Source organism: Castor canadensis, chromosome 7, assembly GCF_047511655.1.
Source record: "Castor canadensis chromosome 7, mCasCan1.hap1v2, whole genome shotgun sequence".
In the NCBI taxonomy this organism is placed as follows: domain Eukaryota; kingdom Metazoa; phylum Chordata; class Mammalia; order Rodentia; family Castoridae; genus Castor; species Castor canadensis.
In genome coordinates, this window is record NC_133392.1 from 13,012,476 (window position 1) to 13,156,654 (window position 144,179).

The 144,179-nt window shown below is 39.2% G+C and overlaps 1 protein-coding gene and 1 long non-coding RNA gene across 3 annotated transcripts in view; both read left to right on the forward strand.

Moving 5' to 3' along the window:
• Positions 1–22,184: 22,184 nt before the first annotated feature.
• Positions 22,185–84,929, forward strand: LOC141424607 (uncharacterized). Its single transcript, XR_012449480.1, has 3 exons — positions 22,185–22,271; positions 39,897–39,998; positions 84,738–84,929. It is a non-coding gene; the product is annotated as an uncharacterized lncRNA (long non-coding RNA).
• Positions 84,930–114,510: 29,581 nt separating this feature from the next.
• Positions 114,511–144,179, forward strand: part of Fam204a (family with sequence similarity 204 member A) — a 31,108-nt gene continuing 1,439 nt past the window's right edge. The window contains exons 1-8 of one of the 2 annotated variants that reach the window (XM_074078213.1): positions 114,511–114,651; positions 119,551–119,792; positions 120,260–120,347; positions 120,446–120,476; positions 120,666–120,765; positions 129,170–129,259; positions 142,316–142,422; positions 142,749–144,179. The exon at positions 142,749–144,179 is cut by the window's right edge and continues 1,439 nt beyond it. In XM_074078213.1, coding sequence (XP_073934314.1) covers positions 119,559–119,792; positions 120,260–120,347; positions 120,446–120,476; positions 120,666–120,765; positions 129,170–129,259; positions 142,316–142,422; positions 142,749–142,800 — 702 coding nt within the window. In that variant the 5' untranslated portion in view covers positions 114,511–114,651; positions 119,551–119,558 and the 3' untranslated portion in view covers positions 142,801–144,179. The remainder of the gene's footprint in view (positions 114,652–119,550; positions 119,793–120,259; positions 120,348–120,445; positions 120,477–120,665; positions 120,766–129,169; positions 129,260–142,315; positions 142,423–142,748) is intronic. The other variant, XM_074078214.1, reaches the window with a different exon arrangement.

The window sequence follows — 144,179 nt, forward strand, 5'->3', positions numbered from 1 at the left end:
TGCCCGAAAGAGCAATAAAACTAACTAAATGAATAGTCACCCCTTTGAAGACTTTGTACATTAATTATGTTTACGCCTCACTTGCAACGGTCCTGTTAGACAAAGGGCTCTTTATCTGTACATGCCACAGCTACAGTGTATTGTGTCACAATGATGGCACTGACTTTATGTCTACATAATTACAGAAATCTTATCCCTTTTGTGTTTGCACATCATTTTCAGTTTTTTGGAATAGTTAAACTCCATTTTACTTTTTAATAACATTTTAGAAATCATTGTGATTCAGGTAAACAGAATTTGATTGCTTTGATGGATTGAAAATGGTTAGCTCAGCCCGAGTTTATTTGATTTGTTTCTTCAGGGATTACAAAGAATAGGATTTTATCTCCAGACTGACAAAAGAGACAAACTCTGCATTTTTGCCTATGCAGTGGTAAAGCTGCTAAGCCATACGTTTCCTCCACAAGGGAAATGTATTAGGTGGGGCTGGATTTTTATTCACGATCCGAGTTTTCATTCCATCAGATGTGGGGTGCATGGAGAGGAAGCATGCTTTCCAACTATTTTGCTTAGCAGATTTTTTTTTCAGTAAGACAAACCCTGGGTTATTGCATAGCACTTAATACAACAGAGCCAACGTGATAATTTAATGAAATAATGCCTGTCCTTCTTAATAGTCACTTTAAGGAGGGCCCATCTGTTAATTGAATGGGTTTCAAAAGGTGACATGGGAGCTCACCTAGAGACACATCTCTGGGTTTCCCAAAAGCTTGGCTCCAAGACTCAGGAACAATGTTTCTTTCCAGTGCGACCAGAGGATAATAAGGCAGGAAGAAGTAAGGCACGGGTGGATGTGCAATGCAGAGAAGTGCAATGACACATTGCAAATGCCTGTGCTCAACATGGTCCTCCTGACTCAGGAAGGATGGAGTCCCCTTAATCCTTAGCTCTGTAGAAAAACTTTCACTTCTACTTCCTGGGGGTGGAACCATGGTTAACCATTCTTGACTTGTTGAGCCATAGTGACCTGTTCTGACTCTGTTGTGGGCTAGAAACAAAGCGATTAGAGGAATAGAAATAGAATTTATTTCTTTACTTGTCTATTTATTTATTTGGGTTTGTCTGTTTTGCCCCAGCTGGCCTCTCGCTTCTGGGCTCAAGTGATTGTCCTGTCTCAGCTTTCTGAGACGTGTACCAGGGCATGTCTGGTGTAGAAATGAGGGTCGAGAAAGAAAACTTGGAACTAAATTCCCAACTGGTTGCAGCACCTGTGTGACCTTGGACAAATTCTGAACCTCACTTACCTGTTTTAACTGAGATTACTGGAAGGATTAAATTAGTCCATGTAAGACCCTGTCACATGCCTGGTATGGTGTGACCATCCACTGTGGGCCTGCTGGTGCTGCTAGGTGTCTTGTGGCAACATGGTCATCACCCTGGACAACCTACCAGAGAGTTGAGAAGCACATAGATGGGGACAAATATTTGAAACACACTGCTACCTTTTTGTCCTAAAGGTCCCTAATAAGGGATAGCGTTTTGATACAACACTATAGGGTTACAGGGAATCAGGTTACATCATGATGGCTTCCTTTGATTGTGACTGAAACAGACCAATTTCACTGATTCCATGCTGGAAACAATGGTAAATGCTCAGCAAATAACCACATGCAAATAACCACCAGGTCAAATCTCATTACAACAAATCCAGTTTATAAAAAGCAAAAAACAACAACTTAAAATGTATCTAATGGTACCAAAATGTTCCCCCATCTTATTTGCTGGTTAATTGATTTAAAAAAGAACTGATGTCATAAAAATAATAGTCTGGGCAATCTTTTGAAATTTTATACCGTGCCATTTGGTTTTAATATAAACCTAATACTGGAAACATGCAGAGTAAATTCATAATCAAAGAAGGAGATGCTAATCAAAGAAGGCTCTCAGGTGTAGGTGATTTTTTTTTTTCTTTTTAGACAGAGAGGAAAATTGATGCTGGGAAAATTGTGCACAAAGGAGGGAAAATACAAATCAAGATGGAAAAAGAGAGGAACAATCTGATTGGGAAGAAACTGGCCGAGGGGCTTAAGGGTTCCCAGAGACAGGGGGTTCCTGGGCTGAGAAATAAGAATGCTATTTAAGGAAAGGCAGTTCCCACTATGACAAGGATTTGCTGAACACTCAGAAATTAGTCACACGAATGACTTTTCCACGGCCTCCAGAGCTTTCTCTGATGTGCCACAGGCTCTTGGATCACCCAGCTCAAATTATTTTCTGCAGTGCTTGCAAGGAGATGAAAATGTCTTGCAGATGCTGCACATACACTCACTGTTCTTTTTTTTCACTATTTACCCCACAGTGTGTCAGCTCAGTGCTTAGGGCCATGCTTGTGGATGGGGCCATCCTGACCTGTTTCCCGGAAGCACTGCCTCTTCTAATCTCCTTTCTGCCCTGGGGACTTCAGGAAGAGTCACAAGAAACAGGATCCACAGTGCAGCAGGACTGTCCAGGGGATGGGAGGGTGTGAGAAGTGAGAGTGTCCCGGGACCACATCTAGGCAGAGTAGAGTTGAGAGCAGCCTTGCCATTATCCATGACCACAAAGGGTGGCCAAGAAGTGTCCCTAGGTGTTACATGACAATACTAAGTTTTAGGGAGTAAAATTGTCTTCTGGGCTGTAAGGCAAGAGGGAGTCTATGGACAGTGCCCAGAAACAGGTCATAGCCTTCATAGGCACACTTGCAAGGTAAAGGACAGCAGAGGTCTGTACTTAAGGAGACAGATACAATAGACATGAAGACATGCCACCCAGACCCCTGTCTAGAAAGGACCTACTGCCTCTCTGTGGGGAATAGGGTCAGCAGACAGCCTCCGGCTGTGCCCAGGGTCACACTGTTCTTTGGGGAAACCACACATCTGGTGACTAAGCAAGGCAGTAGGACAGGGCCTGGCCATTTCACCCTACAGGGAATAACTCTTAATAGGCCATATCTGTTCCAGAGGCCCCTGCCAAATTGGCAGAGTTTTGTCAGGTCTGTGAGACTTCTCCCTCTACTCAAGCCACAGTTCTTTCTCCTCCTTTCCCAGGAGTCAAACCCTAATAAACACAGTGTAGTCCAAACTCCATCCCAGCACCAGTGTCCAGAAAACGCATCTTACACTCATAGGAAAAGACTCTGAGCGTGATGACCAGGGGCAGAGCGAGGAAGGTTTGTAAACAGCTAGTACTCAGTTTGGTGGCAGCAGAATTAAGGAGTCTACAGGCATTGCTGGGTAGCAGAGTAAGGAGGCCAGGACAAGAAGTGGGTAAGCAGGAGAGCAGGTGGTTAGCTCTGGTACCAGTGTGCTACCTGCACGTCAGCATCTTAGAATGTTTGGCTGCTGTAACAAAATTTTATATACTGTGTGGCTTATAAACAAGTCACTCATTTCTCCCAATTCTGGAGGCTGGGACATCCAAGATCAAGGTGCCTGGTGAGGGAGGTCCTGCCTGCTGGTTTCTGCCTCATTATGTAGCAGAAAGGACATGGCAGTTCTCTGTGGGTTTTTTTTTTTTTTTTTTTTATGAAAGCATCAACTCTACTCATGAAGGCTCTACCTTCATACTTAATCACCTCCCCAAAGCCCAAAGCCCCACCTCCACATTGGACCTTAGGATTTAAGGTCTGAACTTTGGGTGTAGGGGGCGGGTGCACACATAGGGACCACGGAGTGTAGTATGTCATGTCAAGGTTTGGGTAGCCTGGAACCAGTGGATGAGAAAGTGGTGAATAGTCTCAGCTGGCTAGGAAAGAGGCACGAGCAAAGAGTTGAAAATAGATCTTTCCTTCTTAGGCCACAGAATCTGGTGGCAGGCAGGTACCACACCCAGGTTTGTGTGTAAGAGGAGCTTGGCTATGCCAAGCAGTGAATGTTGAAGAACACTTGCAGTCTGACCCAGGGAGCTGTGGAGGTTGGGGGAGATGAAGATCCTGGTTGCTTGGACATTTGTCCAGTGTGGATGAAGCACTGGCTTCCTTGGTTCACCCAGTCTTTCTGTGGCTCTGAATACTTTTCAGCATTCAAGCCTCAGCTACACAAAGTGATGGCTGACAGGCACACTTCCAACCGATTTACATATATGTAAAGTTATTTGACTTGGTACTGATTTCTTTGATTGTCAGACATTTCCCTTTACAGTTGGCATGCCATGTAAAATTCTACAATCTTTTTGTCAATCTGCTCTTACAATCTACTCCACCAACTGTCCTGCAAATGAACATCAGAAACAATGGCTAAGAGTACACAAGAGTGTCTTTGTTTAGAGAAAGAGGGAGAGGAGAGAGAGAGAGAGAGAGAGAGAGAGAGAGCGAGAGAGAGAGAGAGAGAGAGAGAGAGAGAGAGAGAGAGAGAGAGAGAGATGTGGAAGGGAACATATGCAGTTAGGTTTTTAGGAAGAAAAATGACTTTCCCTCAAAGACAAAGTGTTGGAACATTTAGGTCTTCTCACCCAAGGAAATCATAGTTGGTGATTAATTCCTAGTGAAAGCTAAACTTAGAGCGATCTTAATGATATTTCTGTTTCTAATCTGACATAGCTATAATTTAAAGAGGACAGTGAACATTCTGGAGACTTGGAGACAGGATCTCAGGAAAATATTGTTAGGTGCAGTTTATACCCTAGAGGAAATTTCTGGTAAAGACAGCTGAAAGGGTCCTTTAATTTGCATTTCTTATGTAGATATGTTTGTGATTTCTGGAGTGAAAATTCTTTATAGAGTGTAAATGATAGTTTATTATGCTATTTTTTTGTGTTTTTCAAGTTTGAACAGGTCTTGGAGTTCTGAGGATAGCCACCTATAAGCAAAGGTGAAGATGGTATAGAGTTTTCTTCCTAGAAAATTGATTCTACAAGAGCCTCAGCTTACAGGAAGCAATGTGAACCAAATGGATTTTATCCACCTTTCGCCTGCTGTGACTTGACTCTTAACCTGCACACACTTGCCAGTGGAGAAGCCTCATTCTCAACTTTAAACAAAGCCCTTTCTGACTTCAGTCATTTCTTTTAATCTTTTAGGTCTTAATCCTGTGGCTTTGTGGCAACCAGTTGACTTCTTGGTCATCCATTTTTCCAGATTAGGGGTTGGGTATCAAGACAGGTAACCCTCTTGCTAAATAATGGGACACCTCACAAACTTAGTACTTGTTTCTCACTGATGGCCTGGAACAAAGGCTGTCAGGTTGAGTGAGAGTGTGGGATGCATTACACATTCCACCAGACTCTGCTGCTGCAGAGAAAGGACCAACTGCAATGGCTCTGGTGGGTAATGATTTGGGGTTGGTGAGTCTGATGGATGGTAAAGTTGTTCAAACATCATTGGTTGTTTCCCTATTGGGAAGCTCTGGCTGCCATTCTTACTGTTCTGAGAACATACCACAGAGCATCATTCCTAGTCAGAAAAGATCATTTCTCCTGAGTCATCCAAGTTATTACTAATCCCCAGTACAAAGCGTCATGATAATGAAAACAATAAAGACCATTTGTTGAGCACCTATTGTATGTCAGGTGGTATGCAAAATACTTTAGAGATCCATCATTTATTTTTCCCAATAATTTTAAGACAGAGACATTTCTGTCCCCACTGACAAATGAGCAAACTGAGGACCAGAGAGATTATGTAATTGCACAAGGGCTACACAGCTACACCCGGTGTCAGAGCTCTTGGGTGTGTGTAACCCGCAAACCCAAGCTGGCAACCACCATGCCGAGTTCTGCCAGAGCAAGTCATGGGCTCTGGAGTATGTGACGGGCCATTGTTCAATGATGTCTCATCAATCTCGTTACTGCCAACATGGCTGCAGGTATGCATGCACAAAAAAGTCTCTAAATGTGAGTCATCCTAGATCCCAGAAGTCAGAAAACAACAAAAAGGCTCCCAGGGTAATTATCCTCTAAGAAGCTACAGCATACGTGCTGTGTGTTCAGACAGGAGCAGAAGCTTATTGTGGAAAAGTAGAACAGTTAAAACACCACGTTCAGGGTCTTCAGAACACTTGGGCTTCTGTCAACCCACTGGAGGGAGGATCTGCCGTGGCTCTTGAACTTGAACCCTCGCTCTTTACTAAGGGAGGAAAGAGGTTCCTCTGACAAAACTAGCCCAACTCATGACCTATAAACTTATTTCAAGTACCCGGCCAAAGTGCAACCCTACAGTTCAGTCTTGGGACTGTCACATTAACCCATAACATAAACTGCTTCAGATGGACTCTGGGCATGAAAGAATCTTTTTTTTTTTTTCTTGCAGTATTGGAGTTTGAACTCAGGGGAGGGCCTACACCTTGAGTCACCCCACCAGTCCTTTTATTGTGGTGGGGTTTTTTGAGATAGGCCTGGAGTAGCTTTAAACTAAGATCCTCCTTATCTCTACCTCCTGAGTAGCTAGGATTATAGGTGTGAGCTACTGGCACTGGGCTATGAAAGAATATTTTTATGCTTGCCATCTTTATCCCTTTTAACAAGTGGTAATGGGGCTTGAACTTAGGGCCTCCTGCTTCCTATGCTTCCTAGGCAGACGCTCTACCGCTTGAGCCACTCTGCCAGCTCAACAAGATTTGTTTTTTTTTTTTTTAAAGACAAGATCTTGCTATGTAGTTTAGGCTTGCCTTGAACTCAAGATTCTCCTAACTTAGCCTCTAGAGTACTGAACAGATTTGTGCTTAAAAATTATTTTTGTCAAATCTTAGTTTATCCAGTTTTCCTGTGTAAATAACTTCAATAAAACAGAGTAGTAATATAAGATTTCCAGTCATGTATTATAAATCATAATCTTAAAATTTAAGTATATTTTCCTTTTCAAAGTTGATTTTTTCCATCATTTTTAGAAAAAAAAACCTGACAAATATTAAAAAAAAAAGTGAGGTCATCAACCCCATAGCTATTACTTAGATGACTATTACATAGTATCAATTAGATTTATTAATTATGTATTTATTATTATTTATTAAATAGTGATTGTACCAATTTTAGCTTCTACCAGCAATGTAGAGAATTTCTGCTTTCTCACGTCCTGGTCTTTGTCTGGATTTGGATGGCACCTTTTTAAAAATGACCGCTGATATCATGAGATCTAAATGTTCTCTCTAGCTGTGGTCTGTGTTTTCTTTATCATGGATCGATCATGAAGGATATTGGACATTTGGTTTTCCTTTTCTGTGACTTGCCTGTCTATCATTTTTCTCTTGTTTGTTTTTGAGATAGGCTTTCACTGTGTTGCCTGGACCCTTTTTGCACTCAGAGTCTGAAGAGGTCTTCTTGCCCCAGCCTCCCCAGTAGCTGAGAATATAGGCATGCACCACTGTACTGGGCCTTCTCTCTTGTTCTATTTGACTTTTTAAAAATTGACTTATAGGAATTCTTTGTATGGACTGGACACTAAAATTTCATTGGTTATGTGTGCTACAAATATTTTCTTCTAGTCTTATCTGCTAACTTTGTTTAAGGTGACTTTTACCAAAGGTTTATGAAGCATAATTATACCCATCTATCCTTGCTCATTTGTTTTAGGTATTTTTGCATCTCATTTACAGATAGTCTATATTTTCTTTGAAACTTTTAAAATTCTGGTTTCTCTAAGGCTTATAATACACCTGAAATCTATTATTTTCTCCCTAGCTTGAGGCACGATCTACATTTCTTTTTGTACAGAACAACCAATTCTCACAGTTCTCTTACAAGTGCACCCTTCTCTCCTAAATCAAGTCTCCATGTGTATGTGGGCTTGTTTCTGGACTTTGTTCCTGTCCACTATCAATTTAGTTAATGTATCTTTATAATAAGCAAGTCATGCTTCTAATTCTTCTTCAAACTGCTTTTGTTATCCCTAGTCATATAGAAGTTAGCCTCAGTGTGTCAGTAATCTACTAAAAATGATCTTATCTGATGAGTTAAATTCACTGTGTTCAAGGTTTAAAAATACAGTGTACCAGGTGCATTCCTTCATCAGTACCGTTCATCTGAAGCCCTTCTGAACACGTGTAAAGCTGACTGTTGGGATCTAATTTTACCCCCTTTTTCTGCTTAATTAAATAAGAATCAGGATTTCAGTCAATTTTATTAGAAAATGGAATCCAAGGTCTACAGATTGGAAGACTGTGGTTTAGGGTCCTGCAATTGAAGAACAAAGTCACTCCTGCTTAGAATGTAGCCTTCCTGGTGAAATTCATAAAAGCAACCACCAGGGGGCAGAACGAGCATGGGAGTCCCACTGTCTTCCCTGGGCGAAGGAAGCTAGAATGAGTTGTTAGTTCAGACTATTTCATGTTCAGTGTGCTGAGCTGGTATGAACTTTTTTTTTTTGAGAGATGCTTTTCTTACCTTGGGTGAACCCCCTTTTCCCCCAAGAATGTTGAAGGAGAAACTCACTTCCTAATTGCTGAGATCAAGCCTTTTACTTTTATTAAAGGGAAATGCTGTTTAATGAAATTTAAAAAGAACTCCAAACATTCCAACCATTTATCAGAATCTCAAACACCCTAATGCAAAGTTAAGTGACTCGCTGAGAGAAGTAGGGTAATTTTTCCAATAAGGCTGCTTGCTTGCTGACCGCACTATTTTGTTTCTACTGATAAAGAATCCTGTTTATTTAATTGAAAGTTAATGGGTGTGCATGTCATAGCCTGGGCACTCAGTGACGGTAGCCAGTCCACCTTTTCTTATGCAGCCAACACAAACAGACTAATTTTCTCAAGTGCTGATTTTTCATAAGTAGAAAAAGCGCACAATTCTCTTTGCTGAAGGAAATAAGCTAAGATATAATGTAGTTTTCATCTTTGGTCTACACAGAAGAAAATAGGAGCTAAGGCTGGGGGTCCACATCCCAGTGAGCACACTTTGCTGAGCGTCTTCCCTGGGTTCTTCATTGTTTGAGACGCTGTGGACACCACTGTTCTGTTAATTAATCGAACCTCATTTGGGAGAAAGGCCTTCAAATTGGAGAAGCAGAACAGCTTAAAAATAAAATCTTTTAAATGAACAGAAAATGATGTTTGATGATAGGTCTTGAATTTGACAATCTGCAGTAGCTGTGATTAACATTGTTGTTACTTCAGAACTTCTTATCGGGGGGCCTTCTTTGGTTCTCCATGAAATTCTTTCTAGTTGTCCTCATGACAATGACAAGAGCTGAGCCTCAGCTCTGCAATGGCTCCTAGATGTCCCCAGGCAGCATCTGCTACCCATTTCCTCAGTTGCCTTCATGACTGGAATGGCTTGGGTGTTCATGTCCCTGTTGGACTACAAGGCCATTGAGAACAGACTCCATGGGTTGTGTTCACCTCTGGATCCCCAGAGGTCACACAGAGCCTGGCACATAGCATGACTCAACTGGGATCTGCTGAATTGAAGTCAAGGTCATCCTGTCTCCCCAGTCCTGGGGCGTAATCTTTGGGAGGCACTTTGCCATCTTAGAGAAGCCCCAGCCACGAGGCTTAGCTCTGCACTGACGTTCTGGTGTGTGTGTTCTCCAGAGCTCTGTGGCTTCTAAAAGCACATCTATTCTGTATCTCAACTGATTTACACGAGCTTAAATCCAAGCCTTTTGACACTTCAAAACGTTGAGTTTTTTCTCATTCAACATAATAAATGGCTTTCTTGTGCCTAGGAGCTTAAGGTTTATGTCCTGGGAAGGCAGAGAAGGGTAATGAAAAGAGCATGGCCCTCTGGGTCAGTCAGTAGGTTCTCGAATATTTGCTGCATGTGTGAGTGATGCACGTGGGTGGAAACATTAAATACACTACAAATGATGCATGCATTGAGCGCTTTGCTAAGTGATTGAGAGCTCTGCTAAGCACGTGCTTTAATGTTTTATCATGCTTAATCTTCAAAGCTCTGTTCTCATTAGCTCCATTTTATAGATAAGAAAATGGGAAGCTCAGAGAGGTTAAGTATGTCTCCCAGGGTCACAGAGCTAGTAGATATCTGAGCTGAGATTTGAACCCAGAACCCATCCCTTGAATTCCTGCACACACAGTAGAGTTGCGTGGAGTGCTTTCGGTAAGGTATGGATGGGTTTCCCTTTCCTGATCATGCTGCAGGGTCTCTTAAAGTCTTTTAAAAATTATACTTTTCTGGATTACTCTAGGTCTGAAAAATGGAATTTGCATGTCTAGTCGGTTCCTATCTTGCTGCTTTTTCTCTAGAATGATCACCAGCTGGTGCTGGTGGCTCACTCCTACAATCCTAGCTACTCAGGAGGCAGAGATCAGGAGGATCACGGTTCAAAGCCAGCCTCAGGCAAATAACTTGCGAGATCCTATCTCGAAAAATCTTTCACAAAAATAGGGCTGGTGGTGTGGCTCAAGGTAAAGGCCCTGGTTCAAGCCCCAGTACTGCAAGAAAAAAAGAAAAGGAAACATCTGAAAGGCATTGTATTGGCTGAAGCCAGAACCCCTAGTCTCCAAGGCTGTGGGCCTCCTGGAGCTGCAGAGATACTGAAAGCAAGCAGGGCTTCCAAGGAAAGACTGTGTCCTTTCATCACAGTGACTTTCCTCCACCCCTTCCCAATGACACTGGACTTACCTTCAAGATCTTGAGTTGGGAACAACTTCAGCCCAGGGGGTGGCACTGGGGAACAGGTTGGAAGCCAGGATTTGCTCTCCTAAATCTGGCCTGAGCGATAGAAAGCATCTTTGGCCTGAAGAAGTGTAATACAAAGAAAATCCTAATTGCTACAGCTAAGTAATTAGAAGAGCCAACCTATAAATCATAGTGTGGCAACCCCTTTAATTACGTGCACAATTAAGTAGGTGAGTAATGCATAACTCTCCCATAGACGATCACTTTTAATACCCTGTAATGGCAACAAGTTTCAAGCTGATTTGTCGTTATTTTGTTTGGTCAGATGATTTTTTCCTGCATTTTAATGTGTTTTGTGGTTACATATTTGCTGTGAACAAACAATGCTTTTCCCAGGTAGTGCTCGGTAAAGGACTGGCTGCATGATTTGTTTACTATTCCTTCAGGCCTCTCAGAAATCAAACAACATTATGTACTTATTTTTAAGTAGCTGCACTAAAATCTTAAACAGTCGCCTCAGAGTCCTTTCCTCCTCCGCCAGTGTGTACACACACAACAAAATATTTGAGAAATGATCAGTTTTCTTGAGTTTCATTTTGACATCTGGATGTAAAGTTTTGATATGAAACTTTAATGACTACACAATCAGAAACATCTACTCACCCTGAGATAGTGTCTTAATTCCAAGGAACCCACGCCATGCATGGGCAGGGTGTTATGTTAGGCACACTGTGGAAATTTAGAAGTATAGTATAACTAATAGCATTGTAGGAAACTTTAGCCACGCTCTTGAAAACTCGATGTTTAGATTCACTGGAGTGATGGGAAGACTCCAGTTTGGGAATCATATAGACTTGGGTTCAAATCTCCCCTCTGATTCTTCTTAGCTGTGTGGTCTGAGGGAAATTGTTTAACTTCACTGGAACCTAATTCCAGTAAAAATGGAATCAGCCCACCTACTTCGTCTAGTGGCAGTGAGGATTGGAGGCATTGTGTAAGAGTCACCCAGCCTAGTGTCTGGAATACAGTAGGTACTCACTAAGTGCTATTGTAATTATAACCTGAATAAATACTGGCCTTCCTGTTCACAGAATCCAAAAGAAACACAAACCAGATTCCGAAGCTTTGATGAGAGTGTGTACATCCTCTAGAACCCTTTTTTGAAGGATGGATGGTGGAGGGAAAATTGCACACCCAACATTGGGCAAACTTTGTAATGTTCTCTTTGTTCATCTTTCTCTCCAAAATGCCTCAAATCAATTCTTTCAGACTTCCAACCTGTCCCAGTTCCTAGATGCCCCACTGCTCCTCTGACCCCCACACCCAGCCCCTGTGCCTATGGTCTCAGTCTCCCCTTCCTCTCATTCACATTATCCCAGCATTGTGTAGCAAGAGCAAGGCCAAGAGCCAAGCACCAGGGAAGCTGTGCCCTTCAGGAATAGAGGGGGAAGTGGTCAAGTCTCCTGCTCCACTAGGACCCTATCACTCTGTGGGACCCTATCGTGCTATGAGGTCTGACCAACATGTTAAAAGGCTAGTCAGGATTGTGGAGTGCATACTTCTTTATTTTCAAATGGCAGAGGGTGACTAGGAAGTATGAGAGAAGAGCAGGTGGGGGCGGGGAGGTGAGAGGGGACAACCAGGATGATCATTGAAGGGTTAGGGTGTGAGGAAGGTTCCAAAGTGTTAATAATAACATTAGTGAAAAAGAGCTGGGGTGTGTGGAGTGCTCATCACTGTTCTGGACACTTTTACGTATATCGGTTTATTCTCACAACAGTCCTCAGAGGTGAGAAATTCAGTATCCCTGTTCTACAGACAAATTCGCCACGGCTTCAGGGACTTACCTGAGGTCACAGACCCCACATGCAGGCAGCCTGGCCTCTGGGTGCCCATGCTTACTCCAGGGTCACTCACTGCCAGGCTGCAGAGATGGGACCCCAGGGATGACTTCCACACCGTGGATCAGTCTGTGCTCAACCAAATCTTTCAGAGATGGAGGCCCTTGGCTGCATGCTTATCCCCTAGAACCTGAGAGTAAGCGGAAGCATGGTGGACAGACAGACAAACAGGAGTGTCAGTGGGAAAGGAATATGTTCCATTCAGCATGAGAGGAGAAAGGCAGGTGTCTCTCTGCAGCCATGCATAGAGAACTCTCCCTGACAGATTCTGTCCCAGGTGGGCCAATACTGTTCTCATGTTGCCAAAAGAACCAGGGAGACACAAGCTAGCAAAAGTGTCATGGTGACATACGTTGAGCAGAAATTGCTTTATGGTTTTCCTTTAAAGAAAATCTAGCCTGGAAACATACAAGATATATCTTCAAAAGCAATCCTTTTAAGAATTACACAACTATCCCAACATCAAAGGATGTGGGTAGAAACATCAGGAACTTTCTCTGGCATAGAAACAAGAGCCCCACCATGGGATATTGCAGAGAAAAGAGGCAGAATGGCCAAATACGTTTGCTTTGCTTTTGTTTTAAGACGGTGTGAAGGACAGGAGGACCTTTCTAAGGTTCTGGCTCGGGGCCTGGTTTAAACAAATGCCATTGGAACCTAGGAACCTTAACCCCAGGCTGGCCGCAGTCTCAGGGGATCTCACTGCCCTTGTCACTGCATTTCTTGGTGCGACTTGAAATCAAAACAGAGGAATCACTTGTAGAAGGTCCATTTCCGAAAAGATTTTCTAGTGCAGTTTTTTATAGCCAATGCTGGGCTTTGGATTAGCATCCCAAACGCAGGTTTCTTCTCTGTGCCCAGCTCTGATTCTGAATCCGTTGAGGGCTGCCGTCCTGTTTAGTGCTGGGAATTTCACAGGCGGTAAACAGCATCTGGGCATCGCTCACCTCCTTTGATGTTTAGCACAATTTACAATGAAAGCTTTGAGAGATGTTTAAAACCGTGCAAGGTCCTAAATCATTAAAGGAATGTGGCGCTAGACTTAAAAAATGATGATTGAATGTAGTCAACAATAAAGCTGCCAAATTGTAGTGGCCTGTGTGCTCAAGGCTCTGGGGGGAGAAACTGAGCTAAATTTAAAAGAGAGAAAGAAAATAACACGGCAGAACATCTCAAATAAGAAATTGTTAGTACATGAATGAAGCATGGATTGAGGCCGGTGAAAAGAAAAAGAAAAATGGATTAGCTAATAACATCAAAAATACTAACTGATTGGAAAGCTAGGCATAGTGATACTTTCTGCAGTGTTTGACCCCACTGTGCCGCCTTCTCTGGGCCCCTCTAACAATGTTTGGAATATATTTCATAACCCCTTATCCATGGGCGAACCACAGCCTGGCTTATGTCTGTTATGTTAATGTAAAATCTTTTAAAAACTTACTTTGGAAAATTTCCAAAATATACAAAAATATACAGAATAAAATAAAGGTGCATGTCTTCTATATCTGCTCCTGCACTATTTTGAAACAAATCCTAGACATCATAATTATAAAAAATAACATTTTTAAAAGCATTTATTCAATACTATAGCATACCTAGAATAATGAACTATAATTCCTTAATATAATTAAGTATCAAGAAAGTGTTAACATTTACACTTTTCTCATAAGTGTTGTAAATTTTTTCAGTGTTTTTAGTTGGGTTTGATTTTGATTGGAACGAGGTTTCAAATAAGAGCACACATTTCGAGAACTGCAACGTCTCTTGTCATCTTACGTTCCCTCTGCATCTCTTTTTTCCTTTCAATTTATTATAGTTGCATCATTATTGCTTCATGGATTCAATCCTTCCTTCCTCCCTCCCTCTTTCCCTTCTTCCTTCCCTTCCCTCCCTCCTTCCCTTCCCTTCCCTCCCTTCCCTCCTTCCTTCCTCTTTCAATATATATTTGTAGGAGAAATTTCAGGAAAGTTTTCACAGACTCTGTTTTCAGTTTTTGATCTGCTCACTGCTTTTGTTTCTTTTCTCAAGGTATGGGACACTCCTATTATACGTATGTTGCCTTTTTGCCCTTCTATCTCCTACATCTGTCATTTTCTTTTCAATCCTTTTAATCTCTTTATTTCTTTTCTATTAAACTTTTTTGCCCATTTGGCTTTATATCTTATAAGGCATTGTTAGGTGTTGTTTACTTGTAAATTTCTTACAATTTGGTCTTCATTTATGAGGTGATTTATTATTTTATTTCTGAATTTTTCCTGACTTTTACAACTTCATTTCTGAATTAAAAAAATTTCTGGCCTATGATTTTCTCGTATTTTTTAGTAATTTTATGACATTTATTTCTTTTAGTTCATTTTGAATTATTTAAGTTGCATTTCTTATCAACTTGTGGCCATGTTTTTCTGACCTGCTACTTCCTATTTTGTTGGCCATTACATCAGCTTAGTTTTCCTTTACCTCTGGGTGGGGCTGGGGGGAGTCAGAGTATTTTCCTGAGTCTCATTGCTCTAGGCTTCCTTCTCTGTTTTTAACAAAATTATTTTAAAAACATGGCTTCGTATTTAAGAGAACTTTCACCCTACCTTGCTTATCCACAGTTTCATCTGGATTTTATTTTTTCTTTGCTGTTCCTGTCCTATTCTGAATTATACTCCTGACATTTTCCTCAATGAGGAGCTTAGACCTGGAGGACGTTTTTGCTTTGTTTGTTTGGGAGGTCACAGGGCCCATACCCTCTGCAGACCTTTCCCACAAACCCTTGTGTTCTGTTGAGAATTACAGTGTGCAAAATCTCACTTTTAATTGCTATTTTCAAAGTGAGCTGCCACATTTCCAGAATGTGCCTCCTTTGGTCCATTTGGTGCCCATAGAGTCTTCCTATGCAGAGACATCATTAATCTTGTAGCTTTGAAGACATACTTGCTTCTGGAGCCTATGGATCTACCTGTCACCCAGTTCTCTTGGTAGATCCTGTCTATAGGGTTTAGCTCTCACTCACTAGTTGCTAAGCTATAATTATAAGGGGGAAGGGAGATTAAAAACCTACACCTCTGCAGTTTCAGTCCTCTCAGTGTAATTCTTAATAGCACCTCCCTTTTCTCTCAGAAATGAAGTAGGGTTGATAAATTACATGGTCACTCTATCTCTTCAATTAGGAATCCAAATGACTCCAAAAACCCAAAAGGTTTTCTAACTCATTTGGGACAAATATAAACCTGATTTGAACTCATGTGACCTGGCCTAAACTGAAACTTTAAAAATAATTTTTGTGTAACATTTTATGACTATTCATACATTTTTCTGCAGAAGTGTTCATGTCTCTAATTTTAGAATGTGGTCCTAGACCCAATAATGATGTTACATAATAAACAGTGAAAATAAAACATGGGTAAGTTATTGCCTGTCAAAGTCTTCATCCCTATCGCTATCAAAAATCAAATCAGGAGAGGTGTCTGTCCCAAGTCAGTTGATCAGATTTTCTGTCCCTGGAATTAGGAATAGGAACTCTGGGTTGCAGGGCTTATGTCATTCTTGAAAAGACTATCGAGTCACCTGAGGGAGTGGTGTCTACTCCATGTGTATGGAGAAGATAGAAAATGTTAGCTGAAGATAGAGAGTGGGACATGAAACAGGAGTAAGAAGGCCAGCTGGGAAGAGAGACCACAGAACCACAGAGCAAATGTTGCTTATGGCAGGTGTCTAGGTCATGATCTCAATCACCTACAAGTCCCAACTTTCCTAAAGGTCACTGAGACATCCCTGTGGCTTCCAATAAAACTCACATTGCTTTCGTCTGATAGAAAGGATTTCTGCTACTTGCAACTCAAGGGCCTTTGTTAAGACTTTGTTCCTAAGATCATCTTCAGGAAGGGCTCCACTGGATCAACACAAAACAGTGGAAAGTCAAGTCTAACTATTCATTTATTACCACAAAGCTCCTAACTACTACCCAGGACTGTTGCACATACTGCAAAGAAAGGAGCTGGAAAGGAGTAGAAGGCACTGGCCCCACCTTCACAGAACAGAGTAAGAGTTCAGTCAAATGGCATCTTCTTTTGGACTCCCCTACCTCTGCCAAACAGAGGAAAGCAGATGGGAGTATCTAAAAATAGTCCAAAGGGTAGCTGCAGAAATGAAAAGAAGATCTGACTAGGATAATCGAAGGCAAAGTATAAAAACAACTTTAGATTTGGAAGGACTTGTAATTTATGTGTTCAGCCAACAAATCTTTATTGAACACCTCCATGTGGCAAGCACTGCCCTGGGCTCCAGGGAGGTGGCAGGGTGCAAAACAGAACAAAATGCTGGCCTTTGTAGAGCTGGCATCATCCCCGTGGGAAGACAGAAAATAAGCAGGCGGGTCAGATGGATAAGAGTTATGGAGAACAAGAAACTAGGAAAGGGGAAGGAGAAACACATGTGTGATTTAGAACCAGATGGTCAGAAAAGACCAGATGACATTGAGCAAAACCCCAGAGGAGGGGACGCCAAGACCACAGCAGGAGCCTGCTGTCGTGGTGAGGGTCACAGTGAGGTCAGCGGGCCTGGAAATGAGTGGTAAGGGGCAGTAGTAGAGGCCAAGGTGACACAGGTAACAGCTGGCCAGGTAGGCCTCAGGTAACGGGTCTTGCCGGTCACTGAAGAGACTTGGGCTTTTAATCCAAGCAAAGTGGGAGGTGACTGGAGGATTGTGAGGCAGAAATGCAAAGTCCACTCAGGAAGACAGGCAAGGTGGCTGGGCAGAAACTCGGAGCGCTGTGAGGCTGCTGTGGACATCTCAGGAGGGGCAGTGGTGGCTGGGTCCTGGAAGGGGGGTTGCAGGCAGGATTTTGGGCTCAGAACCTTTTGCTCCCTATAGTCAAAGGTACCCAAGTCTTCCTGGGAGTTTTAACAGTGTGCTATTTTTATGATAATTACCTGCTGTAGGTTTAAAGGCGTCTCCTGTTTGATGTAGCAATTTATGAAACAACGACATCATTTCACACCTTTCATCTTAAGGTTTTGAAGAGGATGACACAGCTTCTGCTCTGAGGAAGCCAATTAATTAACTGATTCTGCCCTTTCTATAGAGGAAGGTGTTACCATGCCCATTTCAGAGCTGGTTAGACTGAGGCCCTGTGCTGCACTGTGAGACCCCACACAGCTGTTGGTTCTCTTCACAAACAGAATTTTGATTTCAGAATATACTTGTCCAAATTTGTTTGAACTTTAGGAACTTACGTAGATGGAAATGGAAATGATTTACTTTCAAATCTTCAAGGGGAAGCAATGGGTGGAGCTTTCAAGAGGAAATTGAGCTCCCTTCCCAGCTAAACTCAGGAGTGAAAATTCTCAAAACCCCACAAAGTAAAGCTACTTCTTACGCACATTTAACATGGGCAAATTTCAAATGTGTGCTTGGAGAAAAAGGAGAAAGGAGGCCAGGCAGGGGGTGTCTCTATGGGAAGTGAGTCACATACATTTGCCTGGTGCAGCAATTCCTTGTGCCACCCCGTTGTGGGCTTCTGCCAGGGTGACATAGCATCCTCAGTATTTCCCAGGCCCAGCTTTTCTTAGTAAAAATCTTGGGTTCCTAATGCTAAGCAACTACTTTATCTGGAGCTCAAAGAAGCAGCGATTTGGCCTTAGGTGGAAGGAGACTCTGCCCTTCTGGGTGGTCCGCCAAGTCCTCATTTCTACAGAGGCAGGTGCTCTGCTGGACTTTATTGTCCCTTATGGCACTTTTAAGAGTAATGTGACTTTACACTATGTGCTCCTCTTGTTCCTCCTCTCCATTGTGGGGTCTTAGGCAGGGTCAGGAGCCTTCCAAGTGCATCTTGGCTGTGGAAGCATGGCCTTTGGGACAGATGTGTATTTGTTAAGTTGACCTTGGCATTTTCCTTCATGGTCATATGAAGCTGTGTGGGCTGATGTACCTATAGGGACTTAGGAAGCAATATAGTCAAGAATTCTTTAGATTTAGGGCAGATTTAATCAGCTTTTTGTGCTCACAGCAAGCAGCTACTTCTTCAGCCCCTGGTGGAGGAGGAGGAAGCAAGGCAGTACCAGGCACCACTTGTGTGTCTTCTCAGATTGGTTTTGGTTTCAGCAGCAGGCCAGCTGGCTGTTGAGGGGGAAATGAGGAGCTCCGTGCACGTTGCCTGTGTCGGTCTCATTTTACCACTCTGCCAGGACTGAGAGGGGCAGCTTCTGCAGCCACGGCTGTCACTGGCACTCAGGCTCTTGGATAACAAGATAAAGGGCAAAAGCTGAATTTTCTCATGCCAAGAAGAGGGAGAGTAGCAGAGCCAAGAAGATCAAACCAGTGCTGCAGAGAGTGGCTAAATGGTACCCATTAACCTTTGTCAGTGCAGCAGTCCTGGAATGGGACTTCTGCCAGAAATCAGCCCTGAATGGAAAACAAGGTTTGGCTGGCTCCAAATAACCAGAGGATGGGGGCCTGGGAATTTGCAGAAAGAAGCCAGGCTGTTCCATCCCCGGTCTGTAAGGATGAACCCCAGGCTGGAATCCTGATGATGGATGGGAGCTGATGGGATGCAAGTCCATGCCTGGTCCCATGGAGGAAACAGACAAAGGGAGTTCCTGTATGGTGTGGCCTTGCTGCTGGCCAGCCGCCACTTCAGACGGGAAGTGTACATATCATGACCGGCCAGGAGTTGGCCAAGGCCAGTGTCTGTCTTCTGAGAACTGCCTCCATGATTCCTGTTCCTGGCATCTGGAGGACTTTCCGCCTCTCAGACTCGTAGGCTCTGTTCTTCACCCTGGAGAGCAAGAATACCTGCTGCATGTTACATGATGGATACATTGAGGCTGGGATTTCATGTGCTTTGCACTAGCGAGGGGATTGAAGGCACAGATCACCCGAGGGTATCATTTGAAAGCCCACAGGCAAATACCCCAAAGCCACTCTGCAAGTGCTTCTCCTTTAATAGGTTAGCCAGCCTGGCTTAGCTTCTCAGAAAAAATATCTTTCTTCCTGCTAGTGAAACCGGGATATTGAATTCGGGTGTCCATCGCAGTCAGCCAAATAAACCCAAATACTGCACTGCCTTATGGGGCAGTTATTAACAAAAGCCATCTATTCCAAAGCAAAGAGTCCTAAAATGTGCCTGAAAGCCCGCATAGGCATCTCTGCAGAGTAGCAGACTGGACTGTCCGAACAATTTGCTATTATTAGAATTGTTGTTTCTGGCTCTTGTACTGTTTGCTCCAGTCCTTTAAGTGTTTCCGGTCACTTAATATTAAAGGAAACTGATACCTTCTTACAGGCATCAAATTTGTTTTTCTACTCAGTGTGGCAGGCCAGCAGAATCCTGTATTTGGATAGGGGTCTTGTTTAATGCCACTTTGGGTGACTGTAGAAAATCTTAATTAAGGAACTATAATAAGCAATACTTGAACATTGGAGAAGTTTTTTAAACTGTAGGTGATAACCATAAGCAGTTCAGGAAACTGAAAAAAATAAGTGAAAGAGAGTAGAAGAAAACAGAAGGACTCAGGGCACATCACAGGTAGTGAAGATGAGAGTCCCTTCTTGAAATTTTGTTTCAGTTGTGGAAAATGCATTGCTTACCCACGTGCATGGTCAAGAGAGCTTGAAAATCATTGTACACGAATCAGGCAACCTTGGGGTATACTCCTAATTCTACACTGCCTCTGTGACCTTGCCCAAGACATTTTGCTATATGGGTCTCAATTTCTCATCTGAAAGATTGAAATAATTGTCTACAAATCCTCTTCAGTCCTAAAATCCAGTGATTAAATAAAATCTCCCCCAATCAATGTCAACACTCCACAATTATCCATCAGAAATTTTCTTGTGCTTAGTAAAGTAAGCCTTATCTTCCATGCATTGGAGAGCTGTAAAGTGTGCAGACCCCATCAACAAACAAAGCCAGGAGACTGGAGCTACTTTATTGAGATGACTTGGCTCACAATCAATGTCTTTTGGTTTCCAACACAAGTTTTGTATCAGATTTCTCTGGTTACACTACAATTATACTTTGGTTATACTTGAAATCTATACAAATTCTCTTTTGGATGGTGAGGTGTGGTCATATGGGAAATGGAAACTAATTGTTCAGAAAATGCTGAACTTGGTTAATTTGAAAACCACTTCCAGGTAATGGAGAGTCTTAGGCCACTCCTAGTTTCTGCTATGTAGTATAACTGATGGAACGTCAGAAAAGCATTGACCTAGGAAAAGCAACTAAGGGAGGCAAGAATACGCCAGACCTCTGGGAGTAGAGCTAGTTAAAGCTTCTAGGGCAAGGTTCTTTCAAAACAATCTTTTGCCTTATTATATTTTATTTGGGGGTGGTGCTGGGGTTTGTGCATACTAGTTAGGCACTCTTCTGCTTATGCCACATCTCCAGCCCTATTTGTATTGGTTAGTTTTTGAGATAGGGTCTCACATTTTGCCCAGGCCAGTCTTGCCTATAATCCTCTCATTTTTAAGCCTCCTATGAAGCTTGGGATGACAGGCATGCACCACCATATTCAGTTATTGGTTGAGACGAGGGTCTCACCAACTTTTTTGTCCAGGCTGGCCTTGAATCGTGACCCTTCTGATCTCAACGTCCCATGTAGCTAGGATTACAGGCATGTACGTCTGGTACCCGGCTCAAAGCAGTCTTTTAAACGATTGATTCCTTCATTCATAAACTCCAAACAGCATATTCAGAGACCTCATACACCATTTCTTGCGTCTGGCTGGGTTTATCTTCCAAATTGATATTTCCCTAAATTCACATAGACAGAAAGCAGAGCATCTCCGCTCAGCCAGGAGATGCCTTGAAATGCTTCACTTTAGTTGGGGGTTCCGCTGTAGAGCTGGTGTGTGGGTTCTAGGAATGGAAGGGATTTCAGGTTCCTAAGCCTCGCAGGTCTGCATCTAAACTTGAGGTTTACAACAAAGGGGGAGGGGAAGCCTACATTCATTACCATCATCTGTGCTTATTATTCTTTAATTCTACCAGTGAGTTCTGTAGCCACAGCAAGGTCAGAACAGGAAGGCAGCCTACAGACCTTCTCAGTCAACACCTTTTTTTTCAGAGGAGGAAAACGAAGCCCTTGACTTTAGCTGTATTTCCTACGTGTGGATGCAACAAATGCTTTTGTCTCTTGACACAAATTTTAAGAAGATGCTGTTTTGCTCTTGAAGGTTGAGTACTAGTAACTGATTGGCTACTTGTGACTGGAGTTTTGCTTCGTGTTGGCTTTGCAAGATTGAATTTCAGTGTTGGTAAACACAGCGTTTATCCACACTGTACAAGAGCCTGGCATTTCAATCCATGACCCTGTCCCCTCAAAACTCAAAGCCTCACATGCCTTGACATGTACAAGAAAAGTTGGGGAATCCTTTATTAGCATTGATTTTGACTCCATTCTCATAAATTAAGCAAAATGGGTCATGTATATGAACAGCCAAGAGGAGCAGTTGCCAGTTGTAATATAAAAAAATGATACCACGGAAACTGAGACCTGGTTGTGGCAGATACCCTGTCAAAAGAATGATTTATAATCTGGAAATGCAAGCAGCAAAAGAGGCCCACCAGCTAGAGCTGCATCATCAAAAGCAATCAAACCCCGCAAATATAAAGCGATTTTATATTACCATTTCCAAGTGCTCCCCACAATAAGGACTCTTGTATGGCCAAGTTTAATATTCAGAGCAGAAACCACAAACTCCAACAGCCGCTCCTGGTCAAGACAGTTAATCACAGTTCCCAGGCAAAGGCAGGCTGTCAGAGCATCACTCCAAGCAGCTGGGGATTTGCCTGTGTGTCAGCTTCTCTCTCTGAGAACTAGAAAACGATGGTGGGTCAGACATCCATTTGCTTTATGTATTGATATAATTTCATCAGAATTTATGATGTGGGAATTATTGCACAGGCAAGAAATGTAATCTAACCTTCATCTCACACAATGCAGAAAAGATATTATGTTTTCGAGAAAAATATACTGACTTGTTGAATCAGATTATGCACGTTAGGAATATGCAATCCTAATGGATTTCAATATTTCCTGGACAAGTCATTGCTATTTGTATTGTGTGTATGAAATTGGCTTATATATGGACGTTTTTTACAAATAATGAGGAATTCTAATGCTAGTGCTTTTCCCACTTTCTCAAGTTCTGGCATGTGTGTTCGTCCTGGTAAATTTTAAACATCTGTGTGTTTGTAATAGCTTGTGCTCATTTCTCTAGTCCAGTTTTAGATTCTTAATATCTAAATGTTGCAATGACATGCATGGTTCTCCTTCATCCTTAGGAAGTGCTCATGGGCTCCAGTTCTTAAGTAGAGTAAATGTTGACGGTCTTCTAGAACCATTTCCCAGACGATCATCACAGCGAGTCTGTGAGTCTTGCCTGGCCCTTGAACTCATTTTGATTACCTTGCGGCCTACAGTCTTCTTTCAGTGAGAATCTGAATATAAATTAAGTTTAAAATGAAGGCTTTTCAAGATGGTATTTACTTGTCTCACCTAGAACTAAACACTCCTTGAATCAAAAATTATTTTTATAAATTTAAAGAAAGAAATGACAACTTAAAGATGCATAGTGCCAGCCTGTGTGTCTACAGAAGTGTCTGTCTGTAATTCTTTTTGGGTTCTGCTAAGGACGTGACAATGTAGCTGAATGGCCATGGTCGATGAAGGCAATAAAAGTGGCCTTTACAGTCAATTCCATAATGGTTCTGAGGAACTGCAGATTCAGTGTAGAGTTCAAATGTACGCAATTTGGAACTTAGTTTTTGAGAAAATACCTAAATAGGAAAAAATGCTATGTCTAACTGACTGGTGTCTCCAAATAATAACCATTCCTTTCCATTTCATACCTACTGCCATGTTGTCAACAACATTACAACAGACTGGGTGAGTTATAAGGAAAGGAGGTTTGTTTTGGCTTATGGTTCTAGAGGTTCAAAATTGAAGAAACACATCTGATAATAGCCTTCTTTTTGGCAGAGTCTTGAGGTGTTCAAGGCATCACATGGCTAGAGTCAGGGAGCACGTGTTCTGTGCGTGTCTTCTGGTCTCTTTCCCTCATCTTATAAAGCCACTTGGATTCCATTAAGGGGGCTCCACCTTAATGACCTTATCTGATTCTGATCACCTCCCAAGGACCCTACCTCTAAACACCTCAGTTGTATTAAGTTTTTGCCCTTTCTACTTCACAATAGTGATCAAACTTCAACAGTACTCTTCAGAAAGGATAAGCCATATTCAAACCACAGCATGTCACATATCTCTGACCTCTGCCACACAAACACTTGGTCACCATTATTACCATAATTTTGCAAATGAGGAAATTAGTGTCCAGAAGGAGTGAGTGTCTTGCTTAGAGGAATATGACTAGTGTGGAGTGCACACTGAGCCAAGGTATGTCACATCCCAGAGTCTAGGTCTTTTTTTTGTGTGGTACTGGGGTTTGAACTCAGGGTCTACACCTTGAGCCACTTCACTGCCCCCCACCTTTTGTGTTGAGTTTTTTTGATAGGGAATTGCAAACTATAACCCTGGATGGGCTTTGAACCACGATCCTCCTGATCTCTGCCTCCTGAGTAGCTAATATTATAGGTGTGAGCATCCAGTGCCCAGCAGAGTCAAGGTATTTTCAGTGCTTTCTACAGCTGCTCCTTCTAGAAGCCAGGGTAGGGCTCCTCCCAACTGTTCTTTGACCACCTAAAAGCTTCCTGCTTCCTTCTTCCCACTATAGAAGCCCCAAATTCTTTCTGCAATCAAAAGTCTGTGGAGGCGGGCAGGGTTTAGGAAGTCATTTGTTTCATTAAGGTAAAAATAGAACCCTCTTCCCCTTTTTTCTTGAATAGGAGTGTGATAGTTAATCGTGTAGCAACCATTTTGTAGCCATGAGGTAGAAACTGAGCATTTCAGGCATGTGGTCTTGACATTGCTGAGCAACTAAACCAGTGACTATGTTTCCTATGTCCAAATGTCTTGCTATGTAAGAAAAATAAACTCCTGATTATGATGTTTTAAGTAGGAGTTTAGCAGCAAAATATCCCTAAGGACACCTACCACTTACCATATGGAAAATCCATTCAGTCCTATGTTACCCACAGGAAAGACAGAGAGAAGGTTTTCTTATCCTGTGGTGAGGGAGATTAGTGACTGGCTCCTGGACAGAAGCCACATATGGTATGTTTAGAAGTCAGGTGACCCTAAGCTTAGGAGGGGAAAAAACCCAACAACATTTGCCATCACCTCTTTTTCTTCCTCACTAAATCTATTCTTGTCTTTGAGAGACTTCTTGACCACCAAATAATAATATGTTTGAATAAAATGGCCTAGCAGTGACCCCTTGTAGAGTCTAACTTTCTGTAATACCATTCTGTCAGTCTTGTCCACATGTATTTCCATCCTGGCTATTCCATTAAGATAAGGCTGCCAGGGTTAGCAAACCAAAACACAAAATACCATTGAGTTTCAGATAACAACAAATAATTTTTTTTTTTAGTATAAGTATGTCCCATGGAATATATATTATCTGGAACATATATTATCTGGAAACTCTACTTTAAGACTTTCCTCAGAGTTCACAGTGTGGTTCAAGTGGTAGTGCACTTGCCTACTCAGCATGAGGCCCCGAGTTCAAATCCTAGTACGGCCAAAAAAAAAGTTTATTGTTAAGAATTTTGGCTGGCCATGGTCACCCAGACCTGTAATCTCAGCTACTTAAGAGGCAAAGATCCCTAGGATCATAATTCAAGGCCATCCCAGGCAAAAAGTTAGTAAGACTCCATCTCAACAAATAAGCCACACATGGTGATACACATCTATGATCCTAGATATGAGGGAGATATAAGTGGTTTAAGGCCAACTCTGGGCAAAAACTGGAGACTCTCTCCAAAAATAACAAAAGCAAAAAAGGGGTGGGAGTGTGGCTGAAGTGGTAGAGAACCTGTCTAGCAATCACGAGGCCTTGAGTTCAAACTCCAGTACTTCCCCACCCAAAAACTCTGTCCTCAGACCAGGCCATCCATAAAGGCCTTTGTAATTCACATACTCAGCTAAGCCTGGCCACCTGCTCTCTTTGCTTTTCCATTTTCACCAACTCCTACTGTGTTTTAGTCCCACTACTACTCCTACTACTCAGCCCCTCCAGTTCTGATGCCTGACCAGCGATTTCTGTCGTTCAGCTTTTGCCTCTTTCCTGAGGACTGCTGCACCAGGAATGCTCCCCACACACACTTCTCAAACCCTTCTCCAGCCAGCTTTGCTCTCCCAGCTGGTCCACATTGGCATGGGGGCAGGAAACCAATCTCTCCTGTATTAAAGGACACAGTGGCTTTATTTGCACTTTTATGACACAATTTGTTCATCATTTATTTGTTGGACAAACATTCTTTATGCCAGGTTCCTGCAGGGAGAGCATGAATAAGACATGGTGCCTGACTCTCAAGAGCCCACATAACTTGCAGAGGTGCCCTATGAGCGGATGGTTAGATCACAGTACTAGGAACAGGCAAAGGAACAGTGTGTCACAGGGTCAGGGCTGTCCTGGGCCCCTGAATTTACAAGTTGTTCCTCTAGCAGGGCTGTTCCTCTTTCTGTCCCCTTTCCCAATCCAGTCTTTTCCATTGGCCCGGCTTTGTACTTTCCCACAGATCTGTCACCTGCCCTATGGATTCATGGTGCCAGTGAGGCACCTACTATGGAATTTCCCAGGGGGCAGACACCAGGCTCTTCACATCTTCTTGTGTAAGTCTTGATGGAACAATGAAGGTCCTCAAAAATATTTATAGAGTGAGACATTGATGTGCTTTTTAAAGCAAGGCTTTTAAAAAATGGAGGAAGTAAGGGGATTATGTGGCTTTTTAAGAACTATAGCACAAGAAAGTTGCTGAGCAACTGTTAGAGGTCACAGCTTTGGAATTTATGGGCGCTTGTTGAATTGGTTGAGTCAGGGAGAAAGGTAGACACATAATTCCCAACTCCATCTAAAATACAATGTCTCTGGGCCATTTCCTGCCAGTTACTTCAAAACTGACCTGATATATTGCCTTTAAACTTTCCTAAACTACACAATCTTTATATTAGTTCTTGCAACATGGAAAGCCCTCTTTTCTTCTACAATGTGTCATCACATAACTTTTGGGGTCCCCATTTGGGTCTTTTCTGCTGGCCCAGGTCTCTACATACTCTTATGTATTTAGAGAATCATTTCTGCCTCCTTGACTGTTCTGTGGGTCTGTTTTTACTTAGGAGCACACAGCAATGGAAATGTAGTTGTGAAATTAATCTGGCCTTGATGAAATATGTCTACTTCACTGGTAAGATGACTAAAATTTACATTTTCATCACTCTTCAGAGCAGGCAGACCTTTGTCTCCTCTTTGAAAGATCTTTCCAGAACACATCTCAAGAGATCCAGCTACTCCAATAATGATGTCCAGTCATGTTGGGGCAATGTGAAGGGAAGAATTAACGCTATTGCTGTAGTTTACTTTTAACTGTCACCTAGGGATGAGGGGTGAATGCTGGTGAGGATCTCAAAATAGACCATGCAGGACAGGAAAGTGTGGCTGCATCCGGCTCCTGCAGCTCAAGTTCTCTTCATGTTGTCGTTCTGAGTCATCCTGCCTGAATGACCTGGTGCTTGCACTGAGAAACTGGTGAAAGGCAGTGCTCATGGGTTTTCTTCAGGGAAATGTGCTTTTTTTACTTCAAGAATGCCAGGAAACAATGTCATGTGTCATTAACGCCCAAGAAATGGATAGCTGTTCGCATTTTGGATTTGTACAATGTCAATGTCAAGGGGTTAAATGACAGAATGATGCATCTGTTAGGTCCTGCTGCAGAACATCTAATTTGAATGAAGTCAATTAGAACACATCTTGTGGCCAGCCCTCCTGGTGGCTTCTCATTCCCACTGTTACCCTAGGCTAAGCACTTCATTACAAAGCCTCCTAACCATCTCCTGTCTCCATCACTCCTCCCTACCCATCCTATGTGTTAACTCCCAGCCAAGCCTTGAAAAGCATCTCCTTTAGAGGGACACTTTGGAACAGTGTTCAGAAAGGCAACAGGTACATCCTCCTTTTAAATGCCACCAACAAATTTCTAACATTCTCTGGTAATAGACCACTTTTAGAAGTTTCAGCCAAGATTAGAAAGGCAAGTCTAAGAATGAATGAATAAGCAGAATTAAAGGAAGCTTTGAAAAAACGTTTGTCAGATGTGATAAAAGTGTACATCTGAAATCAATGTTCATGGAAAGATCCAAAATATTTCCAAGCATGGCTGGAATTTATATCCAAAGAAATAAATGAAGATGTACTCTTATTAAACATGCACATTTTGATTTGGGAAGAAAGAAAGAAAGACAGAAAAGGAAGGAAGGAGAGAGAGAGGGAATGAAAGAAAGAGAAAGAAAAGGAGGGAAGTGAGAGAGACTGGGAAGGGGAAAGACAATAAGAAGAAAGAAAGGGAGTGAAGGAGGAAGGAAGGCAGAAGGAAAAGAAACTGAGTAAAAGAGAAAACAGCATTACCTCATTACTGTAAGTAATAAAAATCAGAATTAAAATATTAAAATTAGATCAGCAAAATATAAGGAAAACTTAAATCATATTGCTGAATATAGCAAAAATATTTATAGAACTGGAGGGTTGAGAATAGATCCAAGGTGAGTAACAGAAATTCTTGGAGAAGATAGGAATATATATATGCATACATGAGGCTGGAAATCAATAAGCCTCACAGAGTTGATGCTGTAAGATAGAGATCAGTACCAAAATACAGCCTTATGAAAAGAAAAGAGATATTAATAGTCTTTAAGTTAAAAAATTGAGGCTATTTATGATGGAGAACAAATTGGAGAGCCTTTCAATCCTTCCCCACTGACATGACCAAAGTTTGAAATAATGGAATGAACATTTCAAGGAGACAGAATGTGAGTAAAGAATGCTTTTCATTCACAAAGGCAACTAAGTCAGTAGCTTGTGTATTCATTGAACTCAGTGCTCTAAGGAAATGTGGACAGTGTCCAGGCAGTGTTGGGAAAGGGGTTGCTGTGTAGCTATAAGAGACCTGAAGGATGCAAAGGGATTATCCAAGGTAAGGGGATGGGGAGGAAGGTGAAGGCAGATGGTGAGAAGAAAGTGGGGCAGGACATGCAGACAAACTGTGTTACAGATGTTTGACGCTATCCTGAGGCCACTAACTGGTTCAACCAAGAGAGTGATAGTTTTGCATTTTAAAATGAGGGCAGAATGAAGTGAAGATGAGGAAGGACTGGTGGAAGAGGGATGAGCAGGATGTGGATGCAGTTGTTCAGGTAAGAAATGATGATAACTTGGACGAGGGTGGTGGCCGTGGGGACAGAAAGACACAATGTATTAGAGAGATATTTGGGATGCAGGTGGAAGACAGACACTGACTAGAGGAAGGGAAAGCTGAAGGTGGTGCTGATGTATCTGGTGGAGTAACTGACTCCATTAAGAAGAAGGGCAGGTGAGGGGGAATTTCAGGCTCATGCCAGGGAAAATATTCAGCAGACAATAGGCAGAGTTAGTGGGTGGAAGCTGGAAATACAGGCTGGAGTGACTTCAGGAGGAAGAAGATGATGTCATGGGAATAGATGCAGCTGACCAAGGTGAGAAGATGGAGTAGACAGAACCCAAAGGAGTTTTCAGAATGTCTTGAAATGCGTAGAAACCTTGAACCTGCTGTTATCAAAAAATGCTGGATGATGCACCAAAAATGAATCAATAGCTTGTGAAAAATAAGTAACTCATAATAAGGAGAAGATTGTTGCTGATAAACCCAATGAATTGGAGCTACTAATAAAATAAAAAAATTAAGTCAAGCAAACTAAAAGGAAAAGATAGAGATATATCCGAACTTTAGTTTAAGTAAATAATGAATGGATGAAGGAGAAAAGGGGAATTCTAAAATGACAACAATCTTTGCCATAAAAAGTGGTCAGAAGACATCAATAACAAATATGTCAAATTTAGCATTAAGTATTTTACAATAAGAAGTGTTATCCATAGAAGTGACTGCATCCTGCAGAATGAAGAAGAAAAAGAGAAATCTCTAACCATAGAGTAACCCCAACAGATGTCAGATACACCCAAACCAGAGCAGGAGGCTTACTTGCTTGTGGTAGGTGTTATTGACCACTTCATTTTACAAACTGGAATCTGAAGCTTGTAGTCTCAGGGATTGGATAAATTCATGATTTTCTTACTTGTAGATTTCCTAACAGCCATACCGTATGATAACATGAGGTGGGTCCTTTAGTAGCAACTAAAGGAATTACAAAGTAATATATTACGAGCTTCAAACACCTCTACAGTAAAGATATGAAAAATAAAAATAAATCAAATCAGCTTATTAGAAAATGTATTTATACCAGTAATGACAAGATGGAGTGCTCTTTATAGCATATAATGATTCTAATTAACTTTGTGGGGAGAATATTAAGAGCATAATAAATAAATGGGTCAAAGAGTTTCCTAGACTATTTAAAAGTACAAATAAATACATATTTGTTTTGTAAATGTTTAAATTTTCTAGCAACAAAAATGCAAGTGAAAAGCGTCATTTACTTCTATTAAGTAGAAATTAAACAACATAATAACTCCATCACAAGACTTTTTAGTGAAATTAGCAAACAATAATTGTTGGAATTAGTAGAAGTTAGTATAACCTTCTTGGAAAGCAATTTAATAATACAATTCAGGACCTATAAAATGTTCATACTTTCTGACACAGTACAACTCATGGGAATCAATGCGAAGAAAATAATTAGAAAGTAAACCATGATTGTGGAGGAACATGCGTACTGAAGTGTCATTTATAATGGAGAGAAAGGCACAGAGAAAAGGAACTACACAAGCATTACAAATTATAATTTTAAGTATTACGCAACCAGAAAGAAAAGTTTCACTTGATAACGTTAAGTAAGAAAGAGCTTGTCACGAAATCATTCACTAGCTGTGACACAACTTTATAAAATGTGAGTAGCAACCTGAAAGAAAGTATGAGGAAATTATGAGTGACATCACGCTGAAATTTTGGGTAATTTTCCTTGTTGAAGTGTTATGTAATTCTGCTAGGAAAACCATTTGACCAATGTGTGTGTGTGTATGTGTGTGTGTATATGTATGTGTATGTGTGTGCATGTGTGCATGTGTGTATGTGTATGTGTGTACGTGTGTGTATGTATGTGTGTGTGTATGTGTGTGTATGTGTGTATGTGTGTGTGTACGTGTGTGTATGTGTGTATGTGTGTGTATGTGTATGTGTGTGTATGTATGGGTATGTATGTGTGTGTATGTGTGTGTACGTGTATGTGTGTGTGTATGTGTGTATGTGTATGTGTGTGTGCGTAATAGGGTAGTGGTTGTGATAGCATGACTTTGAACAGGTTTCTGGGGATCTTTAAGCTTCAGCTTTCCCATTTGTGAAAAAAGACAGTAACAGGATACACTTCATAGAGTTGTTATGATGTCCCAATGAAGTAACGCATGCAAAACATCGTGTTCTCCTCCCCAGGCACTAGAGGTTATGAAAGTAACGATGACTTTGGGAAGGATGGTGGCAGTCTGCTTATATTGTTGTATCCCTCTTTATTTTCCCCGTTTCCCCATTATCCACAGAAAATTGTACAAATTTCTCACCTTGATAATTAAAGACCACCATATTTTTACCCATCCTATCTATCTGATTTCATGTCTAACTCTCTAGAATGAATTATCAGCTCTAGCCAGGCCAATCTGAGATTCTTGTGTACAGTTTTATAAACATTTGGTCACTGAGAGAACTGAGGAGTGGTCATCCTCAGACATTACTTCACCTGCAGCAGGCACACTCTGTTCTAGAAGTGAGAGACAGACCATAGACAAGCAAACAAGAGAACAAGACAATTTCCAACAGTCATAAGCTTGGCTGATATTCCACTGTGCCACACTGCTATAGTTCTATTGGCTGTGGTTGGCACCTGCACCATACCTATTGTTAATTATTTAATATTATATATGTGGTTAAGTACTTTAAATATTACACAGGAAAATTAGTGTCATGTCCTTTCTTTTGCTTGGTCATTATTTTTGTAGTAATAAAAATTACAAGTAAATCCTCTTTCACAACCCAAACACCTACCATCCGTTAAGGCTCAATCCCAACCCTCTGCAAGATGGCTTCTGCCAGGTCTGATCCCACTCGCCCTTTCTTGCTCTGAACATTATTATCTGTCCTACTTAGCTTTTTCTAACTGGATAGGGAAATTCCCAAGGGCAGAAAACATGTTGTTTAATGGCTGAGGGTTTTTTTGCGGCGGGCAGGGAGGTAAGGAGTAGCTTCTTTTACTTCTAATAATTTCTCACATCATGCTGAGCATAAGATATGAACTCTGTAGATACACATTCGAATCAATATAATGATTTAACTAAGAAAGGACCATTTATTTGTCATAAGTTGGGTTTACTTCAAGAGGAGGTATCAAAATTGACCTGTTGATAACTTTCAAAGAAGATTTTTGGAAATTACCCATCCTGGACTTGTTCCCATTAAGAGACAAGTTGTGAGAGCACCTTGGTTGGCCAGGAACAGCAGCAGATATACAGTCATGGTGCCCTAGGTAGTTTTCTTACAACAAAGCCATTTAAACTAACCAATGTAGAAGCCATTGCTAAATTCTTGGAGCTGTCTTGCCTAGTTGAAGTACCTTATTTCTAAAATGGTACCTCATTGTCAATACGTAGGCATCTAGCTCAGAGGAGGAAACACAAGACAAAAAGGCAATAGATATCCCAGTGCTCAGTGCAGATGGAGAGTATAACTCGGAGGAGAGGCTGTCTCCTTATCTTGAAAGTACCTACTATAAAGAAATCAGTCAGCTTTATTCTGGCAATGCCCCAGCTCTGTATTAACTATCCAGATGAATGTCAGATCATACCCCAGGAATTATTCATGAAGCCCTCCGCACAGTGTAATTGCAGATTTTGGCATCCAGAGTGAAGTCTCATTGTCTTATAGATTAGTTTCTCTTCCTGTCCTACGGAAGAGACAATGATCTGAAAAAACTTAGTCTGGGGGAAAGGAGTTCATGTATTTCACATGAAAAAGCATTTGTCAAGTAAGAGCTCCTCAGTCTCACTTACACTCTGCTTTGAGAGAGGAGACGGTGGGCACGCTGAGGAGATGGCTCCAGACCCATGAATGGTGACTTTCATTGTGGATCTTTCCCAAGTGAATGGACTGGCTCTTTATCTATGCTTAAGAATTAGTCTTACCAAACCATAGCGCTACTAATCTTCACTACAACATCACCAAGTGTAATTTATGCATGTGGCTGAAGAAATGTAGCTATTTCCAGGGAAGGCACCAATCAGCAAGCTATTTAACTGCAATGACTCATTAAAGACTATTCAATGTAATCCAAATATTAATTCACCTCAAAAGAAGCTTAATATTTTACTGCAAATGTCAAGTTACCTTAGTAATCAACCTTACTTGAAAGATTTTAGACTCCAAGATTGTTCAGACTGTGAATTTTAGAGGTAAAGAAAGTCTGTTTCTTGTTTAAGTGGAGTTTGTTTGTTTTACTGTGTTTACTGAAAAGACCATTGTCTTTGATCATTTTCTATGAGTCTGTTGCACATGGTTTGTTTGTTTTTGAGGGGATAAATGTGTGTGTGTGTTCATGAATGTATATCTAGGGATATGGATATGTGTGTGTGTACACAAATGCAAAAGCACACACCATTTATGTATATAGAAATATCTTTTACACAAAAATAAATATCTTCCTCTTATTCTAATTAAAACCTCTTCTGGGGAAATTTAACAGACATTCATCAAATGGATGATGTACTGACCTAATAAGAACTTAAGATTTTTCTTCTCATTAAATGGTATTAAATTAAAGTTGTCAAATAACCCCATGTATCTGAGGGTCTTGGTCAGTGTAGCAGGTTAACAGGTTTGCCTAACTATAAGATTTTTTTCAGCTCTGTGAAATTTTTCTGGAAGAACAAGCCTGTGAAATACATTTTCTTTGGATTTGAATCAACTTTTTCCCTTTTGTCTCCACAATGCAATTATCAGGACAACCATTTTTTTTAATTTGGCTATTTGTCTGTGGAGATATATAGTGAGTCTACATCTAAACCTACATAGGTAGATCAATGCATACACACCTATGTATAGGTACATGTATGGTATGTGCAGAGTATTAGGAATACTCTCTTAGATTATTGTTACCCAATGATTTAGATACTGGAGCAATAATATTCTGTCATGTATCTCATTTTTACTTGTCTCTATGTTTATGGCTTTTGCCCTGAAAATGTTTATTGAGAAAGGAAATTAAAGGAGTGAGAAAAATCAGCAAGAGTAGAAGGTAGTTTACTAAAAATAGGGGTTTCACACATGCACTTATGAAAAAATCGGCCATCACCATGGACTTGTTCTGTGACCCAAAAATGTTAACCTCAAGTTGTTTTCTTCCATGGAAATTCATTATAGAAAAACATAACGCAATATGCCATAGAGTCTAGTAATAAATTAACTTGAAATTTCATGCAAATACAATGTACCTTGGCCTGATGAACCCTATGCAATTATTTCCCTCCTATCACTTCAGCTATTTGGAAAATTTGATAAGAGAGAGGATTCATTATGTATAGTGCACACTGTGTACATCTATATCTTATACCTACAGATGCTCCACTTCTTAGCAGAGAAAAAATATCTTCTGGAAGATCTGCAATATCCCTAGTCACTCTTTAGCGGCCCTTGAGAGTGTTTGAGTTAGCACCTGCACACGGCTACCAGCCCACTTTAAATCTGAGAACCCTTCAAGAATATTCTGCACCACAGTGCTATGGAGTTCTATCCAGCACTGAAAACGCAATTCTATTTCAAAGAAATGAAACCTTGAGCCTAAGGATGTAATGTCTTGCTCTGAGGTATTATTGAGTAGATGTTGCAAATTCCGTGTTGTTTTTGGCGGGGGGGCAAATATGTCCTTCCTAATTGTTAGTTTTCCTAAATGCAATGTTTTTCCCCATCCAGGAGGATGACTTTGTAGCTCTTTTAGCATTCCTGTAGATTGGAATGACATTTTTCAGCACAGATCTTGCCATAAGAAAAAAGTCTCTTATGAAATTAGAAGGTAGGATCCCCCAGGTGAGATTTTATGTTCCCTGGCTCCCAGTCATGGCCCTGGTCCTCTCCTTGTAGGTCATTTTCCATCCTTAATGACATGTTTACCGTCTGTACCACACAGATCATGTCTGTCTTACTTATACTGAATCCTCTCTACTTAGCCTAGGATCTGTGGGCAGGAGATTCATGCATATTAAATATTGGTTGAGTAAGTTGAATGGATAGAAGGTCTAGACTTTAATGTGCACCTAGTACATAAAAACCTTTCAACTCTTAAACTTCCTTTGCGGTCTTGCAAGGAAGTGACTAACAATTCCTACAAAGCTACATCTTTTCTTCTGAATCATCCCATGAAGAGTATTGTCGATTGCACACTTCCACACTTCAAGATTTTGCTGCCAGAAGACAGAAAGAAGATGCTTCTCCAAGTAAGATTTCACTAAAATATTTCTTTCCTTGGAGATGCATCCATTCTTAATTTAAAAGCTATAATGTTCATCCCCTTAGAGTAAATGTTAAAAATGTTAAAAATCTTTTTAAAAATATGGAAAAATCTATTTTTCTTTCCTCTCCACCACAAGCATTTAATATAGAACTCTAAAATTGCACCATTCATATGATCTTACCAAACACTTATATAATGCTCTCTGTGTACAAAGCATGGAGTTCAGTTAAGTGTATAGATGGGTTGTCTTTACAACCATAAGAGACCAATTGTGTTATAACTTCTTGGAAGGCAGCTATGCTTACCACTCTACCACCAACTTCTTGTTGTAGAGGAGGAAATGAAATTTGGAGAAACCATTTAACTTGTCCATGGTCACCTAGTTAGTAAGTGCCAAAGGCAGTGTGGCTTGGTTTCATGGCCTTAACTTTCATGACATTCTGCTTCCTAATGCCGTGAGAATATTGTAAGAAGAGGTATGTTTTGGTATTATTTTTCCCTTGTTGCCAGATCATTGACACCAGGACAGAGATCTATACAGCCCTTGAGTGTCAGAGGGAGATGTTAGAATTCTTCATGGTTTTTACTCTGACAAATTATTTGCATGTTAAAAATTATAGCTATGCATGAAGATGGAAGAGACCAAATAAACTAATGGACCAGTACATGTAGATAGAGAAAAGCGCATTTCTAAGAGACTCAGGCAGGAAGACAAATTCTGAAAACACCAAAATTCTTCACTCTGGCTTAGTGCAAAATTCACCAGTCTTAGGAGAGTCCTCTGGCTGACTCTGGGCTGACTTGTAAGCACTTTTTCCTCTGTCCAGCAGAGGGCAGGCCAGGTAACAAAAATGGCCAGGTTTCCAACCATGCTTCCTGGACTCTTAGGAGACTCTGGGAACTTCAAAGCCACAGGCTGAGAACACTGTATGAGATGGTTGTTGGCAGCCTGTCATTGCAAGCATAAAAACTCCTATTTATACCAGAAGAAGGGTAGGCAATGAAAAGCCCTCGGATAGAAGGCCTTGCCATGTTTCTAGCATAGTTTGGACATAGTGTGTTTGTGTGAGTGTGTGTGTGTGTGTGTGTGTGTGTGTGTGAGAGAGAGAGAGAGAGAGAGAGAGAGAGAGCAAGAAAGAGAAAAGTTGATGCTTGTGTGTTAAATTTGTAATCAAAACACTTCACTCCAAAGACACTTTGGTGGGAAACTCTATTCCATTTTTACTAAGGAAAATTGTGGGGGGGCTTGGATGGGGAGTGGGGATAGAAGGAGCTGACATGAAATCACAGAGTTTAGGGGTAAAGGGGCCTGGAGAATATTTAATCTCTTCAGCAATAAGCTGAAGTTATCCTAGATGAAAAAATTTGAAATGTTTTACTTTATCATCATTTTCACAACATATTATGATAAGATTGAGCTAGCCATCCAGTGTTGTGTATTCCCTGCCATTTTTACATTTGTCACCCTCATGTCAGTCTTAGAAAAACTAATGAGAAGCTGAAACACTGAATTTAGGGTGTAACATTTTTGTACAAAGCAGTCTTCAAAACCATTAATTCTGTGCTAGGATTCTGTGGTGTTATCACTGGGAACTCTTTTGAACTCAGTTATTTTGAAAACATGTGGCGTGTGTCTTATGGGGTGAGACAAAACTAGAAATTCAAAATATTCTGGCCAGCTCTCAAGGCTGAGCCATGAGAGCCATGATAACTCCATATAGATAGGGACTGGCTGGGAACTCAGTGCTGTGTCCCCTGCCCTTTCTTCTAGAGTGTTCTTTGGAGCGGGTTGGGGATAATACTGATTATATAGCATTTTGTGGCCTTTCTCTTCACTATGTTTTATTTCTGCAGTTGATCAATGTGGCGTGGGCAAAAGGGGATTGTTTCCTCATCCTGCCAATAGCACAGCAATAGTAACAATAAAAAAAAGAGATAACATGTACTGTCGGTTGGGAATCAATAGGCTTTATTTCAGAGTGAGATTAATTTCCACAGCTACACAGTTATAATGGGATTTCCAGCAGGTTCCTCAGCACTGATGGGTGGAGTGCCTGCTCTGAGAACCTAGAACCAGGACCCACCAGTCAGGTGTCTCTGCAGCCTCTATTATACCTTGTGTTTCCCTCACTGGGGCAGGTGAGCTCTTCATCTGGACGTTGTCATGTTTAGCTCTCACCGGATCTGTCCTTCAAAGGGCATGATTCTCTTCTGTGCAGAAAAAATAGAAGCAGTAGCCAGAAACTTCAATCGGTGCTTTCAGATTCCAAAACTATGACACTGTCACACTGGTGTCATTAAAGCTAACTAACCATATTAAACGAATATTAAAATATGGGCTCCTTTGCATAACATAATGAGCAAAACCGCTTTTAAGTTTCTCCCTGTGCTTTGAGGTGAGGCAGCATTTACATTCCCAAACTTTGAAGTCGGAACAAAATGTACAGGTAGAGGGTACTAGATCAAATAATAATCAACTTCAAAAAGCATTTTGGCTGTTGGATATCCCAGGGCTAATTTCCTCTAGACATTTTAAATGTAAATGTCTAAACTCATTTAAAAATTGTAAATTGGTCTAGGTTCAATCAAAAAACATCCTGACGCAGAACAGGGAGACTAGGCTAATTGTCATTTGTTTGTCAAATGAATTCCATTTGGAAAGCAATGAAACCTCCGAGCTAATTCTTTTAAGGTGAGCTGGTAGTTGTATTATCAGTTAAATGCATAATCATACGATAATAATGAAAACTGAACCTGTGTTAGCGCCTGGGCTCTGCCTGCCCCCGGCATGGAGTGATGAAACTTAAGTACTGTAATGTTGCCTTGGCCACAATGGTACCAAGTCTGGTCTTTAGCCTTGCAGACACTTTCTTTGCATTTTAAAAAACTTTATCAAAGCACCATGGCAATATAGAAAATGTCAAAGTGAAATGCACTGTAGGCAAATTGAGATTTCATTAAGTTTAAATTTATTGCTTTTGACTGATGTATTCCCATGCTTGTTATGAAACAGTAATTTGGAATATCTGTCTGCTTGGTAAAACAGCTTTGTCTCCTTGCATGTTACTTTGTATAGACTTTGAAAGGCCACAAGAATTCACAGCAAGTAGGGACTGTTTTTGAGTGGTGTTTTGAACATGATAAGGCATTTGGCTTTGTGCTCTGGTAAACCTCCACACACTTCCTGAAAGTCTTGTCAAAGTATTGGAGGTTAATTGTGTAACTCGTATTTATGGGCCTTTTGTGACTCTTGCCAAATGGTATGAGGTGTGCAAAAGTGGAGAACTGCACATGTCTCTTCTGCTGGTCTGTTTCTTCTCCATACTCCTGGCGTAGGATAGATGAGTGATGAATGATGAATAAAGACAAGGAGGCACTATGTCATCAACAGGGAAACGGAACTGTATGTGTAGTCAACAGCACTGGTTTGGGGAAGGAAGACGGGCTCTCTCAACTGAGGCATTTTACAAACAAGGAAAAGGAGACCCAGAAGTCACATGACAAAAGTAGAGGAGAACCCATGATTCCTTGTGGTCATTCAGGTCTCAGATTCCATATCAGCTCTTCAGAGAGGCCTTCCCTTCCCACCAGCAATGTTAGTCTCCAACAGAGTGGGTGGCAAACTTTTCATGTAAATGGACACACAGGGGCCACCAGGCAAAACCCACGATATGCACACAGCAGAGGAAACATGCACAATTCCTTTGATGAAATTTGAAATAGAACAGAATAACTGAGTACATACACATTCTTTATTTTTGCAGTGTAGGTCTACTAGTTAAAAAGAAAGGAATTCTTAGGCCAGGTGTGACTGCATGTGTCTATAATCCCAGCTTCTGAGGGGGCAGAGGCAGGAGGATCACAATCTTAGGCTGGCCCAGACAAAAGCATGAAACACTGTCTGCAAAATAAACTAAAGCCAAACGTGATAGAGCACTTGCATAGTAAGTCTGAGAGACCTGATTTCAATCCCCAGGACTGCCAAAAACAGAAAAAAAGGAATTTTTTGGGGGGGACAATAGTATTCTACTGGATTGGAGTTCAAATGTAAAAATCATTCTTAGTTCATGGGCCATATAAAAACAGGCAGTGGGCTGGATTTGACCCAGGCCACAGCTTACAACCTTTGCGCTATACACTGGCTGAACACAAGACTCTCTAGAATGACCTTGTGATTGCTCACTGTTTTTCTGTGTACACACACTAGAAAAAGGAGGTCTGTGAGGACAGAGACCTTGTTTGGGTTTTCCTCTGCATTCCCAGGTCCTGGAATGGGGTGCCATAGTTGCCTGCCTAGTGGTAGCTAAGTCAGTGTTTGTGAATATAGAGTCAATCCAAATCCTACTACCAAACCAAATAGATGAGAAGACAGTAACTTGCCAAAGGGACAGGAAATGCTACTGTTCCTTTAGCAACTCTTACTTGCCTTCAGTAATAGCTTTATTAGATAAATAACTTGAACTTCAGCTTATTTCTGAAGCAAGCCAATATTTTAGTCTGTAGATTTCTTTCCGATTTTAATATTATAAAGAAATGATGATTTTTCCAAAACTTGGCATATTTTAATGCCTTTACTATTCTGCAGTATGTGGCTATTTTTAAATACCTCCTGGTCATGAACAGATGATTTGTACTCTGACTAGCCACCCTTTCCCTTTTTTACCTCTAGTTCTGGGATTTCTGCAGGGGAGTATTGTCTGTGGGGTCATATTCTTGGGTTCAGCTTAATGCCTGACAGTGTGAAGCTTTTTCTGAGGACTTCAGCCTTCCCAAAGTCCTTTTCTCTGGAACTTTGTACTCTGTGTCAGACACTGAACTTGTACTGTTCTGTTTCATCCTAGTGTTCTCATTCTTTTGTAGGTATCAGTGTCACTCACCTTCAGAGATGGGGAGTGGACCCCTGAGGGTAGCAACCCCTCTCATGCTTCTATGACATGCTACATGTACCTGTATCAGGCACGAGTATGTATTTCTTATTTTTAAAAAATTATTCTTAGAGAAATAAGATAAAATCATCGAAACACCCATATCAAGAATTTTGTTTGAAAACACACACACAGAGAACTTTTTGAGGTATTCATAAGCAGCTCATTTTCTTATACTATCGAATTATAATGAAAATTCACAATCAGAACTGAGACTCAGATACTTATGTAATTATTTTTGTTATTCTCAGTGTGTAAAGCATTGGTGAAGGTGTTTCACATCTAGGTTTTTGGTAAGGTTTGCTTGTTGGCTTCCAGTTAATCGAGGAATTCAAGGAACCAGCAGAGTCATTCTCTGAACATCTGGTTAGGTGAGGCTTGCCTAGACTGTCCTTGGCAGAAATAAGAATGCTTCAGAAATACATTCTCAAAAAATATTGAACACACACACACACAAAACCTGAATGACTAGCTCTAAAGTCTCCTCCATGAATATGTTTATATCTGACATAAGCTATCCATTCCATAGAATTCTGTTGGAATGAAGAAATCTCTCTGCTTTGCTTGCTTAATTGAAAGAATTAGTAGCAAGAGAGAAAGGACCAGCCTCCCAGAGGAGTTGGTCATTTCCACACTGATTAACATCAGAAGGAACAGCAGGGAGAAAATACCCTGTTGGAATTCTAATCCAGGCCTGGCCTGAGGGAGGGCGGGTCAGTTTTGCTCTACTAGGTGACATTTGACAATGTCTGAGACATTTTTTATTATCTCGACTTGGGGAGGGGGATGTTACTGGCATCTGTGGGTAGAGGCTGGGGATGCTGCTTCAATACCCAGCAAGCCCCCATGACAGAGGATTATCTGGCCCTAAGTGCCAACTGCTGAGAAGCTCCTTTTGAAGGCAAGCTTTCTTCATTTGGTGAATGAGGGCTTCTTGCCTTGATTTTTGGATTATAAATAATGGAGACCAAATAATCCCAGCTATGGAAATTCAGCATGGAAAAGTGCACCAGGGAGTGGTCTTTGAAACATGTGGAGTCACTGAATTTGGAGGAAGAGGTACACCAAAACATCACTTTCTACATGGTCATCATAACCATCCGCTGCTTGAACAACCCACATATAGTTCAACCTAGTTCAACTGCACCTTTTATACTCCTCCAAAACCACATAAATCTTATCACATGATTGACTGACTAAGCCCTAAATACATCACTTACTTACTAGAATTTTTTCAGTGCTATATCTTTTGAGTTTTTCATGATAAGGAAGGCACCACAAATAATGAGGATTGTGTATTTTAAAAAATCTATTCCACAGTCACAACTGAGTCAATGTCCTTTCCATGAGCTTCTAAGACTACAGTGACGAGCTGATGTACACAATGACTCTGCAAGATGTGTAATTTTAACTCATCAATGACAGATTATTTGGAGACATATGTTACTTCATAAGGAAGGGGGTTAAAGGGAATGTCAGCCAGGGTTGAAGTTAGGAGTTACCTAAAACTTTTGCTAAACAGAAAATTAAGTCAATTAAGATAATTGTCATATTGTAATTAATCAGTATTCTATGGAATGTTGTAATAATACATATTGAGGAACTGCATCTTTGTAAAAATCATGGTTTTCTGAGTTCTCTATAGTTCTCAATAGTTATTAGGATCTTACCTGATTGTATCTTTTGAAACAAGTTGATAAAATTGTGCTCCAACTCTCCTGGGTTATTAAATGAGCCTTCATATTTATAATCTGCACAACAATCCATTGGGGTTTGTATTATTAGTTCCTCTTAGTAGGTTTAGAACTACTAAAATGACTTGCCAAGGGCATGGCTGGAAAGGACACAGATTTATATCAACCCAAGTTCATCTGGCTTATGTTGGTGTTTAAGTGCTCTTTGTGGTCATAGGATAAAAGTTTTATGATTCCATATCAAAATGTCCATTTTTATGGACAGAATTATTTGAATTACATTAATCCAGTTATGTTAACTGGGATACCAGCCAACCAACTAACCAACCAATGTTCGTGGAACTTCCAAGCAATGGTTCTAAAAACCAGCATCAACTGGGAAACTGTTAAAAATGCAATTCTTAGACTCCTCCCCAGACTACGGAATCAGAATCCTTGAGGGTGGAGCCCACACTCTGTTTCAACAAAGCCTCTGTTTTTCCATTGTACAAGCTTACTGGAGAACCTGTTTTAGGTATGACCCACACTATCCACTGCTGTCTACTTGTGCTCACAACCTCAACACTATTACATCTCCAGAACTTAAATAGATTTTTTTCATGTTCTATGCTCTACTTTTATTGGCAAGAGATAGTTGGCAACAATAAACTGAAATCTCAGACTTGTTTAAAAGCAAGCCCTCCAGTTATATCCTAATGAATTCAGCACGTGGTCAGCTCATACATTTTGTACAACTCTAAGATTATGGATGTTAACTAATGAACCCAATGTTGATTTGGTAGGCCTACAAATTCCTGGATTTAGGTGAATTTTATTCAACATAGTTTTAGAATTTGATGTAGTTTAGATTAATAAGATTCTTTTTTAAAAAACATAATCCATGCTTGGTATGATTGATAACTCTTAATAATATGGAATGGCTGAGCATTCTTAAGCTATTCAGAGTACATGGGAGATTGTTGTCTACTTCTTTTTACTCTGAGGCTAGCCCAAGTCTTAATAGAAAACAATGTACCTTTTTGAATGGCCGTTATAAAACAGAAGTACTTGCTCTATCTTGAAGAATCCCTACTTTATAGATGCAACTTCTGAAATGAAGAAATTGCAGGAAAATAAGTGACTCATAAAAAAACACAATGCCTGTTTTTGAGGGTGTGTCCTCATCTCAATCTTTCTCAGCCGTCCTACAATACCTTTGGGGAACTGTTCCAGGCTGGGCAGTTGGTGAAAGAAAACTAATGTCTTATTCACCAGGCTGCAGGATCATGAAACTCAGGCCTGGAATGATTTGCCAAACATGGTACTTACTAGATTAATTCTGTCTGACTTGGAAGGTAGAACATGCAAATTCACGTATGTGAATGCACTCAATTATGGTAATGTTTGTTTCCAGACAAGAGCCAGTCAAGGTTGTAGAGAACAGAAGTGGTGCCCCATCCTGTCATCCACCTGCATTCTGCCCACTGGATCCCACTAAGATGATCTTAGATACCAATTTAAAAAATATAATTTAAAAAGGGAAATTATTTCATGCCAAATTAGAATAGGTGAAACTGGGTAACATAAATACATGTTTTTCAAGTTCTATCAATGTTGCCTTACGAGGGAGGCAGGACAAATACATCTCCTTCAGTAGGCTTTACCGTTTTCACGTTATCTCTTAGTATGTCACTGAATAATGAATGGTTTCTGGGCCATGTTTATTTCAGCTCTGGAAATAGGGCCTGCCACTCAGGAGAAAAAAGATAGATGTTTCAAACCACTAGCAGTGATAAGTGGCCCTGAGCGAATAAATTTGAGAGAGGGAGGTGCTATCAATCCTCTCTATTAGCGTCATGACACCTTGCAAGAGGAAACTTGTGCTAGGGAAAAGTTGGATGCAGTGTGACACATAAGAAGAAAAATACCAATCAACTGCTTCTAATCTTCAGACTCAAATGCACACACACACACGGACACACACAGAGAGACACAAATACCAGTTCAGTCTTCAGGCCCTTTTACTGTCTAGAAGTAACACAAGCAGACACTCACTTGGTTCTAAGTCCTGTTCAACCTAACAGTGAGACAGCTGGGACAGTCCAGTCTGCAGGGCTGTATACCCTGTGCATCCAAACGCAATAGCACCTGTCAGATGACACTGGAGTCATTTGCTTAGCTGCCTCGGGCGTGCGAAATCTCTCCTTGTGGAGGCAGACATCTGGAAGTAGATACGGTGCAGGAAGAATGCCTCTTTTTGACTTCAGAGATGAATGTAGATGTAAGCCCATCACTGCTGTTTTAGGGAGACTCTTCTCCCTTGCAGATAACCGGGATCAGAATATCAGCTTACCTAATAATGGGTCCCTTTAGTTCTTCCGTCATCACTTATCAGGTACATGAGTTTAAAACCTGCAATTTTGAACTTAGCATTATTGAGCTTTACGAAGATTAAATTACTGAACTTTTGTTGGGGAGTATCTCTGTGAATTTCCTGAAAAAGATAGTCCCCCTGCTTTGTGTGAAAGTGAAGCCAAATTGCATACTTTATTGATATTTACAGACATACAAGTGATAGTGCTAATGGTACTCTAATGTCTGTCTACTTGATGGAGAGGCTGTGCCTGAGTTTTTGGGGCTTTTGTTTTTCTTGAGATAATGTGGAGTACTGTAGTCTCTTTGTGAGCTTAATCAGAATGGTTGCTTTTTCTTCTTTTTCTTTTCCACCAAAGCTTTATTTAGAAGAAGGCTTATACCAGAACTCATCTTCAAAAAAGGCCCCATGGTTGCCCCTGATATTAGGGGCTCTAGCACCAAAAGTGCATCCCCATGCCATCTCGTTAATGGCTTACGTGGGAAAGGTAGGGACATTGATACGTTAGCAAAGGCAAGTTGACTACTAGAAAATATGTACACTGAGGGAGAGACTTAGTCTCCAAGCCATGAAGATTTAGTGTTTCCAGAGTAATTTTATAGATACCTGCCTGTCAATAAAATTGGGTAGGGTTTAGATTCCCCAGTCACCAGGGGCTTAACAAACATCCAAGCATGAACCAACTTTGCAGTTCTGAGCAAAGGTAGTATGTGTCGATCGGTGGTGACTGGCAGAATTAAGAGATGATTTATCTACACTCTCCCTGGGGATTTTGTACACATGTGTAAGCCAACTTATGGCAACAAAGGAAGTAGAACCATAGAATCCCAGCTCAACTGGGGAATGACATCTTAAATATGTAAGAGAAAGGAATGAATATGTAACCATAATGGGGAGGGGGCTGCCCATACTGCCAGGATGGTAGAGAAAGAGGTGAGGTTTGTCACAACAAAAACAAAAGCAAAACTCCAGGGTAGACCAATGTCTGTTTCTATTCTGGTCATTTTGAATGAATCTTAGATTTCTGTTAGTCATTGGTAAAATGGAATTTTTGTCACCAGAGTGTCTAACATTGTCATGGGTAAAATATATTTTTCTTTTTCTTTTTCTTTTTTTGATTTTACGAATAAACTGCTGAATAAGAAATATAAATACCAGGCAAAGATGCGTAAGTTGTTCTATACCTAAATTTTTCTATTGCAAAATGACAAAGTTCGAGCTATTTCATGTCACTATCATAACCCATGAGCATTTAGCAGCCTTTGTAAATGGCATTTGCCACTCAAGTGACATCCATCCATCCTGTTTTGTTTGTTTGCCTTGGCAGTACTGGGGTTTGAACTCAGGGCCCTGTGCTTGCTAGGCAGACACCCTACCAGTTGATCCAAACTTGTTGTTTTAGGGTTTTTTGGTCTGGAGTGAGCCTTGGACCATGATCCTTCTACTTACGTGTTCACATAGATGGGATTACAGATGAGCACCAGCAAGTCCACCCAAACATGAGACCCCAATGGGGTCTCACAAACTTTTTGCCCAAACTGTGATTCTCCCAATCTCTGCCTCAAGAGTAGCTAGAATTACAGGCATGTGAAATCTACCTTAAAAAGTTAGAAAACTAAATGGTTCCATACGGTTTCTAAGACCCAAGTAGAAGGCTCAGTTCCATTTAAATCAAAAGATAAATCCACTTAACTGGGCATGATGGTACATACCTGTAATTCCAGCTACTTGAGAAGCTGAGAAGGAAGAATTGAGAGTTTTAGGTTAGCCTGGGCAACATAGCAAGACCTCATCTGAAAGAAAGAAAAAAAGGAAGGAAGGAAGGAAGAAAGAAAGAAATGAAATGAAATCAATACTCTTAGTATCCCATTGGCATTGGACAGAGAGTTCTGAAATCTCTCCACTATTTTGGTTCTGAATCCTACATTTGGATGTAAAATGAATCTTTTAGGGGACCTTGTTTTCCTAGTCTGAATTCCAATTTCAGGTGGCTGAAATCCTCCCTTATCGTTGTCGACTGACTCCCCTGATTGGTATCCGTCAGGTGTTTATCATACAAAGCCACTCCCAGGTGTGGGAATGTATGCAAATGCGATCGTCCTAGCTCTTACAAGTGACTATAGGTTGGGGTCTGGCCAACCTCTTCCAAATGGACTCTGGCTTTGAATGGAACTTTAAGTACTGTATGTCTTATTTAAGTAACAAGAAACCATCTTTGTAGCTTTTCTAATCATTTAAGCCACCTATTAATTAAGATAGTGAATGAACTGAATATCTCCCTTTAAACAAGATATACTGTTGTCAAGTGCAGGATAAAGTCAGAAGTTAGACGTTTTGCCTGTGACGCCAAATTCCCCTGGGTGCAAAGGGGGTAAGAGCACAGATGAGTGCAGGGACACTAATGAAACACAGGGTTCCACAGTTCCTTCTCAGAGACCAGACTCCAGAGAGGCGAAGAAAGGAAAGGCCGGGGGCAAGGGGTTACCCCGATAAGAACAAAGAAGTTGCTTCTAGCACTTTCTCCCATTGTGCCTGTTACACTTATTGGTGTGAATAATGTTGTTTTGTTTTCAAAAAGACAGTCATGAGCAAGAAAAAAAAAAAAAAAAAAGAATGGTGAGTGATAAGCCCTAGCTCAGGAAATTTGAGAGTGACACATTTGTGATAATGTATGTTAATTTAGTTGGATAGATGTGAATATTTTCATAAAGAACAAAGAGAAAGACAGGACTATGGCTAAGATTCACACATTTTAGGCTTTCATATGGGCATTAGCCATGTTCAAATGTACAAATCTCTTGGAATCATTTTTAAAAAAATACATTTTGTTGTGGTGGGTTTTTTTTAATTTAAAATTACCATATTTTTCTTGCTTTGGAGATAAAAACTCTAGTGGAGCCAGACTTCAAATAGGTGATGTTCTGAGCACATCAAAACAAAGAAAGTGTTTCTGAAACCAAATGAAAGCATTTTTTGAATGACTCCCTCCTCCATTCACGTCTGCTTTCAGCTCAGTGAGGCTCTGGCCCAGATAAAGTCTCAGACACCTCGCAGCCTATTCAAAAGTATCAGATTCAACTGAAGGTGAAGAAAATGGGCTATCTGTAATATTCATGAGTTGGGAACTTCCCAAGTTTGGCCATTGTCTGAATGACTTTACAACTGCTTGGGGTGTGCATTACATAACAGATATTCACAGGCACCCAGAGCTCCTATCAAGCCCAACCTTGTAAGTGAGTCCAGACCCCTGCTCTGTCCTGCCCCGCCCCAGCCCCATTATGTTCTAATCCAGGTTCCAAGAAAAACACTGCCTAGTCTTTGAAGTGTGCTATCCTACTCCTTAGTTTACAAGACTGAACTAAAGGCCTTGATAACACTTCTTCAAGTTCCCATTTGTTTTCATAGCATGTGGGTAGTTTTTCTCTAATGGGAACAAACCTCAGCTTAGTACACCCAAATTTTCTGAAGTAAAGAGACAGATAACTTTTAGCGAGAAAGCTTTTAAAATTTTGAGTGACCCTGCTCTGCCCAGTGGGAGGGGAATTCCCAGGGTCCTGCCATTGACTAAGGAATTGTAAGATGAAAGTAGAACAAACTTAGAACACGTCTTCCTCAATGTAATTGCCATTTCCTTAATACCCAACCTGTAACTGAGGTCAAACCTACATACGGAAAATCTCCCTCCAAAGCATGGGGTAATGGACTGAGCTGCTGGATGAGTCACAGATCTGCTTCCACCAGCGACCTTGGACAAACAACTGGATTTTTCTGCCTAGTTTTTCCATCTAAACAACGAGAACACTAAATCCCATCTCTAAAGCCACGACATTTCATCTCCACTGTTGTTTTTCTACCCTAAATAGTAGTAGATGGTAAGTCAAGTGTGAGGTCTGAGATAGGCCTGGTAGAGAAGACGGAAACAAAATGCATTTCGAGAGCCAGCACAGCTGGTCTAAGTGTCTATAGAGAGTGGAATTATGGCCCCCTAAAAGATAAACCCATATTCCAACTCCTGGAACCAATGAACGTGACCTCATTTGGAAAAAGGGTCTTTGCAGATATACTTAAGTTAAGGGTATCAAGATGAGGTCATCTGGGGTAACCCGGGTGGGCCCTAAGTCCAAGGCAGTACCCTTGGAAGAGATAGGAAGGAGAAGCACAGGAGCAGAATGGAAGGCAAAAGGAAGACAGAGGCAAAGATTAGAGTGGTGTGGCTAGAAGCCCAGGAAGACCTCGGGCCATCTGAAGTTGGGGACAGAAGGAAGAATTCCCTCTTACAGCCTTTGGAGGGAGAGCAGCCCACCACACCTTGATTTCAGATTTCTGGACTCCAGAACTATGAGAAAATAAATTCCTTCATTTTTAAGTCACCCACTTTGTGGCAACTGCCTGCAGTGCCCTATGAACTAAAACAGTGCCGGGGCAGCTGCCCCTCGATACACTCCCAAGGGGCCACAGCCCACAATTGTATGGGACTGTGCCTAGCACAGAGTGCCACCTCTCTCCTCCTCAAATGCCAATTTCAGCTCAGCAAAAACCAGGCATAGGGCATATTGGAAATCTGCAGTGCCATGGGGCTAGCTTGAGTCCCCACTTCAGCAGCAAGCAGCTTTCCTTTCTGGCTTTACAGTGTGCTTCACCTAGCCCATGGTAGCATGAGAAGGCAATGCGCTTGACTTCAAGTACATGGAATTTTCACTGGAAGAGTGATTTGTCTACTTGTAAAGTTTCAGGAGGTGACATTGGCCGATCTCAGTGGAAGACAGAGAAAAAGGATGAAGAAAGGGATTCCTGCTCTGTCCTCCTAACCCGTTTCTTGGTCGCCTTCATCTGGTTGAGTAGGAAAGAAACATTGAAGAGGGAATGGGCACCACCTACAGAACAGATGCTGAGGGAAGGAATCCAACTGGCCATGCCATCTTCTGAGAGGTTTTCAGTGGCTTCCATGTCATTCTGCAATTCTTCCAGCTCACAGTGTCTAGGTGGAAGTAGGGAGATCTTGTTAGAAGTCTGCTTCCTGTAGCTTCCACCCCAAGTCTGGAACTCTGACACACTACCTCCTCAAGTGGCTGGTCCACAAAAGAGGTAAGACACCTTGACATGGCTTATAAGGAAATTCTTGACCCATCAGGTCTTTCTTAGTCCCTCCAGTTGGTCCATCTTTGATGTCCAATTCAACATGAACAGCTCAGCTTTGGCTGATTGGCATCCTGCTACTTGTCACCTGTCCATCAGACTAACACAACTCCCTTTTCAGAGTTCTGCTTGGGGCAAGCCCCTCATGATCTTTTTTTGGGTTATGCATCTTTTGGTGTATAGTAAAGTAAAGTCACTTTGACATTACTCTATCAGAGCATCTGTTTCACTGAATTGCCAATGGTTTTTTCCTACCTCCTTTAACCTCCTACAAAAGTTCCTTGGGGAGGGGCAGCATGTCTATCCTATCTTTTTTTTTTTTTTTTGCTTTATGTATCTGTAATCACACACATGACATACTAATATGATCTTAGCATTACATGTACATGACAGCAAAAAGTGAATACCCCATAATTCTAACTACACCGTCATTCAGTGTTGAAAAGGTAAAGTCTGAAAGTCATTTGGCAAGTCTCCTAGACTTGTACCTTTGCATTCAAAGAGGTGTGTATATACATTTCATTCATTCATTGATATATCCATCCACACATCCTATCTATCTGTCTATCTATCCATCCATCCATCCATCCATCCACCCATCACTTTACTCTGTGCTTTTCTATAACCTGCTTATTTTCCTTAACACCATGTCCATAAGGGCTTTTCACCTCAATACTTAGTGATCTGATAATTTCATAGGAACTCATTCACTGCTAAATAAGTCATCTGGATATTTCACTATTATGAACCAGAGACCAGGTCTCCTCGTTTCTACACACTGGGGCACAGATACCACGATTTCTTCTGCACAGATTGAGTTGCTGAGTCAAGTTCTCAACCATTCTGATGGTTTGCATAGAGACCCTTCCTCCCTGCAGCCTTTGCCTCTGCCTTTGGGGCTTTCATGGAAATGGCTTTCATTTCAGGAACATTTCCATGTACTTGGACCTGCAGTTCCTGCTAGATTTTTAGATTTATTTTTCTATAGATTTGAGCCTTTCCAGCTTTCAGAAATTCTTCCGGTCCTCGGTTAGTCTCTTGTCTTGAACACGCATGCACCACACTTCTGATTTGTGGAATGTGGAGTGGAAGGAGGGTAGACCTGTGGTCTCAGCCCACTCTCTTGAGGTGGAAGGTGATAACTACTTAGGTCCCATAACTGTCAGTATTCGACAACCACCATGCATGGCAAAATTATCTGTAGAGAGAAGAGATGAATTTTTGCTTTGGGCAGGTACCAACATTTGATCAATGGCAAATGTTCTATATTCATGGATCACCCTTCAATTAACTAAGAATTAGCCAAAAAATATTGTGCAGCCGATAACTAACTACCTATGTGGGGTTAGAAGTGAGACTGGTTTGAGGGAAACATTTGTAATCCTTAATTCCATGTAATTCAGTGTAAAAGACTACTCCTGTTGCTCATGAGGCCTCAGAACCTCCTACCAGACAGCAACAAGGGAATTTAACAGGCTTCAATTTGATGACTCCTGTCTGATAAAAGGACGTGTTGGCATACATGTCAGGCACTCAGTTGCTTTTAAATTTCCTTTATAGATCCAACACCACTTCGATTTCTAGGGATACATGACTGTTAATGGGACAGCATCAAAGGATGCTTACTAACAAGTGCATGCCCAGAATTCTTGGCTGAAATTCTCTGAGTTCCACTTGAGACTCAAGGAAGCACTCTAGCAACTTGAATTCTTTTTATTGAACTCAAATGGGCCTGGCTCTCCAGCCCTGCACTGCTCCCTCATTCCTGCTGACAGGTGCTGCAGATGTGAGGCCTGCTGGGCCTTCCTCAGGAGCCATCTGTCAGCGAGCCCTTTGCTCCTCCAGGCAACAGGCGTGTTGATAAGAATATACACTTTCTGCAGTTGACAGACTTTGCTATTCAAAACACTGTTAAAAACTTGGCTATAGGAATTTAATTAGCAACTTCCATTAAGAGATTAGATGAGAAGAACAAAGAGAAACCAAGGGAAAGGCTTCTTAATAAAACCGGAGAAGCTGCAGAATTATTCATAGCATAACAAAGGAAATGAAGAATCTGCTCTGTGAATTGTTGGAGGTGACAGATATATTCGGATGCTTTCTTGGGGTCTGACTGGGCTCTGCCTAATGAGGTGCAGTGTGAAGGACAGGACTTTGGGAGCACCTTTGTCTGGTCTTGCAAGTACTAGGTGTGGTGGTGAGCAGTGTCACAATGAGCAGATCCTATGTGTGTTCCAATGTGGCTGTGTGGTCACTGCTTGTTAGTGTGCCATGGCCTCTCGCTGACTCCATCAGCTTCAGCTGCTCACAGGTATGTTCAGGGTTAGTGCAGGTGAGAAGACATCAATGGGCCAGAACAAGTCTATCTTTTGTCTTAAGAAAACAGAGTACAAATTATTCTAATGATTTGGCAGTACCATTGTTATGTGTATGTCTTGGTCTGTTTTATGTTATTACAGAAAACCACGGGCTGAGTGATTTATAAAGAAAAGGAATTTCTCACAGGACTGGAGTCTAGGAAGTCCAGTGTCAAGGTCAGCGTTGGGTAAGGGTCTGCTTATTGCGTCATCCTGTGGCAGAGGTCTACAGAGTGATGGCAAGAGGAAGGAGGCTGAACTCATTCTTTACCGGGAGCCCACACTTGTGATAACTGACCTACTCCCTAGATAACAACATTAATCCATTCCTGAAGGCAGAACCTTCATGACCTAATCACCTCTTAAAGGTCCCACCCCTCAACACTGTTGCATTGAGATTAAGTTTCCGACACATGAACTTTGGGTGGCACATGCAAACCATAGCAATATGTATATTGTGGTGGTGTTGATGGGGTAGAAGGTGGCAGTGCAAATATTCAGTTCTTACAGAAGTTTAGGAGAAGAGCTGGGCTCATTTTGTTTATACATTTTAGATTGGCTAAGAAAAGAAATGGTTCAAGTGCTTATGGTGAAGGCACACATGAATTTCTGATTCCTTAGTGCCACCACTCTTCCTAAAGAAAACATGGTAAAGAACCAGGTGAAGAAACAGGCAAGTAGGATGGCGTCCCAGAAAGTGCTACCAACCATTCCTTGCCACAGCCACTTTCACCAAATGAACTGCTTCCCTGTGTCCCAGAAACAGAGGTAGTTTCTGTGTTATAAAAAGTGTCTTCTGATATTGGTCTTTTCTAAGGGATTGATAAATAGGTTTATATGGGAATTCACATAGGAATCACGTGGGAATGCCACATCAGATTAGATCAATTGAAACTAGCTCATTATGCTCATTTTTTAATTGACATAACGCAGACGCTGTAAGATTATCTTTACATTTTTTCAGAGAAAGTCCTGATATCCACAGGAAACCTGAAAACAAAGATTTAAGGCTAGGAATGTAGCTCAGTGGTTACAGTGTTTGTTTGGCATGAGTGAGGCCTCTTGGGTTCCATCCCTTGCACTGCAAAAAAAAAAAAAAAAGATTTATATCAATTTAGATTTGCCTAAAATTGACCTCTGCCATGTGAGGTGCACATGCCCTCACACCCATGTACACGTGTGTGCTGGTGCATACACACACACACACACACACACACACACACAGAAATGTCTAGTAAAGTTAAGATGAAATTCTTATGAAATTAACTATCCTTAACTCCAAAGTCAAAATTAGGTTAAAATGTATTAATTAACAACTGAGTCACAGTCTACATCCTGTGAATACAAGATATCTCTGCAATGGGTCCTAGTTACTAAAAGGTTAATTAATGTTATATTTCCAAGAAAAAATAAAGTTAATTCAAGATAACAAGATAGATGGGTGGATTTAAAGGGGAGGGGGAGGGGGCAGCTAGAAAATTGTTGATAGCTTGCCAAAAGAGCCAAAGGAAATTATCATCCTTGTCTTTTGTTCTTAAGAACTCAAAACTATTTCTTGTTATTAGTGTAAAATGAACTAAATCAGAGAACCTGTGAGTTCAGTGGTTGCTAAATGCAGCCCGGCCTCCTTCATGTGAGTCATAAATGCTTCTTTCAAGCTTTTGTAGGTTGATACAATGATGACCTCTGCCCCTTCTGAGATGTTGGGGAGCCCAGCTTCCTGTTGGGCTTTCTAATGCCACTCTCCCACCAGCTCCTACTCCCTAAGACCCCTCTCTTCATCTGAATAAAGGTCATTTATGACTCATGGCTTAGATATACGGTCTTCATAACTGAATAGATGAAGACCACTGATTGTTTTTCTACAGAAAGAGAGAGCTAGAAAGGGCCATTGCCAATAAACATTATTTCCCACAATTGTTGCTAAGAAGCCCCCACCTCCACCCCACGGATTCTCCTCCCCATCTATTCCATTCCAGGAGACGTGAAAACACGTCTTTCTCTGAATCTGCTCTTTAAGCTTACTTGCAATGTTGAACCAATTTCTACCTTCCCTTCATGTTCCTGGGATGCAAAGGGATTTTCTTGATCACTTCTGGTGTCCTGAAATGTCCCTGCTGCCATTGGGATTTATTTGACTCCCAGCTAGATTTAAACTGTGTGCTACAATTCCATGCCACACTTTTGGGCTTCCGCCCCAGATCAGAGTGCATTTATTACTTGATTACTCCCGCAGCACCACAATATATCAGACTTTGTTGTGGAAGAAAAGAACACAAAGCAAAAGAAAGAGACAGTTATCAAGGTCTTCCTCATAAAGCTTACACTGAAGCAAACATGTAAAGAATATGGTGATGGTGATGCTGTAGAGTTTTCAATCAGCCAAGAGAAGGAATAGCCGGAATTGCTTTGGATGTGGTAACCTTGGTGGGGAGAGCGGATCTCCTTGTGGGTTGCAGGGTAGGCTGTGGAAGGTAATCCCCCTCTAGGGCCGGGGGCATCTCTGTCTTATATATATATCACAGGTCTAGTGAAAATAATGTATATCAAGCATATCCAATAGCTTATCTCTTATAGGGGATCCCTGTAATTTTTTCCCCAATAAAAAGAAGCTCACAGAGTTAAGAAACCTATAGTCAGCTCCAAGAGTATGCTCATGAAAATTAAACACCGCCTTAATTTTTTTGAAAAAAAAAAAAAAGAACAAGCTTGGGACAGAAAATCTTGGGATGAGGAAGTACCCCTGGCTCTTGATCTTGAGAAGTCAGAGGTGGCCAAAGCTATTTGGGGATAGAGAGGGTTATCTGATCTTCAGGGAGCAGTCAGCCAGCTGTTCCTAAGATTATCCTTAGAGGGACAACACTGTCCCTCCATCCTGCAGTATCTCTTTTAAACTTATGTTTAAATAGCTATACTTAAATGATAAGGTACTAGCCTTTCACCTCCAGTATCCTAACTGGATTCAAACTCTAGTCTTCCGGGAAATGAGTTTGGTCGTCTAAGCTGAGCCCCATAGACAAAAGCCCTTATCTCCAAACTCCCAGCATAATTCAGTCCATCATGGCAGGACTGGAAGTCTGCTCTCAAGGAAAGAACCAGAATGAGCTGAGATGGAAAATAAATTACTGAAGTAGTTAAATCAATCCCGAATTCAAATCCTAACTATTTAAATGATAGTCCCTGTTTGTCCTTACTATAACACTATTTTTGAGCACGCCTTTCTAGCTGCATCCTAAAAGGAGGGGAGTCACTTAGAGCAGTTAAGCTTCCAAAAATGAGGTGAAAGTTACAAAGAAGCATAAGATTGAGCACCTAAATAAATTTAAAAATTCTGTGAATAGGTCCCTTATCTACCTCAGAAGAATATTGCACGTCCATGCCTCTATATACTGCAAGCAAGGCCTGTGACTTTTATCTGTAATATACTTGAAGATGTCTAAACATGTCAGGAAAATATCATGTGCAAAGACTGTGTATTCTCAAGCAAATTCGGTTAATTTAGAATAACACAACCAATGTTGTCTTCAAACACTGCAAACATAAAAATAGAAGAGAGTCAAAAGGGAACACAGAAGACCAGGTCTCCAGATTACCCTTCCTAACTTAGAGACAGGAATAATTACAGGCAAGGTGCTTGGACAGCTCAGCCTATTGGTGAGATATATGCCATTGAGGGATATTTTGGTTGTTGGGAATAGTTGCTTTCCAGATATTCAGACCCAGACATTATTTCTGCTGCCTTTGGCCTGCCCCCAACCCTACCATGTTCCATTTATCAAGTTAGCATTTTGCTCACAATAAAATGGATGACAGTTTCATTACAGAATGGCATCACTTGTCAAACTTTGAATTACTGATCATAAAAATATCTGTTCTGCTTTGAAGGATTGTTGGAGGACTTCTATTTGTGTGTGTGTGTGTGTGTGTGTGTGTGTGTGTGGTGTGTGTGTGTTTATCAGTGTGTGTGTGTTTATCAGTAGGACTGTTTCATGCAACAGCACAAGGAAAGAGCAGAGGGAGGGAAAAAGAAATCTAACCCGACTGAGGAGCCCAGGGTTTGCTGAATCCTCCCCATATAAACAAGCTTCTATCACAGCTCGAGACAGCAGAAATAAAAGGGAGCTTTTTGGCTCACAGCTATAAAAAAAATTATCATAGTGATGAAGTTCCTCAGCCATCAACAGAGCTGTGATAACGCTGTTTGATGATGATTTTCCCATGAATGTTAAACAGCCGCCACTGTGGAGGCAAAGGAGCTTATCTGTACCTAATACTGATCTCTAATTCCTGCCCTTCTTGAACCATCCATTTTCTAACAGCGTTAACTGGCAAATTTACATCCCATCTTAATGCTGCTAAAGAGGACAGGAGATGAAGAGCAAATGACAGCAGTGTAATGAGGGTGGCTTTTTTCTCCTTTCTCTTTAATGGCTGAAGATTTACACAATTGTCTGTAAGCTTATATAGAGAGCTTACCTGAACCTTTTCCCAGCATGGATTCAACTTACAGGAGCTTTTGTTAACTAAACACACATAAATATTTTTAAGGAGGTTTTAATAGTGTGACTTCAAAAAAAAGCCCAAGGATGGGCAAAGGGAAAAAAATTTAAATGTCATAAATAATATAAATGACTTAAAGGGCTAATGATTTCTAGAAAATCAAGGTTGCAAAAAAAATAATGTTCTATTAGGTTACCTCACAACCCAAAAGATTTCAAATATTAAGGAATGATTAATTAAAGCAAGGATTTAAGAAGAGCTCTGTCCCACACGCCATGAAGACCCAGGATTTCTCTGATCATATAACAGCCATCAAAACACTACCTGTTTACTAACAGGGTGTGACGAGATAGAAGGTAATTTCAATGGCAAATCTGAATGTAGAGAGCTACAATAGCTAGATGTGGGAAAATCCCATTTGTGCATCCAGATGATAAAAGTAAACCAAATAAAAATCACCATGGACGAGCCATTTAACATCATAGGCTGCAAACCTTGAAGTTGTCTTTGGCTCCTCCGTCTCTTTCATCCTCTTTATCCAGTCCATTACCAATCCTGCCTGTCCTTCTTTTGAAATGCTTTTTTTTTTAATTTCCTCTCTTTTTTTCCTACTACCTAGCCCATTTCTCCAACACTCCTCAATTTAACTTTGTAGATTCCTCTGTTTGCTCTGCTTCTAGCCTATGTGGCTTCTTCCATAGTATTATTAAAATAACATTTTAGTATTTTTACTGTGTAATCTAAGTCTTTAAAAAAAAAAAAAAGCTATTAGCATCCCTTGTCCCTACCATTCCCAACAATGGTCTTCAGAGTATGGTCCACAATAATAAATTCTAGGCACAAATTTAATGAAAGATGTGTAAGATCCATAAATTAAAACTTTAAACCATTACAAAAGAAAATTAAAGTGTGAATAAGTGGAAAGGTGTGCCATATTCACAGGTTAGACAGAAGCTGGGAAACTTTTTCTGCAAAGGGCAAGACAGTAAACAAGGTTGGCGTTTTAAGCTACATTGGTTTTGGTGGAATATTCTTTGTTATGTTTTCAACCACCCTTTCCAGACGTAAAAACCGTCCCTAGTTTGGGTGTGTACAAAAGTAAACTGGACTGGGCCTGCAGATCACAATTTGTTGACTTCTGGGACAGAAGATTCAATATTGTTAAGGTGGAAATAAGGTGGCAATAAGGTGGCAAGACCCCCAAATTGACCCATAGATTCAATACCATAGTAACCAAAATCTTAAAGGCTTTTTGAAGAAATGAGTTGGTTTTTGAACTAATTTGGAAAATCAAAAGACCGAGAATACTAAGAATTTAGAAAAGCAAAAAGGCCAGAATTAAAGGACTTATATAATTTGATTTCATGACTTACCCTAAAGCTATAATAAACAAGACAAAAATGCACCTGTGTAAAAATAAATGAAATACAGAAGAGAGCTTAGAATAGACTTTTAGCCAATTGATTTTGATCAGATACCAAAGAAACTCAATGGAGAAAAGATAGTCTTTTCAATACAAGGTGCATGGAGTAACTGGATATCTGTTTGAAAACTTAAAAAAAAAATCTTAGCCATTACCTCATACGATATACAAAAATTAACTCAAGATAGAAAAGTTTCCAAAAAAATCAATAAAACAAGTTTTATGAAGATTACCAACTCCTGTTCTTTGAAAGATGTAACTTAAAACAAAAAGGAAAGTCATAGACTAGGAGACAGTTTTACAAAATATAAATCCAGCATCTGCCTTATATCCATAATATCCAAATAAATACCTTGTACAATTCAATAGTATGACAACAGCCCAACTCAAAAGTGGGCAAAAGAATTGAATAAAAACTTTATGAAAGAAGATAGCCAGTAAGCATCTGAAGACATGTTCAACATCACTAGTCATAAAAGAAATGAGTTACCACTGCACACTTGCTAGAAAAGCTAATGTAGGAAATTGACAATACCAAGTGTTAGCAAGGGCGTGGAGCAATGTGCACTGCAGATTGGAATCGCTGAGTGGTGCAACCACTTTTGAAAATGGTATGTCAGCATCTCATAAATTGAAACCTATATTTCCAATATGATCCAGCAGTTCCACCCATAGCTATTAACCTGGGAGAAATGAAAATGCACACCCACATAAAAATATATATGTGAATATGGATAGCAGCATTGTTTATAGCTAAGAAATGGAGGCAGCTCAAATATCTAGCAGCAAGTGAATATATAAACAAGTTGTGCAATGTCCATATAGTGGAATACTACTTAAAAAGGAAAAAAATATTAATATATGTCTCATGAGCTGTTATCCTAGAAACCTAACTGGGGAGTGACTGGAGATCAGAAAGGACAAAAGATGGAAAACAAACATGCACCAAACTGGGGTCAGGTGTGCTGGGCACTTGGGTGTCGATGCACAACAGCCTCCTTGTTTCTTTTTTCTCTTCTCTTCTTTTACTTTGCTTCATTTCTCTATTCTTTAAAACCTTACTTCTCTATTCTTTAAAGTCTCAGTCCTTAGACTTGCAGACACACAACAGCAACCATGGCCAGCAGCATCCGCAGCAGCCACACCTCGTAAGCAGCCAGCAGCCGGCCAACCAACCAGTCCCACGTGTCCTCCTTCAACAAGTCTTTTATATACTTTTCCAAACAAGGAGGTGGAGGAACAGTTGGGGGGGAGGTGTGACATTGTAACAAGAGAAACCTGTGATCCTACTCTCTGAACATTTTAGGAAAAGCAGCTGTGTTGCATTTTGCCCTCGCCCTCTTCTGTGGCTGGGCTGTGCCAATTCAGCCTGCAGATTATTTGACATAGCTGTGATTATGTCAAGTTCTCATAATCTCCCCAAATTTATGCAACATGAGTGAATTAAAAAGAATACTATGCTAAGTGAATGAAGGCAAACATAAAAGACTATAAATGATTCCATTTATAGAAAATACAGAATGATAACAACAGAAAGCAGACTACTGGCTGCCAGGAACTGGAGTGGGGGTGGGGTGGGAAAAATAAGTGAAAAAGAGAAATACATTTTTTAGGGTGAGGCAACTGTTCTATGCTTTGAGATAGGTACTAAATTTCATCACACTGGACATTTAAAATGTATATAAATAATACTGTAGCAAACAAAATGAGAGGGAAAAAAATACCAATGTCCAAGTTTTGGTGTGGTATCAAAAAAGATTATCCATGAATTATCTGAAAGCACCTTTCTCTTCTCCAATGACATACCCGTGTGAGAGTAGATTTGATACACCTGTTGTGCTTCAATCACAGCAATCTATAAAAGCAATTTGAGTGTGCAGCAGATTTGAGAACCCAGCTGCCTTCTGTTTAGCCAGATGTGAAAGAAATTTGCCAAGATGTAGATGAATATCCTTGTTCTAACTTTTTTGTTTTGGAAAATAGCTATTTTTCATAAAAGTATTGTTTACATTAACATATAATGGTTCTTCACTATCATTTAATATTATACTTAAAATTTTAGTGTAAAATTTCCTGTTTTGATTTCTACATGGTAAATACTGATAAATAAAACTTACATAAAGTAAAACTCTTTGCTGTTTTCAATAAATGCTCAGAGCATAAAGAGATCCTAAACCTAAATATTCTAAGAATTGCTGGCTGATAAGATCCCAAAATAAGACTCAAAATTCTGTGTAACTGGGACATTCCTGTCCTCCCGGCTTTGTCCTCACTACTGGTAATTGGGACCTTCCTCCCAGCAGGGCTAAGGTCTCTCTCCAGCTTTGACTTTAGGCCAGTTTCTGAATGAGCTTACACCTTCTCCACCATAAGTTTCTCCCCTAAGGTGCACGACTTGGGTGATTGTCATCCTGTGGTTTCCTCATCTGTGGGGATCACAATAGGACCCATTGTATGGGTTGTTGTGAGATAGAAAGAATTCATGCGAAGCCCTTAGAATGACAGCTGGCAAACAGTCATTGTCATTGTTACTTTTCCTTGCCTGCTTCTATTCTATCTTTGGAAAATGTTTCTTCAGTGTTGTTCCCCCACATCTTCTATCTTGAAACTCTGATCTCTTTAATAAATAAGCACCAATGGTTTGGTTTGCTCTTTTTTCTAATTGCTTGATGCATCTTCATTTTACCTTCCATGCTACCTAAAGCTCCTCTTCCCAGGCAAGTTTTACTTAGCACAGAAATGGACAAGCAATCAGAGCTCAAATGCTTATTGAGTTGTTAATTTTCAACCCTGCTATATGGGAACAATAACAGTGTCTTTATTATCTACTTCATGGATATGCTGTGGTAATACATGCAATCAGATGTAATTTAATGAAAAAAAAATCCATAAGGCAAAATCAAGCCCTCTTCTTCATGTCCTGGGGTCATGATAAGAAATCTTTTCAGGCACCAATTACTGTTCAAGAGATATCCTGCTCTATTCGCTTAGAATATAGTGGATTTTCGATACCTAACCACACTGGTCTGTAAAATAAACATTTGGGGAAAAGGCAAAACTTTGACTTTATAGGACATATGAAGATGACATTCTTTATTGACCTTGTTAAAAATGTTCTCACTTTTTTGTCAAGCTTCTGCCTGTGATATATTCTCAGGAGGAAGGATTAATCCATTAAAATCTGAACTGAACAAAAGCTCACTGGCATTTTGAAAGCATTTTTGCAAAATTGTCATAACTATTTTAATCAGTGTGGAACTTTTTGGAAATAGTCATCACTAAATTTTAGCTAAAATTCTGACTCTTTTCAATGTTGAACCTAAGAAATCTTGAGTACAGTAATTTATGATGCAGTGAGTGCTTAAACCAAAGATAAAATGTGCTAAAGCATCATGATAAATTGACCACAATGACTCCACATACATCAGAGGGAGACTATTAATTCATTTAAGAAATATTTATTGAGCATTGAATGTGTACCTGGCACTTGGGACATAGAGGGGATTTGATTCCAGTGGTAGGAGACAAAGCACAAATGAAAACTAAGCAATTTCAGATCATGTTAAGTTCGAGAACTGTAATAGGAATGGCAGAACTGAGAATGGCTGGACCTGGGATGTTATTTGGATAGAATAAGGAGGAATTGTAGTTAGTTCATTCATATTCAAAATACATGTCTAAGGAAAAATGCTAACAGGGTTATCTCTGTGAAGGGTGATTTTATTGTCTTCTTTGTACTTTTCTGGTTTTTCTTCATTTTTTACTTGGATATGTACTACTTTCATAAGCAAAGAAAAATTAGATATACAAAACTTTACTCCAATGGCAACCAGATTTAGATTGTGTTGACCTTATAAATATACTACAGAGATTTAAAATTCTAAAGAGAAACTATTATCTGTGATTTCTTTATATTCATGGATTCAGACTCTATTAGATAAGTTATGATTTGTAAAGCTTGTAGAAAAATACCTAACACCTAGGTAGTGCTATGTGTTTGTTAAATTAATAAATTGACAAACATGTTGAAATGATTTCTAATTCAGTTTAGCAAACAACTTTTGGGAAATTGCCATGTATAAATCTGTTTCCTAAGAACTGTGGAGTATGACATCGTCTGCAATTCAGATTTACCTGGATATCTTACGCTTATTCTCTTTCCCTCTTCCATTTTCTGTTTTGACAAATCTGGCAGCCTTGCCTTCAGTAAATAGAAATTTTATTAGTTAGGTAGTCATATACAACCAACTGTCTATGATACTGATGCTCCCTTTTTCCATCAAAACCCAAGTTTTCAGTTAATTGTGATCAAGAGAAAAGTTGGTATTCTGGTCCAATCAAATTGTTGCACTACTTTGGTGGGAAGTCTCAACATTAACCCTCTCAGGTAATGGTCATTGCAGCTCTTGTACAGGTTCATAATAAATGTGTGGTTGTGTGGATGAGTTACCAAAACACAAGTTACCAAAGTGCCTCCCAAGAAGTGATGCTATCAGCTCAGGCCTGGTGAGTTGTTTGCACACATAGTCTTTGACATTTCTGGAAATGGTCATCTGCACACAGTTTTCACATTGTCATGTAGAAACATGACTTTCTGCCAGAAGATGCCAGCTAGTGACATTAAATAAGGTGCAAACATTTGTCCCCTTCTTTTGTTAAGTTATTCCTCCAAGGAGAGTCTGGAATTAATGGATGTCCATCCTGGATGGTCCTGGTGTGGTCATTGTGGACTGCGGTGCGTGGAGTGGAAAGGGTTTCCAGCGACAGTCTAGGACCCCCTTGCATGTAATCTCTCCTATTCAGGGAAAGGAAGAAACACTTTGATAACATAAGAGGGTTTTTTCCTGCTTTCACTTCTTGCTATGTTAACTTCTAAAAAGTCCATCTTGAAGGTACTTTTGGGGCAAAGGGAATCACAGAAAACTTTAATCTGCCACAGACAAGCAGTTTTCACTTTTCGCCTCTCCATTCTTCCTATCTCTGTTTCCTCAGCGCTGCTTAATATAGATCTAAACTGAAAGTCTTCAATTTATGGTCGTGCTTGGGTCTAAAATTTTAGCTTAGGTTGATTTTGTGGATCTTAGGACATGTTTTCCCTCTGGGGAAAAATGTTTTCATGGTCATCTGGTTTCCAGAAAGATCCAAAAGGCAATTTCAACCAACTTTCTCTACAAGTAACAGCCAAAGGGAAAAGAGGGCAGGAGGGAATGTGTTCTTGCTGGTATGCGGATTATTCAGTTCCAGAAAGATCCCACTCAACTGGATGCTACTTCCTGGAGGAGATGTTTGTGCCTTTTGGATTTTGATCAACTAGAAATATTATCCATTTTGAATTTTGGCATTAAAAATGAAAACTCACAAATGAGGATGATATCAGGCTCTGGTCTCCAGAGCTAGAGGGAAACAGAAGAGGAATCCACTTTCCTTCCTGATTCACAGCTTGTCTTAGGGAAAAGTTGCAGGAGCCGTCCCACTAAAATCAGCTTTATTTCTCTTTCTTATGCCTAATTCTGCCTTAGAGGCCTGGTACCCCAACCCCCGGACTGTGTCCTCATGGCTCCTCTAACTCTCTTCTCTCCCTTCTCTCCCTCATAGCACTAGTTTAAGAAAAATGCCCCTCCCCCACTTCCAAAAGTCTTATTTTGCTTCTGTATTAGCTTTTCATCACTGTGACAAAATATCTGAAAAAATCAACTTAAAGGAGGAAACGTTTATTTTGGTTCATGGTTTCAGTCCATGGTCACTTGGCTCCCTGTTTCTGGGCCTGTGGTGAGACAGAATATCACCACAGGGAGTAACATGGTGGAACAGAGATTCTTGCCTCATGGTGGCCAGGAAGCAGAGGTGGGGGAAGGAGCCAAGGTCTCAATATCACCTTCAAGGGCACATCCCCACTGACCTCACTTCTTTCCACTAGGCCCTACCTCTAAAGATTGCATCAATCACTTCCCAATAGTATCCCAGCCTGGTGACCTAGTGTTTGTAGTACATGGCTTTGGGGAGGAGGAACATCGCAGATCCAAACCATTACTTGAACGTGAATGACTGAAATTTCCAAACATTCTGTGAATGATTTGCATGTTCCAAAGGGATGGTTCTTGAAAGGAAATGGAAGGATGTGGGTATTATGGGGCGGACACCTTCAGATATGGGCTAGCACCTCCTCTGTATCTGATGTTTGCTTCCACATGGGAAGGGAAGCTCCCTTAAAGTTTTGGATTTCTTTCCTGGGTCTCTCATGGCAGTGGCTGGAGGGACCCCAGTAGAAGGACTTGAGGGATGCAGGCTGTTTGTAACATCTTCCTCCCTTGGGTGTCTGGAATGGGCCTGATGGAGGCTGTGTGTGGTTCCAGGGCAGAGCTTCAGCAAAGGTCTCTACTGGATCTATACAGAAGTGGGTGGAGCCAGAGGCTGAGAAGGTCAGAGGCCTTGGACTGCACTGAGCCTGAGTGGAAAAGCTTCAGTGAGTTTTTAAGACTGATAGACAAGAAAGCTGAAATAGGAAAGAAAGTCAAGCATCAAAATGCCACTAGGCCTGGAATGGTGAGGACGATAAGAAGGTGGTGTTGGGTAGCAGACATGAGTCACGCTTGCTTCTCCCTCCCTTTATGACCATCACTGAGTGGTCCTTGGACAGTGTGATGACTAAGACACAGAGCTAAGTGAACAATGTGTACAAACAAACATTGTCTTTGTGTAGTTCTGCAGCTATGGACTTGACTGCCAGATGTTTTTTGTTCTAAATAAACACTTGGAAAATTCAGAGTTTTGCCTTATAACTCTGTGCTTTTAGAGGTCACAAAATAGCACCTGTGGTTAACCCACAACTGTTGTTTTTTGTCACCCATAGTAAAGACAATATCCTTTAAGTTAAAAACAAAACGTAAAACCAAAACTTTCTTCAGGGAAGTCATCAGGCTTTCCCACCTTCACTGTCCTTAGTGACATTTGGTCCTATGGTCTCAGCTCTGAGTAGGTCTGCATTAGGAGTCTTTCCCCAGGACCCAGTGGTGTTTAAAACCCCACCTTCTTATGAGTGAACAAAGACCTGGGTGTCCTATGAGTTCTGAGCTGTGTTTGCCTTCCTTTACCCCACTGTGAGCCAGACCTGCCCATCTGGCCTTTCTTCCTCCATCCTCTGCTAGCTGTTGTATCCCTGGCACCCAACAGAGCCTCAGTGCCAGCCCTCTTTCCTAAGTCCTACCAGCCATGTTCCTTTAGAGCAAGCCTTGGTTCTGGACGTCTGTGCCCAGTCCTGAGAACGCATCTGTCTACCAGAGGCCTAGACTTCTCTGGATATTGACAGCCATGCCCACCCAGAATTCTCAACTTGGCATTGTAATCAACTAGCTGGACTTGGAGCCATGTCCTCTAGATCTCATATTTGGAATAATTCACTCTAGCCTCTGCCTGGTCTGCCGTCGCCGCAACTCCTCCCCTCACCTTGAACCTCACTGTGTTGCATTAATTTCCCTGGCTTTGCTAGAGCTGGTTCCAGTTCACAAGCAGCCCAGGTGGTGGCTCCCAGCACATCCCTGGGTTGAGACTTTGCATTACCTGCCTCAGCTTTCCTGCAGCTAGCATCTCTGCAATAAAATTACCACATCTCAGAGTCCGTTTGCCCATAGCAATGCTATTTCTACCACATTGCAGAGTTGGCCACACATGATCTAGTTTGGGATGCATAAAACCCTCTGAAATAGGTCAGTCCAGTGTTATCCCAACCAACAGAGGAGAAAGCTAAGGCTTTGAGTTAATTGCTCTTGGAAATGCAGTCATAAAGTTCCTTGGCTGAGGTTCTGAAGGAAGTGATTGAAATGAAGACTGACTAGACAAGTGTGCTATTTTCACTAACTCGTGCTTCCAGCCATAGTGATGGAGGGTCACATGAGAAAGTCAAGTCTGGGCTGGCACTGTATCTGTCTAGCAAGGGAGAGGCCCTGAGTTCAAACCCCAGTGCTGCAAAAAAAAAAAAAAAGAGTCAAGTCTAGTGCCTATCTGGCTTTTGATTTCGCTTAAGAAACTGGGTGCTATACATATTCATTCATTTAGTCAACATTTAAGAGAGCCCACTGTGCACCAAGCACTCTTCCAAAGCTTAGTTCAGGACACATGAGTAGACAAAAGGGACAAAATCCCTAGTCCTCCCTGAAGGTGCCTTTAGTGACCTATCCTGGAGGAATGCAAAGCTGCCAGTCCTGCCTTCAGACATGACTCTGTCCTGGCTACCTTCTACTCAGACAATGACACTGGGGACTCTGGGCCTATCCAGACTAAGTCTGATTCTGTGATTCATCTTTTGGGGAGTCCTTTCAGGAAGAAGCTGCCAGTCTCTCTATAAGTTCCTGGTTTGTAAAGCAGATACCTTAAAGCAACTGAGGCCAATAGGAAAAGGGGAACAGGTACTAGAGAAAAGGTTAGATCAAAAAGAATTAACCTAGAAGGTAACACCCACGCACAGGAAATCAATGTGAGTCAATGCCCTGTATAGCTATCCTTATCTCAACCAGCAAAACCCCTTGTTCCTTCCTATTATTGCTTATACTCTCTCTACAACAAAATTAGAGATAAGGGCAAAATAGTTTCTGCTGGGTATTGAGGTGGGGGAGAGGGAGAGGGTGTAGTGGGTGGTAAGGGAGAGGGTGGGGTCAGGGGGGAGAAATGAACCAAGCCTTGTATACACATATGAATAATAAAAGAAAAAAGAAAAAAAAAGTTCCTGGTTTGTTTACTGCCTCTTGAAGGCCAAACAATTCCAGAAAATCTGATCAAAGTCTGCTAAAGAGCATCTTAGATATGAAACAAGCAATTGACAACACCAGAGCTCCTTCAGGTAGCTCTGACAAGTGCTGGTAATGGAGCAGGTAGGGTGTCTCATAAGGTCAGTGTTCCAAACCAGGCTGAGCACTAATATTGAAAACAAAGCAAGTCTATGCTACAGATTGATTTTCAGCTGTTTGTATTTTTTTTTTAAAGAAAACTCATGGATGAATTCATTTTAGAGGAAAATCATAAACGCTAAATCTAGCCTAAAATATAGCTTTTTTTGGTGCACGTTGAGCTTCAGCAGAGAAATTAAAACATAGTTGATGTGATTCACAAAATAAGCCTAAAAGATGTGTTACATGCTATAATTATCTTAGAATCTTTTGTAGGATGAGGGCATGAAAACCCAGCTTTCTGTGCTGTCAGAAATGTTTTCCTTGATATATATTTTTTTCTCTTTTTCTAATCTTCCTTAAAATATTGGTGTGAATTAAACTCACTGAGGAGGAAACCAGTGAACATCTTCTGTAATGTAGTTATGAAAATAAGAGCACAGTTGTTATTACTCCCATCTGGGATGCCAGATGTTTGCAGACTGGTGTGGGAGTTGTAGCACATATCTGACCCCAAACTCAAGACCTGGTTAAATGTGCTTAAAATATCCTCTTTCCTGCTCCAGACATGTAAATACAATTGACTAAGAGCAAAAACAAAACTCCAAATACCTAGAGTCAGCTAAAGAGGCATGGGAAGTCATCACTGTCAAAGTCTAACAGCTTGGTTGGAATCTGTGTGAACCTTTTGTTTATAATATGGAAAAAGAATAGAGAATGGATTGTGCCATGCAGACCTTTGTGATTTTAATAAAACCACACCCTGTCTGGCTACTGCTGAAAGCAGGAAGTCCAGCACAGGAAGTTTCCTCAGAACTTTTATTTTGAAATGTCAGAGACAATATCAATTTCCTTTATTCTTACATCTAGAGAGTCAAGAAAGGACACACAGAACAAAATGGCAAGTTCTCGATAATCAGTTGTACTTTCTCTGTGTTGGTCATTTAAGGTCAAATGGTTCACTTATTTATCATCTTAACATGGGAGTCAGAAGGCATTGTCCTCTCTGAGATCAGAGCTGTTGCCATCACTTTGTCCATTCAGCATCTTTGGAGAGTGAGGTACACTTTGAGGATGCAAATGAGAGAGGAGAAGGAAATCAATGTCTAGAAGAGCACTGAACTTTTGTTAACAGCGTCTGGATTTCTAGAAGTTTCTTTTAAATACAAAATATTTGAGAAATGTCCCTCATCATATGTATGCCATTGGATAGGTCTATAATATGGTGAGTGGAAATTGTCTTGACCTGTGGTGGCATGAAACAGTTCTCATGACAGTTTGAGGCAAGGATGTGAGGAAAGAATTTCCATGCAGTGAAGACCATGAATCTTCTCAATCGTGGTGCCAGATTTCAGCTTAGTCTGTCTCTAAGGAACACACATTGCTGAAACTATAGTTTTATGTCTTTTTAAGATTGAACAAGATTACAGATATGACTTGCAGAATAAAAATCTCAAGAATTTAAAAAAGTAATTGAACTTTAAGAAAACATAAATAAATTAGAAAAGTTTGCACAATATTACAGTTAATAAATTTCCTAATGTTGACATCTTAACTATGCACTGGTATAATTTTCTTCTAAATCAGTCACATAAATTTTTTATGCAAAAAATTTTATAGATACTGGATAGGCTGTTATATAAATAAAATGGGATGATTAATTTTCTAAGGCAGATCATTTATTTGCCATTCCCTTCATTATCTGTCTCGGAAGTTTGGACTTTCCTTAGAATTTTCCTTAGAATGACCCAAGTGTATCACATAACTTCAGTTTTCCATCTCTGGTGATTTTTAATCAATAATTAAACAGGGATGAGGGAAGAGGATGAAAATAGCCGAGTTTTCATGTCTAATACTTAGCTATAACTACAGATTGCTATAGATTCCATCTAATCCACAGGTTTTATAATAAGCTTTCATTGAATGTTAATGTTTATCAATACTTTTGAAGCACTAACACTGAGGTTTCTATCTTACCTAAATAGGATGTTTATGAGCTCATATAATATAGACACAATGGCAAGGCATTGAGTTTCCTCAACTGCAAAATGAAGAATTTTTAAATTTGGGCCTCATAACTCTAAAATCTTAGGTCAGATATAATTCTCAGCAGGCAGCAAAGTGGTTAAAAGACAACTTGTGTGCAGACTCTACGATGGGCTTTGGGCCTCAGGCTTGAAATGATCTCTCCCTTGGAAGTACTTTTTCTATATGGGCATGCTGTCAAAACTTGTTTATTAATTTGTTTTTTGGGGCAGTACTGGGGTTTGAACTCAGAGCATCTTCCTTGCTAGGGAGGTGCTCTACCACTTGAACCCCTTTGCCAGCCCAGCACTTACTTATTTATAACCAATGGCGCTATTCCTCCGGCCTCTCATAGCCTCTGCCAGACATACTATTTTGGTCTTGCATTTATTTCTTAGTGGCCTGTTCCTTGCTTCTCTTGTGAATGAGATTATGACATCCAAGTGTTTAAGATCTGAGACACATCCAGAGGGTGTCTCAACAGATGTCTGAGTGAGAGTCCCAAGGGGAGACAGAGAAAGGTGAAGAGTTGGGTTACCCTGCTAGGAAGAGAAGTAACTTGCCAAAAAGTGGTGCAGGAAGCAAAAGAAGGCCCCTTGAATTTACTTCTTGGCTGTAGGTTCTGGTTCTCTTTCTGGGGACAAGCCTTCCCTCTGTTTGTGTCCTGGAAGAAGCTGCTAACTGGGTGCACAGGGATGCACAGGACTTGTGTGACCTCTGCACATTGCATTTGGCCACTGCAAAAGCTAAATTGGTTCTACAAGTAATGACTTCTCAGCACCAATGAACTCACCTGGTGACCAGATGTTGGTTTCTGCTATGTTCTCTAATAGAAGGAGCCTGGGCTCCTTAGAGAAATAGCTGATTCTAGAACTTCGCTAGGAACAGACAAGATGACTAGAGTATCTTGTAGTTCCAGAAAGTAAGATATGACACTTACTAATTAACAAAGGTGCCATAGACTGAGGGGCTGAAACAATAGAAACTTCTTTCTCACAGTGATGGGGGATGGGAAGTCCAAGATCAGGATGCTAGCATGGTCTTCTGTCGGTAAGGACTTTCTTCCTGGTTTATAGATAGATGTCTTCTTTATATATCCTCAGTGTGTGTGTGTGTGTGTGTGTGTGTGTGTGTGTGTGAGAGAGAGAGAGAGAGAGAGAGAGAGTGAAGCAGGGAGGGAGGAAGCTCTCTCTGTCTCATATCACTAGGGCATTAACCTCACCATAAAGGGTTCATCTTTATGGCTTAATTACCTCCCAAAGGCCTCATCTCCAAATACAATGCCATTAGAAAATAGGGTTTCAAATATGAACTTTTTAGGGACAAAAACACTCAGTTCATGGCAGTAAAGAAATGCTAAACAATAATAACAAAACACCCACCATTATGGGGCTACATCAAAGAGACACAGGAGTCAATTGAAAAAGCTCCCAAAGCCCAAAGCTGGAACAATCTAAGCAACAAAATAAATAAATTAATTTTGGATTATAACCCACAGTATAAATAACTATCTACATAAGTAAATGATTGAGTAAATAAAAAGGGGGGGGTAGAGTAGACAAATCTCACTTGCAGAAGAAATGCAAATGATTTAGGTAGCGTTAGGTAGCGACACCACCCTCGAGGAAGTGGTGCATAATTCTCCACTCTTTAAGTATAGGTTGTGTGTAGTGACTTCCTTCAAAAAGGATAATACAGAAACGGAAAAAGTAACTTTATAAAGAAGAAACCTGACAGCCACTTCTTCAGCCAGGTGACTAAAGTTAATACCAACAGTCATAAGTCCTGTAAATGGCATGTGTCCTTGATATGGTGAGAACAGCACTTTACCTCTGTGACTGTCCTTTCAAAAGTCCATATCCCTTGTCCAATCATGAGCAAAAAAAAAAAAACATTGAAAAGTCTCAATTGAGACACAGGCTGCAAAATAAATGAACAGTGCCACAAGGTCATCAAACACAAGAAGACTCTGAGACACCATTATAGCCAACAAGAGCTAGGGGAGGCATAATGACCAATCATAATTTGGCATCCTGAATGAGATTCTGAAACAGGAGAAGGACATTAGGAGCAAACCAAGGAAACCTAACGTGTGACCTTCATGTACCTTACTAATGTGACAGTAGGGGAAGTTGAACAAAAAATTTAAAAGATCCAAGAAGGGTACATTTTGCAAGATTCCATCTGGATAAAGCTACAATAACAGAAAATGTAATCTGTGGTTTTAGAAATCTAGATAGTGATTCCTGATTAGCTGGGCATGGAGGTGTGTGACTGTCATCCCAGGTATACAAGAAGCATGCATAAACAGGAGAATTGTGGTCCAGGTCAGCATGGGCAAAAATGCAAGGGCCTCTGAAAAAAATCACTAAAAGCAAAAGGGCTCGCAGAATGGTTCAAGCAGTAGAGCGCCTGCCTAGCAAGCATGACACCCTGAAATGAAACTCCAGTATCAATAGAAAAATATGGAAAGCTTTCCATGTTCATAGATTGAAGACTTGATATGGTTAAGATAGGAGTACTTCCAAAAGTGGTATGCAGATTCAAGGCCATCGCTACCAAATTTCCAAGAGCCTTTTGGTTTCCTTCAAATCATCCATTGCATATGAAACTGTAAGGAGCCCCAAATAACCAAAACAATGTTGGAAAAGAAGAATAATGTTGGAGGAATCATACTTCCTGATTTCAAATTTTACTATAAAAGTATAATAACAAAAACAGTTTGCTACTGGTATAAGGATAAACCAATGAAATGAAATTAAGAGTTTAGAAAGAAACTTGAACACCTAAGGCAACCAACTTTTGATAGGAATGCCAAGCCAATTCAATGGGGGAAAGGAACAGTGTCTTCAAAATGTGAGACAAGTGGACTTCCATACACAGGGTAATAAAATTGAGCCCCTACCTCACACCATAGACAAATATCAATTCCAAATAGGTCAATGACCTAAATATAAGAACTAAAACTCTTAGGAAAAAAGCCATAAAATTTTTAAAAGAAAATAGGGGAAAATCATAGTGACTTTTAATTTGGCAAGAAATTCTTGGATATGACCCCAAAAAGCACAAATGTCAAAAGAAAAAATACACAAATTAGACTTAATCAAATGTTAAACATTTTGTGCATCAAAGGACACAGTAAAAATGTGAAAAGAGAACCTACACAATGGGAAAAGTATTTGAAAATCATGTACACAGACAAGAAGTTAATATCCAGATGCAAAAAGGATCTTTCTTTTTAAGTGGGTGGTGATTGTGCTTAACCACAATGATAATCACCTGTTAATTAGCCCAAAGGTACCCAGTGGGCAATATGGCTGCCAGGACTCACCATTCTTTTCAATCTGTGGGCTGACAGCATACAACTCTAAGTCATGAGTTGTTCTTTGGACATTAATGGTCCAGGTTGTTAAAAAAGAACTCAAAACTGAACAACAAAAAACCCTCAGCAACAAAACAAAAATTCAGACATCCCAAGTTTTAAAAAGGCATTTCTCCAAATAAGATAACTAACCAATAAGCACATGAAAGGATGTTCGAAGTTATTACTCACTTCTTCCTACTAGAATAGCTAAAGAGACAAAAATTCCCCACCAAAACCCAGAAAATAACACAGGTTGGCAGGATGTGGGGAATTTGGAACTTCCCTGGCACTTTGTGTAGAGGAAGGTACAGTGGTGTAGAGCAGAAATCGTGGAGTCAAAGCTAAACAAAGAGTTACCATATGCATCATTGGTCTTCATGAGAGAAATTCATTTCTCACACTTCAAGAAGCTGGGAAATCCAAGTAATATTAAGGTAAATGAGGAAATATTGCTTACTGTGTATATCATTTCTGTTTGTGGTGATGAAAAATCTAGAAAAAGATGATGATGGTGGCACAACACTGTTTGTAATTAATACTAGTGAATATGCACTTAAGAAGGGTTAAAATGGCAGATTGTATGTTACATATATTTTACACTAAAAATTTTAAAGCAAGTGTTCTTTTTTTTTTTCTTCATTTTTCTTTTATTATTCATATGTGCATACAAGACTTGGTTCATTTCTCCCCCCTGCCCCCACCCCCCTCCCTTACCATCCACTCCGCCCCCTCCCTCTCCCCCCCCAATACCCAGCAGAAACTATTTTGCCCTTATTTCTAATTTTGTTGTAGAGAGAGTATAAGCAATAATAGGAAGGAACAAGGGTTTTTGCTGGTTGAGATAAGGATAGCTATACAGGGCATTGACTCACATTGATTTCCTGTGCGTGGGTGTTACCTTCTAGGTTAATTCTTCTTGAACTAACCTTTTCTCTAGTACCTGTTCCCCTTTTCCTATTGGCCTCAGTAAAGCAAGTGTTCTTTAAGTATCACCTAGAAAGAGAATAGGTGAATTATCCATCATAAACTTTTTTTGGTGGGAACTGGGGCTTGAACTCAGGGATTTATACATGCAAAGGAGGCGCTTTTACCACTTGAACCACACCTCCAGTCCATTTTCTCTGGTTATTTTGGAGATGGGGTCTTGCAAACTACTTGCCTGGGCCTCAAACCATGATCCTCCTTATCGCAGCCTCCCAAGTAACTAGGATTACAGGTGTGAGCCACTGGCACCCAGCCGTCATTAACTTTTATTCAGTTAATCTTGAGGCCAACCTATTGCTAAGTTGCACAATTAGATTAAGCCGTCATAGTGATGGCTGTGAATTAAATAAGGCCCCTGACTTACACACTGAAAAAGAGTTAAAATGGCAGAGTATAGAGGCTTGTGCTTGTTAATTCAGCACTTGGGGAGCTGAATCAGGAAGATCTCGAGTTTGAGGCCAGCCTGGGTTGCATAATGAGACTAGGTCTTGAAAAAAACTATTACATTGGCAAATGTTATGCTATATATATTTTGCTATAATTAAAGTGTGAAAACAAATTAGGGTAGAGTACATGCAGATAAGTAACTGGTGCAGATAGGATCCAAACCCAGGTCCTTCCCATTCTGCGGTCTACGTATTCCCAGACACACAGAGCTAAATTGTTCACACTATTTTCCACTTAGGATTTTTGAACCAATAAAGAATAAAACAAAAGTGACATTTCTATAGGTTCACCCTAGTGGGATGGATAGGCATGGAGAAATAGTAGACCTGAAAAGATTCATTAGGGAGGTAATAGGAGAGAGAACTCAAGTCTCGACCAGGGATGGAGCTACGTGAATGGAGAGGAATGGGAAAATCCAAATATAGATCCAGAAAAGAGTGATAGGGCTTAATCATGCCTGGAGATAGACCATTAAGAATGAAAAAGATATCAACCCCAGGGAGATAAAAGAAGTGTACAGCTGCTGACACAAATGAGGCCTTCAAAGAAGGCCTGTCATTATTCTAACATACCCACAAATGTGTCCTCAACTCCCAACTAGATGAAAACTACTGTCTCCTACAATGGTAATTGGCTCTTGAGCATTAATTATCTGAGAATACAAACCTTTCTTCACATGATGTCCCTTCTATATGGAGGTAATGATTGAGCTAATCTATAACCAAGGGGACAAAAAAAGGAGTAAAGACAAGAGCATTATTTTTCCTATCTTTTACCCCAAAATATATCACCAATAACTAATATTATCACTTAATTTTATTGTCTTATGTTCCTAGAAACAAAGTTCAAAGCTCTACCTGCCTTTTTGCCAAGTTTTGTTATTTTTACCCATGGACAGTAACCTTAATATAGCTAAATACATAGGGATCTGCCAGTGCAGGTGATCAGTGATGGAGAAGGGAGGGGAGAAGATGGGTGGGGCCAAAGAGGAGGCTCAATTCTCACCGCCTGCATTTCTGGTTTCTAAAGCTATTTCTGTACATCTGTGACTGGAAGAGAAGTCATAGCCTCTTTCCATAGCTGCAGCAGTGGAAGTTAACTGACAAATCATCCTTTGCAGTCTGTGGAGGCCCAAGCAGAGCCATCTACAGATACAAAGACTACTGATGCTGATGCTATGCTCGGCTCTCACATTTCCTCCCAAGAGGCCTAAGTGATAGAGGTTTAGAGAACTTGCCAGGTTTTTATATTCTAATAAGCAAAAAAATAAAGCAAGTCTATTAATTCAATGAGAATTTTACATATTTATGTCTTCGATTGTTATCCCTTAGGACTCTCAGGCTTTTCACTACAGGAAGGAGCGTAGCGAAGCTGAAAGAAAATATTACTAAAACCACAGCACAAAAGACGCTTGTGATGCCTTCATTGTGTTGTTAGCTAACAAAACAACATCAGACAGGCAAACAGAAAGGTTCCTTGATTTACCATGTACAATGAATCAGGCTTAAATAAGTGAAGATAACACTTCGGAAAGGAGTTGGAAATGCAATGATTACATATTGGATCCCATAGCCTTGAAGGCCCTCAGCAAGAGCAGTGGCCACATCAAGTGACCAGTCATGGCCACTGCTGTGTCTTCAGGGTCTGGCATAGTATGCTTATGATAGCTGGTGCTCAATATGCATTCCAGAAAGAATGGAAGGTCAGTGATGCCACATAATAATGGTGATTGTGTCATATGGAAATATACCCTAACTGGCAACACCAAAATTATACAGTAGGATTTTGGAGGGGGGCGGAATTGGGGTTTGAACTTAGGGATTTGCATTTGCTAGGCAGGTGCTCTACCACTTGAGCAATGACTCCAGCCCTTTTTGTTCTGATTTTTTATGGACATAGGGTATTATTTTTTGCCCAGGCCCCCTTGGGCCTCAACACTCCTATGTTATTTATGCTTTCCACCATAGCTGGAATAACAGGTGCACACCACCAAGCCCAGCTATTGGTTGAGATGGGGGAATCTCATGAACTTTTTGCCTGGGTTGGCCTCAAACTGTGATTCTCCCTATCTCAGCCTCCCACCTGGCTTACAGTAGGACTTTAATGAATTTTTTTGGGGGGGAAATGTTGTTTCAGTGAAAGTTGCTGGACCTGTGAATTTAAATCTAAGATAATTATACTTGTAAACATTTTTTAACATTGTGTGGTAAGTTAAGATATTATAACTTGAACTACTTATCAAGGTTGCATCTGTCTTTCTACCTCATTCCACATCACTTTTTTTAAATTGGATTTTTCCTGTCATTGTAGCTACCCAATCTGAGGTGCAGGAAGGTTCCAGTAACCTCCTTATCTTGGCCTAGACATGTGGTCAAACTGCTTCTATCTTTGGTTTGGCTGAGGAGGTGCACAGTTGGAATATTTCAGAACCACCTGGACATACTCCATCATGGAGTGTTCTTATCCTCTGTCACATAGACTTATCCTTGGACATAGTTGGCTTAGGTGACATGGCCTTCCATAGCACATCACTAAGTGGTCGTGTGCTTGGAACTGTACAGATTCTTGCTCAGGATGCCCAAAGGAAAGACCAAAATTCTGCACATTCAGTGAGTATTGAGACTGGGTTTTACACCTCTGATACCTTTCAACTCTACAAGATGCATAAGGTGCTGAACTGTTTCCCAGCCTGCAGCACCTTTAAGTGGGTGACGGCTCCTTGTTTTTGAGTTCTGCTAAGCAGTGAAGTAGTCTTTTCAATTCTGTCAGTTTTTCCAGGTGTTTGAGCAGGGACATGCTTAGGCCATCTACTCATGCACATGTAGTGACCCCCTTGCTCTCTGCCTCATGCCAGGCCATCTCTGAGCTACTCTTGTGTGCAACTCTTCATTTTGTTTTGAATGCGGGTCTCCCCACTGGGAAAGCTCCCCCTACTTAAGAGGTATTCCTAAGTCAGGTTGCACTAGGAATGTTCCCATAGTTCTCTGCTCTCTGGCACAGCATTTGTCACCATTATACCTAGCAATGTGTTACCTCCCCTCTTAAAGCTAAGTTCCCTGGTGGAAGAGCTTGTTCCATGCTGTACGTAGCCCCATGGCACGACAGGCGGAAAAATGAGAGCTGCTGTTCATTGAGCTCTTTCTGTATGCCTTACCACAACTCTGTTTTACAAATAAGAAACTAAGGGAGAACAAGAAAGCCAGAATTCAGAAGATCTGTAACTAAATCCAGACAGTCCAGAACCTTCTGTCTTGACCTTTATTTTGTAATGCACGGTTGTTGCTCAATAAATTGTTGTGGAATGATTCTTCCTGAGGGCCTGTGAGCCCTGTACTTGCTGCCAGAGCCAGCCAAAAGAGTTCTCGTGTCTTCATTTTCACCACATGGCAGGGATCCTCTCTGGATGTACTTCCTGCGGTGGGGAGGTGGTTGGGCTGAAAATCATTTGCAATGTTTTAGCAGGGATGTCTGGCCAGCCCTCAGATTGGTCAGGTGCAGGTCTGCCTTTCCTTTCAGGTTCTCCAGGAGGACGTCCTTAAAGAAGGATGTGGAAAGGGCTTTCAGAGCACTATATCTGAGTTGGATTTGGCAGGTCTAAGGCAGGACCTGACACTTTGCATTCCTTCTTTTTCTTTGTAGCACTAGGGTTTGAACTTAAGGCCTTGAGCTTGCTAGGCAAATGTTCTAACACTTGAGCCACGCCCTTAGCTCTTTTTGCTTTAGTTTGTTTTTCAGGTAGGGTCTTACTTTTTGCTGAGGACCTTCCTCACTTTATCCGCCTACCTCCCTTATAGCTGGGATTACAGATGTGACTACCACACCCAACTTGTTGTTGATGGGATCTCACTAACTTTTCTGTCAGGAATGGCCTCAACCCAAGATCCTCCCAATCGCCACTTCCAGAGTAGCTGAGATTACACCAGCTGAGTCCCACCACGCCCAGCCTGAGATTTTGCATTTCTAACTACATCCCAAGTGGGGCTGGTGTTGCTTTTTGAGTGACCAGATGCTGGCGCTGTCCATTCCTCTGGGCTCACATTTCCTAGTTTCTTGTTGTTTGGAGCCTTGCCATATTACAATGAGAGTAAAAGAAGGTGTGCTGGGAGGATCCTGGGTCAAGCCAGCCTGGATTACGTAGTGAGATCCCATATATGTATGTATTTGCATATATGTACTACACAATTGTATAGTATATACTTTTTAAAACGTAGTCCTCTTTGCCTGTTAGAAACTTAAACTCGCTCTCTACCATCTCACCTCTGGATATTCTCTGCCTGGCTATTAACAGTGGATGATGAATCACACTAAGAAGAGTCTCTTATTGCTTCTGGGTTCTCACCATTACTGCAAATCCATAAATTGCCCAGAACTGCAGCTTTGAAGGCTGTTCGCTCCTAAGATTTCCACTATGAATTTGCACTTAATCTTCCATCCTGACATATCTTTTAGGCTTCCTATTTAATTACTGGCTAGATACACCTTTAAAAGCTCCTGTGGCCCAGCTCCCTCCTCAGCTGCTGTCCCCTGCTCTGCCTCCCTTGCCCCACTGGTGCACAGGGAACTCTCTTAACGGACTTGATGGAGGAACTTCCCTTGGTCTGGAACTCAGTTACTGACATTTTGACTGACATCAAGCATGAAAATCACATTACCCTGGTTGTATAAAACCTTCACTGGCTACCTGTAAAGTACGGGATTATGTGTAAAGTCCTAGTTATTAACTTACAAGTCCTTAAATTGACTTGAGTTTGAATACCTCAGAGACATTCTGGGACCATACATCCCCGGTCGTTTTCTTTGGTCTCACTCAATTGGATTAGTTCTTTTTGGCTGAAGACATTGAGCTACGGGGCATTTTTAATGTTAGCTCTCTACTTATGGAATTTATTAGCCATGGAGGTCAGGCTGTCTTACTCTCTGTCAAGCTTTCAGTCCAAATTTAAGAGGTACCTTTTGCAGATTGCTGATTTGGTTAAATAAGTCATAAATTGATCCAGCGTTGGTTAGTCTTTAAATCACTGTTCTTCTTTGGTATTTTTATGAATCTGCTGTAAGACTTGGTTTGACATGTCACAATTAAATTTTATATTATTATCCATTTAATATCTTTGTTTTTCACATTCTGGCTTGAAACACTGTCAAAGTGAATTTACTAATTAAGTGCTTTGTATGATATGCTACTTTCCCCCATCTGCTTTGGAGGGATGTCACAAGGACAATGAGATATTATATGTAAAAGCACTTGGATTGTGAAATATCAGGTATTAAATTCAATTATACATATAGGTTTTACCTTACTTTGGTTATGAATCAATCACTCTACTGTCAGAGTGCTCAAAAATTAATTGCTGAATAGATGAATGAATACCAGACACACAGGGGAATGTATAAGTGTAGGTCACAGATTTATTTAGCAAATTTTAATTTAAAATCTTTTGATAAGGCATAAATATGGCTTAAGCAATTTAACAGTAAAATATTTAAATAGCAGGCTGAGACAACAAGGAAAAATATGGTACACAGGATACTACCCAATTAATGGCCAAATGGATTCCACATATAACTGCAGCTCTACAATTTCTGAGAAGAGTGAAGTTTCCTAGGCTGGAGCAGTGAGAAGGAAATCTGATTGTGAGAAGTTGGGTTGGGATTTGCACTGGATCCAAATGCATGTGTAGAAACGTGGTGGGCAAAGAGGAGGTGGGAGGTCGTGGGATAGTACAAGAAATTGGGATGACAACAGGAAAGAACGAATCGCTATGATTTTTTTTTATGTTGGGGGGGGATACACATATGTCTGGAAGATGACTTGGAAAAAGACAGTGAGTAAGGCTTTACTATACACTGAAGTCATCCAATTAAAAGGGGGAGAAGATATTTCTTTTATTTTTCTTAAAGCCTCAAAGCACCTGGTTGAGTCCAGAGAGATGGAGTAGGCAAGGTTAGGGACATGGGGAAAAGTTTTTAGGGACGTGAAACTATGTTCAGTTGCTGGTTGGAATTTCCTTCCTGTTTTGACTTGTTTGAGGACAGTTTGGTGAGACTGGAAAACAGGTCTCCGATGCTAGAACTTGATTGCTTATTTCAGAATTACTGCTGAAAACATTTAAAAATATGAAACCCCCTTAAAGTTTTCACATGTCAGTCTGGAAATACTGTTTGGACAAGAATACAGAGCTGTTTGTTCGATCCAATTCAACTGAATCAATTCAACAAGTAACTATCATGGCCTGTGCTGGCTCCTCTTGCTTGCTGCTGTCAGGAGGTAAAGGAAGCATCAAAGTTTAGCATATTCTTGCAAAGGTAAGCTTCGGACCAGGAAACATTTATCAGTCTCTGAGACAGAGACTGAGTAAGTACCAAGATTAATACCAACTGTTGTTGGTTGGTGTCCCCACAGAGGGACTGAAGAGGAAGACAAAGGATTTGTTTGGAAGAAAAGCCAAGGGGAGTGGAAGTCTAACTACTCAAAGAGTGGGCCATAGACCAGCAACACCAGCATTACTTGGAAGCTTGAGTTAAAAAAAAAAAAAGAATAAAAATGCAGAGCCTCCGGCTTCATCAGACACACTGAGTCAGAGCTTGCATTTTAACCAGAGTCCAGGAGAGTCACATGTGCATTCCAGCTTAGGAAGCAATACCAACGGACCCGAGCAACCTTGAAAACACAGAGAACCCCTAGGGCAAGAACCCCAGGCCTGTGGGGTGCCCCAATTTTAACTGTGTACTCCCCAAATGTCTCCCTCCAGTAGACTTCCTGGATTCTTGCACAGAGTTCCAGGGACAGGGTTAGCTTTAAGTGCAAAGAAAGTGCTGCTTGGTGGCCAACCCTGGTGAACTACACTCCTGAATTCTAATAGTAATGTAGAAATATTTGGAAGGTGGGCACAGACTTAGGAATAGGTAAGAACTGAAAATGCCCTCCCTAGCTTGTCTGGTTCTATGCATAAGGGCCTAGAGGTATGGGTTGAGCTGTTATTCTCAAAGGTTAAAGAAGATGCACATGCAATCAGTTAATTAATTAATTAACAAAAAGCAACAGCTGGGTTGGTGGTGCACATCTGTAATACCAGCACTTGGGAAGCTGAGGCGGGAATCTCAAGTTTGAGGCCAGCCTAGGCTATACAGTGAGACTTTGTATCAAACAAACAAGCAATAGCAACAAAAACACTTCTTGTTTCTATCATATAAATTCATGCTTGTCTGGTTTGAGTTAATTAGAGTAGTTCATTACAGGGCGAGCGAGAGAATAGATAGTTTAATAGAACTGGCAAAATCTAAGCCTTAATGCCCAATAGAACAGTCTAGAAGTAAACGGCGATGCCATGACTTTCTTCATTTGGGAAGGGCTTGTCATGCCTAGGATTAATAGAGTCATTAAACAGCTATAGAGCACATCTTATAATTATTACAATCCCTCCCTCTCCTTCCTTCCTCTCTTTCTTTTCTTCCTTCTGTCTATAATGTGATTTCCATGCAAATCAAAACCAGCTGAAAGCCTGCCAAGGCTAAGATGTAAGTGACGATGCCATTTAAGCCTGTGCATCTCCTTTGTCTCCAGAGATATCATTATAAAATAAAAGACTTCATCAGGTAATGTTTTCTTCATTATTCAACATCACAATTCTGAAGCGACAAAAGATAATTAGACGTACAGTGCTGTCGACACATAGTTTATGAGGAGCTTCTAGTTAATTAGTTATGGTAAAAGGTTTTTATGTAGTCATAATTACTTTATATTTCAGAGGAAAAGAAGCAAACATACACGTATTTTATTTTACCTGGTGACAAGTGTATCAAAGGATGCTGATGTTGTGATGATCCTTCGGCACCTTCTCCAGACATCCCAGGATATAATGCAAAGTGTCATGAGGGGATTTTAACACACAACTCTTGGTAACTTTAATAGGAAATGCACTTCTGAAAATGGTACACATCCTCTTGCTGGATTCTACAAGAAAACATCAGCTTTTGGTGTCCTGGATTCCCTTTGTCATCCATGGAAGGCTTACCTATGGAGTACAGAAAGTAGTTACAGTAATTTTGCTAAAACAGGAGACAATCATCCACCTGATGAGAATATCTTTTCTATTTTCATTTTTGAGGTCAGCCACTGAAGCAGAAATGATGATAACTGTAACATACTGGGATATGTAGTATTAGCTAATTTATTTGTTTAAAATAATTTAAATTTAGAAAAGCTCTTTTTATTTTTTACCAGCTATTTCTCCTGTTTTTGTTACCAAGATCTCCACCTAATTAAGAAATGACGAGAACTTAAAAATAAGATCAATATTCCTTGTTTTCCCCCTTTGTATTGTACCAGTTCCAATAATGTCTTAACTGAAGGGACAGCACAGGTTGTCTCTTCTAGTGATGGCTTCCCCTGAGACAGAAAATTATTCAGGTAGCAACATGCCCTTGTTTGTTGATCTTCCAAAATGTCACATGGCTCACGTATGCCTGGGTAGACAATCAAGGTATACCCAAACTTCCCCAGTCCCAGTGTGGGGCTTATTTATTAGAACAAAAGACAGAAACCTGACCTATGTGTTTAAGAAGGCAAATGGATTGATTTTCCATGGCACCATGGAAAATTCTAGTGCCTCCTTCACTACTGAAAGTTGCAAGCTGGTTGGCCCCACAAGTGGATGGCAGGCCCATACTTCTCTTTACTTCTGACATATTATTTGATAGCATAGCACTTTTAGGTCTGATGATGGGAATAATGACAGTTGCATTTTTGAGTGTTTAGTGATATCTTCATGTATCACATACAGCACAGATCTTTCGCTTAGTCAAGGCCTTGTCACCTTTTAGGTGAGTGAGTTGGGGTAAGAGACTTAGTCTTCACAAGCCTTGGCTTCCTCATCTATAAAGTGAGACAAATAACAGGATTAAGACAAATAAAAAATGTAGGGAGATTAGCATGATGCCAGACACAGCAAGTACTCAGTAAATACTAGCTATTGTGATTTGTATTCTGAGAATTAACTTGAAGAATTAGAATCTTACCATTTGAAACTCAAAAGTAAGGAAGTTAAATTACCTAGTTACCATGTAGTCGACCTGAAAGCCACACCCCGGACTTACCCCCCAGCTTTTGAGCATCTCAAAAATAATTGTAATGACCCTGAGCCGTTATCGCCTCCCTTGACTCCTTCTGGTAGACATACTAGAAAATTGGACCTAAGATCCTGCCTGCTGGGATTTGGCTCTCTCTGCAAGCTTTTCTATGGATCTGGAAGCACTAGGAACCTGGTCCAGGTATTCTTATATTGCTTGCTTCAACTTGCCTAGCTTTAAATGCCTCCCCAATTTATTTACATCTATTTAAAGGTGTGAGGGGCATTCTTCTAGAGCTTCCCTCCCATCCTTGTTCTCTTAGCTCATCTGACTGATCTTCCCCAATGCTCTGCAAGTCTCTTGCTGTCTTGTTCTTTTTTTTTTTTTTTTTTTCCTCTATCATCCTCCCTGCATAGTTTCCATTTCCAACATCATTCTCCAGGAGCTAACCTACTTTTCTTGGATAAGTCAGGAGACATCCTCATTTCCCTAACCAGAGAACAGTCAGTCCCAGCATTCAACACTTCCAATAGCTCCCTTGCTTTTTCAAGTGAACCACAAAAGTTTGGTTTGCTAAATGCAATCCTAGAGTGTGCTGATATATTATATAAGAACCATGCTAACAAATGATAGTTTCCATAGCTAAACTGAAGAAAGTGACTAAGTACGTTATATTTGATTGACAGCATGTAGAGATCATGAATGCATGAGATCAAATAATTTACAGTGTTGCCATTAATATGACTTGCATTTCCACCCTAAATCTAAACATATGAGAGATGCCTCAGATAGGAAATTTTGACACAGTTATTATGCCTTGGTAAAAAGAAGCCGTCTTTTATCTCATTTCCTTGAGATAATTAAGACAATCTTTACTATTTCCATGTATTTTAATAGGAACATTTTTAGCTAAGATTCTAATCACTAATGATTATCCTGTAATCTAAGAAACAAATATATATTTAGAATGACAAAAGAATACTTGGAAATAATCTGTTTGTTTCTTCATAAGAAAATCATAGATAAAAATTTCAGTATTCCACGGATGGGTGATAAGTGATATTTCAGGTCTGATCAACATTTTAAGCTTATTTATACAGAATACCACAATATTCAAAATTTCTGAGTAAACCATTCTCAATGAAGTATGTTAATTAATTCTCAATTAATTATGCTAACTTCACTAATTATAACTGTATTGACGAAATTGAAGATTAATCTGAATTTGAAAGAGCAATATTTCTGTTAAGTAAGCAGGAATATGCTAAATAAGCAAGAGTGGAGGTAGGGTGCTTTTCATTTTGTTGGCTAGCTTGATGCCCACAAAATACAATCTAATCTGGGAGCATCTGACTTCAGGAGCTAATCTGCTTGCCAAACCATGGAATCAACCCAACCCTCTATTTCATTCCCACCTGTATCCTTTGTCTTCAACATTCTTCACATTATACAAAGCTGTTACTAACAATGGGAAAACCATGTCTAGTAACAAAGTCCCTCTATAGCATTTTGTTAGGATCTGCCAATGCTTTGGAAAGCCACAAAACTGGTAGACCTGCTGAGTATTTAAGGGCACAAAGAAAACATCACTAATCTCTGTTTGCTGAACACAAACTAAAGAATCTGAAGCATGTGCTCTCTGTGACGAGGGCTTGAATTACAAGGACCACTACCTCATGGAGGTTCTGGTAGATGTAAAAGTAAATTGGGGTGGCTGTCGGAGATGATGTGCGCCATTCTTTAACAACAGTAAGAAGCAGAGATATTGAGTCCTGGTTTTATGCACTGCTGCACTTTGCACACTAGTGGTATTTAGAGTTTAAGGGGCTAAGTTTCTCTATGACTTACTGATAATCATTCATTCACTCCATCAGTTAGTAACCACTGCATATATGTGTGTGTACATGTGTGTGAGAGAGCAGTCCCCTGTGCTAAGCTTTGTGCTAGACTTTGAGTATCTGAAAATGAAAAAGTCAAATCCCAGCCCTCAAGTAGCTCTCACCTGTGCAAAGGTGATGGATGTCCTATACTATCCTCAGCAGAAATTTCCTGCCTAGAGAATATGAATTATCAACAGAGGAATATAAAAGAAAGACTACTAGGGCGAATTAAAGGAATTAAAATGGCAGAGCACATGGAGAATATGACTTACTAGGGCTGGTGGAGTGGCTCAAGTGGTAGAGCACCTGCCTAGTGAGAGTGAGAACCTGTGTTCAAACCCCAGTATTGCAAAAAAAAAAAAAAAGTTAGTAGGAGAAAATATAACTCACTGAGCAATAATTTTCAATGCCAGTTCCCACCCTGACCTATCCTATACTCATGGCTGGAAATTATTTTGAGAATTTGCATCTGATGGAATAATGCATCTCATCTCAAAGCAGTAAGGAAAGGGTCCTCTTTGCTTCCTTACCTCAAAGTTTAAGGAGAGGTATTGTGCCATGAACTCCAAGAGAAGAATCCATTGGACTTTGATATAATCCTTATTTCCCCTCCAAAAGGCTTGCTAACTTATGTTAAGTCCTAATGGAACAAATCTTTTTCTTCTAAGGTAGAGCACCCATGGACCAAGAATGCTGTGAAGAATAACAAACAAATGTGTCTGGAGTATTTCAAACATCCCAAATGAAATTGGCCACATTAAAGCCAACAGTCACTGATGACAGGAGTTGCCAGCATACGAAGAACAAAGACTCCAAACACTTATCATTCATCTTATGCTTTTTAATCCATTGTGCATTTCTTTAATGGCAAAACCAATCTTGTTATAAATTATTAGTTATAAATTACTTGTTTTGAATCTTATGACTGCTCAAGTAAACCATAGAGTTTTGCTATAATTTAAAAAGTTACCAAATGAGCTATAATTCATTTACTATGAACATCCAAATAAGAGTAATAAACCAAAAGAAGAATGAGTCATGGTTTCATCACAAGAATTAGTTTCAGAGAAATATTGAAGAACAAAATATTATTCACAGTACACTGGGATTAACTGTTATTTGTGACTCGGCCACTTTTCAGCAAGCACTTGGTTTCATGTGCTATTAACATTAATCTAGATTAGTGTCACCCAACCCTAGTTTGTTTCACTCCAGGGCATTTCCAACAATCTCAAGGGGTTTTATGAAATTCTTCCAAATTCCCCAAACAAAATTAATTTAAATTCACATTAATGTTAAAAGTAAATATATGCCATATGGTAGATTAAGGAACAGAAAAATACCAGAAAATCAAACTAATAGCTTTGAAAAAGATTCTAACTCATTAGTCAATTTAAGTGAGGATTTAGATAACACTTTTTAAGCCACAAACTCTCAGTATAGGAATGTCATGCTGAAAACTAAGAAAATGTATCATTGAGTTTTAAGTCCTCAAATTACATATTTGAAGTCTCTTGATGGAACACTTTTCTTTATAGCATGCAAATTCTATTTTCAAAATGATTTGCAAATAAAATACTATTGAACTTTATAGTTAAGATAAGGATTTTTTTTTTACTCATTTATATTGTTTCATGGTTTATGATACACTTTCACACACAGTATCTTACCTAATAACTATTGCTGGTGACATGACTGGCCATGATGAAAGGGAAACTGAAAAAAAGCTCTCTGAGGGAATGGCCTTCACTTAGCTAGATCTAAAGCTTGTACTGCCTGATCAAGAGTATTATATTAGCTGTGGGACACTTGGAAATGGACTTGAGTGAAGACTGAAACTCTGTTGTTCCCCCTCCAGCTCCAGCACCACACATAGCAGCTAAATGATTCATGAACTTGGCTTCACTCTGTCCCATTCCCAAATAATAAAGTAGAGACAGGGATGAATAAGAGACAGTGACAGATGGATCAAAGCAAATGATGGTTCTCATAAACTGAATTTAAAGTAAATGGATGGGTAGTGATCACTTGGGGAACTTGGGTGAGCAGATAGGTAGACACATGACCATGTGGCTGGAAACTGAAAAGCTCAGAAAGGGGCAGTTTGGAATAACATCTACTGATGAAGCCATCTGAGACCCAAAGGGAGATGCAGTGGGAGACTCGATCACTCTTTTTAAAAGACCAACTTTTCTACACGAATGAAAAGCAAAGATATGCTCGTTGCAGCACTCAGAGTCCTGCAACTCTGATTTTGCAATCAAAATCTCATCCCCATTTGTGTTAATATGAACCTCACTCATACCTGATTTCAATACTTATTCAGAGGAAGGTAATTAGCAATAATGTGTAGATAATTTTAATGTTTTGTACATGAATGTAATTTTAGCATGCCAAAATTGAATGAATTTACTGAGGGGATCAGTATAAGAAACAAAGTACCAAGGAATTCATTAATAATTTGGGAATTCTGGTTCACGTAAGAAATGTTAGCTCTACCTACTGAAGAATCACACCAGACTTGCATTGATCTCATAAATCCTAATATTAATAAAATATGGATCAGGGTGGAATAATTTTTCATGCTACTGGGCTATCCTCTGATCTCTTTTGGCTGGTGCCAGCCACAGAAAAATACAAGATATCAAATGCATACTTTGAGGGGGTTTCTGGCCCTTATAAGATGGCCAAGAATCATAGAAGTAATTCTCTTTAGTTGGTTCATTAACAATTATTCATCCAACAATTTTCCAAAACTCCTCAGCAGTCTATGACCGTGGCTTTTAAGAAGTCACAGGTCAGTGTAGTAGGTAGATACACAAACAAAAGGGTGAAGAGCTCCAAAGAGGTACACTTATAGATGTTTCTAGAAGGGAGTGACAGATAATTCCTTTCTAGAGAAGGTGGGAGAATCTCACAAAAGGCAGCATCTGGATTTCCAGATGAAGAACAGGAGTTACCAAGTACAACAGGAGAGCAACCAAGGCACAGGGAAGAGTGGGAAGGAAGGGTACCCAGGCATAAAAATGCCTCCTCCGTGGAGGACCGACATGTGCAGTCTGCCTGTGTCATGAGTGTTGATAGACAGGGAATAAAGGGAGGGGCACAACTGTTCACTCTGGCAGGAGACAGTGGAAAGGGCAGAAGATCGGAGCAGGGGGGGCGGGAAGAACCCAACAGCACATACAATACAAAATACTCCAGAGGCACCTGCACACCCATGTTTATTGCGGCACTATTCACAATAGCCAAGTTATGAAAAAAGCCAAGATGCCCCACCACTGACGAATGGATTAAGAAAATGTGGTAACTATACACAATGGAATTTTATGCAGCCATGAAGAAGAACGAAATGTTATCATTCGCTGGTAAATGGACGGAACTGGAGAACATAATTCTGAGTGAGGTTAGCCTGGCCCAAAAGACCAAAAATCGTATGTTCTCCCTCATATGTGGACATTAGATCAAGGGCAAACACAACAAGGGGATTGGACTACGAGCACATGATAAAAGCGAGAGCACACAAGGGAGGGGTGAGGATAGGTAAGACACCTAAAAAACTAGCTAGCATTTGTTGCCCTCAACGCAGAGAAACTAAAGCAGATAGGGAGAGATGACCCAAGCCTTGTATGCACATATGAATAATAAAAGAAAAAAAAAAACCTTCAGGAGGAGCACATTGGTCTTGGTAATCACATTGGCCTTACACTTATCTCCAGTTGTGAACCTTCCAATAGACAATTTATTTCAACCCAATGACAGACATCAATTAGAACGCATCATTTTATTCTCTGGAATATACTCCACAGCTTATTTTCTGAGGCACATTTATTTTATACTGAACTGATGGCCTGGGTTATTTCTAATATTTGAAAATACTTACAAAAACAAACAAACAAAAAAACCTAGAAAGGATTTACACCTTGTTATTAAGTATTGCCAGATTCTAGAATTCTATTTAAAAATACAAAAATTTCAAATGTACAAATTTAATGAAACCACAATCCACATTTACAACTGAGCACTGACAAATGAGACCAAATTTTTACTTCCTGTGTTTCCTGTAGCTATAATGTGCCAAACTCTACTAAGAAGCTCCTGGGAAGTATGTCTGTCATGAACATTGCTCAATTTTCAAAACGACCTTTGAATTGTAGTTAAGTGTCTACAATAACATAAAAATCCCCCAGCCCTTAAACAGGTAGTAGAAGAAATCAGAAATAGCCCTTACAATTAGCCTTTTAAAAATTCTGTTTACATCTCTGAATATCAGACAGCATTGTAAGAAATGTTTTTTTTTTTTTAAAGAAGAGAGCTATAACAGGATATATGAGTTGATAATATGATAAAAGATAGTTGAATGCCTGGATTAAAATCCTGGAGCCATTGTTTATGAGTTGAGTGACCTTGGACAAGTTATTTAACTTCTCGATGTGTCAGTTCCTAAAAAAAAAAAAAAAATTCATGTAACAATAGAACCTCTCAAGTAGGTACCCGAGCATCTTCTCTTTGTCCCTACAGCTCTATCTCCAAGGTTTCTCTACCCTGGGAGGCCTGTCCATTCAGGTAGGTAGCATCTTCGAACTCTTTACCTCTTAGCCTTTTGGCTTTGGCTAACAGAAGTCACCAGCAGGAGAGCTGGGCGCAGGAAGAGAGTGAGGTTGGTGTGTTTATCCCCATCTCTTCCTGCCAAGTTGCCAGGGGTTGTCTGCAACCTCTGGCCTCTGCCTCGCAGACTGTAGGAAGAAACTCTCTCTGGGTAGCTCTACCTACTCCCTCTGTGAGCCCCTGCAGAAGGCCTGGGGTGGTAAAAGCTCCCTGCTGCTGTGAGGCAGGGGTCAGGAGATTCTTTACTGCATTTTTCAAATCCAATTCATACCTTTGTAAACATTCCCTTTATTCAATTCACTCCCACTTATCCAATTTGAGTGCGCCATCTGTTTCCTGCCAGAATCCTGACTCATAGAATGAGATCTTCTTTGTGAAGTACTTAGAACAATAGCTAGCATATGGTAAGCACTCCACAAGTGTTTGATAGATAAAATAAGTGAGATTTAAGAACTTGATGTAGTCAATATTAAATGTACCTTTCTGTATCCTGTCATGCAAAGCAAAACTCTTCACAAGTATGGTCCCAAATAAAACTGTTCTTCTCACCAGACTTTATGTACATGGGATAACCATCATTCTATTTCCAAGCATGTCTGTTGTACTTTAGTTTGAAAAACTCTGTTAAGTAGAATATTATTAAGGTCATTTTTATTTCCTATGAACATACGGGGAATCTATTGTGAATATATTCATTATAATTATTTCATGAAGTTATTTTTCCCTTTTTACCAGTCCTTTGTTTTTTAATATACCTTTTATTATATGTACAAAATTGTTTCTTTGGTGTTTGAAAACAATTTGGAATGTAAGCACCTATATTTTATACCCAGCAGGCTAAGCAGGACCATATTTCACAGCTGTTTCTAAAATGTGAGCTGTATCTGATAAAAAACACAGGGCATTGCTTCTTTTGCATGGAAAAACTGGACATTTTGCATGTTGGATTTCACTTCTTCCTCCTTTGTATTGTGAATCTAAGTTTCTGAGACTCCTCCCTACGGTCATTTCATTCCAAGACACTTATCTATTTTTTGTATCTCTCATTTTTTCAATCACTTAAATTAACAAGAGAGAGCTTTAGCTCTCATTTTACTTATTCCCAACTTCCCAAGTGGTTACTGAGATTCAACCTAATGGTAATGTCTCCATTCAATATTTTTAAATTCTAATTTCCTTCTTTTTTTCTTTCTTTCTTTTTTTTTTTTTTTTTTTTTAATATTCTGGTCCTTAAGCAAGCACCAAGAAGAGTCTGAGACCTTGCAGGTATGAGAGCATCCCTTCTTTTGCATTTTTGGAGGATGACAACTTGCCTACATGGAGTATTCTAAGGTCTCTCAGTCTTTTTCCTTAGGGTTCTGTAGAAGTATTTTAGTGACTTCTAGTAATGGCTATAGTAGAGAAATATGAGGATAGCCTATTTTTAACCATTTTATAGTTAAGCCAGGTTGCTGGCTAGAAGACCTTCACACAAAAATCAGTTGTTTTTCTACTCTAGCAACAAATATTTGCAACATATAAACTTACTTTTAAAAGATATGTGCTTAAAGCAACTAAAAGCATAAGATATCTAGAAATAAATTTACCAAAAATTATGAAACGTCATTAAAATTCATTTTAAAAGACCTAACTAAATGAGCAGACATATTACACTCACAAACAGGAATACAAAGATTCAATATTCAGAAGATGTCAATTCTCTTCCCCAAAATCTACATGTTTGCTACAACTGGCACTATTGATCAAGCAATTGGGAAAAAATGAATTTCTATTACACATGATACAAAGTAAAGCCAGTGTGATTTGAAGTCCTAAACATGAAAGCAAAATGCTAAGACTTTTAGAATAAAACAAAGGAAAATATCTTTATTACCTCATGGTAGGGAAGGGTTTCTTAAGTAAGATTTAGAAACAAATCCAAACCACACAGGAAAAGGACCAAGATGATTACATTAAAACTAGAGACTTTAGCACATCAAAAACCATCATTTAAAAGTATTTTTGAAATACAGACTGGGAGAAGGCCTTTGAAAAATGTCTAACTGATGGGGGAGGGGGACAGGGGGGAGAAATGACCCAAACAATGTACGTACATGTGAATAAATGAATAATTAAAAAAAAGAAAAATGTCTAACTGTCAGGGAGTACTCAATAAGAAAAAAAACAGTTCAATAAAAAAATGGACAAATTAACAGCAGCTATGTACACTGTTTTAGTTCATTTCATGCTGCTAGAATCCACCACTGGGTAAGTTATAAAGAACAGAAAAGCTTCTTACAGTTCTGTAGCTGGGAAGTCCAAGATCAAGAGGGTGGCACCTGACAATAGGAGGCAGAAAAGCAAAAGAGTGCAAAGCAAGCAAGAGGGGTCCAACTCTCTTTTATAACAAACCCACTCTGTAGATAACAAACCTGCTCCCATGATAACAACATTGCCCATTTCACAAGCCTTTGTCTTCAAATCACCTCTTAAAGGTCCCACCTCTCAACACTTGCACGGAGGAACTTTGGGGGACACATTCAAACTATACCATGCATCAAACTGAATGACTACCGGAAAGCACAATGTTGAATTTTAAAATATTGCAAAAAAGAACATTGAATATAATACCACTTATTTTGAGTTAGAAGCATGCAAAATCTAAACTATTAATATTGCTTCACAATAATTCCACTTAGATTTAAAAGTTGAAGTACTGATAAAACTGAATATAGCGGTTATTATATGGAAGTATGGGGAAAGAAGTAAAATCAGAGAGGAACAAATGGCAGAGTGCAATAATATTTGTGTTATGGTTTGTATATGATATGCCCCTCCAAAGGCTATGAGTTAAAAGACTTGGTTGCCTGCTGATGGGCTTTTGGGAAGTGATTGGTTCATTGAGGGTTCAGTCAATGGATGAATCCACTTACGGGTTTACAATTTGATGGCATTATTGGGTAGAAACTTTAGGAGGTGGGGTCTGGCTGGAGATCACTGGGGGTGTGCCTTTGAAGGGCATGTCTTCTCCCTGGCCCCCTCCTCACTGTCACTCTGATTTCTGGTTGCCATGAGGTTAGAAGTCAGCTTGGCTCTACCATATTCCTCTTCCATGACATATTGCCTCACCACAGGCCCAGAGACAATGGAGCCAACCTGCTGGAACTGAAACCATGAACCAAAATAAATATTTCCTTTTTTAAGTTGTTTTCCTCAGGTATTTTGTCACCATGGCAAAAAAAAAAACTAACACAATCTGGTAATGTTTTATGTCTTAAACTAGGTGAAGAGTACATAAATGTTTACTATATTATTTTTAAGTTGTTCATAACATATGAAATTTAAAATTGTAACTCCAATAAAATTAAAAAGAAACCTAAACTTATACCTTTCACTTTCAAAGCTGAAAAAATTCATGCCTGGGTATCCAGGAAAATTGTGAATGATATCGTGTAGGGGCTCTAGATTCTGTTATGTTCCTCTGAAGAGTAAGATTTTCTTTTCATTGGCAGTACTGAGGTTTGAACCCAGGGACTTGTTCTTGCTGGACAAGTGTTCTACCACTTGAGCCATGCCCCCAACCCTTTTTGCTTTAGATTGTTTTTCAGATAAATTTTCATACTTTTGCCAGGGTGGTCTACCTCTGCCTCATGAGTAGATGAGATTAGAGGCTTGTACCACCATGCACTGCCCTGGGATTTTTTTTTTTTTAAGTAGACAACTAACTTAACTGATTTGAAAGTCCAGACTGTCTCTTTTGTAGTAAGTAGCAGCAGAAATCTCTGTTCAGTTTCTAGAACCTTAGTTTGGCTAGTTGTACATGTGTTTCAGGAGTCAGCCAACAATTTGTAGAGTTTATGTACAGAACATGTCGCACTCTTTGGCTGTATGTTTTCCAAGAGTTCCCCTCACTTTCCAGTTACTATAATCACCTTAAGCTCTATCTTCAGGTTCTTAGTGCCAGTAAAACTATAGGTTTTCTATCCAAGTTTTAGTCATCATTATTTGGCATAGACTGGCTCCTGCTTTGCAGCAAAAAGCTATTAGAATGGGAACCTTTCCCACTGCCTTTACCACCTTCCAAATGCAAATTTGCGTCCATTGTGTGCCTGCTTGGTTGCTCTCCAGTGCCTTTGGATGACTGCTCTCGTATCTTGCCCAAACTTTAAAGTTGTTACGTGCAGGATTATTACAGGTGCCAGAGCCTGTTCCATTTCTTGTCTTGTTTGTTCATATTCCATAGTTTTTCAGCTTCTTAATATTTATCACTCTTTCCCTCCCTGGGACCCAGGGCAGCTGTTTTGGGGCCCAGTGTACTGCCTCTCTTGAAAACAGTTTCAATAGGTCTCATCTTTCTAAGCACAGAGGCTCAGACCACGTTCAAGGGGTCTGGCAGGGGATGAGGATATGCCATCTATTACTTTGTCTTAGCACTTGCCTTAGTACTGTCTTCAAAAGCAACATAGTCTTTAGAGCTACAGTCATTTATTCAGTCCAGAAAATATGAACTGAGTTTCTACATGGTACAAGATTCTGTTTCAGGTCTTTTGGACACACTGATAGAACAGTCAGGAATCCCTGCTCTTGGGGAACTAATATTCTGAAGGAAGGAGACAATGAACAAAAGACACACTAAGTAAGAATTGTAGTACATTAGAAGGTAGTAACTCACTGCCTTCATCCTCGGTCTCAAAGCAGCTTCAGCTCTCCGGGATCAGTCATCCCAGCACCAACACTGCTCTGCACTTTACTGACTTGTGAGGTGTTTTACCAGAACTGAGAAAAGATGACAAGCCCAGAAGGAAAACCTCAACATCAGCTGTTGCAGTGACCTAATTTCACCACTGGGTGGGAAAAAGTGAAAGGAATTAAGCAGTAATTGCACAGAATGGAAGGCAAAGGAGGCACTCTTATTCAGTCATCACCAAGTTCAACATCATCTCAGTCTCCACGTGGCCTCTGTTCTACTTTTAGTGCAAGTGTAGCAGGGAGGAGAATCAAAAGAAAACAGACTAGGCCTGTGTTCTGATAAAGTAGCAGGTGGGAAGGGATGGCATAGCAGCGAGATAAAACCTAAAGAATTCAAAGGTGAAGAAGGTCATGTGGCACTAGGGTGAAGTAGCTTGTAGACTTGCATGTAACCATATATGGGTTAAACCTTGTTTTTTAATTTTATTGCTTCTGTAACCTTCTTGCAAGGGTACATAAGGTGAGACCCCTTTGTTCTTGGGGCTCAGTCTTTGGACACAAGTCAGCTCGGTCTGTGCTGGCACAATAAAACATTGCTTCCTGCTAAACTGCCTCAGTGTCCCATATCTCAGCTTGTAACTTTCTGCAACACAAGAATCGCACAGCCAGTTCAGTTCATTAGAGTGGTTGTATTGTGCCCAGGAAGTTTTTTTGGCACAGATGTGTGTGTGTGTGTGTGTGTGTGTGTGTGTGTGTGTGTTTGTGTGCTTGCAATAATAGCATATTTTCATATATATTGTATATGCTACGTGAGTATATTCTACTCACATGTCTACCTTTTCATAGAGGTCATATATGTTTATATGTGTGTGTGTCTATACTATACATATTACAGACCTTCAATCAGCCACTTTGTTTTGTTGTTGTTGGTATTGGGGCTTGAACTCAGGGCCTCATGATTCCTAGGCAGGCACTTTACTACTACTCTGCTCTCAGAAGCTGGAGAGTAAAAAACAACTCTGAAGTCCACCTTTCATATGCAAACCAACCACTTTAAAGCCCACACCCCCAACCTACTCTATTAGGCTCCCAGCCTCCAGGCTACCATCCTCCTGTCCTAATCGTCCCAGGTACAGGTACCAGATACCCTAGAGACCATGAAAATGATCCACACCAGCAAATCCTTAAGTGGGGATTTGCCTCACTTTACCTCATCTGGCCCTGTGTCCCCTTGCTCTGCCTGCTGACTGACCCTCTCCTGCTGCCTCCCCACGTGGCCCTGCATCGTGGGCTTGGCTGCCTCCTATTTCTGGGGATATGTGACTATAATAATGTCTTCCTTCATGACAGTCATTTCTATCCATGCATCTTTGCACATCTGATTAAAACAAATCCTAGGTACATTTTAAAACACATTTTCACAACTTCTTCGAGGTGTAGTGTTCTCTGTATGATAAATTTATACATTTGTGCACTACCTTCATCATCATTACTCACATTTAATAAGCTTACTATGGGCCCAGTATTGTGCTAGGTATTCTGGAGTATTTAATTCTCACAATAATTCTGCAAAGTAAATGCTATCATCATTCCTATTTTACAAACAAAGAATTGAGAAATAAAGAGGTTAACTCCACCACTAGAAACTAGGATTTCACTCAGTTCTGCCTGATGAAGCCATTATTCTTAACCAATGACCAACAAGCATTTTGCACAAAGGGCCAGAGAGAAAATATTTTAGGCTTCGCAGGAATATGGTCTCTGTTGTAACCATTCATCCCTGCTATTGTGGTGTGAAAGCAGGTAACATGTAAATAAATGGGCATGGCTTTGTTCCAATACAGTGTATTTATAAAAGCAGATTGTATTAGTCAACTTCACATTACCTGAGGTAATGAAGTTATAAAGAAAAAGGGCTTTTTTAGCTCATGGTTCTGGAGGTTAGCAGCCCCATTGGTTTGGGCATCTGGTAAGGGAGTCAGATGGCAATGGTGGGGAGCACATACCAGAATAAACTACTTAAAGCAGGAGATAGGAAACAGAGGAGAGAGGACCAGCAGGGCCCCACAATCCTTTTGGAAGTGATACCTTCAATGACCTGAGGACCTCCCATAAACACCCATCTCCTAAAGGTCTGCAGCACCTCCTAATAGTACCACCCTGGAGAACTAGACTTTATTTAACACGTGGACCATTGTGGGGCACTATCCATATTCAAACCACCGCATAGGTAGGCTGGGTTTGGCCCATGTGTCATAGTTTGTCTGCCCCTGCTCTTAACCACTGGATCCAGTGCCTTCATGATGACAAATACTAAAATGGAAACCCTTCCTGTCGTCCACTTTGTAACAGTTCTCTTCAGAAGCAAGCTGCTTGACCAGTCTGGGCCTCAAGCTCTCCCTTAGTCCTTGACTGCTCCTGACTTCACTCCCTTAGATCTTTACGTGGGCCAACACTTGACCTAGGTTGCAGCTCTGCAGTCTATAATACTGGGCTTTCAAGAATTGGGGTCAGCCATAAGGAGTTAGTTGAAGATCATCACTGAAAAGGAAAGGATATGTTAATGTCTATATGAGCAGCTAAATCTTAGAGGAGAATTCCAGTGAAAATTGTGAAAGAGTCTTCTCTTACTTCATTTATTTCTAAAACAGTATGTTAAATGGTAGACCCTGTCATGGCTAATGAGTGCATAAGTTGAAAATTCTGATTAGGATAAAGAGTGTATGTAGTGAGTTTTAGTATGCGTTAGGTACAACTTGAGGCTCTTGACCACCTTTATTTCACTCCTCCATGCAGGTAGGCATGGTAGTTAGGAGTTGAAGGAAAACAGAAAGGATATCAATATCCAGAAGGTTGCAGGAAAGGGTGCCTCAAGACAATACCTTGCCAGGTGACAGTGGCTCACGCCTATAATCCTAGCTACTCAAGTGGCAGAGACCAGGAGGATCACAGTTTAAAGCCAGCCCTGGGCAAATAGTTCTCGAGACCCTATCTTGAAAAAAACCCAATACAAAACAGGGCTGGTGGAGTGGCCCAAGTGGTAAGAGCCCCTGTCTAGCAAGCGTGAGGCCCTGAGCTCAAACTCTAGTGCTATGAAAAAACAGACCAACAAAGAACCATACCTCACTTGGGAATCTGACCCAGAAACAAGCTATCATTAGTGCTGACAAACTTATTACTAAATTAGTAAATTACTAAATCTGTAGGTCAAGCACTCAGAAGCCTGGGCCAAAGCATCAATTCATTCATTTATTCAAGAGTTGGCTCCACAAGCAGTTCTTGGACCCCCAACACATGTAAAGGCTTTGGGAACAAAGGTAGAGAAGAGGACATGGTCCTTCCACTGAAAGAACTTTCAGATAAGTTACTGCATGCCTCTGAGGGATATGGTGGCACTGAGTAGAGATGAGTCAGGGCAAGCTGAAGGTGGGCCGCACCTCACACAGACTTACCTATTGGGGAATACTCACCTGGAGCCTACCCATGCATTAGGAGGAAGGACACTGAGCCAGCTACCCAGGAGAGCCTTTTCTCTGCTCCATCTCTTTCTGAGAACTTGAAGAATAACAAAGATGGCTCAGATACACTGGACACTTAAAACACACCCAGTACTGTGTGCTAAATGCCTTACTTCTATGACCTGACAAACTAAATCTGCATTCCTAAGTGTGACAATGTAGGCCTTCCATGATTGGACCCTAACATCCCATTCTGGTTTTTTCTTCTCTCCATGCACCCTAACTAACCTAAAGCCAGCCTGCTCCATCTGATGTTCCATACTTCCTAGCTCCATTCAACCATCCCTTCTACCTGGGTTGCTTCTCCAACTCAAGGCTATCACAATGCTGGTCATCCTATCAGGCCCAACTCTTGTGCCAATTGTCTCTTGAAAATACTCCTTGGTGAAGATCTCTCTTTGGAACACCTATTAAAACTGTGTGCCTTGCTCAATGGCAAAAGAGCCTTTTCAAAAAAAGAATCCTTCTTAATGCTTTCAAAAGCTCTGATTATCAAACACTGCCCATTGTAAATAATTCAAACAATAATGGCAAAGTTTCTGTAAACACATCACAGTCCTCTTATGATTTTAAATTCCTCAAGGTCAAGGTTGTGTTTCATCTGTCTCTATATACCTCCCCTCCCTGAATCTGCCGACTTTAGTGCTATAATGTCTATCCCAGACTTGGTTCGTGGTTAGAATAAATAACTATTTATTTGAGTGAGTGACTTATGCTTGATTTTTTTATAGCGAAGTCTAGAGCTGATTTTTAAAACTTATGTAAGATTTATGGTCAGTAATGTTATTAACATGTGTTTATGTTATAATACCACTTCTCTAAAAAATGACTAATAAAATTATTCTGCCATTAGCTTAACAAAATGCTTGTGCTTTGTTGGAATGTCCAGCCACACCCACTTCTGATCATCTATTCCTGCTGGAGATTCCATTGCCTCTATCTTGAGACGACTTTCAAGATGAATTATTTAATTTATGCCGAGAACATTTCAGTACTTCAGGTTGTTCACCTTTCAAACTTATTCAGGTATCTGCAAGAATTTTTTAGTTAAAATATTCCTGGGTTATAGGTCTTAACTTCATTGAAAATTGACTGCACATTTTTATCATTAAATCATGAGCATCAGGTGACTTTCACGTTTCTGCCAAAGGCATGTTTCTTATTAGGCTAAAGCCTTTCAGTCTATACAATTAATGGTTCATAGCACACCAGGGAACATTTATTAATTTTCATTTTACTTGTTTTTTCGAAGGTTATAGGGGTTAAGGGTTCTAAGTTGGAGTTATTGAAATTTTAAAAGGTGTAAATAGGTAAATATTATGGTTCTTGGAAAAGTGAGACATTTTTCCCTTTAAGCATGTGATTACCATTACTAATAAAAATGTCATCAGCCTTCCCTGCCAGGGTGACGCAGCTAGAAACACATTTTGTATGTATGTGTGTGGCTTGCTTTCCATATCTAATAAGGGCATTTTAAGAGACTGCTTACCATAAGAAAATTGCTTTTGAAAACAGATTCTTGATGCTTTGTTGGTCCTCTACAATAATTCTATATGAAAAAAAGTATTTTTCTGTGCCTCTGGTCAAAGCTTAGCTTGACTACAGAATCAATCTTTTGTCTGGTAGTTTAGATCAAGGTTTGAGACATAGGGTTTTTGTTTGTTTCTCCCATCTGATCCTGCAACAAAAATACCATCCTTCTTGACAACTAAATTTTGGGAATGTAGGTCTCCTTCTACTTTTGTGGATAACTGAGCTGGTATAATGGCTCAAGCAGTAGTGACTGCTTAGCAATCTGAGGCCCTGAGTTCAAACCCTAGTAGTGCCACAAAAAGAAAGAAAGAAAGAAACTGTGGACAGATTGCATTTTCTATTTTAATTTAGTTTCATTCATAAACTGGTTTCTAAAGTAGCTATTTCCCTATGCTATTATTCATAGTGCATGGTATATTGGTTATGTAGAGTATGATATTGAATTTTGACCTTGACCAAGCAGCACTTCTTAAACATTTTTATTGAGATATACATACTGCATAGTTTAACCACTTACAGTCATAAGCCAATGGTGTTTAGTTTATTCAGAGTTGGGCAACCATCACCAGAGTCTAATCTTAAAACATTTTTGTAACCCTAAAAAGACACCCCATGCCCAATAGCTATCACCCCCCTACTCTCCCCACCCCACCAGCCCCAGGCACCACTACTCTGCTTTTTACTCCTCAGATTAAGCAGCCTTTTAAAAGCAAATTTTAATTAGCTAAAACTTTTCGTGATTTTCTAACCTTATTAAAACTAATACATTCAATGCAATAGTCAGGTGATCACATTTTTAATCTTCTTAAACCCTTAAAATAAAGCATATTTTTTAAACAATTTCGAATCTATTGGTAAATTTCAGGGGTACCCAGTTTGCTTGTGCTATCACTCCACTCGATTAGTACTATAGGAGTTTTCTATTTATACCTACACAAATGCCAAGCTGCTGTGTTAGAAAAATGGCGAACATTTGAATGGTTAGCCTGAGTCACACTCAGAGCAGACTATCTTAGGCAGTCGGGTCATTCCTACCTTTCTATTCCTCAGTTCCTTTTCCCCCAGCAAGAAGTACATGCATGTATGCGCACAGTAGCCATGATCACATACAATGAGCAGACTTCATGCAGGGAGAAGCAGCCACAGTAATGCTTGTCTAGTTTTGATATATTTTATACCCACCAGAAATATGGTGTGTATTGCATATTTTGACTACATGTACATGGTTTATTCTAAATCACCCTGGGAGTAACGAGCCATTCTCTGGAGGTTAGAAGTATAAGAAAGAAAGCAGAAATATAGAAACTAGTGTTCTGGGTAGACACTTGATTCTGCTGATTTTCTTCATGCCATTATTAGAAAACCTGGAAGTCATTCATCCATTCACTCATTTGTTCAACATGCACTTAACTAATGACAGTGCAAAGGGCCCGGGCAAGGTCCCAGGGAACAGTTGACAGCTACATTTTGGCTGCCTTGGGAAGAGTCGCCTGACTCCAACACATGAAAGGGTGGGCTGTCTTCTCATAGGAAAGAGCTTAAAGAATCATGCATCTTTTCCTTTTTCTCGAAAAACGGCAGCCTGCATTTTGCAGGAAAATTCAACGTAATTGGTATATACCCATCTTTTTAGGTGAATTAGGCCTGAACTGACAGATAACCCATTTTGTTCTAAAATTCAACAAACTCTCAGAAAATCTTCTTCCACACAATCTTCTGAATGTGTCATTTGCCATTTATAGTTGATGGCCTTAAGCAAAAAAAAAAAAAAGTTATGAAAAGTATTAATGCAAATAGATAATAAAGCTGAATTCTGCAAATCTATAGCAGCTTACAGTAATCATTAAAGCATGCCAAAGTCTTTCATCTATTCAAAAATATGCAGTGCACAGAATGTCTGCTAAGGTGCATGACAAGTCAGAGTTAAATATATATTAATAAATGAATTAGCTTCATAAATAATAGCCATAATGACATTTTAGGAGACAATAAGTCTGAGGATTGTCAGAAAACGGTTGATGTATGAGCTTCACGTCTCAGTGATTCTTCAAAATGAATAGGCTTTGCAAGATAGTTCAGACCCGCGACCAGCCTATTTCCTTGAATAATTTACTTGTTGTCAATTTGTACAGCCACATTACACATGCAAATTGTGCTGCCTGTGCAAACACCACTTGGAGATGATAAAAACAAATTTACGAAGGCTATAGAAGGAGGATTTATTTCACTTTCTCACCCGGGTCAAGCAATACATGTATCTGACGATTGTGTGTACCCAATTTTGTTGTAATTATATCAGCAAATTATTCCTTATAATCTTATTATTTTTAGCAGTCTCCTTGTGCTTGGGATAATTAGCTTTCTTCACTCAGTGTAAAAACAATTCAACTTGCCAGCCAGGCAGGGCATAGCTCCATTATCTGTTTTGGTTTTAAATTTATTCCCTATATTCTTGGACACTTTGTGTAAATTAAAAATTTCATAGTCCCTAATACTGTACACGCTGTTCATTCAGTGATGAATTAAGGCCCCTAAACCTCTCCGTTTGCTATTAGATATCTCACCCACTTTATATGTTAATCTGTGCTAATGAATTCCACAACCCCTAGCCACAGCGAGATGACTAAAATTATTACCACTTACAGAGATATGCCTTTTTCATTTAAAGTTCAATTCAAATTGCTCCCATAAACAGTCTGCCACACAAAGATACCTCCTATAAAGGAGAGTTACTTACCTATAAGTAGAGTTCTCTGAAGGTGGTATTATCTTTGGATGCACATTCCTAGGTCACGTGCCCTCAGGTCTGTGGCATGGGTGTGGGGGGAGGATTCATAGCTGATGGGTAGGTCTTTCTTTCCTTGGGGCTCTTCATTAGCTCCGTGGCCTATATTCCTGAGGGTTATTTGTGCCACACCCCTTCACCCAACCAATCCAGTTCTTAGCACATCAGATACCAAGTAGAGTAGTAGGGCTTGTGTAACTACCAAAATAACTACAATTGCTGATGAGAGAGAAGCACAGTTTCCATCTTAAAGAAGCAACCTATTAAATAACGTGCTTAATAATTAAAAAAGCAAATCTGAGTTTCTTTAAATCTATAATATGAAATTTAAAATCTATATTGTAAATAACATTGTTGTTGTGGGAGTTACACAGTTTAATTATGGAAGAATTAGAAAAATATAAACAAGAAGTCAGAGGAGTCACACCTATTCCCATTAATAGTCCCACCACCCAGCGATAGCCACATCTAGCGTCTGGTGTCTGTTTTTACAGTCTAATTTTGTACTTAGATACTCTCTTAAGACGACAACAAAATCACTAGTTTTATCATCCTTTTCAACCTATTCCAACCAGAAGTACCCACAGGGTGCCTGCCTCATTTGCCCCAAGTCTCTGTCTTCACCCATTTTAGGTGTGTGTTCAGCCCTTGGTTCCTTCTACTTCTCCTCCCTCAATAGAACATTCAAGCCAATTTTCATGTTGCTTTAACACTGTGATGGCCACTTTCTGAAATAACAAAGTGTAAGTCACACTCTGAAGATGGGGTCCTTGTCCCAGATCTTGTATACATGGAGTTACTGTTTGTATGGGGGGGAGAATGCTCCATGTTTGCTGCTGCCTCTGCCTGTGATCTCCATAATCACCATGGAGGCAGCAGAGTGGGTGCTGCTATTCTTGCTTTTCTTAATTTGCAGATGAAAACATTGAAGGTCCAGCAGGTTAAGTAACTCAACCTGGAGAAAAGACTAGTACCCAGATCTTTGCAACTCCTGAACAGAGCCCTCTCCATGTTAATTCTTGCCCTTAATTGTCCCTTATGACTTTGGCACTTAGTGTACTTGGTGTGCCTTCAGTATTTCTCCTTAAAGACAGATAATTTATAAAAGTAAATCTTTAGAAACCTTTTTGGTTAGAAATTCAGAGCTTCATACATTATTTTATTTAGAAGTTCCTTAATTATTTATTACCTTGTGAAGGCTATTTACATAAAGCAAATATTTTGCTTCAGGAGAGCTTATAATAGTCTACATTTTATAGTATCCTCTGCTTAGAAGTCAAAACAACTCCATGGGAATGAGATTGTTTTTAAAAGTCCATAGTTAAGAAAATATCCTCAGATTAATTTAATTCAATATCACACTTGAGTAGAGTGTGATGAGGACCCAACCCCAGAACCCCAGTCTTTCTCAGCTCTTCTTCCTCTTCTCCTTCTCCATCTTCTTTTTGCCTTAGGGTCACTCACAGTAGTTATACATCCTGGCAGTTAGGATTGCAAATCCATGTGATATATTATAGTATGGGAGTAACATCCAATTAAAGGAAAAATTTAATACGTCATCTTAAAATGAGAAACCATCATGAAAGATCCAGCAGCCTACAATTAGCCTGAGTTAATACTTGGCAGAGCCATATGGACAATTCTTAACATGTAGTCTCTCTCAAAGTGCAATATGTTCTCAAACAAGGATTAAATGTATTTTAATCCAGCATCTTCTCTGGAATGCTGTGTTTGTGTAATTGTCTTATTTCCATTTATGAATCGCAAATGTGAGTTCAAGTCTGGTGAGACCAAGCTCAGAAAATATGAAGTAGGTGAGGTTGTTTTCTGTGCAACCTTCCTCAGGCGTGTCTCCTTCCCTCCTCATTCCAGTCTCCTGTCTCTTCTTCTTGGGTGTCCTGAACATGCTAGTTGTCCTTCATGATGTTAGGACTGACTACTTGAAGCCCATTGGTCATTCAGTCACATTGTCTTACAGTTGACTAATAAAGCTTGGTATATTTTCAACCCCCATCATTATTTTCATTTTGACCAGGACAAATTATAACAAAATGCCAAGGGATCAAGATCAGTGACCATCAAATGAGGAGACTTAAATCAAAGTCCTCAATTGTTGTGGACATTGTAGAATGTTGAACGCCATGGGGGAGATCTGGGATCGTTTCCTGGTTGGTGTGACAACTTGTTCACACAAGGAGGCAAACTTTACTCAAATACCAAATGGAGATACTGAGAAATCTAGCTCCTATGATTGTCATGAGGATTAAATTAGTATGTGTAAAAGCACTTGGAATCATGCTGACATTTAGGAAGTAGTCATTTCTTTGATAGTCCTCTTCCCTTTCCTCTGCCTCCTCTTACATCTTGGGGGAGCAATGTGGTAAGGAAGAACCTATACAGGATCAGGAGTCAGGTGTTCCAGGGCTTAGATCTAGAGTCTGCCATTGGCTAATTCTGAACTTTCATGTCCTTTAATATAAAAAGGGACAGTAAAAGTATCTCATTTTAATTTAATTGTGAAAAGAATTGTCAATTAAATAGAATAGAAATTAAATTAGATGACAATTAATGACTCCTAATTTCATTGTGAAAATTAAGGTAATAATGATATGTTATGGTTAGCAAGGTGTTGTGCACTAGCACACACATTGGTGAATTATTACTATTTATGCCAATAAAGACAAACATGTACATATACCTAAATATAGCAGTACAGTTTTCTAAATATTAAATAGTCTCTGACAGTTATATAACTAAATATGGATTTTGGCTTGCTTATATTTAAATAGTTAAATACCCAGATTTTTGAAACAAAAATATCATTTCATAAATATTTTCCTGCTATCCAAAGCAAATGAACAAATAAAAAACACAGTGACATAGTTTGGAGAAAATGTTCCAATGAAATACCAGAAGGAGAAGCTAGTGAGTGGACTGTTATAAAAAAATTAGCTTTTGAAAAATATGAACTACATGCTAATAAGACTTCAGTGAACAAAAAAAGTAGAAAAAAGAAAATACAGAAGTTGTTATTAAGCACAATTATGTAGAAAGTTCCTTGAGTTTCTATATAATTGACAAATTAACAAACTTTGAACACAATTTTTTCTCAGCATCTGTCAATTCCCATTACTAGTTAAAAGCCATTTATGCTGATATTAAGGTATATGTTAGTTATTTTCATATCAGGAAAAATGAATCATAGGTGTAATAAAATATCAGGAAAAATGAATCATAGGTGTAATAAAATAATACTAGAATACTACAACAATAATTCGTAATCATCTTTACAGTGATACTTTCAACATATATTAAAAAAATTGCTTCTTCCTCTTTCCATTGAACTTCTCAAGTTTGACCTCTTTCCTCCTCCATAGAACCAATTGCCAAATCCTTTATATTTGTGCCCTTTTTAAAACTCCTACCCCCCCAAAGACTGTGATCGAAACAGAAAACACAGATTATTGTGATAGCCAATTAACGGGCTTCCCTAACTCTAGTCTGCATGCCTCTCTTCATAAGGGTCTCCACAATTTGGTGTTCACTCAACTTTCCCATTTTTCTGATGATGAAACTCAGGTTCAGGGGATTTCAGATAGTTAAGCACAGTTGAGATATCTTTGTGACTTCAAAGTCATATCACTAAATCATGCTACTTTTCTCTCAACATACTTAAACCTTCCCAGATTTTTCTAAAATGAATTTCCATATTATCTCCATCTCCTGGGATCTTCACATCTTCCTAAGGCCAGTATATATCCTATTTTTATCAAGAAACTCTCCTGGAATATCAATCTGATTTCATTGCTTCCTACTTTCTATAATCATGACACTCTGCTCTCATCTCAGTACAACAGTTATCATTGTCTGTTTTATATTAGTATTATTTACATCTATTTCCCCATCTAGGTTTTAGATTCTTAGGTGGCAGTGACCATGTCTTATCTGTCTTATTTAATCACCCTTCCCTTTAATCCAAAAAACAGTGTTTCTATTTAAAAAGAGAAGTGACATCCTACATTTTTGTAAGAAACTTGATGTTTTCAGTTTCAGTGGCAATTTTTTATGAGAACAGTAACTATTAACTAGGAGTTTTACATAGATTAATTTTTCTCAACAAGAATATATTCTGTATAGTGAGGAAAATTTATGCCAAGTTTACCTATTATTCATCACTTAAATATTTATCAAGTTCCCAGTATCTAGCACTGTAGATAATACAACTGCCAAGGCAGTGCCAAACATGAAATATATCTGTCCTTGATCTTAAGGAATATAAGCTAAAAGGAAGAAACTCTAACAATAACAACAAAAGGATTCCATGAGAAATGCCAGGGGGGCTTAAGGTGATATGCACCTGTCTGAGTTAAAAAAAAAAATCTCCATTTTAGTCACAGCCAAGTAAGCTCCTATCTGACCAATTTTTCCAGAGATGATAAGTAAGTATAGTCTATGGAAGAACTATGAGAAAGCATTGGAGGAAAAAAACTAAAAGCAGGCAGATACTTGAGAGATCAGATGCTTTGAAGAAGAGGACTACAAGGAGGGAGTTTATCACTGTGTTCCGGCTTTAGTTCTCAGTATCAGCCACAAACGGCATGGTGTAGAAAGGCTAAAGGGCGAAGAGAAATATGCTCTTATTTGGGAGAGTTTGGGCCGATAACAACTGCTGGAATGTGCAGGATAATTTTGGAAAGAAGAGAGACTGAGAATGTGAACCTAAATTCTACATATAAATTCTTATCTAATCTTTGGATGGACCTTGAGTGATACAAGGGAAGGGTTGACTCCAAAGAGCCCAGCTTAGGCAAAAATAATATAACTTGTATCTGAGCTGCCTCCTATTTCTGGAGAGACAGACCTTGTACTTTGGGCTCAGCTGATTTAAAAGGCAAATCAATATTCTTTGAGGAACATTAATTCAGAGTTTCTACAAAATATTATGCACAATTTTCAGGTGTTAGTTAACTTGATTGCTTACTTAATTGGATTGAGAAGTGCCCGGGAAATTAAGAAAGTATATGTCTGGTGTCTTTGAGGGCATTTCCAGATAGGGTGACTTAAGGGAGAAAGACCCACCCTGAATGTGGGCAGCACCATTCCATAGGCTGGGTGCCCAGAAGGAATAAATGGGAAGAAGGAAGCCCTGTTAATGCAGGCATGCTGTCTCTTTGCTTTCTGGCCACCATGATGTGAGTTGCTCTGGTCTGCTAGGCCCCTCCCACCATGACAGATTGAAACAGTGAGCCAAAATAAATCCTCCTCCCTTAAGTTTTTTTGGTTAGGTATTTTGTTACAGCAATGAAAAAACTAACACACTTGTTATATAAAGAAATAGGAAAACATGAACCACTTTCAAGAACAAAATCAATGACAACTAATCTTGAGATTATCCTAATATTGGAACTTATAAAAAAAGAATTTTTAAATAAATATGTGTTAGGATGGAAAGGAAAATATAATAATGAAAAGATAGGAATTTCAATCAAGAGTTGCAAACAATTAAAAAAGAAATATATATTACAGAACAGAAAAATAAAATATACAAAATAAAAATTCACTGGATGATTTACAAGCAGCATGACAGAAGAAAAAAATCAGAGAATTTGAAGATAGACCGTAGAAATGATATAATCTGAATAACAAAGGGAAACTGTTCTAAAAGTTATCAGAGCCTCAGGATCCTATAAAGAAAAATGAAAACATCTAATATTGGAGTAAAGTAATGAGAAAACAGACAAGAAAAATATTTGAAGAAATTATGGGTGAAAACTTCCCAAATTTGGCCAGACATAAATTTTGTTCAAGAAGCTCAGTAAACTTTAAGCAAAATATATAAAACATAACAAGCACATATAGAAACCTGATAGTCAAACTACTGAAAACCCAAAATCGACAATCTTGCAAGCAGCCTGAGAAAAATGACACATCTTGTAGGATGTCATCATAAACAACAGAGACTAAAGACGGTGGAATAACATTGTGAAATAAAATCCATAAACCCTGAATCTATATCCAGAGAAATATCCTTCAAGAACGAAGATGAGTCCCATTTCCACCTAGAATATAGAAAGATGAAAAGACCATCAGTCATATTCTAAAACAAAGAAAGTACTGTATGAATGGCAAAATTGTAACTTCCCTTAAACTCACGGAAAACTAGGTTCACAAAACAAACAAGCAGTTAGAAATCCAAGGGACCGCAGGCTCTTTAGGAATTGGAGCCTGAACTCAAAAAGAAGGAATAAAGAAGAGATGGAACAAACAGACAGTATCTAGATGGGAGATTTTAATCTGTGTCAATAATTACATTGCATACAAATCTTCCAACTACAACAGTTAAAAAGATTGATGGGATTTATACCTATATTGTCTATTTGATTTGCAACAAAGGTGCAAAGGCAACTCAATGGGTGAAAGAGTTTCAACAGATCTTGCTGGAATAAGTGGAGATCCTGGAGACAAAAATAAACCTTGATTTATATTTGCACCATGTATATAATTTACCCCAAAATGGATCATAGACCTAAAATGTGAAACTCTAAAATGTCTAGAATAAAACAGAAAAAAAATCTTTGTGATCTTGGGTAAGGCAAAATTTTCTAAGGACTCACACAAAAAGCACACACACTAAAGAAAAAACATCAATAAACTGAACTTCATCAAAATAAAATATTTCTGCTCTTTGAAAAATATTAAGAAAATCAAAAGACAAGCCAGAGATGTCGTGAATCACTCGAGATATTAAAATCAACACCACAATTAGGTACAACTATGTATCTACATAAACAGCTCAAAAAATCTTATGCACACACCAAGAATGTAAATGAACCAGAAGTCTTAGGCTGATGGGAATACACAATGGAACAGACATGTTGGAGAATAGCTTGGTAGTTTCTTTATAAACATAAATTTACCATACTACCCAGCAATCTCATGCAGAGGCATTACTAAAGAGAAATTCAAACCTTTCCCCTCCCCACAAAACCTGAATGTGAGTTCATAATTGACAATGGCTAAAACCTGAAAATAGTCCAAATATTCTTCAACTGGTGAATAAACAAACTATGCTACAGTTACATAAGGACACTTTACTTAGCAATAAAAGGTACAAACTGCTGATACATGTAGCAACATGAGTTATCCTTCAGGCACTAAGCTATGTAAAACAGGCTAGACTCAAAAGTCCACAGATTATTTGATCTCATTTATATGATACCACCCAGGAAATGTCAAAATTATGAGGACAGAGAACATTTAGTCATTTCAAGGAGCAAATGATAGAAATGATTTACTATGAAGGGCTCCAGAGAACTTGAGTTGATGACAATATTCTGTGTATTGATTGTGATAGTGTTTACATGACTATACATGTTTGTCAAATTTCAGAGTATACAAAATATAAGGGGTGAATTTGTATGTTTGTAAATTATACCCCAGTGTATAACTTGGAAATAAAAGAATTAAGGTAAGATAAATTTGTGGACAAAAGAAAGAAAATCCTAGAAGTGAGCCTGGGGAGAAGGAAGACATTGTTTTAGGGACATGGAAAGTCTCAGAGCTGGAAGGGCAGGGTACCAAGGTCTGTGTGGTTTCATATCTGATTTGGTTGGTTGGGTAGGCTGAGAATGTCTATCATTCAAGATCACAGAGCTGCCTGTGCTTTTTTAACTGAATTTAAATGGTGAGTAAATGTACCCCAGATTTAAAGATAAAAGCACCATAGTTTGGACATGAAATATACTGCAAAGTCCCATGTGCTAAAGGCTTGGTCCCCAGGGTGGTGGTATTGGATGGTGGTCTGGCCTTTAGGAAGTGAGGCTTTGAAGGGAGTCCATAGGTCATTGAAAGCATGTCCACTAAGGGGACAGTGGACAGGCACCCTCCTCTTTCTTTGTCTTATTCACTGACTCGTGATGTATTGCCTTCCCATAGGCTCAAGGCAATGGGGCCAATGAATCATGAACTGGGACCTCTAACACTATGAGCCAAATAAACACTTGTAAGTTAATTGTTTCAAGTATTTTATTAGAGTGACAGAAAAGTGACACAGAAAGGAATCTAAAGAAATTTCCAAGGCATAATAAAGTAAAAGAATAAAGGGTAAGAGCATGTGAGACAAATCATTCAATTTAGCAAATACACAGCTTCAAGTGTTTATTTCTAGATTGTTATAGGACAGTCAGAATAGTTATGTCATTAGAGACAATGTTCTGGGTGGCAATTATACTCCCAGGCCATGAAAGGTAATGCCACACAAACAAAACAGAATAATTAAGCACCAACACTGGAGAAGAAATGATGCCTCCTACTTTGAATAGTGGAGACTTTGGGAAAGCTTATGAAAAGTTCTTTGGTCACATTCGAGATGCGATGTCAGTTTTTTAATTAGTTTTTTTTTTCTGTTTTAAACTCACAGCTTTTTCTTCACACGTACATCATTGCCTTGCTCTCGGCAGTTATGGTTGGTATGGTGGGTAGTGGGGTTGATGATGGAGAGCAAGACACCAAAGCTACTTGGCTGGAAAAACACATATTATGTTCCTGTACCTGTACCTTTCTGAGAGGAAGAGATTAGCTGATGGCTCCTCTGAACTGTAAGGATCCAAGATGAGGCAGAAAACACTTTTTTAGGTTCTCTTTTTCTTTTTGGCAGTACTAGCACTTGAACTTGGTGCTTGCTAGGCAGGCACTCCACCACTTGAACCACATTTCTAGCCCTTTTTGGTCCTCTGTACCTCAAGAGGAAAAGCTTCAAAGAGGAGCACCAGGAGGCCACTTCACGGCACTGCTTATCTGCAGTAGCTTTGTTGTTTACATAAACTGAAGGTGGGAAGGAAGTAAGAGCTGATTGCAACAGGTTGGTTGTAGGGTTGGTGAGAAAGTCGGATTTAATTAAAGATATTTCATTGGAATTCATGGTAAAGGTGGCAGCTCCCAGGGCTGGGCTGAATTCCTAAACCTGAAAACAGGATGTTAATGAGGAGAAAGCAGGGAGCAATCATTAGAGTGATGGCATAAAAACAAGAATGGGAGGGAATGAATGAATGATTGGGGAAAACATTAGACTTGACCCTCTGAAATGCTCTAAAACCCCATTGCCTTTTAGATGTTCGTCAAACATTCCACAATGGTCTTCACATCCATCTTTCAAAGTCTCAAGACTATGACATTAGTCTCCCTAGAGCACCTGCTTCATCACGTCACTATAGTTCCTTCCTCTGTGTTGATTAGAACTTGTCTGGTGGAGGGAGTCTCTATAGTCTGGCTCAAGCTGATTTCTTACATTTTCTAATCCATGGCATTCCTGCCATTCTACACTTGCTCTCAGGATGCTCCACCTTTCCCATTTCTCTTCATCCCATGCGTTGACATCTTCACTTCTGCCACTCATCCATCTTCTCTCCACAATACTTTCTGAGACCCATGACATGATAAGCACTGACATGCAGGTTACAGCTTATCAGAGGTGACCAAGAAATGACAGTCTGATTTACCCATAGTCCCATGTACTAACTCTTATGAAGGCATAGAGGAGAAAGGCATGAACTGAATGAGTCAGAAAAGGCTTGACGCAGGAGGTAAGATTTGATTTAGGTTTTGAAGGATGAAAGTAAGTTCAAGAATTCCATCTAGCTTTTTCTTCTACTCTTATGACTTCCATAGTTCATACCTTCATCATGAACCTCATTAATTTTAATACATGGTATAAAGTATATAATTTATTAACATATTACATGTTTCAGACTCCAAACTTCTTAACATGCCAGTTCATATGCTTCTTTTGAATCCTCAAACCTTATCATGATGCTGAGTACTGGGCATATAACCAAGGCCAGAATGATACTGGCGGGTTCATCTGATAATCTATCAACATTCATGTGTGTCTTAGTTTTATGTGTCACAAAAGAAAACATATCTATTGACCATTGCCTATGTAGCAGAGTTAGTATTAAAGCTTTATGTGTGTTCCTTCATTTAGAGAGATTAAGCAGGCAGTGGGATGTTTCTGGTTCTTCTTATCACTAGATGTGTGGCATCAGGGAAGATCCTTAAACCCTTGAAGTCTTAATCCTTTTCTGTGAAAAATGATGCAATAATAGCTACCTCATAGGATTATATAGGATACTCGAGGCAGAATACTCTGTGTTCAGAAATGCTTCATAAGTCTTCCTCTTTTCTGTTCTCCTTTTCCCTACATCTTAGATCTGAAAAATTAGAATACTAGCCATGACAGCAGAGAAAAAAAGTGCTTTTCTTTGGCAACATTCTATATGATTGAAATTTTCTTTCCTCAAATGTCAACTCTTTTTGATGTCATAATTTAGTTGTTTAACATATTCTTAGAAGACTAACATTGTTTAGAGATGCTTCAGTCTGCAATGCTGAAAAATAAAGCTGGATAAAGAAATCGTCGTATCTTAGTCACGAATGGTTATCAACACAATTTCTGAAATTTAGAACTCCTAGAGCCAGTTTTTTTCAATGTTGAAAAAGAGGCACTTCATACAGAAAGAAGTTAATTATTCTCTTTCTCAGTTTCAGCAAGAAGCACATTTATTACAGGTTCAGCAAAGTTGAACTGGATAATATTTAAGGGGTTTCATTATATTCGGAGAACTTTTTCATCAATCAGAGATTTAGCACCCATCAAAAAGGACTCCACAATTAATCTTTTTAAACATGGATATGACATAATCTCTACATTAAGAAAAAAATTAAATATAAGGGAAGACTATTCATAAGCTTTAATATTTCTTGGTAAAGAAAAACTGCTTTGTGTTTTTAAAGAAATGGTGAAGAATGTAAGTGAAACTTACATGCTTGAAATTAGTGCCAGATGCAACACAATTCAAGCACAATTTGCTAGCTGTGCTTGGCATTTCATTATGATTTACTAAAAGTATTCAATAATTCTATGTTTCATAGAAATCTCAAGAATACAGCTATTTCATTCACAAAATGCATGGGTTGGCAGGTTTCCAGGGTAGGAATTTGCTGCAGGAAAGGTAAATTTATTGGTTAAAATAAATCAAAGAACTGACAAATGCTTAGAAAACTGGCAAAACAATAATATTCAGAAACTGAAAAGCCTCACAACTGGAGCACAGAAGAAAAATCTGAACTATTGTTTATCTTTATTGTAAGAACACAATAATACTATAGAGTAAACAATTAGGTTTTTGAGAATTTTCATATAAACATTTCAGAATTAAAATTTAAAATATGTATTTTTGAAGTAGGACTTTCCAAAACCTTTTGATACGAAATCTGGTGTTTATAAATCTTTGAAGTACTTATTCTTCTTCTAGCCATTGCACACTCATGTGCACTAATGAGCATTCTTTAATGAAATATATGTAGAAGTATTTCAGTTATTTAACATGCCAATATTACCTTTTCCCTACACTGTGCCACAATATTCCTCCCTCTGTCCTCTCTCTATTCTCTCATTTCTATCATCAGCAATTGTTATGGGCAGAATGGTTGAGTACCCTCCAAGTTCTTATGTTGAAGACTTAATCCACAATGTGGCTATAATTGGAGATGGGGCCTTTAAAGAATTTAAACTCAAATAAGGTCAAAAGGGTGGAGTCTTGATCTGTTAGGATTACTGTCCTGATGAGAAGAGAGACGGGACACCAGAGAGTTCCCCCAGTCTGGCCTCAGAAAGAGATCACGTGAGCACAGAGACGTGGTGGCTGCCTATAACCCAACACAAGAGACCTCAGAATAAAACCTACTTTGCTGGTATACCTCCAGCATCCAGAACTTGAGAAATGAATGTGTTATTTAAGCTACTCAATCTATTCTATCTTGTTATGGCAGCCCAAGCAGACTAATACACCGATTAATAAGCTCAATGCAAACAATTACAACAACATTTAATATCCACTCTTTCTTTAACTGCTTAGCATTACAAGGATCTAGATGCAAGGAAAACCCTTTGGAGAAGCTGGACAGGTTTGTCCAGGAGAGTTTCATATAAATCCTTATTTGGCCTTGCTTCTACTCTAGAATGTGAGCACAAGAAGGGACCTGCGCCACTCAGGCATATCATATTAGGTTTTACTGTGATTCTGAAATTCTCAGAAACCACTCCATAAACTTGGCATACCTTTTGGAAGATGTTGGAGGTAACCTGGGGTAATGGATAAATAATTGGCTTAACTGTCTGTTAATGCTAAATCAAGATATATTATTTTGCACAAGCAAAATTTTTATACAACTTTAAATGCTTCAGCAAAGGGCATATGGCTAATGTTTAAAAAAAGTAGCAACAGCTAAGACTAAAAATTATTGTGAGCCAATTAATATGTTTGTTAAAATAAACTGAATTTGGTCTAAAGCTGATTCCCTACTTTGAATAACTACATAGCTTGAACTGCAACCTAAAGAGTATATTTTTATAATTACTTGCTGAGTCTTGGCCAATTATAACTCTACCTTCAGCCAATCGCAGCCTGCCAGTGAATCAGACCATGTCCATATACAACAAATGCCCGGCTATAACCAATCAAGCTATTGTTTGCATCGCTTCCTTTTAAAAGAATCTATAAAGACTGCCTGCTTGCCCAGGGGTGGAGCTCTCTAAACTTTTTTTTTTTTTTTTTTACTGATTTGGGGCGCTTCTCCATTCATGAATATTTGCTCAGATAAACTCTGCTAGATTTAATGTGTAAAGTTTTTTTCTTTAAACCTGTTAAAAGGCTGTATTTGTATTTTATTTTATAGTTATCATAGCACAAGAAAATAGGAATGTAGTCTTAATCTTATTTCAGAACACTATATCGGTAAACAGACGCATTTGCACAACAGTCCTACTTCTATCACATTGCCTTGTTTATTTTCCTCGCGTTTGTTTTCTTTCCCTGTGTTTTTCTCCTTGCTAATTTTCTATGTTCCTCCAAGCCCTTCCTTAGGGCCCAAGGCGCACGCTCCGACCGAGGGTCACAGTTGACCATCCATCACCACCAGGTGGTCGCACCTACAAGGCAGAAGCCGGTGCCAGGAGCCCAGTGGGCACTCCATAAATAAGTGCAGAGAGGAAAGAGGAAGGAAGGGAGGGAGGGGAAAGCACTGATGAATGAAAACGTTCCAAGAAAAGCCTTGAGACAATCTACAGCGCTCTCTCCTTGTTGAGCGAACTCAGCTCAGCGTCCAAGTCAGCACTTTCCTCCCCCAGTCACACCAGCATACGGCAAGGAATGAAGAAAGGACAAATAAGCTTAAAAAAACCAAAAAACTCGGAAGAGAGGAGAAAACAGTGAGGAAAACCGAGCGAGGAGAGAAGAAAGAAACAAGCCGCTCCCTTCAGGCCCATGGATACGGGAAGCCAACCGAGTCCGTTCCCATGACAACCACTGCGCCAGTCCAGCCCCAGCTCATTGGCTGAGGTGCCGCAGCCAATCAGAAGGCGCGATGTTTACGTGGTCCTAAGATGGCCGCCGGACGGCCGCTTTCAAACCGGTGAGTATCACTTATCACCGGGCTAGTTCCCGGCGGGCTCTGACGCCAGCGTCTCGGGTCCAGGGTGCGGGGGCCGCGAGAGCGGCTGAAGAAGCTAATCCGCACGGCCGAGGCCCCGCCAGTGGGAACGACGGCGGGGTTGTCCCCTGCTCTGCTCGGAGCGGCGTCGTGGCGCGTCCCCCCAGTCGGTTAGTGGGAGAGGGGCTGTGTCCCATCCAAGCAAGGTGGGAAAGGGCGAGGAGGGTTTCGAACGTGCAAACAGGGTCACACTCTCGGAGCTGCCGAGTTCCGGGTTGTGCGGCCCCGAGGAAGAGCTGGCCCTTTCTAGAGTCGCCCTCTCGCAGTCGCGAGCCCCGTGAGTATCCTCACGCCGGCGGCGACATGTTGTTACTGGTTCATTGCAAACCTTGCCATCCAGGGTCAGGGGCCTGGGGAAGTGTTTGCCAGGCCTCGGCCGAACGCTAGCCTGCGTCAAAAGTTCTGCCAAACAAACAGTTTCTCCAGAGAGACAGCCTGGCAGTCAGCTGACAACTGAAATCAGGCTTGTGGTTCAGTTGTACTTTCTGTACCTTTTTGAGAAAAGGGAACATATTTCTTTCATAAAAAATAAACAGGGCATTTGCTTTAATGTTGATATGACTTAACGTGCGTAAAGGTGTTTTAGTAATTTCAAAGCACAGGAACTGGTTGATGTGTAATTTAACAAGATCTTTCAGATGATGGAGGTTAGGATTAATAAAATTGAGACTTCTGTGATTATTCCTAATTGAATGCAAAATAGGGGATACAAGTCAACTTCATTTGGTGAAAATGGAATCTAAATTCTGGAATATTAGAGACAGGAAACATTTATCTGTTGAGCTACACAGATTGTATCATTTGGATTTTGATTATAAGCAGCTTCCTGGTCTTCCAGAAAATAAGACGGTATTATTCTAATCTCTCAATGTGTCATTGGTATATGTAATTTAATGTAACATCTTATTTAGTGGCTTTAAAATTCTTCTTAACCAAATTGTAGCAAGTCTATAATTACAGGATAGCATCAATCTTTGGACCCACTCTGAAAGGATATGTTACCACTTCCCACCTTTGCTCTCTAAAAGTTCATAATTTAAAGCCATAGGGTTCTATTCTTGTAAAATAAGTGACTCAATGCATTAGGCTAGTCACTAACCTCATTTGAAAAAAAGAGTATTGATGGTAATTTCTAGTAGAATTTTGAGGATTAATGGTAAACAAATGCCTGCCATATTGTGTGCTAAATGTGACAGTGACCTGCTTTGTTTTATCTTTCTGTTTCTGTGTCTTCTATCTTCTGTTGTAACTGGGGTTTCCTTTTCTTTCTCAGTGTGCCTAGGTGCACAATTTCTCTAAAAACTAGTAATCTTGGATGGGTTTTGAGGTAGAGGAGAGAAACCTTATCTACTGGGCTTTAATCAGGATTATGTATGAATGGGAGAGAATGGCATGTTACAGCAGGGAGCAAGGCAGCTTTAGGCATTTGGAGTACTTGTGATATTAAGGTCATAAACGTTTTAGAGCTGCAGGACATCTTAGAGATCATCTGATCAAACCTTCACTTTAAAGCTTCATGGTGGAGACTGAGGCAAATGCAGTGGCCTGTACAGGACTAGAATTCATCTCCTTTCAAGATCTTTCTTGCTGCTCTAACCAGTGGTTCCCAATCCTTGCACAATCTAGAGCCTCTTTTATTATGATTTGATGTCTCTGTGATTCTGTATTTTGAAAGATGATACTTACTAAACTATATTTTTTTTTCTATAAAAATTGGGCCTATGGTTAACATGAACCTGTAGTGAAGAGTAGTACTTCACAGAATTTAAGTCTGCTTACCTAATGGTGGATGGTATTGTCTCAGTGTGTGGAAAGGTGAAATGTGTTGGGTTTTTAAAAATACTGGTATTACTTTTGTCATAAAACTTTGTAAAAGCCATAGGTAAGAACCACTGAACTATGTCTGTCCTAAATGCATTAGTTTCTGCCATAGTGCACTAAGTGATGACTATGATGGTTTTATAAGGACAAAAGAAAATACAGCTATTCAGACTAAGACAATACAGAGATAATCGTAGGAAATTGTGTCAGCCCAGGTCTAAAGATGTGTTGTGTGTAGTACACGCAGAATGTTGGGTAGGATAATTGTGAAATGGAATAAATCTTAACTTCAGAGATGAATTTGTATGAAATGAAGTAAGAGGGTGATATAGAAAACCATAGGGAAAAAGGGGATTCTGAATCATTTACATTTTTCTTGGGGCTAAAGTGATTAAAATAAAAATTACTGAGTTACAGGCTAAAAACTAAAAGCCTATGGATTAATGCATTGGCTGTTATATGGACCTGACTGTACTCTACATGAAAAAAAAATTAAGCTGTTACTTCTTTGGTATTCTACAGCCCTTGAGAATGGCTGAGTGAATTTTCTCAGTGAAAGGGTAGCGTGGGTTTATCTATCTTAAAATAAAGAAATACACTCTGAAAGGCATGAGAAAGAGACTTCAAAGAGAGAGAGAAGCTAAGACAGAAATAACAGGAGGCCAGACATGGTGCCAAATAGAAAATGTGTGAATGATATGTATATGCCATGCATAGGAAGCAGTGTTTTCAAACATGAGCCCTCAGCAGAAGTTGCTAAGCTGCCTCTCCATATTGGCTGGTGTGCAGTGGAGCTGCTTTTAAACCAGCAACTCCATTTTGCAGGTTCCTTAGTGAGTGGCAGCAGTTAACATGTTTATTAATAACTACTTGCATCTCCTTTATATGTGTTTTTTTTGTTTTTGTTTTGTGTTGTTTCTTTGGATATACCCAGTAAATTATCCTATCAGGCAAATACTATATTGAAGACAATTTTAATGCCAGATCAGCAGGAGCTAAAAATAATTATGAGAAAGTCCAAAAAATCCACAAAAATGCTTGAAGACTAATGAGGAAAAGCATGTTTTCTAATTGCAGCAAGAGACTGTTCCCCAGGGTGAAGCACATTCAGGTGCTCAGACTGTGATGCTGCAGAAATGCTAAAAATGGCCTAGCAAGAGACCTGTTCTACTGCGCCTTGGGGGAGGCACTTACAGGGATGGCATCTAAGGTCCTGGCTGAGTGACACCTGCTGATCCATAGACACTTGCCATATATGTAGATATTGCTCCATGAGGCTATGGAATTTTGCCTGCTTTTTGTACTTCTCTATCTCCAAGGTCTTGAACAATACTTGGCACACAGCATGTAAAAGATGCCATGGATAGGGAAAAAAAAAACACCAAAAAAACCAAACCAAAACAGTGTTTCCTAATGTAGGCCCCAGTTGTGCTAAGAAATCTAAGTCTGGAATTTGTTGTTTTTAAGTTCTCAAATGGGTAATGAGCCTAAAGGTATTATGTGAGTAGCAAAGTCATGTTGGAGCTATTACTGCTCTTGGTGATTTGTATCAGTTGCTAAGTGAATGCACCACAAATATTACAAATTTCAAAACTTTTGTGAACCTTACCACCCATAATAAAAACGATAAAAATGTAATATGTGACCACAGAAATAATAACTGCAAAAAAGAACTAAACATTTAGAGCCCCCTACAATCTCCATACGCCCCAGAATAACCCTCTAAACAGTATAATTATCCCTGTGTTACAGTTAAAGAGCCTGATGGTTGGAGTTGTTAATGATTTCCTTGTACCACTAGTGGGTAGTAGAGTCAATTCTGGTTGGAGCAGAAAGATGTCAGGGTCTGTTCTCTTAAAAAGCCAAGAGAATATTTTGTTGAGAATGTTTCAGAGAATTAACACCTGGTGAACCTGGTCCAAAACCACAAAAAATAAGACCTGGTTCTTTGGATTTGGGAAGAAAGCCTTAAATGTGAAACAGTAATCTATTATTGACAGTAACACAAAAACTCCTGATGCCTATGTCCCCAAGAGAATGTTTTTTGTTTTTTAAATTCAGGTTAATCAGTGTGGGGCCAAAAACTCACCAAAACATCTTTCTGTCCTTCCATTCCATTCCTTTGATTTGGTAATAAATAAGGAGAGCAGTGACTAACTTATTTGGATTAGCTGGTTTGGGCTCAGTATGTGAACAAAAATAGACTGCTCCATGGAGAGCAGTAATGAAGATGTGTTGATTACCATAATTTTAGCAAATGATTATGCTCTGATTTTTAAAAATCACTTTTTCAATTTAACAGTAGTTAATGATTTCTTGCTACCAATGAGCTGTACTGGTAATGCTAAATACTGCCCTGAGTTTTCACATTAGTTTTCCAAATACATTTTGTTACTCAAAAAGCTGTATATTTTTGTTAGATTGTTAGCATTATATTTCATTTAGTATTAGCAAGCTGTATAAAATTTAAAAGTTGGATATTCTTTTTATTACTGTACCTCTACAAGCTACTTAATGTAGCTTAAATTTTTTCCTTTGGGCAGTTGCTACCCTGTCCTTCGACAATAAGCCCTTTGAAAGTTTATACATTTAAATATAGGTAAACCATTCATCTTCATTTTATTCTGTAGTTGGTATAGAGTATTTTAAGTCTTAAATTCCCTGCAGAGTCTGTTAGGCTTTTGACATTCTTTAGCAATGAATGCTTTGTTGAGTTTCATTTTTTAGACAGAATTATCCATGTACTATCTGCATATGGATGTTGTAACAAGCTTGTTTAAACTACTTTTAAACTTTTTTTTTTTTTACTTCCACAAATGAAGATGTCATTTTAATATGGAGCGGTCATTCCATTTTAGATTTATAAAAAGTTTAGATGGACTATTGAGAGAGAGAGCTTTGGTAGACTTATTAGGGTCCTGGGGCATCTTTTAGTGGTTTTAAAAATCTTCTTTATGCTACTATTTTTGCTTAAAACCATCTTTCATTTTTTTCATCTAGAAGAAAAGATGTGGAGTGGGCTACTGCCTCCTGACCTAAATGAAAGTGATGCTGAATCAAATTCTGAAGATGAAGTGACACTAGAGAACTCAGAACTGAATTTAAAGGAAGATAAAGAGGATAGGATCAGTAGGAAACCAGAAGTCTCAGATTTCTCAAGAGATGGGTCAAAAACTGAAACAGAGGCCAAAGCAAATGCATATGAAGAGTGCCCTTCTGGAATCCCCATAAATATGTGGAATGTAGGTCTTCTCTGATATGCTCCTCTATGTCTTTGCTGTGGTCAGAATGTGCATGTTCTTTGGATGCAATTGGTAGGAAAGGGAGGCTCAAAATACTTTCACTGTTCTTTGAGTCATTGGTCACTTAACTTTCTTCTTCATTTTTTTTTCATAAAACTGAAGGAAAAAATAATACATAGAATTAGCTATTTTGGCTAATGTGATACATGAGTTTCTGTCTTTTATATTTTTATCTATTTGGGCCATTGAGCTTCATTCTCAAATTACCAAACAACTTAAACAAATGAATATCAAAACTCAGCAATGAGAATTTTGAGTTGAGTATCTCAAGAGCTGAACTATTTTCATTGTTGATATTTTTATAAATGTGAGAGTGTGTTTTTATTAACATATTTGTTAGTTTTTGAATGCGTATCTTCAAGTGTATTTGCCTTTTAATTAAAATTTTTTTTCTTACTTTTGCATAGAAATTTCAAGAATTGCATAAAAAACATTCTGAACAGAAAACCTCAACCTCAAGATTCAGAGGGAACAAAAGAAAACGCTCCAGAAAAGGTGGTGTTACTTTAAATTCAGGTTCTCAGTAATACTAATGCTAAGTTGTGACTGAGTTAAATAATTTTTACTGTATTAATACTCTGAATTCTTTTCAGATAAATTGAAGAATGAAAAAGAATCTCATAGGTAGGTAGAATTGAAAATAGTTAAAATTAGCAGTTTTATGGAGCTTTTCCAAATAGCTGACCTACTTATGTCTGGTTCTCATCAAAAGTAAGAATTAGTAATTGGGTATACTAGTAAGAACCAGTTAAAAATAGTAAAAGTAAAACAATCAGTACATTTCATGTCATAGGACTCACTGTCTTTTTGCAGTGAACAGTCTTCAAGTGAAACCCAGTGGAAGGAGCTTACTCAGTATTTTGGAGCCAATGATAGATTTGATCCCCCTGTGAAGAAGAAAAAAGTTGACAAGGTACACTCTTGTTAAGTACATCTTATGTTAGCCAATAGGATATACTTGTGATTTGCCTTGCCTAAGATATTTGTCCATTAATTCATATAATTTTTTTCATTTATTCATATGTACATACAGTGTTTGGGTCATTTCTCCAATTCATATGATTAAAAACAAAATGTTTACTGTATACCAAAAATATGCTAGTTAAACAAGTAAATAGTTAAAAACTGTTAGGAATGAAAAGAACAAATTGTGAAAATGTTAAAAGGAGGACCTCATTTTGCCTTGAGTGGTAAAGGAAAGCTTTTCTTAGATGAGGCCATTTCACTGAAATCTGAAAGATGGAAAAAGACCATTTTCATAAATGACCGTGTAGAAGCAGTAACACAGGTAAAAATCCTAGGAAAGAGTCATTCTGGGACTTTCGAGTAACTGTTAAGTAGACTAGCCTGGTTGGAATAGAGTCAGTGAGGAGGAGGTGGCCCAAGATAAGATTGGAGAGGCAAACAGGCAGGGACCAAACTGGGTAGGATCTCAGAGGGCATAGTAAGGGAATGGGCTTAATTCACAGGGCAATTGAGTATCAGTCAAAGTTTTTAAGTTGAGAGTGACAGGATCTAATTTGTATTTTAAAAGTTTGTCCTAGCTGTAATATGAAGAATAGATTGTGGCATAGCAAAAGTAGACACAAGATGATGGCAGGTTGAACAAATATGGTGCTGCAGAAGATGGAGGAAAGTGTGGCGGGATTTGAAGTATAATGTAGAAGAAGCATCGACAGTATTTGCCTGTCCAGTGCAAGTCTGGTTCTAGGGAAGGTTGGGGCATAAGTATGGAGAGGAAGCCATTCAGGGTTTTGCCATAAGCAGTGGCTTGCACAGTGATGCTAGTTAAGATGCTGAGAAGAATTAGGAAGGGGAAAGATTGGGAGTGGTGCCTAGCCTGACTTCAGTTTGGGTTAGTGATGTAACTGGATTACAAGAGCAGAGTAGATGAGTAGTATGAAGAGGAGAGTCTGAGCATGAGGTACTTTTGAATTGTCAGTCTATAGAATTTAGAAAAGGCTTGAATGAATAACTACACATATTTTCCTAGGGGAATGTTGACAGGCTTTAGGAGCATGAAAATCAAGTGCTGAGTAGTAGGGATAGAGGCATAGTTGAAGCCCAAGTATAATGTGTCCCGTGCATAGTTTTGACAGATGCCTGTTGCAAGGATCACTGCTGTAGATTACTGTGTGTACTTAGAGACCTTTCTCATCTTCTGATGTGTTGGTATTGTGAAAAACTTCTCATTTAAAAAAATCTGTCACTGGGTGATATTTTGTCACTGAGGGCACATAGATTAAAGGACTGTCACAACAGAATTTTGCATGTGATTTGTTTTTTTTCTTTGAGATGGAATCTTGCTATCTTGTCCTGGGTGGTCTTGAACTCCTGGGCTCAAGTGATCCTTATGTCTCAGTCTCCCAGTAGCTGGGTTACATGTGATTGTTTTATTCCAACTTTGCAAAGAACTCTTACCATCCCCAAATAGTCCCTACAACCCTGGTAATTGGAACCAGGATCACTTTCTGCAATTAATTACTGCTACTAAGCAATTACCTCAAGCAGGTGCAGAAATGATCAATTTCCCACAAAGAAAGATCACTGGTAGAATTGAAAATAAAACCTGGGTTTCATGACACTACTCATGAGTTCCCTTGGGCTTGCTGTAGAAGGGGTAGTGACCTTTTGAAAGTGTAATTGCCATGCTCTTGATCCTTGTTACTTTGGTGGGCCAGGAGAAGAGGCCATATGAAGGGGCTGCTCTTGACTGTTCTATGCAGTGGGAAGGAGGATCATGCTTACTGTCCTGGTCCATGGGTTATCACTTGGCAGACCAGTGGCTGATCTGCTGCTGACTGGATCTTTGAGGGAATGAATGGTTAAATATTGGTTCTAATAAGAACTTTTTTTTAAGTTTTGCTTGTGAGTTAAATGGCCTTTGATTTTCAGTTTTTTGCAGTATTATATTTTCTTATAACTATTGACTTTAGGATGTGTAAATTGTTTCTTAGTGAAGTAAAGCCATGAAATGCACTTTTTAACCATTCTAAAAAGCTGAAACTTAGTTTTTATAATCTGTTAGGATTTTATTGTCATCTTATGTATGAAATTGTTTCATCTTGATACTGGCCAGTTATGGCTAGCTCTTATTGTGTAGAATTTGGTGTTTGTGTGGTTATAAGGATTCTTTATGCAATTCAGTCTTTTATACAACTCAGTTTTAGGATCCAGTGTCTATTTCATATTATGCATTTCACATGTGTTTTGGAAGAAAATTGTAAGTCATATACCATTGTAAAAGTAAGATTACAATTTAAGAGAAATTGTTGTAAATCCTGTCTTAAGTTTAGGTTCTTTTAATGCAGACATTCTTCTGTATATATGACATCTGACTAAGAAAGTTATGGCAGTCTTATAACTAAGGAAACTTGTTGGCCAGCCTTGTATTTGTCCAGGATTTTGCCAGCATTTACTATTTTACAAATAAATGCAAGCATGAAAGGAAAAGGAGGATTTAGTGAAACGAAATTATTTCATGGTCTCTTGGGAGCTTGCATACCATCAAGTCCACACTCATTCTTTGTTTTGGGATAATGGTTTTACATAGCACCCTTTTTGCTTTTGTACTAAAGTTTCTACTCTGAATCCAATAGAAGTAACTTTTAAAGAATGTCCACATTGGAGATGCCAAGATAAAAGCTACAAATAAATGTTAAGTCCAGAAGATAGTAACTACTGCTTCTGAAATCTAGTGATGATCATCCAAACTGTCATGCAGTGTGGACAAAACTAGCATGGATTTGCAGTCTATTATTTTATTTCTCTGGAGCAGAGGCTGATCTGTTGCCATATCTCAGAGAGCCTTTTTGTTTTGTTTTCACTCAACCTTCAAGAACAGTAAAGCAAAACAAACTTCTTAATCTTGTGTCTATCATGCAGTCTTTTTTTTTTCCCTTTTTTGGAACACTGCCAAGCTGAAACTTGCTGAGCCCAGAATGTGTACTTACAGCATTGCTGTCACCTGCTTGCCAGGCAATGCAAAAAGGCTTGTGTTTTTTAAATGTAATCTTCCTAATATCCAAAGCTGTTTTAAAGTGTTCTTTGTATTGAATACAGCTATAATTGTGTTTTTTGGCAGCAGTTCTGGGACTTACTAGTAATTCTGTAATCATAACATAATTATTTTGAATCTATGTGGGAATTTCTGTAGAATAAATTTAAATTGTTGATTTCATGATAAATGCCTCAAGTATTCTTTGGTTAAATCAATTTGATTTAGTCAGCAGTCATTATTGGAGTAGTTCTATGTATATAATGGATACTTTTTGGTACGAAAACCAGAGGTACTTTTATTAATTTTTACAGTTTTTGTATAATTCTTTGATGGTTTCTAAAGTTGTTTATGAGAGGAAAGTGCTCTCAAGTAGTGTAGCTTTATCAAGCTTTTTTTAATTTTTTATGGAATACTTTTTCCATCCAGCCTCTTATGTGGAGCTCCAGTTCATAGATCAGATAAAAGCCTGGTTGTCTTGAGTGGGTGGGAAGGGAAGTGTAGGGGTATGAGAGTATTATGGTGCCATGAAGTTCCCCGGGTATCAGTTACAAAGCATTCTGTCTTGATCCCTGTGAGAGGTCTGTGGGGTGGGTAGGCAGGGCCAGTGTTAGTCTCATAATGCAAATGAAGAAACTGAAGCTTAGCGTAATTTGTCTAGCAAAACAAACAGCAGGTAAAAAGTGAAATGAGACTAAACCCACGACATTCGGTCTCAGATACAGATATTTCTGAAATAGTGGCTGAATTTAACTTTTACTTACCTGCTTCAAATGATTTAAGTATGTATGAGTTAAATACCTTTATATATAAATCATAATAAATAGGTGATTCATGTTTATATATAAAGGTTGCTTTCACACTCCCCTGTCTTTTTTTTTTTCGGTGCTGGGGACTGAACTCAGGGCCTTGCACTTGCCAGGCAAGTGCTCTTCCACTGAGCTAAATCCCCAACCCCTCACTCCCCTGTCTTTATGGACAAATTGCCTCATGTATTTTTGTGTGGGACTAGGATTTGGAATCTGGGCTTCATGCTTGGAAAGCAGGTGCCTACCACTTGAGCAACTCCTCTAGTCCATTTGGTCTAGTTATTTTGAAGATTGAGGGGTGGGGATTGTCTTGACAACTGTTTGCCTAGGCTGGCCTTGAATCTCAGTCCTCCCGATCTCAGCCTCACAAGTAGCTAGTATTACAGGTGTGAGCCACTGGGGCCTGACTTCCCTAGATAATTAAATCCAATCATAGTAAAGTAAATTTCTATGGATAACTTATTTGTATTAGGTCTTCAAATTGGATATATTATTCAAATAAATATTTAGTGGTAAGATTTTTGTAGAAAATTGTGTTATAGTTTAACTTAAAGAGCTTTAATCACATAATAAGATATTCTGCTGTGCATGTAAGTCCCCAGTCTTAAACTTAGTGTCCATAAATTGCTTACATGTTTGTAGTCATGTCATCTTGGTGTCTGTAGCGAAAGTTCATTAATTAGAGGGTAGTAGTTGCCTCGTGGGAACCTGTTAGATACCACCCTTAGATGAATTTTCTACCTGTGGCCAAATTGCCATTCCTAAATTTCATTGTCCATGTTGAGACATATCTTAAGCTAAATTTTGATTCTAGTAAAGTTAGACATACACCAAGGCACTGCAGCTATCAGCAGTACCCTATCCCTTTTGCCACTTCTATGCTATGGAAGATGTCCTGGATAAGCCAGATCAAAGCTACTCTTGGGTCCAACTTAAAATGTTTTAAAAAAACTTTAATACTCAAATCCTATTTCCTGTCACTACTTAGAAATTTAAAGTTGAATTCCTGTGATCCGGGCTTGTATCTGAGTCCTTGAAGAGGGTTGTTTCCATATAGACATAAGCCTTCTCTTCATATTAAATGCATCTTGGTACTTAGAACAGTTTATCACTGACTAAATAATTCCCAGCCAAGATAATACATATCTTGGTTAGATATGCATTATATCTAGATTATATTATGTATTTTCTTGACCTTTACCAGAACCTTGCAGAGAGAATATTTTTTTCTGGTTTTATTATATGTATGGTAAGTGCAGCTCACAGAAGCTTAGAAACTCACCCAAGGTTGCTTGGTTCAGGAATGTATGCGTGTCGAAGCCTGGGTCTGACTGCCCCAACTGTGCTCTTGGTAAACTGAGGTGAATTTACTGTCTTAAGGAGTTGGGACAGTTTTATAGAACAGTATTTTTCACAATAAGAGCATTTTGAATGTATTTGGAATGTTAATGTGTTCTTACAGATAGGAAAAGTTTGTATACATGGAAACATTTTTCAGAATCAAAAGGAGCTATTATACTTTAATAAATTGCAAGAAAGAGAAAAAGCAAGACAGTTATATTTAGTAGAACTTTGTTGAAGTTTTTAAAAGAAATTTTTCAAAGAGCTAAAAACGAAGTTGAAATGAGGTAGAAACCTAGGATTTTATTTCTAGGAGGGAATTTTGGTCATGAGTTAAGAAACTCATCAACCAAAGCTATGACCACATTTCTGTTAGTGTGAATGGCTGGGGGAATAGGAATTGGTTGATAGTGAAAAGGCAGATTTGTAATTTTAAGTGAAAATTTAACATTTAATAAGGTCAGTAGTATATGAGTTTCTAGAAAAGGGGAGTGTTTTTCCTTTGTTTTGAATTTTGAGCTCTAGCTCTGTGGTAACCAAAAGGACATTGACGAGTTGATGCAGCAAAACAACTCAGGAAGCAAACAGTTTGTTTCTTCTTGGGCATGTATGGCAAAAACAAAGTAAATTTCTCTTTACTTATGAATCTATGGTCATTTTAGGTCCTGGTATAAAGGAATGCAATGCCCAGGTCTGCTATAATTTCAGAAAGCCTAGATAATTGGAAGGGAACAGAGCTGCTGTATGAACAAGCAAGGCAGGCTTAAGAAAGTACATTAGTGACCAGGTTGCCGAGGTGAAAGTTTGGATAAGCTCTGAGTTGAGGTATCTGGCTACCCAGAATTTGTGATACAAGGACACTTGAATTTGATACTCATCTTTTGTTTCATCTGTCTCAGTGGCATTTGAGGAGGTACTTAATACTCTGCATAGGAAGAAGAGACTATTAACATTTTTAGTAAAAATAGATTTATTTCTAATATAAACTAGATAGTAAACATTGGGTTTTAGGTGTAGGTATTGTACTAACTGAGAGGCCAAGATGGATAAGCTATTTCCCTAGCCTTCAAGGAACATATATTAGTAACCGGACAGATTTATATAAATAAACATAATAATAACATGTGAACGCCCTTTTTCTTTACTGTAGGAGCATTATTACCTCAATATTACTTTTGTAGAATTCTGTTTGGAATTTCTCAAAGTGACAGGTATGAAATAAATGTTCCCAGTGTGCGTGGGTCCTTTTAGTATTGATGTAAATGTAGATTACTGATATGTTGGCCATTAGCTCAATAGTAAAGACTGAGCGAGTGCCTCCTGTGTGGGAGAAACTGGGTTAAATTCTAAGACACACTAAGCCAGTGATTCACAGAGTCTTGCCTTACTAAGCATAGAACCTAAGAGAGGAGATGGACAGTGTGTCAGATCAGTAAGTCCTGAAGGGAAAATGCAGTGCAGTAACAGCATAGAGTGGTGAGCAGTCTGGTATAGGCATGGGGAGAGGTGGCAGTCAGTAGGTGTATAGGACAACAGAGAAGATAACATTTGGTATCAGCCTGAAAGGATGATTAAGATTTTCAAAGGGAAGCAGCACATCAGAGAAACAGGGAATATGGATAAAATGGCACATGTGGTCAGAGATTAGGAAGCATGAGGCTGAGTAAAAAAGTCATCTAGACAAAACTACTCGTGTTTGATTTGCATTTTGGTATGGGCTCAGGTCCCTTACCTTTGCACGGATCAAAATAAACAGTTGATAGATTGGTCAGACCAGAATGATACATAGACCACAGATGGAGTGGTGCTAGCCTAGAGTATAGACTTTTGAGGTAGTTAGTTCCTAAAAATGAAAGATCTTGGTAAAGAGTCCAGGGTGTTGTTTCTAATATCAGAAGAACAATTCTATAGAGATAAAAGAAAGGGAAATTTCTGGAGATTGAATAGGAATAGGAAGAGGGCATTAGAGCCATGTGACCTAAGGTCAAAGATTATGAAGGTTAATTGGATGAACCAAAAAACCAGGTCCTTAGGTAGGATTGTGAAAAGGATCAGTCTTCACTTAATGATGGACATCAATGATGACTTTGTTCTTGTAATCTTTTTAGGCAGGTTATATTGTGGTTATTTTTTTTTAGTCTCATTTCAACAAAGGTTTTAGGAACAAAAATTCTCAGTTGACTGGTATACTCAAGCAGTATACTGGCGAAAGAGACATTCTTAGCACTTCTGTTGTTAAAGAGGGAGAAGTCTGTAAGAGATCCAGAATTAACTGAATGTGTGGAAATTAAAGGATACCTTGGGTAGGCCATTGTTAGGATAAAATTTTCTTACAAGAAGCATATGTTATACAATTTAAATTTAAAAATTTTCTGTAGTAACTATTTTTACAAACTAGAACTCATTTATGTCAAAGCATCTTTTCATAAGTATGTGATGAGTCCTACCGTGTCTGGCAATCCCATGAAATTTTTAATTATGATTTCTCAAAGCATCTTTAGTAAATTAAAACATTTCCATAGGAAAATAGTCACTTTTGTGTATCATTTACTCCCATATTTAATAGTCAACATATGTCCATAGTTGACTGTATCATCAAAGATGATGATGAAGGGCTGTTGGGTGAAAGTCTTGAACTGTAGGAAAGGGATGTGATTGAGAATTCAGACTCTGAGAAAACCTGAATTCATGTCATGGTTTTTCAATTTATGGGTTCTGACTTTGGCCAACTTGGGCAATCTAAGATCTGTTTCTTCATCTTTAAAGCAAGATAACATTATTGTTTCCTGGTGTTGTAAGGATTAAATTAACTTTCTTATTAATACTAAGCCTAGGGTCTACCATGTAATAAGCACTCCATAATTTTTATTACTATTACTATCATTGACATTGTTGTTTTTAAGAGAAAGCAGTTTTTGGATTCACAAAAAAAAATCTTAATCTGCATCTCCTTTTATTGGTTGGAGAAGTTAGGAACTTGGATAAGCCATTTAATGTTTCTGAGACTTCTCATTTGTAAATGGGAGTAGTAGCAACTATGATCAGGGTTATTGTGAGACTTAAATATCTACATATATAATGCATTTGGTGTAGTCCAGTGATATAGTCTTGGCTAGCAAATAGCTGACTTTCCTTCCTGCCCTTAATTTGTAGATTTCTTTTCTTTCCAGTCAGGCCTTGAAAAGAGGATGGACCAGGCTGTGGAGGAGTGGGATGTTGAGAAGGCTGAAGAACTCAGCAACCAGCTAGCTACTCGAGAGGTAAGACAAACTGATCATACATTATTATATTTTCACATTTTCTAAAATGAGTACACATTCTTTTTATGATCATCGATAAGTTCAGTATTATATTTGACCTAAGAGTTTTCTTTTTGTCTCCTGTCTTCTCTCTTATTGTGCCACTTATTTTGAAACACTGGGTTACATTTTTGTCTTTAATGTTTTAAAATTATTCTGGTCTAAAATTTAGGAATAATCCGTAATTGATATTTGACCGTTGTTTGACCTAGATCAGAGAGCTTTTTTTCAGACATGATTAAAGGGCTAGTTTTCTTTTTCTATTTGTATCTTTAACTCAGCTTAATTCTTGCTGAAGACAGCTATATGTTCTAAAGACACATAGCTCAACCTTCTCTTAACCCTGGCTGAAATGCTTTCTTAACTATATATTCTGCACATGTTCCTCAGCCCTAAAGAATTTTCAGCCTTTCTCCCCTGTAGTCTGTAGAATAAAACTAATAGTTATATTTAGTAGCCTTTTTTCCAACTGTAGAAGGTCACATGAAAGTACTGACTTACACTCCATGTGGACAGGGGTAAGGGTGCAGGGCCAGACTAAAACTGGCAATGTCTTGGTGTTTTGTACTTCCTTTTTGTTCTTTCTAGGAAAAAATCTAGTTTTTATTTTTAGTGCCTGAATTCTTACTTCCTTCATGTCATTCTTAAGCCATAGCTTCTCCCTGGTGTTTAGTTACATAGAAAGCACTGTGGGTTATCTGTGAAAACTGCTGGCCATGCCCAGTGTTATGCTCACCTGTAGGTTAAATGGTTTCCTAAACTGAGACTGGAGATAAGTATATTATTTCAGTAATTATTCTTTGGAGTTACTGTTGCATCCTTCCATCATCTAATACCAAAAATCAACCATGGTTTCCTTCTGTTTTGGGCTGTAAGCCTGAAGGCTCTTGTGGGTTTTATTTATCTTTTTTTGTTGTTGGTCTTAGTTTTTTGAGCTAGTCTTATTCTGAAACTAAGGCTGATTTTGAACTCTGACCCTCCTGCCTTATTTTCCTGAGTGCTAGGATTTTAGGTATGCACCACCACACCCACCTTGAGTTTTATATTTTTACTTGGAAAAAACAAGTTCAGAAGAGAGGCTTAGGGCTTCCAACATTACCTTTTTTTTCTTTAACCCTTGTAAAGTCATTTATCACATTAATGTGTGTGCATGTGTATTAATGATTGATATAAAGGATATTAGAAAGCTCTGATCTTCAGCTAGGGACATTGGCAAGAAGTAGCATAACTGCAGTTATGTGGCTTTTCAGAAAATAGGCTGATAGTTTTTCAAAAAATTATCATTTAAACCACCTTTAAGTGTACAATGTAACTGCATGATGTACATTCAGGTTGTTGTGTAGCAGTTACCATCATCCATCTGCACAACTCCTATCATCTTGTAAAACTGATATAGCACCCATTAAATAACAACTCCACCCAGTTCTTGACAACCATCCCTCTGTTTCTATGAATTTGACTTCTGTAGGAACCTCATATAAGTGGAATCATGTGTTTGCTCTTTTGTGTGTGGTGTAGTTCATATGGCATGTCTTCAGAGTGCATCCATATTATAGTTTGTTTAGAATTTCCTTCCATTTTAGTACTGACTAATACTCCATTGTATGTATTTTTACATTCTGGGTATTTGTGACATTTTGTCTATATGTCCAACTGCCAGTGGATACTTGGGTTGCTCCTACTTTTTGACTACTGTAAATAATGTTACTATGAACATGATTTTACAAAATACCCCTTTGAATTCCTGCTTTTAGTTCTTTTGGATATATGCCCGGAAGTGGGGTTGCTGTATCATAAAAGAAAGTTGTATGGTGTACATTTGGTAATTTTAATTTGGGGGGACTATTGTGACTAAGCATAGCCAGCAAGGCTTTGATACACTCAGGTACCTTGTATCTGAGCTCTCATTGGATATTCTTTATATTTGCTTTTTTCTTGTAAGATTCTCCTCTTCCCTTGTAGTATTTCTCTATTTCACGTAAAAAAGACATATTTTGATTCATAGGGCACAGCTCTCATGCTATAGCAAGTAGTTCACCACTTAGTTACGGCCCCAGCACTGTCACGTGTCTTCAGTCTGTAGTAGTTCCTCAGTCTTTGTTTCTCAGCACCTTAGCCTTTTTGAGGAGTAGAGGCCAGTTAGTTTATGCACACCCCACTGTTTGGTTTTGTCTAATGTTTCCTCGTGTTTAATCTCAGAAGTGATAGTGTGCCCTTTTCCATGTAAGCTATCCAGAGATACATATTAAATCTTTGTCCCACTGTTTGATGGTGTTACTTTGATTATTTGATTAGGGTAGTATCTCTGGTTTCTTCATGGTCAAGTTAATAGTTTCCCTTTGTAATGAAGTATCTTGTAGGGAGATGAGAAGTAATCTGAGAACTGTGTATAATCTTTCTCACTATATTTCCAGCAGTTTTAGCATCCTTTGCTGATTCTTTTCTTGCTTGGAGCAGTTATTACGGTGACTGCCAAATGACACTAGATCTTTAAAATATCATTTGATTGTATTACATCTTTACTTGGCAAACAACACCCAAAATTTGGCTGAATTGAGATTTTGGATTATATAACTTTTTCTGTAATCCTCACAGTAAACCTGGACAATGTCCGAAATGATGTACTGGGTTGGGAAGAGATTGCCATGTTATATTCTGCCCACCAGCAGTGGTATTATACACCCCACCCTGGCCTGCCCCCACCTGTTCACTGGTGAGCTTGCCTTGCTATGTGCAGTGTGCAGCTGCCTGGCAGAAAACCCAGACACAGTGCTTCAGAGGCTTTAGAAATGGACACTTCTTTGAGGATACTGAGGTTCTGTTTGCTGTTTTGTCATCCTGTTATTTTAGAAGTGGGCATTTTATAATACTGACTACCTGTTTTCCATTGTAAGGACTCTTGTTTCCCATCGTACTTTATGACAAGTGAAGATTGCTTTAGAAATACATGATATTTTCAGCAGTTTTGAGAATAGTAAATATTTTTCTTAATTTTCCTTTTCATTTCTTTGTTCTGATAAAATAAAGTTATTTAGTGTAAGATTAAAGAATTGTGATCAACAAGAAAAACAGTAGTGTGAGCCCTATACTTTTTCATGGATAAGTGAAAAGACGTTTCGAAAATGTTTGTTGTCGAGTCACACATGTTGGAAAGATACTGGTGCTCTGTTAATCAGGTACCCATGAAGAATAACCAAGATGGAATTCTTGAATGAACACTTCCATTTGAGATTTAAATTTCCATACTCCTTGCCTTAGTGCCCATCACTCTGGATATGAGAGATGGAATTTGGAGAAGTGTGAGTTTGGGGCAGAAGCCCTTTATGAATTAAGTGTATACATGCATGGTAGGTGTCCTTTGGAAGTCAGGTATATTGGTTTTTAATCAGTACCATTTTCTTTTTTTCAAGAAGCAGCGACTGGGACCTGCTGATAAAGCCTTTGCTCAGAGGCACAGATCCCAGAGTTCTTAAAGTCCTTTCCAGCCATAATCAGTGAAACTAATTTTTGATGTTTAACATCTATAAGCCTGTGAAACCAATAGGGTAGATCAGTTTTGAGAAAAATGAAGCCAAAAGTAGAGCCAAATCTGTAAATAGACCTTGAAAACAGTTCTTCAAAAGCAGTATGCTAAAATAAGACAGTCAATATGCTGTCATTCCAGCAAGTAGATAATTTACCAGAAACACATTCATGATGACAGTGAGGACGTATGGGATCTAGTCAGGAGAGATGCCTCGAGTTCATGTGTTAGAAGCCTAGATTATGCTATTATTTTTGGTTTTGTCATTTAGTGACAAGTTGCTTTGAGATTAAATCTCCTATTGGTTAAATCCTGTGGTGGTGTTAACAGTTTTGAAGGAGAAATAAAGTAGAGGCATATACTTAGCTTTGTGTCATACTGATAAAACGTTTCTAATTTGGAAAAAAAGGTTTTCCTTTAAAAAAATAATACATACACATTTTGAGATTATATATATATGTTAATCTCAGGCTTGGAAGTACATTTGGTTTTTGTTCATTCATATTGATCTTTGAAACCGCCATCCTTTGGTATTGTCTTATCTGACATGTTATACTTGATATAATACATATCATACCAATTTATAGAAGTCTGTAGAAGCAAATATTTTGAAATTAAGTACTAAAGCCTAGATCTAATTAAGTAGGCAGCAGTTAGGTTGAATCTCACATTTTTTAAGGAGGATTTTTCTCTAAGCATCTTCAGGTTAGCTGCTGGAGGTAAAAACCAACTTGGTTTGGCAGTAGATCAGTGTGTTCCCACCATGGGATGAATCATACTTGTGTTAACTAGATACAGTAGTCAGTGGATTTCAGTTCTACCTGTACAGTGTCAGGGCAAAAATAAACAGGGAATTACCTATAAATTTTGTTTGTGCTTATGCCCTCAGAGATTAAGCTTTTTTGGTGAGTAACTGAAATAGGATAGTCTTTGGCAGCATGAAGTAAACTTTACTCCTGGAAAACACCAGTATTCATGTTGTGATATTATAATAACTTTATGCAACCTGGAAGGAATAGTAATGTTATTCTTTGAGGATTTGCAAGGTATTAATATTTACATCTGAGATATTTTGGTTATAATCTAGTCATCTTCACCCAGGCCAAAACTATAAGATTTAATGATAGGATAAAATGTCTCATATTTTAAAACTCATTTTCTTGAAATAAGACTCATGACAGTGACTTGCTATTAAGCACAGTAATCATTTAGAATCTAACCAAAGTATCACAGGTAGAAATGATTGTGTTTGTGTGTGTGTGTGTGTGTGTGTGTGTGTGTGTGTGTGTGTGTGTGGTTTTATCATCTTTATAAATGTAAGTAGGATGAGTTAACTCCATTATAAAGTAGATTGCTAAATTTTTGGATTCCAAAACATAGATAAAGTTAACAAAGTATTTGTAGTTTGTAAATATTTGGTAAAAAAGGTAGGAAAGGCCTTTTTAAAATTTAACTTTGAATTGAGTTGTATCGTTTCATAACGAGTGAATTCAGTGTTCTCTAAATTGGACAGACTATTAATTTGTAACCTATGCTCTAGAGCAGTTTCTTAGAAAACCTGAATGTGTTTTCACTAGAGAGTTGTGTGTATACATCTGAGGAGATAAGTTTTGCATTTTATGTTAACATCTGAAAACTAGTCTTTCTCAGGAATGCTCTGGATACCATGGGACGTGCTTTAGCATTCAGGATTTTTTTCGAAGTCAGTTTATTATTAAGCTTTGGTTTCCCTCAGAGGGGTTGACTATAATTCACCCTTTTCATTTCAGTTATTAGTTTTATGTAGATGTAAGTGCTCTTAATGGAATAGGAGCTGAATTCCCCTCTCTGCCCTGAAATAGAACCTTCTCAAATAATAACAATTTTGACAGATGTACATTAACGTACCTGGAGTACTATCACATCTAGGGTTCAGAATTGAAACATTTGCTTAAATTTTTAAGTTGGACATGCTATCAAACTTAAATTTAAAGTTATATGTCAGAGCTATTATGTTCACACCAAAACAAAAACAAAACTGAATTGAAAGGCACGCTGAAGCAAATCCTTTGGCTCTAAATCCTTTGTTCTATAATCCAGGGAGCAAAATTGTTTTCTTCCCATTGTCGTGAATGCATTCTTTGAGTCGAAATATCTTCAGTTTCTGAAGTAAAACAATTTGCTTAGGTATAAAGCTGAGCACTGTATTCCAGTTAGCTACTGTGAAAAATTGATCACTGGAACCTGTAACTCTCCTGAGGAGGGAGGGGCAGGTCCTTCCTGTTCTCATAATTTTTGTGATTTGTAGCCACGGAGGACTGGGTGAACACCGTAAAAATGCATCACATACTGCTTGTGTAGTTCAAAAATATAAAATTAACATCCCTATTTCAACATTTTATTTTTATGGAAAGCATATTATTTTGTTGCTAGTACCAGGAGTGTGTGTGTATGGCAAGCACAATCTAAGCATGAATTCGGTCATATTTTTACTTAAATAATTATTTCATACAGAGTTGCTTGATCTTTCCAGAGAATCTCTGCCAAAATGTATTTTGTGTCTTTTGAATTTTGCTATTGTGTTTGAACGATTGCTTTCATTTTCTTTGACTTCCAATTAGGCGGTAGAGTTTAGGGCTGTTTTCTTTTTGGTCTGTTTCACTGATTCGCAGTGGGAGAGAGTGTAGGACACTGAACATTGGGGAGGAGTAGGTTTTTGCCTCTGGGCAGCGCCATCAACCACCTAAGGAGGCCAGAGTCCCTGCCTTCCAAGGATGTGTGACTGCTGAGGGGCTTGAGAACCCACTCCCTTCCATTGGATGGTCATCTGTCAGTGTTTTTTAACTTAAATGTTCCTCCATGTACCGTTTTTGTAGTCTGCACAGAGTCTGTGGGACTTTTACATGGTTATTTTAATCCTTTGAAGCCTGTTCTCCATAGTTCTTATAAGTAATTCAGTTGTTACATGTAGATGAACACTTAGGACAGTGTATGGAAAATAAGCTGTCTGTCCAAGCAAGGGAAGGCCTTCATGAATTCCTTTACATCTAGTTTAAAGATATGTTCATTTGCATAAAAAAAACTTTGTGGAGCCTTGAAGTTGGAGCATGGTAGCCTCAGAAAAGTGAAATTTCAGTGTTCGGCAATGGGTTTTTCTCTGAAATTTTAGGTGTGCTTATTCAGATGTCATGGAGTTGTGGGTATTTTCTTTTAACCTTTGGGGCCTGATTGGGTGATAACCTCAAATGGTGTTCCTTATGCTCTCTTTTAATTATGTTTATCTGTGCTTTTAACTAACCTTAAAAAAAGATTTCAGATGTTACAAGTCTAATTAAAGAGACAGACAAAGCACAGTTTATACTGTAGATTTTTTCTGCAGTTCAATTAATCAGCATGTTTTCTCTTTTAATTAAAACCATTTTAGTAAATTAAAGCCCACAGCAAAACACATATATAATTTGTTTGTAATTAGCTCTTAATTGGTGGTAGTTGAAGCTTAGCACCCTTGGTTTCTTTCTTCATGATTGCCATTTTATTAGCAGCCAGTCATTAATTAATCTTTTTCTAATTAGCTTATAAAACTGTTGATGGCACATTATTGTAAATGTGATTTTAAGTTCAAAGCTTGTTAATAGGCTTTCTTACTTAGAAGAACAGAGATAAAGAAATTGCTGAAAACAGTACTACAGTTCTTTTAAAAAACTGTCTTTCTTATGGGGGCTGTGTAAAGCATCTAACTGCTTATGGTTAATTTTTTAATGCTTTTTTCTCCACTTGCGAATGGAATAAGTTGCTTGATTATAAATATCTATATCCAGGAGTAATTTCAACAGGATGACATGTTTTCTCTCTCCTTTGGAATACTGTAATCTACATATAATTTGAAGTCTTAATAGTCATCATTAAAACAGGTGTTATGTAAACTATTTCAATGTGAAATGTGAGTATTTGAATCATGTATATGTATATATGTATATATGCAGATACATATAAGATAAAAATGTGCACATACATCTTTGTGATATTTTTAAAATCTGGATTTGTTGGGTTATGCTTTGAAATAAAGTGATACGAAGTTGTAGGTATAAAAATAAATAAGAGGTGTGTGTACAGTTGTGCACACATGCAGACACACGTACACAAACATATGCAGACATGCCGGCCTGTGCATGCACATTTTTAAGGTGAGAGTGAAGTCAGTTTCTCTGTCAGAAAAAGATGACTTGATTTAAAATTAAGAGTTAAGTGGACAGAAGTGCCGTATCTTGTTTGCTGTCATCAGTGCTCTGGCATCTCAGGTGCGACCATGGTGGGAAATGTACCAATCTGAATGTGGCCATCCTGAATTTACTAAGCAGATATCATGTTAAATTGTGACTTGACTGAAACACATTAGCCATTTTATATTCGTCCTTGAAATATACACCTGTTTTATGAGACTATTTAACTGCATGGCATTCTGAGCTGTTTTTTAAAAATTAGTTATTAGTATAAAGTTTTGAAAGTTATTTTAAAACACAGTATTACCAGTTATTGGTAATCTTGTTCTTATTTGCTTGAACTCTACATGTTATTTCAACTTTGGCTGTGCCTTTGCTTATTTCTTAGAAGGCATTTTATGATGCCATGCAAGAGACACTAGAAAGGGATAGCTGACAAGGAAAAAATTAAAAATTGGATAAAAAGTAAATGAATAATGTCATATTACTAAAAAGATGAGAGGCTAATTTGTGCCGACTTTTTGCTAATTTTGTTCAAGCCTCAAAATGAGGAGCTGTCACCCGTTCTGTGTAGCACTGATGACAGTGCCAATGATCCATGAAATAAGCTGCCGCTGGCTTTGTTCTGATAAGAATGAACAAATCTGCACAATGTTCGGCTCCCAGAATCTCATTTTCATACTTGCATGCAGGCTAAAAGAAATAAGCTGTTTGCAGGCTTGATTAATCAGACATTGGAGGGGTTTTTGTCTCTTTGATCTCTTTCGTCTCCTAGGTAACTTGCTTGACATTAATGTTGAGCTTGAGTAAAGACAATCAGGAATTGTCGACCAAACTGATATAAAAATTAAAGACCTTAACACTTTAAGTACTCCAGTAATGGTTCCGCTTTACTTCAGAAAACATCTGTTTTCATTTAATTAAAGAACAAAAGAGAATGGCATAAATATTTTTCATAGAGACCTATTATTCCATAAAAAGTTAAAGTATGATAATTGGTATTTTTAAATAAGTGCCTTGAAAGTGTTCAAAAGGAGGAAAACTTCATAAATCTGTTACAAGCTAGTAATCTTGAGAGGAGTAAAATATTTTATGAAATGGATAAAAAGTTTATAGTTGTGCTAGATTAAGCTGTTTGAATCAGATACTTCAAATGATTATCAGGAAACACATTTTGCAAGAAAAACTAACTTTATTTTGAAGTTTGTCTTTTAAAAATCTGTAGTATGTTATAAGGATGTGCCATTATATCTATTTTACAACCCAATATGATTTACACATGCTAAACCTGTAAAATTGAAAGGAATTAAAAAAATGTCGCCGTGCAATTGCTTGAGGTTATGCAGACGCTTTTACAAATCTTCCAAGTGGCTGTAAAGATGAATGCCTCAAGGGTCCAGCCAGGGCCCTGCTTTTCCAACCAGCTAAAGCCCTTATCTTAAATCCAAGCAAAGTACCATTAATCTTTTTGAAAGACCTTTTATGGCTTTTAATATATCCCAAATTAGAACATTTTACACCCTTGGTTCCTGAAATATGGTGATAAAAAGCCTTTAGAGCTTAATTTTCCTTACTGCGTGCTCTGACCAATTTGCAGTTCTTTGTGATAATGTTTAGACACCTTAATTAAAATGCAGCAAAATATTGGATGTTCTATATGGAAAATGCTGATACTTTGACTGCACATACAAGAAAATCTGTATATATTTTGATTCATTAAAAAAAAATTCTTCCCATATTGTATTGCTGCTGTTATCTGATGACCCCAAACAGTTTTTAACGTGGAAACCATTGACCAAGCTTTTGTGGTGTTTACAGTGAGTAGGAAGATGCCTTTTTCTTTTTATAGATGGAGAAGGAAGGGGGATTCTTGTCTGCCTGTTTTATTTGTTTGTAATCCTGAAACACAGCGTGATAATCTTTTATATTCTGGAACTTGGGTTAGTCATCTTGACTGGAAAACTATTTCTTCTCAGCCATCTCTTTCCACTAAAGGCCTTATTCTTTTATGTTTCCAGGTATTCTTGTTCTTTTTCTTTTTCCACAGAAATAAGTGAAGGCATTCATTTTAAGCATGTATAGGACACAAAAACACTGTGACTTTTCACCATCATCACAAGTTAAAAGATTTTCTGGTAAAAAAAAAAATACATAGACCAGGTTTGTTTAATGTTTTCAATTGAAGAATATTCTCTTTAACTCATGATGATATGTAGTTCGAAATGCACCTTGTACAGGAACACATCTCTTTGGAAGGATTCCTATGTGTTGGTCTGATAGTTTCTTACATTTATTCGGTTCACAAAATAATAGAGCCCTTTCCTACAAATACTTTGTTATACACTCTAATGAGTTATTTTTAATAGTTTATACTTAGTATATGTGTACTGTACACTGGTTGTCCTGGGATGGCTTTAATGTTACTGGAAGTAACTCTAAAGTGTACCCACATGGTCACAGCCAAGGTGAAGAGTCCATTGGAGTCAAGCAACTGCATGTCCACACACTGAGAGGCTTCTTGGTTTATCTGTCCTGAAACTAACAAACCCATAGTAGGAAATTTCAGTAAGTTAAAAATGTAAAAATATGGCTTAATTTATAACAGCTTTAGAAAGTAATTTTCTTAAGTAGGCATGATGGTTCACACCTATAATTCCAGCTTCTCAGGAGGTGGAGATGGGGAAGATTGTAGTTCTAGGGCAGCCAAAGATAGGGATAGAATGGAATTAATGGAATGGGTTAGTGAGACCCCCATCTCAACAAAACAAACCTGGCATGGTGTGGCATGTCTCTCATCCCAGCTATGCAGGAGGCCGTAGGTAGAAGGATTGCAGTCGGAGGCCTGCCCTGGGCAAAAAAACCATGAGACTGTACCTGAAAAATAAAGCAAAAATGTCTAGAAGTGTGGCTCAAGTAGTGCCTGCTGAGCAAGGTTGATGCCGAGTTCAAACCCCAGTGCCCTTTCCCCCCAAAAAAGAAAGTAACTTTCTTACATTGTTAATGCTACGTGGCAGAATGGTTCAGATCATTTAGTAGCTGAGTGGGTCTATTTGTGGGGGGAGTAGTGCAAGACTATCACATCATATCACATTTGCAGTTGATGTGGAATACGTAGGAATGGAATTAATGGGAAAATACAGATTTTTATGTTTTGTATTTTTGGGGATGGGGTGGGTGGGAGAAAGACTGAAATCACTCACTTGAATGTGGACAGACAAGTACACCTTAGCACAGGTCACAGGCTGCGTTTTATGGCAGAACAGCTTCCTAGGTGCACTTATTACTCCCCAGGTTCCTGTTTCCCATCTCTCTTACATTTAAGTGGAGCCCTGTGAATAGTTCTGACCAGTGGACTGTGAGCAGACATGATGTGTGTGTCACTTCAGGACTAAAGTATTGAAGAGTCTGTATGAGACCTTCCCACTCTTCTTCTACCACAGTGAGCCCAAAGGCCATGGGGGAGATGCTGGCACCACAAGATGGAGGAGAGCCCTGCCTGTCCACAGGGACTTCAAGTGAAGTAAATGAAAGTTCAGCCAGTGAGATTGGGGATCCATTTGATAGTGCAGTGCCCACCAACCTAACCCAGCCTGAAGGTGCTAGCTTGATTTATTTTCTTTTATAGGTATGAGAGGTGGATAAGAATTCCATCCTAGTGAAAAATGATGCCACCGCATCCTCACAGTTTCATCTTCTCCTGAGATGATCATGCTACAACCTTAACCTTTTTTTATGGCTGATCTTGGAGAACTTTTCACTGATAAGAAAAAAGCCAGCAGAACAGAGCATTGAAGCAGTCATGCTTCACTCACAGTTTGATAGCAAAGCCTGTGTAGCTTTGTGCTGTGTCTCCTGCACCTGAACAGTGCAGTAAGTGTGCAATTCTGTCACCATAAAGATTGTGGAGTAAATGTTCTCCTTATGAAAAAGATGACAGCCAGTTGGGAAGCTAACATTGGTTTGAGTTTTGAGAAGGCACTGAGGTCGCTCTGCTTTCTCCAGTGGGTTGCAAATCATAATTAGTCATTCTTCATCCACTTTTGTGCTGATGTATGTTGGTTTAATTGTCAGCTTCCATCTGTTTGCTTATGTATTTTACATATAGTCTTTCCTGAACCGAAAGATCAGATGTATTTTTCTCTCATTTATAAACTCTGGCCAGTTCTTGATTACCACTTGTCTGTTTTGCCCTAAAGGAAACTGTTCACGAAGATAAACTGAAAGCTTGTCAAGCATGCCCGACCTCACTTGTCTAAATTGGCTTCTTTCTTTCCACATGTGCTCTTAACCTTGTACCATGTCTTCTTCTTGGCAAGCAAACCCCAAAAACTAAGGCTTTGATATGTTGAATTTAGAGTACCTTCCAGGTTGTTTCTTCTCCTCGAGTTTGCCTATTTACTAATGTGCAAGGAGTGAAGGAGTAGAAAAGGCAAGAAACACTAAAGATTATTAGCCATTGCTATTTAACCTATGCTTGAGGATTCATATAGGAGGCGTTCTAAAATACAAACCCACCAAATGAACGTATCAGCATTCCCATTCTTGGATACTTGCTGAGGAATGCTCTGCACTTGAAGAGCTGGAGAAATGCAGAAGCTAGAATTTAGAGATTGAGTTAGTGAGGGGGTGTGTTTTGAATGGACCTTGGAGGACTGGCAATGGGGGCATCAGGGGGCATAAACAGGGCCCTGCCCAGGGAACCCCTGGCTCCTGGAGTTCAGCCTCTTCACCTTCTAGCACCCCTTATATTCTTTTCTCTCTCAGAGACTTAAAAGCTGTTGCCCACCATACAAAGTGCATTGATGAAGTAGTAGTTAGCTTTCCCATGTTTATTAATCCCATCTGTGACTGCCAATCAGAGCTTCTGATCAGCCTGAGATAACTGGTGTGACCATACTGAGTTGCTGTAAGTCTAGCCCAGAGCAAGATGTCTCTGTCAGTCTGGTGCAGCGTTATCAGGGCAAATTCGTGTTCGGCCTACAAAATTGCTGGGATAGCTAGAAGAGCCTCATTACTACCTTTGTGGACCCTCGAAGGGCCTCAGTTTGGGAAGGATTTCCATCTGGGAGATGGTGCAATTAGGGTAGGGGTCTTTTGGGAGGGGGAGAAAAATATGGGCCACATCTGTGTGTTTGTTACACTTTGTTCAAGGGGCCTGAGTATAGATTTCTAATTTGTAGACATGGTTATGCTTACCCACATGTTCATAATTGTTTGTATTATTGGAATTCTTATAGTAGCTAGAATATTTATTTTCACTTTTTTTTTTCCCTTTTGCTCCTTTGTAATTCTTAGCTTGGTGTAAAAATTGCCAAAGCAATTGCCTGCCACAAGTTTGTAAAAGCCAAAAAAGAGGCTGAAAATTCACAGGCTGCTCGAAAGAAGAAGAAACTGGCATGGGGGTGAGTTGACTCAAGATCTTTGTAGTAGTTCTACTAACTTCACAGGAGTTGCAGAAAGCCTGCTGAGGCATTTTGTGAATCCAGTTTGTTGGCAGCTGGATTACTTATTTTATTCTTAGTATCTTTATATCTTAGTATCTTAGTATAATCTTATCAGATTATAAATAGGAAGGCATTTCTTCATTCTGTTTGATACTTATTTTGTAAGGAATAGAGTGTGTGAAATCTTTGAGTTTGTTTTCCTTTGGTCACTTAGTAAGCATGTTTCTTTAGGAAAGTATTTTTATTTTAGAAATAAATTGAGATTTTTATGTTCTTCCTTTTAGGTTTGAAGCAAAGAAGCGATGGGAAACCAAAAGCAACATGGGATATATGTAACTCTGCAAAGTTCTTCAAGACACTTGGAGACTTCATGCTCAATTTACTGGAAAGATTTACTTACTTAAGTTAAATATGTCAGGAAATTGATAGAAGTAGACAAAAATGAGCATAAAACTTGGGAGTTGGTTATCAACTCTATTCTGTCTTTTTCTAAGGAGTTCATTTTTTGAAGGGAATCTATTTTGTTATTTGTGTAAGAAATCTAGCACAAGTACAGGAAAGAATAGAATGTTATTTATTTATTTATATAGACCTACAGTATGAAATCAATTTTGCTTTCCATCTGTTTGATACAGCATAGCCTTATACTTTCTTATCTGTTCTTGGCATAGCTGTACTTTTTCTGAATTGTGTTTTTGAGATTAGCTTTTGTCTATAATGGATTAGTCATAAGTACAAAAAAGTCTCAGTTGTTACTGTCTATATAAATGACTTTAATTACCTTAATGCTATAAAAATCATTAATTCTTTTTTGGAGGCAGTAGAGTTGATATTTTAATATCAAGTAATAAAAGCAATTGATTAATTTCTGTATACCTTCAGGTGAAATAACGAAGAGGAGGACAAAATGTAGTATTTAGAAGATAATTTAAATTCAGTTCTACCTGGAACTGTCTTTCTAAATATCTCTCAGCCATGTCATTCTTTAAATGATGAGAAGAGAATATGGCATAATTGTATGAAACAGACAACTATAACTCAAGATAACATAACTTTGAATTGTCTAAGAACGCGTTCATTTGTTTTTACTCCTCTTCCTTATTACTCATTAAATAATAATATGAGTCAATGAGTCTGAAGAGAGGACTGGAACCATAGGAAGGTGTTTACATTAGATGCATGTTCCACTGTCCTTACAGGAAAGGGCTTTGAGAAATCACTTAACAAGGTGGTAAAAAGGCCATACTTGGATGCTATGAAAAATGAGTCCTGGCTATCATTACAGTATTATGTTAGTTTTTAGACTTAAAATAGCAACACCGTTTTATTAATTTATGGTGATGTATTTAATTTTTTCTCTGTGTTCCAGAGTAAGTGAATAATTAGTTGCTATTTAAGAGTCCAAAAATCATGTCTTGCTTCTGTTTAATTGAAAAAAACTATTATAGAGAAAGCAAAATTTTGGAGGTCGTAAATCTCCTAATTTATTATGAAAAGGTTCTCAGACAAAACATGGGCAAATCGTAGATTTTATGACTTACTACCCATTTTAGACTCCTCATGCATCAGTACAAATGCACAGAACAGAAACCTTTTCTCTAAGAATCCATAGTGCAGGAAATAGCCACTCCACAATCCACTGGTTCTGTCTGAAACATAAGAAATGTCACCTTTAAGCAGAGGTCAGCATAGATCATCTCACCATTTCCCTTGGG